General features: G+C 38.1%; 5 protein-coding genes and 1 non-coding gene across 12 annotated transcripts; 1 reads left to right on the top strand and 5 right to left on the bottom strand.

Annotated features, from left to right (window-relative positions):
• Nucleotides 1-17,414: 17,414 nt before the first annotated feature.
• On the bottom strand, nt 17,415-18,362 carry LOC129773995 (uncharacterized protein K02A2.6-like). Its single transcript, XM_055777676.1, has one exon. The coding sequence runs from the start codon at nt 18,360-18,362 to the stop codon at nt 17,415-17,417; it is 948 nt and encodes a 315-aa protein (XP_055633651.1).
• Nucleotides 18,363-24,158: 5,796 nt separating this feature from the next.
• Nucleotides 24,159-26,730, bottom strand: LOC129776248 (protein TAPT1 homolog). The gene is made up of 2 exons (XM_055781789.1): nt 26,340-26,730; nt 24,159-26,151 (listed from the first exon to the last, which is right to left on the bottom strand). Exons 1-2 carry the CDS (start codon nt 26,599-26,601, stop codon nt 24,410-24,412), a joined length of 2,004 nt encoding a protein of 667 aa, XP_055637764.1. The 5' UTR covers nt 26,602-26,730; the 3' UTR covers nt 24,159-24,409.
• A 3,765-nt stretch (nt 26,731-30,495) lies between these two features.
• Nucleotides 30,496-33,812, top strand: LOC129775707 (peroxisomal N(1)-acetyl-spermine/spermidine oxidase). The gene is made up of 3 exons (XM_055780734.1): nt 30,496-30,912; nt 31,260-32,555; nt 32,621-33,812. The coding sequence occupies exons 1-3, from the start codon at nt 30,691-30,693 to the stop codon at nt 32,801-32,803; spliced, it is 1,701 nt and encodes a 566-aa protein (XP_055636709.1). The 5' UTR covers nt 30,496-30,690; the 3' UTR covers nt 32,804-33,812.
• A 21,760-nt stretch (nt 33,813-55,572) lies between these two features.
• LOC129780310 (interferon regulatory factor 2-binding protein 1) lies at nt 55,573-125,775 on the bottom strand. Of its 4 annotated transcripts, XM_055788416.1 has the most exons (5): nt 124,177-125,771; nt 89,155-89,214; nt 62,841-63,053; nt 62,065-62,582; nt 55,573-57,054 (listed from the first exon to the last, which is right to left on the bottom strand). In XM_055788416.1, the coding sequence occupies exons 1-5, from the start codon at nt 124,847-124,849 to the stop codon at nt 56,914-56,916; spliced, it is 1,605 nt and encodes a 534-aa protein (XP_055644391.1). In that variant the 5' UTR covers nt 124,850-125,771; the 3' UTR covers nt 55,573-56,913. The 4 variants fall into 4 exon arrangements, with proteins under 4 accessions (XP_055644391.1, XP_055644392.1, XP_055644394.1 ...); XM_055788417.1 differs by lacking the exon at nt 89,155-89,214; XM_055788419.1 differs by lacking the exons at nt 89,155-89,214; nt 124,177-125,771 and adding an exon at nt 72,496-72,998.
• LOC129780309 (uncharacterized) lies at nt 72,981-81,347 on the bottom strand. 4 transcript variants are annotated; one of them, XM_055788414.1, is made up of 4 exons: nt 75,422-81,347; nt 75,282-75,356; nt 75,060-75,230; nt 72,981-75,005 (listed from the first exon to the last, which is right to left on the bottom strand). In XM_055788414.1, exons 3-4 carry the CDS (start codon nt 75,201-75,203, stop codon nt 72,981-72,983), a joined length of 2,169 nt encoding a protein of 722 aa, XP_055644389.1. In that variant the 5' UTR covers nt 75,204-75,230; nt 75,282-75,356; nt 75,422-81,347. The 4 variants fall into 4 exon arrangements, with proteins under 4 accessions (XP_055644389.1, XP_055644390.1, XP_055644388.1 ...); XM_055788415.1 differs by having other exon boundaries at nt 75,060-75,227; XM_055788413.1 differs by having other exon boundaries at nt 75,282-81,347.
• Nucleotides 117,588-117,660, bottom strand: Trnak-cuu (transfer RNA lysine (anticodon CUU)). Its single transcript has one exon. It is a non-coding gene; the product is annotated as a tRNA-Lys (tRNA).
• Nucleotides 125,776-144,179: the final 18,404 nt, after the last annotated feature.

The raw sequence follows: 144,179 nt of genomic DNA, 5'->3' as shown, positions 1-144,179 counted from the left end.
GAAATCAAAATATATTATATATTACGATATTGCTAACTTCATAATATAATACTAACAGAAAAACCGAAATGTGTTGTTATTATAAACCTTTATTTATCGTATGGGTATATAAACAAAAATCTGGCTTTAGCTCAGTAGGTACGTATTAATTATTTATTTGTATTAATTAATTTACAAATTTCTTCTTCTTGCCTGTTTTGAGGAGAATTGATCAATTACGTTATCAAAATCGATGTGATGGGCTCTCTCGCTTTCCTGTCCCATGGTGCTTCTTAAAAAATTCTTAATTAACTTCAATTTTGAGAAGGATCTTTCGGCTTTCGCAACGGACACCGGTAAACTCAAATACATGAAACAAGCAGTGCGAATGTGTGGGTAGCTAGATGCAAGCATGTTATTTTGGATTATGATGAAATCTGCTAACTGTTTCACACTGCTCATCGCCCTTAACTCCTTACTGAATGATGACTTCAGCGATAGTAACTGAGGACCAAACAGGTACGACATGTTATCGTTAAATTTATTAGTAAATTCATTCGCTTTTTCTGTGAGTACAGCATCTTCAGTTGTTACGATGAAATTCGGTTGTATCACTTCATATGTTTCCAATACTAATTTCATACCTGTGAATCTGTTCTTCAATTGTGAAGATAGTACATCAATCATGGTGTAAAAGATGTTCACCTTAAATCTAGATTTGGGATTAAAAAGGCGTTCGTCTGCAGCCAACTCATCAAAGTGTCGTTTAACGGTCTTGACTCGATCCGAGCTGTATGCAGTTGAAATTCCCCATTTGTTACAAATACTTTCCGTTTCAACCACAAAAACATCATAACTATTTCGTAATGACAGAATGGAATCCAAAGCATTTTCTAAAGCGTTTTCTACCGTCTTCAGATCTTGATTTTCAGTTTGTAGCATCTTGGAGGCGATATTAATTTTTTCTAACAGTTTGCACTGTATAGTTAATAACAACACAAATTCAAACTTTTCCATTTTCTTCTTGAGAATTGTTGCTTCCGTTCTCTCCTTCATTGTACGAGCAGTAAAAATTAGTTTTGATAACGATTTCAACACATCATTGTATCTTACTTTCAAAGCATATACTGCATCATATCTGCCTGACCACCTAGTAGGATTTAACCTTTTCAACGTTGTCTGTTCTTCATTATCTTCATGTTGTAGCTCATTCCATCTTACAATACTGTGTCCATAGAACACATAAATGCTCTCTACATCTTCGAAGAACTGCTTTATTTCACGATTTGCTGTTACTGCGTCTTTCAATTCCAGATTTAAGCTATGAGCTGCACAATGAATAAAATACGCGTGTAGCGCGTTTTCTCTTATTTTTTTTCTGAAGACCGTTATAAGCTCCGCTCACAACGGCTGCACCATCATAGCCCTGACCTCTGCATTTTTTAATATCAAGTTCTTTCTTTCGAATCGAGTCAAGAACTTGAGAACATAGACCCCCAGCGGATTGATCCCTTACTTCTGTGAATCCAGTGAATACTTCGTAGATGTCTATTCGGATGGGCTTATTTTTATTATCGTTATCATCATCATACACAACCTTCACATAACGATACGCTTCACTTAGCTGATCGATTTTTGCCATATCTTGAGTCGTGTCTAATGTACTGGCGAAGTATGGAGCATTCTGTAGTTCTTCTAGAATGTTCTGCAGCACTGTATTTCCCAACAATGAAATAAATTTATTTTGAATAGAAGGACTGAGATATCTTACACTATTTTTAGGCAACTTGATAACCTCAGCCAACACGGCATCATATTTTGCCAGAATACTAATCACTGATAAAAAGTTCCCTTTATTATAGCTGAATAAATCCTCTGTTGTGCCTCGAAATGGAAGATTGCATGTGGTTAACAGAAGGGTTACATCTAGTATCCTATGTAACACTTTTCTCCAAAAACTTCGCTCATGCTTGATGCTTTCTTCCAGGGTGTCTTGTATTGTACGATTACGTAGCCAGTCTTCGTAAACCATGCAGGAAGCTACGTGATGTTATGATGATTCATGTGTAGCAATGCTCTGACTTAAATGCCTTCAATCGGTTACCCCGACCGAACCCCATACTTTCTGGTATCTTTCTGGTATCGGAAACAGCCAACAAGGCGTATAAAAAAACGCAATCCCGTTCAGTTGAATAATTCAACCAGAATCGTTGGAGTTTTAATCCAGATTTTGTTGCAGATGTATTATATGCGGTGGAAAATGATCTCCCATCTTTATTTTTGGGAAATGGCCCATTTGGTTGTACAGCTCCAGAGTGAATTACTTTATGCTTGTCTTCAGAATTGGTGACAACAGCTGGAAACACTGGAATCGCCATAGTATTGGACACTGAAAGCAAGTAGATTCTATACTTAGTAGAACCAGAGTCTGGGATGGCAGGATATAATAATTTAATATAGTTTTTTAAATTGCTTTTAGAAAAGCGTACTCTTTGAAATGAAAAAGTTCATCGATAATCGATACTGTTACTAATTAAAAAAATAAGTAATCACATTCACTTATTATGGAATTAGTAGATGTTTAATTGTTTACCTTCAGTAAAGTTGTTTGAAAGAACTGGAGACTGCTTCTCTGAAGGTATTACTTCAGTTTCCGTAATAGCCATGGCGATGGAGTTTTCCAACTCGAGACTTTTCGGAGTTGATGGTCTGCTCAGTGAGTCTAAATACAGAATAATTATTATTCATTGTTTTTGGTTTTCTACGCAATTATAGAGCAGAACAGTCCTCAGTGCAGTGCAGTGTAATGTAAAAGCTATGAGTTCTACTACTTACCAGAATCAGAAGAAGATTCATGTTCTTTCGCTGCACTATCTCTTGACGTGGGTGGAGTTGAAGAATCTTTCTCTTTCAACCAAGATGTTAAAGCACTTGCACTTTCAGTATCTTCCGCTACAACTTTGATTTTTTTGTTTCCGCTTTTGAGATCCACTTGGATAATTTCGTTTCATCTCCTTGGAGGCAATTGCACGTACTTGTGCTTGTCGTACTTAACAATAAACAAGTCAAAAACGCAAACCCGGTGAAATAAATAGTGAATTTCACAATGACTAAGAGAACGCGACGCACCACATCTCGCGAACCGCTTGATGAAAACAAGAAATTTAAAAACAGTAGGCATTGGAATAAATGTCCAAAACACATGACATACTTTGTTTTTGCAAATTGTCATATTTAATTGCGAAATGTCAATTGAGGTGGAAACTCGTAAAACTATAATCAAAACTTTTCAAGAGCATCCAAAGTGGACCTTCGAACACATCGCAAAAAGTGTCCGCGTTTGCTCGAAAACCGTTTCCAATGTAATCAAACGTTTTAATATAATCCTGACAATAAAACGTCAGGGAGGTTCTGGAAGAAAATCTGGGTTTCAAAGCCCAAGGAAAGCCAAGAAGATTATTACCCATTTTGAGCGTAATCCTAACATCTCATAACGGAAAATAGCCCAGAAAGTGCACTGTTCACATGGACTGGTCCAGAAGTACCTACCTGCTATAAATAAACAGATGTGAACTGAATGATGAATCACCATTTGGCATTTGGGCGTTCAATATTTTTCCCACGTATATTCAAACTCAAAGCGTGGTCAAAGTGAAACAAGACCATTTTTAAATACCTACTTACTAGTACTTTTAAATTTGAAAGAAATTTTTACGTATTGTATTGTTGTAGTTGTAGAACATCGTATTTTTTGTAGAAATTAAGGATCATTCGGGGCCCTCCTGGTTGGGGGCCCCGGTGTGATGCACTGGTTGCACCGGCATATTTACGGCACTGGGCTGTGGAGGGTTAATCTCCCTCATTCCTATTCTTAAAACGCATATCCAAATATCAATCTGCTAAAAAAAATCCAAAAACTCGCACGTTGGGTTTTTTCACACGCAAAAAAAAACATATTAACGGTTCCATGCTCTTTGAAAATTATATTCTTTTTATCTAATTCGACCAATATTATTCAAAAGTAATAATGAAATATTTGAACGGAGTGTTCTCTGAAAGGGTTGAAAAAAGTTTGACCATCACCAGGAAGTGTTGACCAGCAAAGCCAGATCCTAAAATACACGCGAAAGCGGAATCAGAATCCCACAACCAAAAAGCAAAGAAGACATTTGTGAACAAAATAGGATTGCATGGTTATGAACGACAAAATGTACTGCCTAACAGTTTTGCATTGCAATCCTGGACAGGAATTTCATACCTCGGTTGATCGGAAGAGTGCCCTCGAAGAATGTTGAACCAATCAGAACCAATTATCTGGCATACAATGTGCAGTTGTGAAGCGAACTTTCCAATTCTCTGATATAATAAACTAGCAAGTTTACCAGGAGGAAATGCAATGGAACTGGAGAATTTAAAACAGAAATGGAGTTTGGCAATCAAACAAGCGGGAACAGTTAGTATTATATTCGCGGTCCGAGGGAAAAAGTTTAATTTGTACTTGCCCAGCAAAATTGTTTCTATTTCGGTTGAGATATCCACTGGGCCAAATATTAAAATGGGAACGAAAAACATTTTTACTATTTCTACTACGAAAGCTGAAAAGTAATCCCAAAATGGAACGTTTTCTCTTGCCAATTGGAATTACTTTTTTTCAAATTTTGTTCGCACGGCCCAAATTTTGTTCGTCGATCAGATTACGTTCAAGTTACATTCCGTTTCCATTATAATGCAAAAATATAATCCCCAACACATCAAGATATTATCGTAAAGTCAGTTCATCTACCTAAAAATACAATGAGGCTTCCATTATTCTTACTCCAGTTCGTGTGTGGCTTCCGGAGTTTCACACGTCGTCTTTCGCCTTTTCTGCTCGGCTTGCCTCAACAAATTTATAAACGGTGTTATCTCTCACTGTGCTGCGATCGGATTTGTTTTTTGCCTCAACAATGGCACACACTTTCAATCGGATCGTTTTGATTGAAAACACTTGAAATGCTCCTCTGAACTGGGCATATAACAAAACAGGCTCCTGTGCAGACATCGCTCATGGACCAAACCAGCAACAAAATGTTTTATCAATACAAAAGAGTTATCCCCGCTCCTCAAGTGTTGTTCCTTCTTCCTATTCTTCTCAGTTTCATTATGTTAGAAAGCCTCGCCTAAGTTGCCTATCAACTACCGGATTGATTCATCTCTCCCGGGCTGAGCAAGCCTATTATTTTCTCAACACAACGGCAGCTTTTTCTATGATATTCATCATTCATTCATCGATCGAAGGTAGCACCCCATTAGAAAATTCCTTTGGACGCGTTGATAAACATGTACATTTTTTCCATCTAATAGACAGCGAGACTCCATCGATCTACCAGTCCATCCATCCGTCTTGGCCACTTGAAAATGTCGAAGAAATCGATACGGTGCTGGAACCGGTAGGTCTCGGTTATTGATACGGGTTGGCGTTCAGCTATCACAACAGTTAACAACGTTGGGTCACAATAAAGCAACGAAACCGAATGGATCGCCGGGTGCGGACATTTCGAAGGGAAGAGTTGAATTGTGATGATGTTGATCACAGCATCGATACTCCTGACAAGTTGTGTACAGGGAACCTCGTCGCAGTGGTTTATTGTTATACTGTTTGATTCATATGAGATTTTTATTACGTCATACTCTCTGTCGGCCGCATCAGATTAACAGGATTTTGGGTTCTCAATTTCCACCATTGCTAGATGAAAATGAATCCACAAGTAAATGTGTACATGTATTTCGTGACTTGAAAACAATACCCCTGTATTCTGACAGCTATTATTTAGAGTAATTATTTCCTATTTCTTTTACTACATTTGACTATGGCAAATACGTTTCCGTAATTAGTCGTAATTTGTCGATAATACACTGATTGGACGATACAGGTTTTAAGTGCTCTCTGCTGATAAATAATTTTGTCGCGTAAAGTAGAATATAGCATAGAAATAACGTACAAAGAAGGGAAGGATGCCATTTTGTAAGTTTTTAATGAACTGTAAGGCAAAAATACAAGAAAATTATTCGTGAGCTGTTAGGATGAATTTTCGAACTTTTCATGTGATAGCACCCATCATTTTCTGCACAGTACTGCTGGTAACCTTTCTTGTTTCACCACTTAAAATTTGTTCGCAACCGACAACGCGAATATGGAGCAAGCGTCCCATGAAATAGATTCCCATTTCCATCCTTATCCTTATTCCCATACGAACCACTCCCCTCCCTGTGTGGTGCACAACACAAATACAGACAGCATTATATCTCGACGCACAGCATTAAATAAAACTCATACGAACAAATAAGCGCATATAGGAGATCACTACCAACATCCTTGGCATTCCAAATTCAACCTTTACCCGAGCAAGATTGTTTAGATTGCTTCCACAAATGTTTTTGATTCCATAACCAACCTTCAATCGAGTAAGATCGCGGATAAATCATGTGTTCAGTATTTGATTCCAAAGTGCGTATAATTATCCAACAAGCCACATTCCAAAATTCTGAGCTGTCAACGCGAAGCCTCCTTCTGCCGAAGGATCCACCAGTCATTACATCTCGCTGTCGTATAACGGCACAGATTCGTCTATGATAGTAGATATTCCGCTTTATTCCGCGCTTCCACAATGAAGCGAGAAACATTGCTTTGTTGCGTCACTTGCCTCGTGGAATAAGGGAGATTATTCCTAACCCCAACGACAAACTGAATATGAAACCAACTATAAAAGCAAATCATATGAGTAATACTTGTAGTTAACACTCGAACTACCGAACGGTCAAAATGACCGGTTGTATCATTTGTTCACAAGATTTTGTCTTGAAATTTATTTAACACTAGCTGGCCCGGCAAACTTCGTCCCGCCCAATATTATTTTTCGTTATCACATCCACGTTTTCTTACTAAGCGCACGTTCATGGGTCCAATCGCAGAACTGTTCATTGATTGATCTTTTAATCTACCCTTTAAAATTATTTTTTCCTTTAAAATTCAGTACTTCTACCAAAACTCGACATTACACCCATACCTCGCTTTACGGCCTAGATACGTTCCTGGGCCGCTAAAAAAAGCCGTATAACGAATCAATTATTCCAATACAAATTCATACAAACTCTATCGGATCGGTTCCAAGCTTATTCAACGAAAAGCCGTATAAAGAGCGGTCGTATAGCGAGGTATGGGTGTATAATATCAGATTATTTTCAGACACAATTCTCGTACAAGATGTTTCATCCACTTTCAAATAACATGTTTCTCCGTTACATGGAATAAATTTTTGATACATTCGCATGTCAAATTTGGCTCCATTTGCTTAATTAGTTTTCGAGTTATGCAGAAATTTGTCTTTCATTTGTATGGCAGCTCCCCTTAGAGAGAGTGGGTGGAGTGTCCAACCACCGTAAAAACATTTATTGCACCCTAAAACCTCCACATGCCAAATTTCGTTTCATTTGTTTGATTAAGGGAGTATTCTAGTCTAGAAATTTGAAGAAAATCAAAAAAAAATTCCTTCATACTTCTGTAGTTCAGGCATTCAAGAAGATACCCTGAAAAGGACTTATCGAAAATCCTATTATTTACTGAGTTAGAGCCATTTTAGTTATGTGATATATAACCTGGTACGGTCATAACAATGAACTTCAAACGCGGTTTTCTCGAAACTAGTTTTTTTTTCAAACTGGCGTACACGATATCTCAAGTTCTACTGAACCGATTCCTGTCGAATGGATACATGCAGGCACCTCTCTATCGCATGAACCTCTAAAACATGATATTTTTTGAATTTTACTATTTTAAAAAAATCGGAAAACGTAAGAAAAAACGTTTTGAACCGCATTTTGTTTTTCAAATGGCCGCCATTTAGTCAAAAAAGATATTTTCGACTTGTCTAAGGTTCATGCAATAGCGGCATCTTTACTGATTCAGAACATGTTCGATTTTTTTGTTTCAGATAACCAGAAGGTCTGGAATCGTGTACGCCATGGTACAACTTTTTTTTGAACCCTCTCATTTCATCAGCTCTTAACTATTCTAGTTATGAATATTTTTCCTGCGTTCAGTTTTCGTTTTATTGTTAAAAGATAGATGAACAAATAATGATATAATGGATAGTAAAAATATTCTTTGTTTTATTTTTACGGAGCTCGAAAAAACGTCCGAAATTCGTGTCTCTACACTAGAATACCTCCTTAATTCTCGAGTAATGTAGAAATTTGTGGCAGAGAGGAGGGAGGGGTCTCGAACTATCATAAGAACCTTCCCTGACCCCAAAAACCCCTACATACCAATTTTCATGTCGATTGGTTCAGTAGTATCCGAGTTCAGTAGAATCAGACAGACAGACAGAAATCTATTTTTATATATATAGATATATAGATTTCCTAAAAATGTTATGTCTTTTCCAAAATATAGTTTATTTCATCACACTGGTTTAGCGGTTTAATTTCGAAATTCAACTCGCTGATGATTATATTTCGGTTTGTGAGTGGTGTAAAACACTCACAAACCGAAATATATGAAATAAACTCAGTCAAAGCTAGAGTTTTTTTGAAAATCGAAAAATCTACCAGGGGGGTGGGTTTATACATGAAAATGGTGTTTCATGTACATTTATGTTATTTTTTTTTCTCTCAAACTTGCCTTCAAACAATACGTATAACTACAAATTTTAACTCCCATCCACTATTTTTCATTGCGATTTTAGTATTTTTGGACAGAAAATATTGAAATAATTTAGCCGTTGTTCGTTGTTCGAATGAATTTATTTACTTTATTAGATGATAGTGCTACATCCGCTTCATCGAACCTTCATTCACACATGCGCAAGACACCTTAACTTAACTTAACTCGCCAGGCACATCGCCGGCGAAAAAGCGGTGTAAGGAATAATACATTCACTTGCGAGACGCTGTCATGAGCAACGCCGACACAGAGTAATGATGTGGTATTGTCATGTCAAAAGACAATGCATTGTCATAACATTGCAGCATGAACTAAACGTTCAAAATGTTCAAACAAAAAATAAAGTCTTTAATAAGCTTCAATACAACATTACACTTATTCAGTCCCCACTTTTCTGGATGTATTCGGATGAATGGTAAAAGTGAGGATTACATTGAGCTACGTGCTTTATTTCTGTGAAGCAAAAATGCTACTGGATTCTCGAGTGCAATAAACACGCATTTAAAACAAAATTATAAATGAAAATAATCTCTACTTTATCAAATATATGCTCTATGTAAATAGATAACACACTATCTGTGGAGAAAAATGTTGAACGAAAATTGTGTCTAATGATCATATTATGGATAAAGTTCTGGTGGAAATGCGAGAAAATTTATAGTAAATGTTAAGTTAGGGTCAGGACTTTGTCTTCTAAGTATGGTAGAACTCCGACAACGTCGGCGGAATAGTTGGGCAAGGTCACCGCACATAACGAAAATCGCGGGTAACGCAATAAAGGGCTAAAAATGAAGTGCAAACACGGAAAGAAGATATTTTATCATGAAAACTATGTTTCATCAATACAGAAATTATTTAACAATCCAGCTTTAAGGTTGTGTAATGTAAAAGCCATGCCCAAAACAAAAGAGCAAGACCCTACCACTCACTGACAAATTTTGGGAAGGTCCATTGAATTACTAGAGAACTCGCTCTCGCGGATAATCGAGGTTCTACTGTATTTAAACGGCATCGAGTAATATTTTTCATTTGAATTTTAACAATTCAAAACAGCTTTCGGGTCAGCCAAACAGATAGAGAGTACATTGCTTCACGAATACGGATGAATTATTTTGAAGTTTGTTTTGCGACTAGACAAGGTTTCACCATTTGCATATAACGATTAAATTTAAGTCGGACGGATTTAAGAACCCAAAAGTCTATTCCAATCGAGTCTTGAAATTCGATCGAGTTTCAAACCAATCGGAGTATAAGTGACTGTTCGAAACTGTATGGTTCTTGGCAAGCATGGTTCATGGCCCATCCAGTTATCTGAAATTTTTAACACCTTGCAAGTGAGTTACGTTAATGAAATACAATTAAGAACACATACAAATCGTTTCAATCGTTCTATTTTATCGATCACATTCGGTTAATTTTATAGATCGTCAAAACCTTCAAACACGCTTACAATACAATAGTTATGTTTTGTTTAATATCCTAAATGTTCACTTTATTTATAGTATATATGGCAGAACAACGTTTGCCGAGTCAGCTGGTAAGTTTATATATCATTCGTTGCTGCTACTTAATTGAAGCTTTTCCAAGTGTGTAACAAAACATTATTTTGGTTACATATTCGATATTCTTTTTTTCATCCATGCAACAAATACATTGTCACTTACAAACCAAAAGGGTATCTCTAATCATTTGTTAGTCGTAAAATTTTCACATAACATAAGTATTATTAAGTAATTTTCCCAACACAGCCAACTTTCAACAGCTGCTCACTTTGAAACACACCTTGTGTATCGAGTGTTGCAACGAAGCTAAACCAAAATAATAAAGACAATATCTCAAGTAAAAACAACAACACGTAGAAACCCACTAAAGCAAATTGAGCGGGTAGGTTTCGAATATCGGAAGTTAACACCTACGCACCCTCCTCCAATCCGCGAAGTCATTGTTTAAATATCGAGTCGAACACGTCCGATACTATCAGTCATTAAGATACGAAGAGAATTATCACCCACAGATCGACGCATGCCACCAGAGCCAGTCTTGAGATACCACACAACGACCAACGGCCAATGTCCACTTTCTTGTTATGCGGTGCGCCTTCCTCAGCATCCGAACAAATGCGATGTATCATTCATCTGCGATGGGAGACGCGTGCTAATTGTAAATGATTATCATTTCCATGCAATTAGGAATGGTGAAAATATATAAATTTTCGATTGATGGCGGAATCCGGCGTCCGCAGAGACTGCACCTGAATCGATCGCGACGTGATATCGGTAAGGTAGGAGAAGCTGGCAGAATGCTAGAGACACATCGGTAGTACGACAAGCTTGGCAAGCAAGTATTTAAAAACGCATTATCATACGAATCGCTGTATAATAGGAGACATTGTCATTAAATTAAAGCAGAACGATTTGTCCGATAGGTAATAATTCATAATTGTAATGTGATACAGCCGCTCGTGCTTCTTGGGCCGATGCAGGATAACAACGCGAGATGATCAGCTTGAAGGGGGTTCAATACCGTTAAAACCGAACATCGCGCGCATCAATCTTATCCTAAAATTGCCGTGCATTGTTAAAAAAAAATAATAAAAAATGGCCTCAAAATTTAATCAACTATAGACAAAATTAATATTCATATTTTAAAACGTTTATGCTCAAAAACTGCCACACGGGTTTCAATAAGGCCAAGCGATATCCACGCATGAAGTACCCCACAAAAAAAGTGTTCCAGCCAATTGGTAAAAAACGTTGAATGTGTTCAAGCGTTCTATTTTGAAAACTGTACTTTATAAGTTTGTAAAATTTGTTATCGTTTGTCTTCTTGAATGGCACAAACGTTCCCAGTAGAATTTTCGCCGTTCAAACGTAAGTATTACTTGTGGTCAGAGATGCCAACCTTCCTGATTTTCAGAATTTCCCAGACTTTTTGGTACGTTTCTTGATATCCTGACAACACTCAATTTTCCCTGATTTTTTCTGAAATGATCCAGATTTTTCCTGATTTTTGTACTTTCTACATTATCGGAATAAAAATCAACTTAAAAATATACTGGAATCCCTGTCAAAGCTATTCGATCTACACTTGTAGAATACTTACTTTTTCATTTGTTTATAATCGAATTCACAGTATCGACATTTATTGAAGCTTTAAGTTGGCGTGAAAGAAAGATTAATACGCTCGATGGCAGTCATTTTTACAGGTTCTGTATTATTTCCCAAATTTCCAAAAAACGTGTTACGTGTGATACATATTCGATACGGAAAAAAATTTCAATCACGATTTTAGATGATAATCCATTATGATTTTCGCTTCACATGGACAGAACATGAAGCTCGATGCCGTCAATGCAAATTAAATGAATAAACATTGAGGGTAATGTTGCGAAATCTTCTACTCTCACTTCAAAATCTTGCTTCACGGACGACAGATTTTCAGATATCTGACAGATTATGAATTTTCAATTGCAAGCATTTGTAGAACATCCCTGGTATTCCTCCATAATTGTTCGCAATTGATCCCGTAGTTGAATTCATTCATTAGTATCGAATCTTCATCGTTGCTTCAACGTTGCGTTTAAATTTCAATAATTAGGATATAATCGCCACCGCAGTGATATTTATTTTTGTAGTTATAATATCACAAATCACAATACTAATAGCGTATAGCTGTAAAAAAGGGCAAGTACCAGTTGCAAGCGGAAGTTTGCTTAAGTATAAAACAAAGTAATAACAGTACAAATTGACGCAAGAACTGAAGCCGCTTGACCACCAGAAGCGTCGTATGTTCGTGAATTAGGCTGAGCAACAACTTGAAAACGATCCGGATTTCCATAGAAAAATCATATTCAGCGATGAGGCTTTTTGCTGGCTGAATGGCTTCGTCAATTAGCAATACATGCGTTATTGGTCAGGCAGCAATCCACACGTACTCCATGAGTCAACGTTGCTTCCCGAAAAAAATACGGTTTGGTGCGGTTCATGATGATCAAGATAACCAAATATTCTTAGCCCGAATCGGATGATATGGACTTGGACAATATGTAGTTTCAACAGGACGACGCCACAAGCCACACAGCGAATTTAACAATCGATTTATTGAAAACCACGTTTGGTGAGCGTGTTATCTCACAAAATGGCCCAGTCAATTTGCCGCCTCGGTCGTGCGTTTTGACGCCGTTAAACTATTTCCTGTGGGGTTATGTCAAGTCTATGGTCTATGCCAACAAGCCAGCGACGATTGATGAGCTTCGTACGAATATCGAACGTGAAATTTCAGCAGTATCGTCCGATTTATGCTTGAAAATCGTCGAAAATTGGGTTCAGCGTCTGGACTTCTGCAAGCGTGCCCGTGGTGGCCATGCCAAAAAAATCGAGTTCCACACATAATGGCATCAAATGTACTTTCACACGAATAAATAATTTCATTGATATACAAAACCGTTTTTGTTTTATTCTTAAAACTTATTTTATTTTAAAACTTTTGTAGCGTCCCTATTGAAATACTCGTTAGTTTGCCTTGATTACATACCTAGTTCTAACGGCCCGTTAGAGGGTTAAAATGTAATCTGAGTGGCAAGCTCCAGAACACGCGTGACCAGAGATGTCAACATTCCTGATTTTTCAAGATTTCCCAGACTTTTTAGCGCGTTCCCTGATATCCTGACGAACACTCAATTTATCCTGATTTTTCTGAAATGATCCTGATTTTCCCTGATTTTTTGTACTCTTTACATTATTCGTAATAAATATACTGGTTTCCATGTCAAAGTTTTCTGTCATGATAGTTCTCCGGTTCACACTTGTATATATCTAACATTAAGTTAAATTCTCTAGACGCAAAGATGTATTTATTTTTTTTTATCTCCACCCTCAATTGTTTCGTGGCTTTTCAAAACAGTGCTAGAAAATTTCATGAAGCCAGATTGTCTGACGAATTTATGAAATTACAACGAGATTAAGTTTGAAGAACAACATTGCCTTATTGAGGATAATGTGTATGTAGATGTATTCCCAGAGTTAATAATGTAGGAATACGTTTCGGAGTGTAAAATTACTCAAGGGAAAAATTTTATATCCATAGTCAATATAAGAAGAGGTTATATGTAATCTGATCCAAAGTAGAATCAACATTAATGATGGTAAATATTTATATCTATAACCGTACCTAATATCATAAAAAATTCAACAAATCTTCCACTGCTGATATGCTTTCCTCATTTGTTGAGTAAAGATTTATTCCAAAGCATGGACGATGAATTCAGTAAAAATTTGAATATTGATTTCTCTGCAATTGACAGTAGTGATCCTGTAGGTTTTTCGGAAAAAATATAAACGATCAAAAGGTTAGGTGAAACACTAGTATTTCCGCTTATGCGAGGCTTTATACCATGCTTGTTAATTCTTTCACATATCCGGTGAAAGCCCGATGAAAGATATACTCTGTTTCTGGTGGGATTTGGAATGGATTCTGTATTATGAGCTTCCTGTTTCTCACATGTAGAGTAATGCGGGACAAAGGTGCGCACCTAACTGTTGTCGTCCAATAACTCTTGAGATTAAAGCAAATAAAATTGCGTTTGCTTACCTAATTGCAACTATATATATTACCTTCGAAACGTAGTAGAAGCATTTTTCGAGTTGTGTTTGTAATTGGACAAATACCTATTTCAATACAAAAAAAACAAATGCGTACGAAACATAACCGTTATTGAATTGAATGCATGGTGAAAATAAAAACAGTTTTCATTTGAAATTCATTTTGAATTATTTTTAAGCAATTGTTTATTTTTATTCCTCATCTTGGATTTCGTTTCTGAGGATTCTGACGCTTTGCCTTGGAGCGCTGTTGCTTCGTTGTGCTGTTGTGGGGTTCGAAGAGACAGATAATGGTTCCTCATGAAGCTAGAATCCCAATTTCTTCCTGTCAATTTTGCAACTTGGTTGAATTTGTGCTGGAGGTTGTTGGCTTCCGCAAAATCAAACGCCAGACGCCGTAAATCTTTGAGAGTCATACCATAGAGAGCTTTGTCCAGTGCCCTGCAGTGGTCCGCCAGATCCTCAGACTGCCCACTCGTAAATACCTATCTGAACCGCCCTAGGTGCTCGATGACACATCCCAGCAGAAGTAGAAATGTCGATAAAAGAAGATTCAAATCATAAATCACTTTCTGACATGAGCCTCTTCCTCAGAGCTGATTCTGAAATACCGAGGTCTGCCGCAATCCGACGCTTCGAGACTCCCTCCCGAAGCTTCTCTCGGGCCATTTGAGCATTTCTGGAGTGCATTTCTTCAAATCAGTTTTCTTCTCATGGGTCCCGTTAAAAATTTTGTTGAAAACATTTTATGATGTTTTTTTTTTCAGAACAAAACGCTAGTGCGTACATTTACCCCCCCCCCCCCCAGCCACTGCGCAACTTTGCCCCACAAGCAATTTTTGAACTAATCGAATTTTTTAAAAAAGCTCTTGAACTTTTTCACAAAAACGAATACGCACTATCATTTACTATAGAATGAAGGTTTCCTTGACGGTATAGTTTATAACTTTCCAGTTATTTAAGGTAAGTAAATCGTCATCCCCAAAATTGAAAAAAGTAGATCAAAACATCGCAAAACTCTTTTTACCCCATAACTTTTTGCCACTTACATGAAATGTATTATGTTTATATGTGTGAGCTGCAGGTGTAATAATGTATCAAACAAATGCACTGTTGTCGAATTTTTATGCTCGTTTTCTTCAGAAAGGCCAATGCGCACCTTTGTCACGCACTACTCTATGGCTCGCAGCAGTTTCCGTCGAGGAAGCAAACATGTTCTGGGAGGATAGAATATTTGAGCTGCGTGAAAGATGGCGAAAGATTGTGAAACAGAACTATGGGTATAAAATAAATTATAATGCTTTGATTGAAAATTATGTTTGTGTTTTCCCAAAAATCGACATTAACTTTTCGGACAACCCATTATGAGCTATCCTGATTCATCCTGATTTTAAAAAATTACAGTTGGCTGCGCGTGACCACAGTGTTAGTCGAAAAACATTTTTTTGTAGAAATATCCCCAGGCGAGAACGGGAATCGAACCGGATCCCCCGGCATGATAGTGGAGACACTTATCACTCGGGTATGGGAGCACATATTATCGTATTTCATTTGATCCGGTAAACAGTGATAAAGTACAATTTTTTTCGTTTGTAACCATTGGGTTATTTAACGTTAACCCGAACACAATTCACCCAAAATACCAGCGCATAACAAATACCTAAATGCCATTCACCCGAACGTAAAAAGGATAGGAATCCAGAAAATCAGATTAGGATTTTTAGCCGAATCACCAGACAATGAATTAAATAAATTCAACAAAACATGCGAAGTAAGATGAAAAATTGTAATGATGAAATTCCAAAGCAATCATTATGTGGGAAACTGTCGCTGTTAATCGGGATTGAAAGAATTTCGCCGTACTTCCTTCATGATTCATACGATTGAGTGGGTTTTGTCAGTACCCAATCCATAAAGGGACAAGACCTTCATCGAAAGTTACAAGCATTATCTTGTTGCATCCCATCCATCCATCCATCCATTTGATGAAGAAAAATTTTACACAGTTCTACTCGATGAAATTCCCGGGAAAAGCTTAGCCTACGCTGTTCTCTAGCTTTCCGTGCGATGAAATAGCACAGAAACGATAACACGTGAAGCCCAGTGGGAGAATGTCAATGCAAATATTGGTGGAAGATAAACAAAAGTTCATCATCTAGTGATTTTAATGAATGCCGACTTCGCGGTTCTGATGAGCTTTTAGCAAATTCTCTAAACGCAAAATTCATCAGAATCCAAAAGTTAATCAGCTTAATTATCTGTTGCCGCTACCACGTAAATTGTTCTCTTTTACTTACACTGATTTGGAACTATCACTTTCAATTTTCCATAGTGTCCGTAGGGTAAGCGCTGCATTTCAATTTCGAGCAAACCATTTGAGTGCGACTAATTCGCAGTGATATATAGAAATTGTGCCTTATTTTATCTTATTGCTTGTTTAGAGGCTGTGTTGAGAGAAAATTCTAATCTGAGTATTTTTCTTCTGCGTCTACCACAGAGCAATTCCAAATAAAATCGTCCTAAAAAGGCAGAATTTAAAAACATGCGAGGGGCTCAGATGGAAAGGGATGTAAGTGACTTGATCGAGTTCTCTTCATCAACTTTTTCTTTAGTTAATAACTCAACTGCAAAAACGATCCAATTTGAGTTTTCTATAGTGTTGTGATATGTGGGTTATGAATGAGCAACTCGCGATTAGTGGTAAAAATACATATATTTATTAGTCGATAACTACGAACAATAAAACTAATGTGCGCGAGCTGCTGATCGCAAATTTTAACTTATGTTCCAATGATGGCTGTCGTTGTCGACGACAATGTAAACTGAGAGCCGCGGCAGCATCTGTCAAGCTGACGGCTGTCAGCTGGACAGCCCCGCTGGCAAATTTGGTATCGCCAATTGACGGTTGGTGGGATGTCCTCCCAACACCTCCCCTTTCAATAAAGTTGATACGGATTGTACCTCGCAGGCTGCCTTCGAGATCTCGAAGACTGACGAGTAAGAATCGGTTGTTGCTGTTGCGTGCTAAGGGAGCCTCGTTGACGTCGACGACTAATCTGTGGCTGCAGATCTTCTTGGAGTTCGGCTGGCAAGTCGAGTTCCTCAGCTTCCGGCTCAGGAGTAGGACGTAAACCTCAACTGTCCAGGAGAATAGACAACGGTACTTGGGCAGTTTCCGGTGTCGTCTCAGCTTCTGCGTTTATTTCAGATTCGTGACGAGTCCGCAGTTGGTTGCAGTGGGATCGAATGAGATTTTGCTTCACAGGCAGCCAGATGTTATACATAACCCGACCGATGCGCTCGATCACCATGCCAGGCTGCCAGGTCCACTTGTTGGCTGAGTAGACCTTAGCCCAGACGAGATCTTGTGAATCGTAACTTCGAGCTTTCGCGCCGTGCTTCCGGTTGAATTGCTTTTCCTGTTTAGTACTAGGTAACTTGTAGAGCGGCTTAGGCGGGCGAAGTAATTCCAGAGACGTACGGATCGGGCGTCCATACATCAGGTTAGCGGGAGATTTCCCACCAGGTGCGCTGCGACAGGGTGTTGTTCTGTAGCACAGAAGGAAGGTATCGATGGCTTCGTCGAGGGTTTCCCCCCCTGCGGTGATTTTCTTGAGCGACCGTTTAAACGTGTCGACAAACCTCTCTGCTAGTCCATTTGACTGTGGATGGAATGGCGCTGTCTTCAGGTGAACGATACCGTTCGTGTCGCAGTATGATTCGAACCGGTCGCTGGTGAGTTGTGTCCCATTATCTGTGACCAATGTTTCCGGCTGACCGTATCTTGCGAAGATGCCACGAAGGATTCGCAAGGTTGCTGTGGTGGTGATCTCCTTGGTTCGTACGACTTCTGGCCATTTGGTGAACGAATCCACCAGAATGAGAAAATAGTTCCTATCCAGCGGACCGGCGTAATCCAGATGTAACCGTTGCCACGGTTTCTCCGGTGCGGGCCATGATTCCATGGTAGTCTTCCGGTCTGTCTTGGCTACGCTGGCACACTCGTTGCACGAAGCGACAAGCTTCGCTACCTCGTCGTCGATGTTTGGCCAGTAAACATATTGACGAGCGACGGAACGCATTCGTTCAACTCCGGGGAGTCCTTTATGCAGCTGTTGGAGAACGCGCTTTTTGAACGTTGGCGGGATGACCAACCTTTCACCATAGAGTAGGCATCCAGCTACGACGGAGAGACACTCCCGACGTTGATAAAATTGTTGGATTCCGGGATCGGTAATGCTGGTCTTCTTCGACGGCTAGCCTTCGTTGACGAAACGAATGATTTGCTGCAAATTCGCGTCACTTGTGGTTCCGCTCTGGATGGCCTTGAACGAGAGCGGGAAAACCTGGAGCGACTCGTTGATGACGGTGCGAATGCTGTGTTCCAGTTGGAGATTGGCAATCACGTATTCCTCTTCTGGTCGCACGTGACGGTTGATGAGTCTGGAGAGTATGTCCGCGTGACCGAAGCTATCCGTAGAGATGTAGCGGATTTCGAAATCGTAAAGGAGAAAGGTTAAGGCCCACCGCTGGAGCCTGTTAGCGGTGTAGGTGGGAATACCTTTCTTTGAGCCAAATATCTGCAGGAGCGGTTTATGATCGGTCTCCAAAGTGAATCGACGACCGAACAGCATTCTATGAAACCGCGTCACTGCGAACACCAGTGCCAAGCCCTCCTTTTCGACTTGACTGTAGTTGCTTTCGGCTGGGGTTAGGCTACGGGACACGTGATAAACGGCTTTGATTGACCCATCGGGAAATCTGTGGGCGATGCGGGCTCCCAGCCCGACCGTTGATGCATCCGCCGACACGACGATTTCCATGTTAGGGTTGTAGTGCGTCAGAAGCAACGGTGATTGAAGAACCTCCCGGAAGCGATCGAATGACTTTTGGCAGGCGGACGACCACTCGAACTTGGTGTCCGCTTTCAGCAGCTGGTCTAGCGGCTGCCGAAGAGTGCGCATTTCCTTTACATATTTGCCATAATAATTAATGGCACCCAGGTACGAGCGAAGTGTAGAAACGTCGTGCGGGGGTGGCATGTTGGCAATTGCTGCTACCTTCTCCGGGTCTGGTCGAATGCCATCTCCATCGAGAATTTGACCCAGATATTTCACTTGGCGCATGTTGAAACTGCATTTTGCTGGCAGTACTTTCGGACGACCAAGTTTGACCCACGACTGATGCGAGATGATGGATATGTCCGACCCAGTGTCCAACTGCAGTCGGAGAGGGACACCGTTGAGTTGGACTTCGATGAATTTTCGACCCTGACGAATGTTCCGAACTGTCACCGTCTTTGTTGACTGCTTACGCTTCTTCTTCATCTTGATTTTCTTCGGTAGCTGCTTTCTCGAACCGCTCGCTGCCGACTTCGATGAAAAACTTGCGCAGTACCCTTCTCGGTGACCTTGCTTACCGCAGTCGCGACATTTGTGATCGCGAAAACGGCAATCTTTGCTGAAGTGCATCCCTCCGCAGGACCAACAGGGTGTTCTGGGCTGATCGTGCGAGGGAGTGCTGCTGGTTGATCGACGCCTGTTCTTCTGGTTGTGAGCAACGAAATTCACTCCCGATGGGTTTTCTACCATAACAGTGTCCATCTTGAGGTTGACGAGGTTGTTGCATTGCTCAACTACTTGTTGAAGAGTAAGATCCGCAGCTTCATTGAGCTTGTTGATTAGCCGCATTCTGATCTCGGCGTCTTGCTTGGACTTGAGGCCACACACAAACGTCAGACACTTGAATTGTTCTTCAGTAAGTTCTGACAGTTTGAAGTCAACACAGGACTTATTCACCCGGCACGAGTAGGCGAGATAATCCTCACTGTCCTCCTTGGTTGTCTGGAGGCAGTTGTACCGTCGACGAAAGATTGAAGTGGACGCACCGAACAGTGATTTCAATTTTTCTACCGTTTCGGCGAAGGTGTACTCACGAGCGAGCTTTGGTAAGATAAAGCTGTGGTAGCGCTCGTGGTCCGGTGGGCTCATTTTCCGTAGGAGGAGTCGAACCTTAGCAGCGTCATCCAATTTGGCGGCGTCCTTCTCAAAGAGATCGGTGTAGCGGGAAAACCACGCGTCGAATGTGTGCCCGCTCTCTTTCTCGTATACGAATTCCGCTATGTTGCTTGAGAGGGAATCCAGTACGGTTTCATTGCAGGACAACTTCGTGATGGCAGTCTGGGTGGCTGATATCTGCTGCGACAACTGCGTTATGAGCGTGTGTTGATTGTTCAGGATCCGCAAAATGGCATCCGGAAAGTTCGGCTGCTGTTGAGCTGCTCCACTTGCTGCACCGGCTTGATTGGTCGCCATTGCGAAAATTTCCACGTGCTTTCACGCAATTCACGAAAAGCGTTTTTTTCGGATAAACGAACTAAATTAGCTCAACTCCACCACTATCTCGTCGCCACTGTTGCGATATGTGGGTTATGAATGAGCAACTCGCGATTAGTGGTAAAAATACATATATTTATTAGACGATAACTACGAACAATAAAACTAATGTGCGCGAGCTGCTGATTGCAAATTTTAACTTATGTTCCAATGATGGCTGTCGTTGTCGACGACAATGTAAACTGAGAGCCGCGGCAGCATCTGTCAAGCTGACGGCTGTCAGCTGGAGAGCCCCGCTGGCAAATTTGGTAACGCCAATTGACGGTTGGTGGGAGGACACAACATATAGAATCCGATAGATGAAGTTCTGACCTATCTTCCACATTGTCAAATACAGCTGGGAATGTGTTTGCAACTAAGTTATGACCAGAAGAGAGAGTCGATGTAGAGAAATCGATGCAGTCACTTACACCCCTTTCATTTTGAGCCATATATTTTTAATTCGAATGAAAATTAATGTTTTTAATTTTTATTGATTCGAATGAAAAAAAACAGGAAGTGGGTTATATCTATGGTATAACCGCAATGGTGACGTAGGACTATCGTTGATTTAGAGATCATTTGTTTGAAGTTGATTCTGAATTCATTCTGAATGAATGAATATTTGGGGGACTTCGAAAACGAGAGTTTTATGCATCCAATATTGGATACGGAAATATTCTACTGATGGGGAAGAATAATCTTCAGAATCTATTCTGTTAATTGCGATTGATCGAAAAATCACAAAACCAAATGTATTTGGTCACAGTGTTACATGCATAGAAAACATTAAAATAAACTCTTTCACATGAATGTAATTTTAAATTCCCAGAGGAACTGGCAGATTATTTTCAGTAACGATTAGATATTTCCACATTTTCCTTGATACTGGAAGCCCACCAGTGGTTAATGCTAACTCGATAACCATCTGTTAATAGCACTTGATTGAAACATATTTGGTCACAGTGTTACATGCATAGAAAACATTAAAATAAACTCTTTCACATGAATGTAATTTTAAATTCCCAGAGGAACTGGCAGATTATTTTCAGTAACGATTAGATATTTCCACATTTTCCTTGATACTGGAAGCCCACCAGTGGTTAATGCTAACTCGATAACCATCTGTTAATAGCACTTGATTGAAACATATTTGGTCACAGTGGTACATGGATAGAAAACATTCAAATAAACTCTTTCACATGAATGTATTTTTAAATTCCCAGAGGAACTGGCAGATTATTTTCCGGATCTTTCTCGATGCTGAATGGCATCCAAACGGAAAGAATTCCGTGCGTGTATGTGTGTGTGTAGCGGCTGCTTCGATGGTCACCTTCTCTTCTCCTGAAGGAAGGAAGGAAGGTCTTGTATTATACAGACTTTAAACTTTTGCAGTTCATTCGTTTCTAGCCTTGAGAAAGGCCCTTTGAAAACTCTACTCTACTCCAGCGCTACCACCTCCGCCCTCTTGCCTTGAGAAAGGCGCTCGATCCCTGGCCGTCCAGCTCGTCCAGCAATGATGTGGTCCAGTCGGTGTCCACACAAAGAATGTTCTCCTGAAGGATCGGCTTCTCTGTGCTCCCTCACAGGTTCAAACAAACTGCCTGCGTTTCAGGGCAGATCTCGATCCTTCGCCGTCCAGCACCCTCAGCAACGATGTTGTCTTGTCGATGTCCTCACGAAAAATGAATGCGTCTCATCACCAGAATATCGCTTAAGTATGCTTTTTGTGCGTGATTGAATCGAGAGAAGGCGTGGTTTACGATGGCAATTTGGAAGGAAAACTAGAGGGGAATGAACTCTCTGAGCTCGGAACTTTCGGCGACTGAACAATAGTCGATTGCGGGCGCATACAATATTGGATACGGAAATATCCTACTGATGGGGAAGAATAATCTCCAGAATCTATTCTGTTAATTGCGATTGATTGAAAAATCACAAAACCAAATGTATTTGGTCAGTGTTACATGGATAGAAAACATTAAAATAAACTCTTTCACATGAATGTAATTTTAAATTCCCAGAGGAACTGGCAGATTATTTTCAGTAACGATTAGATATTTCCACATTTTCCTTGATACTGGAAGCCCACCAGTGGTTAATGCTAACTCGATAACCATCTGTTAATAGCACTTGATTGAAACATATTTGGTCACAGTGTTACATGCATAGAAAACATTCAAATAAACTCTTTCACATGAATGTATTTTTAAATTCCCAGAGGAACTGGCAAATTATTTTCCGGATCTTTCTCGATGCTGAATGGCATCCAAACGGAAAGAATTCCGCGCGTGTATGTGTGTGTGTGTGTGTGTAGCGGCTGCTTCGAGATCTTCCCGGGGAACAGTTTGTGGCATCACTCTCCTCCTGATGGATTCCCTTCTGGCCTGAGGTGCACAAACAGGCTCTTGGTGACACCGTTCATTCGCGCTTTCATGATAAACGAAGAGCTTCACCACAACAGCGACAACATGCTCCAATCGCTGTTCAATTAGAACTGAGTGGATTTCCGAGCGGCGCTCGCTTATATACCGATTGGTGATTTCAATAGCCTGTTTTGAAAGCAATTTTAAGACTATTGAAACAAGTTTTTGGATCAGAAAGTAACAAGTACAGAACGCGTAGACATTTTATCTATCGAATAAAGTGTTTATCATACCATTTCGTTCAATTGTTTAGGAGCTATTAACGCTCAAAATCTCGGTCTCCGGCGTAACGCTTTCGTTTTCGAAACTTTGATTTTACACCCCGATATAGAAATGAAAGATGTAGTCCTACGTCAAAATATGTGAGAAAGGTGTTTATTATTATGAAAAAATGTTCTGTATCTCGATTAGGATTGAGCGACCTTGGATCGATCTTTCTTTTCTTTTCGATTTTTTGGATCGATTTTCATAAGACTTTTGAGACATGTAGGTTAATACAAAACGTAGCGATATTAAAAAATCTTTTTTTATCTTAATGCAAACTTTTAACACATTCTTTGTTTTGCACAATCAAAACACGAACAGTTTCCTACGTAGAATTGAAATCCCAACATCGCAAATACTTGTTTACTTGCTTACTTGCTTCCGTTGTACCTATATGAAAAAATAAACTTTCATTCGAATCAAAAATAGTCATGTTTCGTCATTTGTCGATTTCATTTGAAATTGCTCAATGGCAACAAGTTTTTCAACAAAACGGAGCATATTTGACCCAAATCGGAATATCCGAAGCATATTAAATAAAGTTTTGAGTTTCACGCAAAAATAATGGATTTCTTTTTCGCCTACCTAATTATTTTGGATAAAATATCAGTCTTTGACTTTGACTTTGACAGACTTTGAAATTTTTGTCAACAATTTCTGACAACGGCTTCTCGACATATTTCTTATTGCTGACCACCAGAAATATGTTTATGTTTTTATCGATTGAGACACTAATTGTCAGTTGAATAATACAAGTTGAAGAAATAAACAAATATACGACTAATTAAAGAACGCTATGATTTGTTTATTTATTATGTACAAATACATTTTCACTATAACAAAATAAAATCCGAATCTTATTCTCTATTAGTCCAATGAGAGCAACTGTCCCTATCGCAACAAAAGCATAACAGCACAATTTCCAGTAAGTAACTATACTCCAGTAAAACGGATAGATTTCCCTGCATTGGGGTTCTCTTTTCCCAGCCTTTGGTCATTTAGGCGAATGATGCTGCTAGCAACACGCCCAAAGTGTTAATTTTCAATAACATAACAGATCATCGCCTAAGTCCCCACCCTTTCCATATCCAGCTGAATCGATGGTTCAGACTCGGATCTCTTGTGCGTTCGATGGTGCAATCCTTGATAAGACGAGAAGCTATCGCCATCACCCAACGATATGTCTCCCATTGCGTCGGAGCCGGTAGAATTCGCGCCTTGCTGCAAATCCGGCACACTTTTGGCAAGATCATTGTCCTCCTTACGAAACTGGTCTCCCGAGTGCCCATTATGGTTGAGAACTTTGTCATTGAGTTTCACATCATCCAAATCAACATCGCTGTTGGAGAAAAGCGCCGTTGCCCCTAGCGCAGATGTTTGCCGGATTACACAATCTCTCAGTTGATCCGTGACTTTTGTTTGGATGTTTGTGTGAACAACAGATTCTACTGTTTGTGATCTTTGGAGGATTTGGTTGGGATGATGGATTGGTGATGTGGCAATGTCCGTGGTGAGTTTACCCGCGCTGCGAATATGTTGAATAGGTGTTGAAGAAGTTGGACCACTATTCTGATTGCTTTGGTTTTTTTCATCTTGGTGTTTCTGCATCAAATCACAGGCTTTTCCCAGAGTGCACACGGTGTTAAGAACTCTGCAAGAGAGTAAAACGGCATAGGCGATGATGAAGATTACAATCGAAGCTGCGTTATCAAACGAAATAGCATGATAGAGCGCTTTTACTAGGATTACTCCCAACGGAAATGGTATAAAACCCATCCTTCTCGCTACCAAATCCGAGTGGTCGGAAAATGCGTGTTTCTGACGTGTTTGGGTCATATCGTAAGCCAAACTTATGGTGTACTCTCGGTACACGTCAACTGGGATTTCGTTGAAACGAGTGATGAATGCGTGTTTGATCCAATCCACAAAAAGTTCCGTTATCATCACATACATACAATCAGGTATCATAACGAAAAATTGCTCGGTTTTCCAGTTGAATTCCTTCATCGTTTGGATCAACACAATTAGCATGAGAATTGTGAGGTGGAATCGCTCACGCACATCGCTACAACTTAGTTGAAACAAATTGTTCTTATCAAACTTTTTGAACACACTTCCCTTCAGTTCAACGAAGTTATTCGACATCATAATAGTGAGCAGTCCTTTATTGCTGGAGTTTATGGCTACGTTTAACGATGTCGCCTGAAACATCACCAGTGCACTGTGTATTGTCACGTAAATAATAGCAAACAAAAAGTGTGGAATCGTTCCCAGGTGCTGCTTCTTGCTATCCTTGGGTTCCGTTGCTGTCCAGAAGAGAGCATCGATTATATCTTGACCAAACGCAGATAACAAACGATCACCTACTTCGAGCATGTTGTAAAATATATACAGCTTTATGATAGATTGACTCTTGATCAAGTGGTAAAGCATATTCGTATCAACGTAGAACATAGCCCAACTGCAAATTATCCAAATTGTGCCTTTCAACAAATCACATATCTCTGCCGGGGCCAAAAGTCGCTGACTTGGCCTTCTCATTCCTAAACAGCGAGCAACCGGTCTTGTAACTAGTGACCATAGTGCCATGATGAATCTTATCGGGAGGAACGTGTAAATGTACAGAAAAGAATCCGCGCATTGTAGTACACCATACGCCATAAAACTCTCCAATTCGCGAGGAATCTTCATGAAGGAGTAGATTTTCTCTCTTCGTGCTGAATAACGTTCTTCATCGTGCTCCAAAACATACCCTCGAGTCAGCTCGATTCGTATAAAGTCGTACAGGCTGCTTTTACCGGAACGACCTGAAATATCACATTGACTTTAGTAGAAATTTGTATACAGCAAACATTTCCTACAATCTGAACTCAAAGTACAACCCTAAGGACATAAAATACGAAAATCAAAACAAACATGCAGAATCCATCTACCGCATTATCGAACAACAGCAACGCTCATGCCAAAACAAAGAAGCCATCTTTCCGAGACTCACCTCTACCATTACCAGCTGATCCGTTGATATCGGTGTTTCGGGAATTACTTAAACTGCTTTTTCGTGAATCTTCATCCTGGAAGATATCCTCCACCCTGTTCATTCCATAACCAGCCGAACCGCTGGCAGTAGACGAAACGGCACCTCCTTCCATCCCAGCAAAACCATACTGCATTGCCAAATCACCACGGATGCGTATCCTGTTAGGCTGCGATAAGGATGAAAAACTGCCTTCGCGCGATCGATGAGACGTTTTGCCCATAATAACGATGTGGCATATTACTACCAAGAGGCTACGGATTCACTCGAAATTGCTTTTTATCGACCACCGAAAAATTTTCATTCCACCAACAAAACCAAACGAGAAAGCAGTGATCGAGCTGTCAATTCCAATTCACGGGCACAGAAAGAAGGGCTTTGTTCACTTCCATTTGAGTTGTCATATTCAGCACAAAAATTAGTGAACACGCATTTTATTTGTAAACTGGCGTAACTTCAATGAAATTACTCATACTTTATTAACCGTTTGAGTGCGGGTCAAATTTTGTGAGCATATACCGAAAATGCGGATGAGTTCGGGTATATTTAAAAAAATATTAATAAACATAGATAACTGATTAGTTCGCAAAAGTTGTGTTGAAGTAAAGAGAATACAAAAAGTTTTATAGTGATTCGCCTCTAATTGGACATCTAGTTAAATGAAAATTAAGACACGACTAGACCAAGACGGGTCTATGGTACTAGGTGAGGCCGTTTCGTCACTAAGTTGGTTAGGGGAGCGGTATATGAAAACAGGACGGAAGAAAGTAGAAGGGGAATTATTTGCTTGTAGCGTGAAAGAGACAGACTGATCACGAGCGAGCTTCGGCAATAGCGTATTGTGTTTTGTTTACAAACAAAACACAGTAGACTTCCAAGATGGCTGAAGAGTGATTTTAGCAAGTTGGCCCTCCTTGGTATATACTTCTAGGCGCCTTGGTTTTAGCAAGTTGGTCCACCTTAGGATATACTTCTACGCGCCTTGGACTAGACAACAGGAGATCGATTTCGGACCAGCCGCTGATTGGTTAATTCTAAAGATTTACCAATAATATTTAAAAATACACTACATAATGTACTCATGGTATGTACTCTCACGCTAGTTTCCATGATAAGGCATAACAAAAAATTACAATTTATTATGAAATACGAAACAATTTTGCTTTACATCATCCAAATGTAACTATTCATAAAATATATGATAAAATATATGAATTCATGAGCGAAAGAACTTTCCCGCAAACAAGCCCGCATCGCATCGCATTCACTATGTCAGTTGTCATATCTTGTCTTAGGGTGGGAGGCGATCTGGCGTAGTCCATACCTCTCACGCTGAGGGGCATGACTTCAATTCTTACTCCCGACATTCTTCCGAAATGGGAGTAACAGTGACGAACCAGCCAAAAGTGTTGAAAGTTACTATAATATTGAAAAAAAAATTGTCTTAAGCCGAGGACATAGTAAATGCCTTCATTTTAGATTTTCGGTTGAAGCTTTTTTGAGAAAAATACAATTTATTATTAAATTAAATATCTCACATTTCAACAGTTGAACAGCATTCTTGTGCTGAGTAGTTTACACGTGGAATGGATTGGAATGAAACATCAAAAAACGCGTGACTTGAAGCGATCAGAATATCATAGCACGCGATGAGCTCCAATTCATCGCTCCGCATCGCACCGCACCGCGTTTACTATGTCCTCAGCCTTATGGTGCTCATACATTGTTAGATCAAATATTTCACTATTTTAACAAATAAAATTTGATCAAAGTGTACTGATCAAATATATTTGACACGAACCACGACAAGCAAATATTCAAAAAAAAATATTTTTTTATCTATTCTATGAACCTATCGGTACTTGGTTAGGTTTTCTAAAATATTTCAGTCGATTTTTTTTCCATGTTCGATGTTTTACATTGTTTGCCATTGTTGAAAATTGAAGAGTGACGAACAAAATAGTACAAATATCAAACCAAACTTAATCTGTCAAAAAGGATCAAATATTTGAACTACGGACAAATAGTGCACGGCCACCTTTAGATTGAACACCCAGCAAACAATAAATCGTATAATTTTGCACGTGCCAAGTCTTACAAGAAATCCGAATAAATCATAATCGCATATAATATAATCGCGTATAATAAACATCAATTTTATGATGTACATTGTCGTAAAATATATTTAATCCGCATCATATGCGTATATTACGCTGATGCAGTTTATGTGTCGTATAAGCGTATAATTTAAATCGATTCATTACTGTAGTAAATCGTGTTGCATGCTGAAGAAAATCATGAAACAGTAAATCATATTAGATCCTAATAAAGAACATATTACATCATATTGAAATGTCAATGAAATGCTGATGCACTCGAAAGTTTTAACCGCTGTTGAATTAAATTTCAGATAGCCACGCGAGATAGCTGGTGGATGATAATCCAGACGACCGGAGTTCGAACCCACATCGGAGCAGTTTTCACATCAATCTGTGTCATTCTAAACATTCATATTCCCCTCCCAACACAAGTAAATCAAACAATTATTATTTCTACAAACATAAATACTCATATATAAGAATGGCGATTCGTGAGGCTATAATAAACATTTCACGAAAATATTTTACGCCATTTGTTTTTTTTTCTATGTCTGTAATAAATCGTATATGAGTATGGCAAAAGTCGTACTTGGTGCTTTGACAATTCATGAATATATTCATATTAGATCGCAATTCAATGTCAACATAATCGCTATTATAGGCGATCAAAGTTGCATATTCATCCAAACAAATTCGGTAAGCATTTGCCTACACTTTTGCATGCATATGCCAGTTAGGTGCATTATATGCCAACCAAAATTTAGGGCATATCTTGAACATCTGAATCTAACGAAGAAATATATTCGTCGTTAGATTCAGATGTTCAAAAGCAAAATATAAATGTTTGACTTTCGTATAGCTATTCGCTAAATATAATGGTCATACATATATACACTGGGGTGCTCCCTTGGCCGAGTGGTTAGCGTCATAACTAACATGCCGGGTGTTCGGGTTCGATTCCCGTTCTGGTCGGGGGAATTTTTCGTTAAAGAAATTTCCTCCGACTTGCACTGTGATCACGCGTATTCTAGAGCTTGCCACTCAGAATGCATTCAATGCGTGTTATTTGGCATAGAAATCTCAACTAAGTACTAATCAAAATGACACAAGTAATACTACGTTGAGATGGCGAAGTTCCTCTAGGAACGTTAGTGCCATTGAAGAAGAAGAAGACATATATACACTTGTGAAAGAATTTCACTTGTGGAAGAACTGTAAGAAGTAAACTATAAACTGATCGGTAACTTATGGTATTTTTTAACAGTTACAATTTCGGGGATATTTTTTTAATAATGGATAATATCGACAAGAAAACAAGAAAAAGAAAAGCAAGCTCCTAGAAATCCTTTTACATCACATTTTAATGCCTCATCTAAAAAAGGCATTAATTCTTAGTTTACCAAGGAAACAGAGACAAAGAATATTAGGAATATACAAACTTTATATTACAGAACCTTAATCATCTGTTAATTATCTAGAAGGTACATTCTTCTCTTCGATAAAAGACCCGAAAAACACGTAACAACAGCATAAAATGTGAAAAAATATGTTTGTTTCGAGCATTCAGCTATGCTATGTTCTGATTCTTACTCCAATGAAACCACAATCAATTGATATGTTTTTATGTCATTTTATAGCTCTTTATTCTGCCATGAATTATATTCAGTTGCCTACTTTTAATTAATAATAGTGAAAAATTCGATATTCGTTATTTGTGTTGGAGTATCAAAAATTACTCTATTTTGAGGTAGCTGAATTAGATGACTATTAGAACATAATAAAGACGAAGAAAACATATTTTTTTGAGTTTTTTATTCAATCATACCCTCTTCTTGAAATAAATGCCAATAAAGCCTGAAAATACACAATGGCAACATTACAGAGAAGTTCAATTCTCGATCTGTGACACCGTGCGCGAGTATACGTGTTATGATTTTGCACGCAAGTACAGGAGGGTTAAAAAATGCATAACACTGACAGTGAACAACGCCGATTCCTTTTTGGTATTCCACTGAGCTGAAAAAAACGTCAAAACATATTTTTGTTCGTGCATAACAGACAGATTTTGTCCGATGAAGAGAGGTGAAAAATCGAAAATTCACTGCTGTCAATTTCATTTTCCCTGTTTTCCTCCGGCTGGAAAATCTCCGGAAAATCCGTGTACTTAGTAACTTTCCGTGTTCATGTGAGAATATCCAACGGCTCGGTGAAACATGGGTGATGGTCATGGGCAGCCCACGGCTAAGAAGGAAAATTCCCAGATTCAACCACCGCAGCAGAAACGAAAATACAAAGTGATAATAATCGGTGCTGGGATGGCTGGGCTCTCGTCGGCAAATCATCTGGTTAAGAACGGGTGCACGGATTTCACGATCCTGGAAGCGCGAAGCCGGGTGGGAGGGAGAATTGTCGGAATCGAAATGGGATCCCAAAAGGTAATCAGCAGTTGGAGTTGATGGGAATTCTGGCCCTATGCATGCTATGGTTGAGGGGGGTAATGGATTGTTATGACGAGACAATTTTGCAGTTTTTGAAGCTTATGTAAGGACGTTTAAGGCATGCAGCTAATATTGATTGTCAGGTTGTTTGGTTTCAGTTGCTTATTTTTTCTCACGTACGCAATAGATAAGATTAATGACAAAGTATGCTGCATTTTGAGTGAATCACATATAACAAAGATTAATGATCTCGATTCGAAGATACTAAATAATGTCCTTGATTCAAATATTGTGCAACAATCCGTAACCTATTTGCATTTTAACAACCGTTTGTACATTTTTAGGTTGAACTCGGAGCGAACTGGATTCATGGAGTGCTCGGCAATCCCATGTTCGAACTCGCCATGCAGCACGGTCTAATCAGTATCATAAACATACCGAAGCCTCATAAAGTGGTTGCCGCTACCGAAGATGGAAGACAAGTGCCCTTTCAGATTCTGCAGGAAATATACGAGGCGTACATTTGTTTCCTGCGGCGGTGTGAAGAGTACTTCCTGTGTCAGTACCTCCCACCGCCGGACATTCATAGCGTCGGAGAGCACATCAATTTGGAGGCCGAATTGTACTTGAACAACATCGACGATCAGAAGGAGAAACATCTGAAAAAGTTGATATTCGAGTGCTTGTTGAAACGGGAAACATGCATCACCGGCTGTCACAACATGGACGAGATTGATTTACTAGAGTTAGGAAGCTACACGGAACTACAGGGGGGCAATATTGTGTTGCCCTCCGGGTATAGCTCCATTTTGAAACCGTTGTGCGATACGTTACCAAAAGAAAATATCGTGCTCTCATGTCCAGTGCAAACCATTCATTGGAAACGAAAAGGCCGGAATCACTCTGGCAATAATAACACAGATACAATCCCCGAGGAGGATGAAGATGACATCGACTCAGATGATTCGGACAAAACCGTAACGGATGTACCGATCAATAGCAACCCTAGCACTAGTGATCCAATAGAAGATAGCTTAAAGCACTGCACGTCGAACGTTCAAATTGTTTGCAAAAATGGCGCTATTTACGAAGCGGATCATGTAATCTGCAGTATTCCACTCGGCGTGCTGAAAGAGCATGGTCGAACCATGTTCTCACCTAGTCTGCCACAATTCAAACTAGAATCGATAGATTCACTGCTATACGGAACCGTGGACAAAATATTCCTAGAGTACGATCGACCCTTTCTGAATACTAAAATTAGTGAAATCATGTTCCTTTGGGAGAACGTCGACGCTGGATCCGACGGTGATCAAGAAGAGTACATGAAATCCAATTGGTTCAAGAAGATTTATTCTTTCTCCAAAGTATCGGACACACTTCTTCTGGGCTGGATATCCGGCCAAGAAGCCGAGTATATGGAAAGTCTCTCGCATGAGTTAGTCGCCGAAAAGTGCACCGAAATCCTGCGAAGGTTCCTCAAAGATCCATTCATTCCAAAACCAAAGCGATGTGTGTGCACAAGCTGGAGCAAACAGCCATATAGTCGCGGTTCCTACACGGCAATAGCTGTCGGCGCATGCCAGGACGATATCGACAATATTGCACAGCCTCTCTATGCTAGTCCCCATCAGTCAAAGGTTTGTATTATGCGTAAATCATAAAAAAGACTACTCAGGCAATAACTATTTTCATTCCTCGACAGCCATCGGTGCTATTTGCCGGCGAGCATACGCACTCCAACTTTTACTCCACGGTGCATGGTGCGTATCTGAGTGGTCGAACGGCTGCTCAAATCCTGCTGACGCCTGATTCACCCCAGGAGATTGTAATGGAATCGGACAGCAGTGATCTCAGCTCGTGGATTCAAGGCATTGCGCTGGAATAGTGAACTCGCGCTTTCCTCGATGCCTTTTGTGGTTTTAGCATTTGTTTCTTCGTCCCCGTTTATCAACACTTTTCTTTCCCGCATTGCATTATGTGGCGGCATTTCGACTGTATTCAGTTTCAATTTGTGTTCAATTTTCGTTGTTATACATCACGTGTTTCGCTCGTTTCGAGTACAAAGATCGGAACATCGGTTGTTATTATTTCCCACGATCTACGATATCAAAACACGTTACTTTGTGTTTCCTTTTTATCGATAGGAATGACAAATACAGCTAGACTGAAGTTATAGATTTAAATACAACAAATTATAAGCGAATGGTTACTATGCATAACATTATTTGATATTTGATAGCTCACATGGCTTCACCAAATCAATTCTGATTCTGAATTCGTGCTTGAGATTTCATTCATCCTAACCAAAAACTCTTTACGTTATCAAACATTTCCGCTACTTTAATCCTCTGTAATTGCATATACGACCCCGTTTATAGACACAATTTTGTATTAACTTATTACCCAATTGTTTTGTTTTATCTAGTCCTCTCATTTAGTGGCATCAACCCAAATGTGTAGTGAGTGTATGTTATGGAACGGAACTGTTGGAAGTTTAGTTATTTATTTTTACCACTTCATCTATGCAAAGTGCAAAGTTAGAGATGGTTTTGTGTAGAGGTTACAAATAGAAGCTTAAAATCAACAACTACTTAAACAAAAGTAAGATCTAGGACCGCTTAAATTGCCCATATCTACACAGACGCAAGCCAATACTAATACCGGCGATTCTTTGGAAAGGACAAAGAGACAGCGATCCGATCAATAGTTGAAATCGTGGCGCAATGTTCGCTAGTTCATCATAATGATTTCTAATTGTAGTTTAGAGGATTTCAGACAACGCATAATGTGATTACAAGACTTGTCAGGATCGGCAGAGATTGGAGGAAGCAGCGACAACTGAAAGACGATAGTATTTTGCTAAAGATAATAAATTGAAAAACATTTAAATCAAACTTGGAAATATCACTTCTCTTCTTCACTGGCGATTGACCCGACTTCTCGTTGTATAGGTTTACCCAAAAAAGCTCTTATCACCAAGGATCCGGAATTAGCAACGCCTTTAGTAATCAGTTCTGCAATGTTTTGATACCAGTTTTTTTTTCTCAAAGTTTTCTTTCAGTGGAAAAAATTACATCACAATTACTTTTGCACTAGTAATGGATTTTGTACACTCTCATAGCAAATTCGTGTAAAAATTGCAACTCCATTGAAATTGGCTAATTCTATCGTGTCCTCAAACGTTTTCGTTAACGGAAAACTACAATCGACGGTTGTAGAAATTCAAGGCTCTCGGAAGCTGATGTTGCCAAAAAAAATGTAATTCCGATCTAATTACTGTTCAGAGAATCCATCGGCGTGAATATTATTGTTCTTTACTTGCGTAAACAAAATCTAGCATGAAAAACACACGTTCAAAAGTTGTACAGCAAGGTTTTGACAAATATCAAGAATGCTCATTCATGGACGACGAAAAGGACAAGAAAAAAACAACAAAACAAGTCAACAAAAGACAACAAGCAAGTTCAAGTTCGTTTTCGTTGACAAATTTTCTAGGAAGTTCCTAATCGGCAAGAAATTTGCAATTGCGAACGCAAACGCATCTCCGGTGAATGCTCACCCAGCTGAGATCAAAACTCCCATATTTACTCCTGACCAGGAGCAGGAGTTTGTCCTTCACCTGCTTGATCTTGAGAACCTTTTTTATAAGCAAGTAAAACAACTTAGAACGCCCTTCCAATAGAGAAAAAATACTAGCTGCTACTTCTATACCGAAATCCGAACCAGTCGTTCCGCGAACCTACACCCAGTGTTGGCAGAAAACATATCATAGCACATTTTCAGTTATTTTTAAACTCATTTAAGGTGAAGGTGGAAGCTAGCCACAAATGACTGCCACAATGGCGCTCATTTCTTTCATCACCCTACCTCACCCCCGGCCCGAAAATCAATAATTTTGCGAAACAGTGTGAAGAAAATGATCGTTTTCGCTCACTTCCCATCAAGTAATATCAACCAAACTCTAATCGATTACTTACAAGATATTAAATTTTCATCTCCTGTCGCACTGTATAGTGAAAAACGTCGGAAAACTCGAGCTAGTGCTCTGAAAGTTAAATTTTCATTTTTCGATCTTTGGTAATGGTTTTGTTTGGATTGGTGAAAGCATCGTTATTTTTTCGACACTGATGCCAGACAACATCATCGAAACAGCTATAAAAACCACTCAATAAAATGTTATTCCTGAGTCATAGCATTTCATGTCATGCATAATGTGATTACACAATAGAATCAATAGAATAAAATTGTGTTGATATCAATACAATTATTATTTTTAAGTTTAATGGGTCTATAATGTAAGTTTTAGAAACTTTAACATTGGGTAAAAAAAATGTATTGCAGAGCTCGGAACACTGCCACGGCAGCCTATGCTTTCAAAAACAGTAAACGGAAAAGTATTACATTCAATCAAAATGCCTCGGCCAACGAAGAGAAGGGTTAAGGCTCTCCAACGTGAATATGTGAAAACAATACGATCAACGAAGGAAAATATTAAGGATTTATCAACATCGAGTTACTATGCGAAAGAACTTGTTAATATCAAGAGTCCCAATTCGCATGTGTAATAAAATTGCTCATGTTACGCTCGCGTATAATCAGAATTTTACTTCATATGCAAATGCACCTTCTATGTATATTTATATTTGCAATTTTTCATCGGAACATATGGTTCATACATTTTACTTTAGTATTGAATTGTTTTTTTTTTTTTAATATATTCAAAGACTCGTGTCAACGAAGCGCCACACAGCCTGATAAGTGAATTGATCTATTTACGTGTGCTTTGCTCTTCTCTCACAAACACTATTAACCAATTTTTACACGTGGGTTTACCTATACTACTACAATGGCTAGCTTCCACCTTCACCTTAATGTTATAAATCAAAATGTCAAAAAATTTACCAAAATTGAATTTGGTTGTACATCAGCATCAAGAGCTATGGGGTTCAATAATCCAACCGTGAAAAACTTTTGTTTGCAGTCGAAACACATAAAGTAAAGGGTGTGTCACATCAAATTGCATCACGGAAAAAACGCTGTAGAAATTCGCCCTGTAGACCGATCGTTTTGAAAATTTTAGACAGTAAAATAAAAACTATTAATCAACTTTTGGCATTTTCTTTTTATTCATACTTCGAGCCCAAGTCCGTATGCTCGCACCTTCCTCTTTACCCCGTCCATAAGGTTCTGTACAACGTCAGGTTGTAGTTTTTTTTTGAACAGAAATCCATTTTCTCTTGAAGTCCGCCTCCGATTTGACAACTTTTGGGTTCTTCCGGAGGGCCTGCTTCATAATCGCCCAATATTTCTCTATTGGGCGAAGCTCCGGCGCGTTGGGCGGGTTAATTTCCTTTGGCACGAAGGTGACCCCGTTGGCTTCGTACCACTCCAACACGTCCTTTGAGTAGTGGCACGAAGCGAGATCCGGCCAGAAGATGGTCGGACCCTCGTGCTGCTTCAATAGTGGTAGTAAGCGCTTCTGTAGGCACTCCTTAAGGTAAACCTGCCCGTTTACCGTGCCGGTCATCACGAAGGGGGCGCAAGAGCAGATCGCTTACCACACCATGTACTTTTTGGCAAACTTGGATAGTTTCTGCTTGCGAATCTCCTCCGGAACGCTGAATTTGTCCTCTGCGGAGAAGAACAACAGGCCCGGCAGCTGACGAAAGTCCGCTTTGACGTAGGTTTCGTCGTCCATTACCAGGCAATGCGGCTTCGTCAGCATTTCGGTGTACAGCTTCCGGGCTCGCGTCTTCCCCACCATGTTTTGCCTTTCGTCGCGGTTAGGAGCCTACTTAACCTTGTATGTACGCAGGCCCTCCCGTTGCTTGGTCTGCTGGACGAATGAACTTGACAAATTCAGCTTATTGGCGACATCCCGGACCGAACTTCTCGGATCACGTCTAAACTGCTTAACTACGCGCTTGTGATCTTTTTCACTGACGGAGCATCCATTTTTGCCGTTCTTCACCTTCCGGTCGATGGTTAGGTTCTCGAAGTGTCGTTTTAGTACTCTGCTGACCGTGGATTGGACGATTCCCAGCATCTTACCGATGTCCCGATGTGACAACTCCGGATTCTCGAAATGAGTGCACAGGATTAATTCACGGCGCTCTTTTTCGTTCGACGACATTTTTCCAAATTTACGAAAAATTGACAGTGAAGCATGGCCAACGTGATCTATACACTCTTATCTGATTATAAGCGAAAGCTGAAGATATAATTCCTAAAAATTAAATTTCTACAGCGTTTTTTCCGTGATGCAATTTGATGTGACACACCCTTTATTCTCTTTGGTGATGTTTGCACTTCAAACAAAAATGCGAATATAAATTTCAATATTTTTAGAATAAATCACTTAATAATAATCAATGAACATTCACTTATAATCGCTCAGAGACACAACATAAAAAAGAGACAGAAAAATCAAATCAAAACAGAGGCATATTAACACGAGTCGATACGATGCCCAGAATGTATGATTCTGTATAAATTACTAAAAGTTCATCCGTGGTCTTTGAATATAAACGATTCCAAGGAGATAATTTATCAAGTGTTGGCCAAAAGTTCCAGCATCAAAGGGACTAAAAAGATGAAAGCCTTTGATTTTACACCATCTTACATCGAAAAATGATTGAGTTACACTAAAACTTACATGATGGAAGGCATATATAAATCTCCATTTCTAAAATCTTGTAATCGTCTTCAAAATTTTAACAAGTCAAGGATAGGAATATTCCTACTTTTAACTTCTTAATACAAAAAAAATGTCAACCGCGATGAACCTGATAAATTCAATGGATACTAGCGTGATTCACGGAAGGATTAACAATATTTTCCACTCAGAACTTTGGGGGCGAATCATGTATGCTATGGGCAGGATTTTATGCAGCTGGAAAGTTTTCTCATATTTCAAAATGTATGGCAACGGCTACATTCGGGTTCTTGGGTGTTCTAGGTGGCTCTATTTTAACTTTTGTCGTCGTCTATCGTCGGAAACAATTTATGTTACGGCACGACGAAGCCGCTCTTCATACAAGTAAGAAAAGAGAAGGAAAACGGAAAAGATTTGATAAACTGGCCAGATCATTCCTTGGACTTGAACTCAGTGAAAAAACTTTTTCGAATCTACATCGAAGAATTTACGCCGAGGATAAGCAATATGCTGTCGTATATGAACCCATGACTGCGATTTAGGAGGCAAGGGAAAATATTAGGAAGGCTTTTCTACAAAATTTGGTAAACAGTATGCCCAACCAATATTTTCGAGTAAGTTTTCAGGTTTTTTATCAATGTTCAAGTAATCATAAAGAGGCAGGGATTATCGGAATCTGAAAATTGATGATTTGCTACAGGCTACCTTTGTTATACAAATGTTATTCCATTTGGCAAATATATTCTGACATGAAAACAATTAAATCTATCATGTTAGTGACACAAAAATTCATGCCAGTAGTTGAAAATTATACACCGAATCATACATCGAGCATGATTCTGTATAGGGGAAGAGGTGATAAAATGAACACCCTAAAAAATATGCCCTTTTACTGCGTCCACAAATGTTTTCACATGGTACGAAAAAAATGTCTTCAAATGTCTTCACCATCATATCGGAGGAAACTAGAATTCATAACTTACTTTTGAACAAAGTTTGATAGCATGTTCAATGTTTATTCTAATTGGTATTGTTATATAGCGCATTTCATTAAACTTACCTTGAGGCTTCGAAGTTTATTCCAATAAATGTGTTGAAAGAATATATTGCGCAACTGCGAACTAAATTTCATGAGTTTAGAAATGATAACTGGCCTGATAAACCATTGATTGAGTGAATAGAGCTCCAGTTCTTCCACAAAAACGGAACTGTGATAACTCAAATTGTTTATTTCAGCTTTGAAGTTTTAGCTGTAACTCAAACCAGATCCGTAAAACTAATTACTGAAACCGTATGTAACCGGAAAACCTTCAATTTGTGAAGTGGACGTTTGGATGATCTAGGTTTATCTATTGTATAGCATAGGTTCAAAATAATAGATTTTGATAGATTGACATAGACTGACGATATTTTCGGCCAATAGTCCGAATTCCATGGAAATAATATCTCTCAAAAACCTATCTACGCTATCATACAGAAATATCTTCACATATTTCATAATATCTTCAAAATACCTTCACAAATGTCTTCACAGTAATTCAAATGTCTTCAAAATAAGGACATGTCTTCAAACCTGGCATCTTTGGTCCACATACTGCTACAAACCCCGTTTTTCAAAGAATATTCTAGCTGTAATAAGTGTTATTCAAGATATCGAACGATTTTTACTATAAAAATGAAAATGGTACTTTTTCATTAAAAGAAAAAAAAGCTGTCAAATCGAACATATATTTAGTTTGCAGTTAAAATGATCACACGGTGGTGGTAAAATGAACAATTACACATATCATGCTAAATGGGATAGATTTATGCGTCGTTTCTTATCTAAATTTGTTTAAATCATTATTAAAATAGTAGGTACATGTATGAAACAAGCTGGGCTTATTCACATAGAGTCGTAATTGAAATTTTCTAATACGTACAAAAACGTAGTAAGAAACACAACGTTTCGCAAAAAGAGGTTGGGTTTTGGTTGGGGTGGTATATTTTTTCTAGGGTCAAAGCCACAAAAGGAACCCCTATCAAGAGCAACGTGTATTAGGCTTCCTGTTTTGGAAAACACAACATTGTAAATCTTTATTCAATGATGGCTCATTTTGCCCCCAAACAACAAAGTAATTTCGAATGCGAATTAATCCCCGAAATCAAACAAAATATCTGTTTACCTCTTCTAGAATATGTAAATAGTCGTTCAAATTGATGATTTGTCGAAGATATCAGGTTGGATAAAATAAATATCAAGAGAAATTCCTTAAATACGATGCGCGCAAAATTACATCCGAATGGCTACCGCGAGAGAAATTTATGTTTTATTTATTATTTTGAACATTTGACAGTGTGTCTTAAATAGCTTCATATGTTCTAAGAATTGGAGAAACAAGAAGCATCAATAGGTTTTCAGTTAAATTATCTAAATTTAAGCACCGGTTCATTATACCACTCCTGTTCGTTTTCACCGCATTTCCCCTACACCTAATGGCTTCGATGTCATGAGGAGAGCATTTGGAATGAAGTTTTAAGTGCGCTGTACACACAATAACGTATTTCATGCGAAAATACTTGATGCTACGTTTCTTTACGCTGACATTGCTTTCGGAACTACACTAGATCTCTAGATACAACTCTCGTCGTTCATACCAATTTTTCGCAATCTTCAATTCACCAGAGAATTTGAAAATATATCAAATGTGAGAACAAAACAAAACAAAATGCTTCCCATCTGCCACTCGAATGCGTTGCTATGACTCCCAGCCGTAAACAAACGGAGTAGACATCGCTACCCTGCGAAACGGGGACTGCATTCGACCGTAAAATTATTTAAACAACATGCCGCGTGCTTTACTGCAGCCGTTGTTATGGGGTACGACCAGCCGATGTTCTCGTTTTACATTTTGCGTCATTATTGTCCTGTCCTGTGAAGACGACGTTCAAACCAAATTTAGATATTGGAAGAATACGGTGCTGCTTACGAGTGCGTATTGTCGGAAGAATAATTTATTGTGGAAGATCATGGATAAAGACGTGGCGGATGCATTCAGGGAACTGTACGAGGAAATCGACAGACTGTATTATCTACCCGCGAGTGATATCAATATGAGTGAATTTTATAACGAGTCGAATCCAAAAACTACCGAAACGCAAAACCTCGATGACATTGATGAATTGATTGAGTATTCCAAAAGATTTATCCTAAAAACCAGGAATGAGATTAATATAGTTGAAACTAAACAGCTCCAGGAGCACGGTGTTCAGTGTGTGAGAGATAACAAAATGATAAACAAAAAATTGAATACACCCCCGAAATGGATGAACGATCAAAGAGGGGCGGCAGAAATCGGTCAAACAACAGCCATTCGAATAATCAGGCGAGTCCCAAAAGAGCAAACCGTTAAAACCCAGCGCGATGTTGCAGTCAGTGTGAAGCTCCAAAAGGAAGACACCCAGTTGAATAATGAAAGACTACTAAGTCATCCTAAAAAAGTTAGAAATATTGGAACCAATGTAAATTTTATTAAACGAAAAACAGTGAAACCACAAAACAACGTCGCTGCAGTGTCCACTTCATCCGCAACCAAACAGATCGATCGAAAAATAGCGAAGATACGAAACAATTTCACCCGAGAGGGGTCATTGAATGTATCAACCACTCCACCTGTTATCAAAAAACCAGTGGCCTCGCAATCAGCCGGAAAAATTTACCGCTTCTATTCATCCAAATTAGGCCCCGCTCAATTGTGGGAGCAGCAGCATCCTGACCTAGCTTACGAGATTTCCCCAAATAGCATTTTTCCGAGAAGAACGAAGAAAGGTGATCAAAGAACAAAGTTAATTGAAGAAACTAACAAAGCTGAAAAGGAAGAGACGAAAATTGTTCATTTTACTGACGAAACAAAAAATGAACCCGATAATCTCGATAATGAAAGTAAAACATTCGAAGATCAGCCTGAAATGAATGATCCGGTAGAGAAATCCTTAACAGTGGCACCGGAACCGATCAAAACATCAATTATTTCTAAACATATAATTCCCCCAATTTCTATTCGAGGTGATTGGAAGGCCAATTTACAAGTGCAAGAAACCTGTAGAATCAATATACTAGACGACAAGAAGATCAACGCTGAAACTGAAACTACTTCAAATAACTTGCAATACCTTGAAATTAGGTATGGCATAACTTCTAACGAAATTCAATCAACATCACCAGACCTTGGAAAAGTAGAAAATATTCAGACTGTCAATGAAGAAACCACAAAGTCCTCCGTGCCGAATGAAATAACCGTTGCGTCAAAAACCGGGGAGAAGCACGACCAAACTTTCAGCATCCCCGGCGCAAACAAATATCTGTTGCCATTTTTGAATCCTCCTAAGATGAATATTTCGCCCCAACAATCACTGCTCGTTCACTTAACTGATAGTGATTCAAATTCTGACGAAAGCTTGGAAAATATGATCTTCAAATCCGATTCCAGTGAAACCTCCAGCTCTGTCGACGATGTCAAAATGAAGTTCGATTATGGAACTTCCGAAAAAAAGACTCCAATTAAGTTACATGCAAACGAATCTTCTCGCATAATAGAAAATCTATCCTCCATACCGCTCCTAACAAGTCCTACCAATTTCGTACAACCACAAAGTTCTCCACCTCATTCAAGGTCAGTGCAACTACAAGTTCCTTCACCTTCATACCGATTGCAAAGTCCACCGAGAGATCCATCACCGATTTTCGCTGCCACGGATGTAACCGAATCGAGCATCATAGGATCGTCCAAATTTCTGGATAATCTACGGATCTGGAAGGCTGCCATTGACGTACAATCAGCGAATATGAAGATGGAGAATGAACTGACACAAAATATGGACGTTTTGAAGCAGAACATGGAGGTAATTGCAGGGGAAACCAAAACTATCACTAAAATCACGCGTGACTGTGAGACGAATCTGAAGCAGATAGAAACACTCAAAGAACGGTACATGGGAAAACGGTTCAACATATCTCCCACTGGATCCTCCCGACATCATCTCGACCAGTTCACCCAAATTTCAGAACCGAGTCAGCAGGATTGTTCATGCTTTGGTTGTAAGCCGATGGTAGATTCGATTGATTTTGGTCCAGCTGTGGATCCAAATTACAACCACAAAAGCTTTCAACGAACGGTACTCCAACAAAGTCCCAAATATTTGAAAACAATTTCCAAGATCTGTGAGGAAGGACTGAACAGAACGTATAAGAAAAAAACATCAACGCCAAGGCACGTAGCGGAGGAAGCCGCTCGAAAATTTCTAGATTCGTATAACCGCAGCTCAGGCAGAATCAGCTCCATTGGATTCATCGCATCGGATGCGCCAACTTCTAGGTCACATTCTCCAGGGTCGGTACGATCATATCATACGAATAGCTCTGCCGGGTCCTATTCTGAGAGTGATATGAGCCGGAACTCCAACTGGAGTGGGAGGAATCGTCTTTCAGAGGATAACTCATCGGGATCCGAGTCTAAAGTGAGCTCGGAAATGGGCGTTTTACTCCCCAGAAGTATTTCTCTAAGTAGCAGCAGCAGTTGTCCGGAGAATTTCTTGACAGCAAATTCGATCAGAATGACGAGTCATTCAACCGACGAAGGTGAAGTTTTGAGCCAAGGTGAAATAAAGTAGTAAGAATAAAGTTTTTTTTTTGGTTCGGCATAAAATTTGTTTCAGAATTGTGGGTTCCCGAAATGCCCTTATTCAAAAATGAAAGCGTGTTTAATGAAACCTTTTGAACCAACATATCATCTAGAACAATAAAATTCCACAGGAACAATAATCCATTTGTGTCTGCATCATAAAGTTACTACAAGGGCTGAAAAGTCTCGAGATTTTTCAACAGATAGCGCCACTAAAGAATGAACAAATGTCATTTGTCACTAGCTTATGTGTGAAGTTTCATGACATTTCGTTCACAAACTACAGTTGCTTAAGTGTCACTACCTGAGCATTCATATACGAAATGGAAAAAAAGGACTGTCGAAATTGAGTGGACTTCTTTTGACGTTCTGTGACAATGGATGAAACTTGGATCCATTACCACACTCCTGAGTCCAATAGGCAGAGTGGCACTGAGGCATACTTCGAGGACTTAGACGTTTCGTACTACAGCAAGGGAATCGAAATGTTGGAAACTCGTTATTCCGAGTATATTGCCCTCGAAGGAAACTGTATTGAGAAATAAATACAGCTCTGCCCGAAAAAAGATTGTTTTCATCAAAAATTCCGGAACCTTTCAGCCCATATGATATTCTCGATTGAAAATGCCGGTCAACGAATCAAATTTTCATATTTTGAGGGTGATTCAAAGATTTTGTTTGCTTCATCTTGATCGGATCTGAGGCAGAAGCTTGCCGATTTTTCCCGAACACGGGCCTCTAATAGCTAAGGAATTTCTATTTTCACGTCGAACATCGAAAATCGAATGGATAAAAAAGGATTTACTAAGATGAAATTAAACTCCGTCTGCAAATGATTTATCTCCATAGTAGCATGTCCGAAGCCCCTAAGTAGGAAGATTGTAATGGTTGTGTTATCCATGATTATTATGCAAAGAATGAAATGGATAAAACCACTAACCCAAGGTGTGACGCGACCGGTGCTGAGGGGATATTGGATGTTGTACTGAGTGACGCACCTGCGGATGTCCTGCACCTCATCCCTCAGCAGCAAGCACTAAGCCAGCATTTCTCTGGACCAAAAAATCGCCCCCGAGGATCAATACTACCTAGTAGTGGCAAAAGTCCACTTCAGTCCAAGTCCAAGCAGAATCTCTGCCCCCGGGAACGAGAATGGGTTGAATGAGCGAAAAAAAAGAGAAGCTCTCGCAGGACTTTCCCAACACTGGCCTATTAACGGTTCAATTAGATTCCATACAGGAAGCTCTACTGATTGCAATAGAGCAACAATGAAACGAACTGGTGAATATTTTTAAACTGCTCGTGCAAGTCAGGTTACCTAGTCCTTTCTTGCAAAGGTCAGCAAACCTCGGAATAGCTGAAGAAAGTAGTTCTCAGTATTAAGAAACGTGAAACCTCAAACTCCAAAAACCTCTGAAGGCTTCAAATACTACTGACTCCAAATTTGTGGTGCCACTAAAAACTCGAAAAGACACCAGCAAGGTTTCTGGCAAAGCTAAGGGTGCTCATACACTGTTTGACCGAAGCCAAATATTTGACTCTTTTTGACAGATAAAATTTAGTCAACGTGTACTGATCAAATATATTCTACACAAAACACGACAAGCAAATATTCAATTATTGGATGCCTAAAATATGTTTTCAGTCTGTTCTTCGAACCTGTCGGTACATGGTTAGGTTACCTTGAATATTTCAGTTGATTTTTTCCATGTTCGGTGTTTGATATTGTTTACTACTGTTGAAAATTGAAGAGTGGCAAACAAAATAGTGTTTGTACAAATATCAAATCAAACCTTATCTGTCAAACAATATCAAATATTTGACCTCCGGGCAAACAGTGTACGGCCACCTTAAGATTATTCGTGAAGATCCTCCGAAAACCATAAAGCTTGACAATCTGGCAATTCCTATCTTAAGGGGTACAAACTCAGCGGCTACCCCTGGGGGCTAGGAGCTCAATCGAAGCGTGAGTGAAAAATGAGAGTTTCTTCAAACCAGTATCACCTCAGATCCAAAACGGATATGGATACTGGAACAAGTAATAAATTTAATAATATTTCCTAACAAACAGATGCGATTCCGACTCTCCCAATCGAACCTATAGAACGGACAGCCCAACCTAATGCAGAACTTAAACCTCCATCACGCTGAAGCAGCGTTGAGCGTGCTATACAGGATGTTCATAAAAGACGCTGTGGCTCTATCTTTGCAAGACTAAACAAGACTCTGACAAAAGACCACTCGAGCGGGCTTGGTTCCTTTTAGAAGGAGAACGAATCGTTCACAAAACCTCTCAGAGTATTAGACTCACTGATGAAGATACACTAACCGGGATCTATATTTGTACATTAATCCTTGCTATAACCGCGACACAACATGTTCTCGTAGGTGTATCACAGGACCTGAAAGTGCAAAGGAGGTCGCAAACATAACAAAGGAAGGAAGGTATTGAATTAAAGAGACTTTAAACTCTGAGATTTCATTCGTCTCTAAGCAAACATAACAAACATCGCTTCTACCTTACAAATCTGCAGGTGCAGATGAAATTTTCCTGATTCAAAAAAGGAGAATCAAAGCTAATTCCACCTATAATCAAGACCTCGGAGCTGGGCGGGTCTCCGATATATGTAATTGCACGAAAAAGGTTACCCACACGAAGGCGTTCTATCATCTCTCCTTTGATCACTAGAAGACATTGTGAGGCCTAGGATATGCACAACGTTTCCTTCCGACTTTTCTTCTAATGAGCATTAATGCACAAGCTAATATGTTTCAACATGCAACGTTGCCTCAGCAGAGTGAGTACCAGACAGCGAACTAGAGGAAACCAACAATTGGTCAGCAGATTTATACGCGAGCAAGGAAGGAAGGAAGGTCTTGTATTATAGAGACTTTAAACTTTTGCAGTTCATTCGTCTCTAGCCTTGAGAAAGGCCCTTTGAAAACTCTACTCTACTTTACTCCAGCGCTATCACCTCCACCCTCTTGCCTTGAGAAAGGCACTCGATCCCTCGCTGTCCAGCCCGTCCAGCAACGATGTTGTCCAGTCGGTGTCCACACAAAGAATGGTTGCGAGCAAAGAAAGGAAACGCAACTTAACTTATAATGAGAATTATTCCAAACCAAAAAGTTTTTCAATTTCAGACAGCCTACCGATAAAGTAATTCTATTTCGGACAGCTTTCTGATTCCAAAGTAGTTTGTTATTCCAAGTTGTAAATAAATTAGCATAAGTTAATTTAGTTGTTTTATTTCACCCATTGTTTTGAAAGACTATTCAAAATGTGAAATCTTCCGATGGCAGTGAGCCTTCAATTAGTATCACACATATTATGCCGGGGGTTCGGGTGTGATTCCCTTTCGAGTTAAGGTATTTCTCTCGGGTCAAAGAAATTTCTTCCGACTTGCATTGTGAACACGCGTATCATAGAGCTTGCCACTCAGAATACATTCAAGGCGTGTTTTTTATTGGCATAGAAATCACAGCTAAGTACTAATAAGAATAACGCAAATGATACTATGTTGTGATGACGAACTTACTCATGGAACGTTGGTGCAATTGAAGAAGGAAAGAAAGGTATTAAATCACATAATATTAGAAGCCAAACCACGAGTCCATTAACTGTTACGTTCTGACATTATTTTTGAATAAAAAATGAACGAATTCCACCGGTCCATAAAGCGCACCAACCGTCGTCGCGCCCTGTATGACATATTTGATGATTCGTTTTATCCTGTAAAATGAAAATGTCGTCCGTCAGAGTAAATGATTCGAGCAACCATGGATTGTTTGCACAATTATGTCGACTGATTGTTGAATTGAATGAATTGTTTAAGTGTCAGTCTATCCGTGATAAAAAGACAAATCAAAATAAACATAAACAAATAACAACTGTCAAATTGGCGCACATATTGAAAAGTGTTGACAAATTAAAGTTCTATACATCTATTTAAAAAAAACACCCAGAACAGAGGTGCGCAGTGCGTTCTCTCTAGAAGTAATATTCGAAGCGAAGGGCAGTTGTTCTAATAGTTATAATAAATGCTCAATTTATTCCAATGCGTTTCAAATATATTATTTATATACAAACTTCTTTTATTGTTTACAAAGTACCAATCCACCTATTCTACTACATGTTACTGTCTGTTTGTTTTTTACTCGATAACCATTTAGTTTGCTCACATTCCATCGTGTGGGCTTTCTTCGTTTTTGTTCGTAATTTGTACGAATTCCTTGGATCCAATGATGATATTTTTACCCATTTCCTCTTCACTATGTTTGACTACACATTATTTTGGGTTGCCAACTACAAAAGTTTGGAATCGGTCTCTAGAGTAATTTGTTTCATTCTGTGTGTGTATTCTGATCCTGTATTCTCCTCGAAAAATGGTAGTATTGTTATAAGTAGACAATAATATGCTATTGTTTGTCTGGTTGTTTCATTCTTTGTTTCCGGTCAAGTCTCAAAATATTCACTAGAAACATTCAAACGAAACTAATGTGTATGATATTATTCCATTAATGATTTGTTTTTCGGCTTACGGTTCCACTTAAATGATTAATTATCTTTTGTGTTCAAATATTCGTTTGCTTTTAAGACTTGTTCTTGTTACTTTCTCAATGACATTATGATTTACATGTATGTACAGATATGGCGAGTGTTGTGTTCCAATTTATGGCTTCTCAGTGCTGGTACAGAAGCGGCTTGACTCGAGAGATCTCGTACCCTGCCATGCCGCGCTCTCCGACCAGCCAGCCAAAGTCAGCAAATGCTTAATCAAACTAGACGAAAGTTATTGACCAAGTTTAGAAACGAGGGTAACATATAAAACCAGGTTCTTGTTGTCCTCGGAGAAGAAGTGAACTGGGTTGTGATTACATCACTTTGATCGTTACGATGTGGACAATTTTTCTCCCGAACACAAATGAGCAATTTGGTTTTTGTTTCGGAACTTTTGGGTAATTGTAAATTATATGCCATTATTTGTGTGTATTATTAGTTTGCAAATTTCACTCGCTCAGATACAACATTTGATTCGAGAATTAGGACGTGTCCGAACATTGCATTATAGTTGAACTTAAGCCATGGAACGCCATATTGAGTCTCACATACTAACTGTGAATAAAAGTAGTGCTGCGGCAGACAATATCTGCCAAACAAAAACAGATGAACAGATTGTATTCCTTTTCATTTATTAACAAGGCTCGATTTAAGTATTTTTCCTCGCAGACAAGAGCGAAGGGTGTAACATCATTCTATACTACAGGAGCATCAGCAGAATTAGATCCTGCATGTGCTTGCGGAACGGGCTGATTGAGATATATTTCTCTGTACGGCAAAACTTCCTTTCCATGAAAGCCTCGAAACGAAACAAATAATTGAATAAACCAGCGGTCCATGCTTCAGGGAAAATGAAACGATCCTCTCGTGGTTACTAACGAACTATTAACAATTGATGCTAGTCTGTTGATGAAGGTTGTATACTCGCTACTATCTATTTGGATTTGTTTCAGAAATCATTCGAGCAATGTTTCGCGCACGTCTTCATTATTGAGCGTGGAGTCAACCACCTTTTTCAATCGATTCCTTTTTGTTACATATTACAGTTTTGCATACTTACAGAGTACTTTTTCTACGTATAAACACTACGGGGGTTTTGTCTAACAAATCTGTTGCTTGTATGTAGTATTCAAGAGATAGATTGCCGATCGGGTTTAGCTACGATTATGTGATTGGGCAAACATGTAACGAAATCAAACATTTAATCAGAATATAACCGAAATAATAATGCAAAAAAGGTTATAAATTCAAATTTCGACACTTGGGATTTGCCTATACATTGATTTGCATTCACACAAGTAAGCACATTTCGAATGCAACCATTTCAGCCCTCATTTGATTGTCACTTATAGGGAGGGATCACCTTAGCTGAATGCAGCAACATTTTCTGGACCACAAGTAATGACGTAAAGGGCGACTTATGAACATTTCTTCTGAGGACAAATTGATCAAGCTCAATGTACTGTATAATTCATTCCCTGATTCGGAAACTATGAGCCCTATTATGTAATACGTGTCAAGCGTTCGATTCGGTCTCTATCACAGCTCGAAACATTATTACAGCTGCACCGATAGCTTTCACTTGGTCGTGACGACCGACTCGCTTGCTCTTTATAATAGGAAAATTATGGGGCTCCATAGCCCTGTATTCTGACAGCTGACGAACTTCGTTGTCACAATTCAACATGTTCAACATTCATTATTTCTGAACATTTTCACTGATTTATTGCGCTACTTTGACGTTTCATGTAAAAGACAAGTTCATTTTTATTGAGCGTAAATGTACGTAGCGGGATGACCATACCTGATGAAAGTATGACCATGTATTTTTTCAACATAACCTGTAAATACAGCTGTCAAAATTTGTAAACATAGTTGGAAATAGCTAGATGTGGAATCATGGTGCGGAATTATACCAGAACATCCGGTCGTAAAAAGTGATCACAGAACGGTTTGAACGCGGCAATCGAAGCGATGAAGAGTGTTACGTCAGTGCGACATGCAGTCTTATTGCACTGTGTCACGCGAGAAACACTTGAACGTTATTTACATTGTGCAGATCCTTTGCAGCTCCAGCTGCTCGGATCATTTGGTAATGTTTTTACGGCGGAGCAATATTCTCGCTATGAAACAACGGTTCTACGGTGTTACGACAAGAGAAATCCGGAAGCTGGCTTATGATTTGGCCGAAAGAAATGATATTCCTCACCCTTCCAATAGCCAAAAGCATTATCCGGAATAGATTGGTTGGCTGGTTTTCGAAAGCACAACAGAAGCAACCTCCGTCGCCAGGACACAAGGATTCAATCGCATTGCAGTCGGGAAGTTCTACGATTTACTGGAGGACGTACAACATATATACAACATTCCACCAGCAAGGCAATTCAATGTAGATGAGAATTCAGTGATTCCAGTAACTATCCCTTATCAATAGGAGGAGCAAGTAAACTAAAAATTATTATCTTCATTCAACAGGTGCAGACCAGTAGTTCCAAAATTCTAGTAATGCGAAGAAAAAGGCAGAAGAGCGCTATCACTTCAGCTGAGCGCTGAGTGCTGAACACGGAATAACGATCATAGAATCTTCCACAGGAATATGTTGAATCCAACGCTATCGATGCCACTAGTGGGTACATAACGGCACAGATATTCTCTGTTCCTGCTTTGAGTAACGAAAAATTTCAGTTCAATCACTTCGATCACCCAATGAAATATATGTGATAGTTGCAAAATACAGGTCATAGTCACGCAACCGATTTGCACTCATTTTCAGAGAGCGTTGCGTGATTTATGCACCAACCTGTAGAATAAACTTTCCTTTTATGAACTTGTTACGTTATTTCCTAGCGAAAACATGCTCAAAAGATCGAATCAAATAACATGGTCATGTTGCCCCGCATGGTGGCCCATTTTGCCCCGTAGTGCTTTCGATTGACGGGAATGGAACACATTTTTAAAAGTGTAATTTTTCCACATAAATCTTTTTTAAAGCATTCCGGTTCAACGCCAAACCTAGCCTCATTTGAGTCAACGAGTTCACAATAATTCAAACCCTAGTCGGTCATAATCTTCAGTAAAATCGAAGACGTGCACACAGGGCTTGTCAGGGCTTCGGAAGTAACAAATGAAAATAATTTATTTGTTCCTTTCATTTTAGTCAGAGTTATTTTCGATTGACTCATTTTTAACTAACAAAATGGAGTGAAATCGATTTATTCTCTACGCATGCTGAAAGGTCGATTCTTCTGTTTCGTGCATTTCTGCTATCGATTCCTTTAAAATTGTAAAGCTGAAGATTTGACTGAGGATTGAAACTGTTCGAATGGGACATATTCATTATCTACGCCAAGTTGGAAGTTTCAGTATTTTAATTTCACCAAAAAGGGACAATCCCAGACTGTCTTTCAAAAACAAAAAATAGTATGCTTAGTTTATTACCCTAAGGTCATAGCAGTCTTGCTTACCACTACACCATCGACGCCGGCTACTGATTACTCATGCTGAGCTACAGCACTTTCATCTCCCCGTTTTCATTTTAATTAGTGAATACATTCCGAATACAACAACGAAACTTTCATTTGAATATAACCTACTGTCCATTCCGCTCTAAAAATAACAATTGAAAATTTCACTCTAGTGTGTAGAATAAACATGAAGCGAAGGGAGAAAAAATATTTATTGTCGCCCTGTACCTTCAAAACATTTTCTAATCTATCACATTATGCGGAAGGTCAAGTCACCGATTACAGCCGAGCTCTGCAGGTAAAACGTTCTCCCAAAACAAAGTTTAGACTCCTGCCTTCTCGACATAAACAATAGTTTTTATTGAAATAACAACGGCAGCTTTCTCCGAATTTCCTTCACCTTCGTTTTGCTGCAACAGTGCGCCTAAAGGCGCGTCCACATTATGCCGAATGATTCCGATCGGCCTGTACCAGGCGGTACATTCGGTTCGTTATGTAATGTGGACGCCCCATCGGGTGCACGAAGCCGAAGCCCCATCGGATGCACGAAGCCGTCACGAACACACGAAGCACAATGTCGTCAACGCTAATTTACTTAATTTTGTTTTGATTCGACTTTCTCGAACCGGACCCACTTGTTTCGGGTTGGGTTCGGTTTGTTTCGAGTCGGTTTTCGGCACGTCGGCAAGCCCGGGCGGTACGTCCACATTTAGTCGGCTTTACCGAGCGGCCAAGGCCGTAACAACATTTTGCCCCGTAGTGCTTTCGATTGACGGGAATAGAACACATTTTTAAAAGTGTAATTTTACCACATAAATCTTTTTTAAAACATTCCGGTTCACCGCCAAACCTAGCCTCATTTGAGTTAACGAGTTCACAATAATTCAAACCCTAGTCGGTCATAATCTTCAGTAAAATCGAAGACGTGCACACAGGGCTTGTCAGGTCTTACTCGTTTGAATAGTGAGAAATATTTAGAATCATTTTTTATGAACCGTTTCTACAATTCTGATGAATCATAATATCTTCTAAATCTCAGAACAAACCCGAATTTATCCACCTCACGATCAATATAATCTGAGCTACTCCCATATGGGATTCTAAAGTTTAATCCTCTTATCCTTCCCATTCTCGTGTAATTTGATACACGGGACATAAGACCTTACAGTTATTATTTTATATTCAAAATATCAACAAATCAATATTATACATAATCAATCATAATGATCGTATTTGGGCCAGTGGCCTCCAATGTCATTTTATGGTATTGCAACTCTCTCTTAGTCTAATCCTAAAAAATAGAAACATAAAAATTCTGTTCATCCAGGACAATCGGAAGTAGACCTTCGCCATGTTTCAATGCGCCTACGGGAGCCACATTTTTAATCCTTAATGACATCCCATAGCGCATTTACGGAATCCAAATAAACAAATTTACGTCCTCTGGATATGTCAGATTTTCGTTCTAAAAAGGCGACCAGGCACGTAAATTGCTGTTTGTTTATCTTTTGTTCCTTAAACAAGACAAGACAATATTCAAAATGTTAGCAAAAAAGCAAATAAATACGAAATGAAACTTACTCCATTCCGCGTGACTAGCTTTCACCATCTAAAACACAAGTGACAAATATACCGGTTTTTCTCCGTGACATGACAGTATCGTGATATTCATAATGACAAAGTTGTCACGACGGATGAACTCTTCTGGATTCTACACACACGGTGACAACCGTAACAAGGTTGTACACAATTCACTTCGTTTTCACCGTGAAGTGACGTTCGTGATCAGGCCTAATATGTTCAGCTATGACGAATTTGGCAGTCGTCCCATCTTGTAACAAAAACGAAAAAAAAAGTTTGTTTTCACTAAAATGACAAGTGACCTTTTAACTGTACTGAAGCGACTTACCGAAGTTAAGTACCAATCAAAAATAGGATGAGAATAGAAAATGTGAACTGGCTGAGTATAAAAGTCATTCGTTTGGTGAAATCGAAACCCGTAATATTTATGTTTAAGTGTAGCTACACTTTTTGTAACACGTGAGCGATAAAATAATCGATTTGATCAGCCACGGTCAGTTCAAATTGAAATATCTCGAAATAATGCGCTTCATTCTGCACGGCGAATGAGGTGAGATGGGAAAGTTTGTCGCTTTATTTTGGAAGCCACCTTACTTTTTAGCTCCTATTTAATACCAGAGTTGGTAACATATGAGGACACGACTTCAAATCTCACCTAGTGACAAACCATAGTCACCCCGGGAACACCGTGACCATCTCAGCCATCTCAGGTCATTCGCCGCGTAGAATAGGGGGGAATGTTTTTGGCGCATGGTTCGTTTTAGCAGAACCAGAGAGTATAAGAGCCCCCGCAGACTGCAGACTGATTTGTCGGCCGATAGTTCGTCCGGCTTCCTAATCAGTACGGAGAGGTATAGATGTGCGCACATCACGTCGATTCAGTTGGGTCGGTTTTTGCACCAGAAGACCGACCCGACCAAACTGTTGGTTGACAGAAAGTCTGTAGTATGCGGGGGCTCTAAAAGAGTATAAAATGCGAATCGAAATTACTCAAAATTGGACAATTTTCGGGAAGCTATATGATGATTGATCATAATCCTAGCTATACCGATGTACAATTCAAACTGACGATGATGTATGAAATGTATAAGATACATATATATAAGTTTTATGAAAATAAAGGGTTCAACCGTGCGAAGTATTTGAAATTGCAACCAAACTGAGGGGGAATAATATTCATAAGTTCACAAAAATATGTTGTACATACTGTTGCAGATTTTGCTGGTTTACATAGTCTTCAGTCCGCAGGCACATTCTCTAGTAACTTCTATTCATTTTACTTTTTTTAATTCACTGCACCACTTTATTTCGTAGGGACTTTTTTCAATGTTACAAGAATGCATCGTTAGATCCACATCCGGTCGAATCTTCCACGCTCACGGTTGGAGTTGGAGTTAGATTCCGTGCGTAGACATGATTCACATGACATAACCGCTAATGGTAATCTTTGAGTGCAGTACATGTTGCATTCACAATTGTAAATCAGATTCTGAACCATCGGAATAAACTGACGGTTATCTATACGGCACAGGACATTCACGGAATACTAGACATTACCTCACCGTCGCCGATAAAAAAATATACATCGCTATGACAGCAATTGCATCTCAAATTTGCAAGTCATGTTGTTTCAATTTTCGCACACCGCTTCTGTGAGTTCACGAATCAATGACACTATATGCACTATCTGATCATAATTTGAGCCTACACCATTGATTCTATTTAAAACTCTGCCCTAACTTATTTGAAAACGGGAAAAAACACTTTGTAGAAATAAAGACATACCAAACAAACGACTTCATATGTTGCAATAGCATTAAAGAATGTAGCTAACACGCTCCATCGCATGGGCACTACACGTTATGCCAAACTACACAACATTGTGTATACAAAAGTGGCATGCGAAGGTTGTATCCGCGACAATTATACTTCTCATGTAGTATTATGATCCATCGAACAATATACATAGGTTAATTCGAAACAATTGGTTCTTACGATAATATTTTGATTCTTTAAGATTGCCTATACCGTCGCGAAAAGATGACCGTACGTTTCCCATTCCTTTCGGAGCCACGAAAATGGATGTTTTCTGAGTTCTCAGGATGAGTAGAAACTCCTATCCCTGATTTCCGTACTCATCTCTACGAATATTTTAATCTTTAGTTCCATAAGAATTATATCTTCGAAAGTACAAATTTCGTATTTGTTGGCGAGGACTCCACGAATTTTCCGTACTTCTCGAAAGATATTCCTCACAGTAAGTCAATTCAGAGATGTTCTAATATTGCAACGGCCCTTTTGCTGAGGCTTCACCATAAGATGCAGGTCGGAAAAATTCTACATTCTAAAATTTTGAAATTCGACAAACGAAATGTTTACTAGAAAAAATTGATTACGTTCTCGGAACTAAAGGGGAACCAAATTGAGGATGTGGTATCCGTCAACGAAATTACGTCTATTATAAAATGTTTTTTGGAGGTTTTCGTGTGATCTCACGTTTCTCCGAGATTGTTCGTATTACGTTACGTCAATAGCCAATACAAATTTGCACAATAGTAAGCACTGTCCCAATAATCGGCATTAGACTTCAAACAAGACCAGTATTCTTGCCATTGGAACACAAATAATAACACCACCAGCAAAACCAAAAGATGCGCCCCTTCTGTGGTCTTCAGGAAACAACAAAATAAAACCATGGCATAAAGTGAACACAAGTAAACAAAACGAAACATGTTTGTATGACCAATATTTTTTCAACTGTATTTGTGAACTGTTTCTCTCTGTAACATTTTTTTTTCTCGTCCGTTTAAAATTATTAAATTAAAAAAAAACAAAAAAAAACATCTTTTTACGCTAAATCATCTCCACTATGTACAGGTAGGTTTGTTTAAAGCTAGCATAATCATAAATATAAGATGCTCAATGTAAAAAATAGGTTAAGAGTAATAAAAATTAAATAGGTTAACTCTTAAAATAGAGTTATGGGATCTTCTACTCACTTTTCGCGTTCTGTTCTTACTTTTTTCATACAAAAATTAATTCCAGTTTAACGCATAATGCGAATTATATTTTAATACATAACATCTAAACTGGCTAATGCATAGCAACGGCTTCATTTCTGGCTATTTCAGGGTTATCTGTATTCTTATTTACGCATGTGTATCTCTTTACATTAAAATATTCAATTCTTAACTAAATTAAAAAATCTTTATAAAACAAACATATCAATAGAAGGGTTTATCCCCAACCACACACAAATGTGTATGTGTGTGTCTGTGTGTACTTTTCTTCCCATTCCGGTTATTCACATTTGTGTCTGTTCACTTATTATCACTAAGGATTCTGATTTCTGCTACGACTAATTAGTTATGCGTTTCGGGTATCTCACGTCTCTCAAATAAGAACATACAAACGAACAATGTGGTTTTAAATCCCGTCTGAGATTTGCCAAAAATGATTGCAAATGAAGTAATTCTCTCTTGCTGGGCCCCTTATGGAGAGATTGGGCGCACACAATATCGCTCCTTAGACCAATTCTTGTTTACCTCCACTTCCGGAGCCCGTGTTTCTGATCCAACTTAGCCTATTTTTGATTATGTACAGCAACTGTTCTAGTTATTGTGTATCCCAAAAACGTTTTATATAAAAACTTTCTCCCCTCTTCACGCTTTTTTAAATTTTCCGTCAAAAAATTACTATAGAACCCGCCACTGTCGAGATTCTCGCTTTCTCTCTGTTTCTGACATTCCTAATCTGATAACAAAAGTTCAACTCGCCGAACTCGCACTGCGCTGCAAAGAACAAGACTCACTCAAATTCGTAGCCAGGTTCGACATTGCTAAACTCCCAACCAGCTGGAAGTGGCGAATATGGAGATGCAGCTGTTACCGAAGATGCTACACCCAAACCCAAATTTGGATGCGGACAATGATGACAACCAGGACTGTGTGGCATCGTTGCATCCAGCACAGGATAGCTATTGCTGCTACCGCTGCCGCTGTTGCTGCTGGTGTTGTTGTGGTACAAGTAACGGTAGGAGTACGACATCCGCTCACTGCCATCGTTATCACGGCTCTACGTTTCGCGTTCTTTTTTCACCTTCAACTCCTCGCCGAGGATGGTGGCGATCTCGCCCTGCATGAATGCCCACGGTATCGTCGAATTGGCCAACGGACATTTCTCGCCGCTCGGACAGTATACCTCGGCACCGGAGCCCTGTGGGGGAGAGAAGAATTGTAAAATAATTGATTAGATTAGTTTTGTCAGTGACAGAAGATACTAATTGTTGGTGGCGTTTACGAGTTTCAGGATATGATTGCGATCAGTCAAAAGAAAGGAAAGACTGATAATTTCTTCAGATATGCTATCAATTCAATTCTAAACAAAACTAGGAATATCATCTGGTCAGAGTTGAAAATAAGGATAAATGTCAAAGCTTTGAGATGGAAATAAATAACAACAAATATGTGATTTGCACTTAGTGATTAGTTAAGGCGCTGCCCACATACCACGTGGACAACTTTAAGGGGATTGGGGTTACGAAACTGTCCACGCTTGTCCACGGTGAGGAAGGAGGGAGTACAGAAAATTTACACGTGAACACATAAACTGATCTTCACCTTCTTTGTTTTAAAGAGGCTTTAAACATTCCAATTCATTCGCCTCTAATAAAATGATTTTTTTAAATGTATTACGTATGATCTGTGCGCTTCTCGTTTCTAGTTGATTCGACCAATTTAGCAGTTGCTGGTACTGAGAAAAAAGGCTTTGAGAATGCCGGTCGGACATCCATACTTCTCTCATATCATTGATCTTCTTCATTAAGATCTATATTCTGTAAGAAGCTCGCATAAATTGAGCGCGATCGATTTTTTTCCATTGTTAGAAGAGGATCATTCATTCCACCAGGATGAAGAAATCACCACGGACTGTTAGTATCGTAATGTTAAAAATTCTCGACATTGTTTTCTTAATTGCTGGTTTCTATCCGGCTTCCGTTTTAGGTGCTTAAACAGCGACTCTTTGGATAGTATAAAAAAACACAATGACAGTTTTTTGACGAAAGATTGTGGAACAAACTGTTCTGTAGAGGCGGAATGTATCACTGTTGCTTAGACGACATCAAATACTAAATAATAATGCCAATGGGATGATGAATATGCGGACCAGCTAAGTGAATGGGCTCCGAAATTGGCCATTGATTAATGACTTGAGCGATAACTTGGGTGTTGAACGATCCAAAATTACGTCACACTACGAAACCTTTTCATAACATGAACAGCGTGATGACAATATTACTATTGCAACCATATGCGTGATGTAGCTTGTTTGAGAGTTACAATGTAGAATGGATCGACAAATATGTGGTCGAAACTATCGAATACACTTAGAGCCCCCGCACACTGCAGACTTTTTACAAACAATAGTTTGGTCGGGTTGGGTTGCTAGTGCGCACACCGAGCCGACCAAACAGTCGGGTTGGTCAAAAGTGCGCACACTAGCCAACTGTCGGCCGAATATTCTCGAAAGACTGTATTTAATTCGTGTTTTACAACAGAGAAGAGAACGGTGAAGGAAAATCAAAAAGAGATTCAGAGAGCATTGGGTCCTTCCCATTCTCAGTGATTCGCACGGCACGTATGTCGGACGCCAAAATTGAAACTGATTAAACGGACGGCCGATAGTTGGCCGACAGAATAGTTTGAATGCAATCGGGAAGCCTATCAAACTTTTTTATCGGCCGATACTGAATCGGTGTAGTGTGCGCATATGCATATCGCTGCATACTGATTAAGTCGTCCGACCAATCTATCAGCCGACAAAAGTCTGCATTCTGCGGGAGCTATTACTGTAGCATTTGTAGATTATCGATAAGCGTGAGTTAAGAGAAAGCGTGCTTTGCGACTTTTCTGATCTTGGGATGCTGGTAAAACGAGAGCTTCTTTGCGCGCAAAAGCTAGCCGAAGAGAACATAAATGGAATTAGAATGATAATACGTACCATCAGCTGAAGACAACATGGTTTGTAGAAAAATGCAAAAAAAAAAGATTTTTCAACTTTCCAAAGTAGATTTCTCCCTTAAGGTGAAGGTGAAGGGAAGTCACAAATGGCTGCCACAATGGTGCTCACTTCTTTCATCTTCCTCCCTCACACCTCGCTCGATATGCAAAAAAAAATTATAATTTTGCGAAACAGTTTGTAGAAAATGATCGTTTTCGCACACTTCCCATCAAATAATATCAACGAAACTCTAATCGATTTCTCACAAGATATTAAATTCTAATCTGCCGTCGCAATGTATAATGACAAACGTCGGAAAACTCGAGATAGTGCTCTGAAAGTTAAATTTTTATTTTTCAATTTTCCGCAATGGTTTTGTTTGTATTGGTGAAAACATCGTTACTTTTTCGACACTGATGCCAGACAAAATAATCGAAACAACTATAAAAACCACTCAATAAAATGTTATTCCTGAGTCATAGCGTTTCATGCCATAAAAATCAATAAAATAAAATTGTGTTCATAGCAATACAATTAATATTTTTAACTTCTTTCATTTTACTAATTTGACTTCATATGCAAATACACCTTCTATATATATTTATATTTGCAATTGTTCATCGGAACACATCGTTCATACATTTTACTTCAGTATTGAATTGTTATTTTTCTCAAATGTATTCTAAGACTCGTGTCAGTGAAGCGCCACACAGTCTGATGAGTGAATTGATCTATTTACGCATCCAAAACAAACGGTGTGCTTTGCTCTTCTCTCACAAACAGTATTAACCCATGAAAACCCGTGGTTTTACCTATACTACTACAATGACCTATACTACTTTTTTTTTCTTCCACTGGACTGAACGGGGGCTTTATCAAAAAACGAAATATCGATGATAATTCGACATAGATTGGTGCCGTTGGCTATGGATTTGATAGCGGATAATACGAAATATACCATATGGAGTAGAGTAGAGAATATTTCACAAAATAAAGCAGTTATAATATCATATGTACTCGTACCCGATGTAAATGAATGCTGCAATCGATCGATGATTTTAATTGTAGAGAAGGTATTATTTGCGCTGGGTACTCCCGAGGAGGGATCAATTCCTACTTTGAGCGTAATAATTCTCTTCCTGCTCAACGAAGTGGTATGGTAGTCACTTTATTCAAAAGAGGAAATGTCTAAGAGTTATATGCTTAAAGGGTGTGTCACATCAAATTGCATCACGGAAAAAACGCTGTAGAAATTCGCCCAGTAGACCGATCCTTTTGAAAATTTTAGACAGTAAAATAAAAACTATTAAACGACTTTTGGCATTTTCTTTTTATTCATACTTCGAGCCCAAGCCCGTATGCTCGCACCTTCTTCTTTACCCCGTCCATAAGGTTCTGTACAACGTCAGGTTGTAATTTTTTTTTTAACAGAAATCCATTTTCTCTTGAAATCCGCCTCCGATTTGACAACTTTTGGGTTCTTCCGGAGGGCCTGCTTCATAATCGCCCAATATTTCTCTATTGGGCGAAGCTCCGGCGCGTTGGGCGGGTTCATTTCCTTTGGCACGAAGGTGACCCCGTTGGCTTCGTACCACTCCAACACGTCCTTTGAATAGTGGCACGAAGCGAGATCCGGCCAGAAGATGGTCGGGCCGTCGTGCTGCTTCAATAGTGGTAGTGAGCGCTTCTGTAGGCACTCCTTAAGGTAAACCTGCCCGTTTACCGTGCCGGTCATCACGAAGGGGGCGCTCCGCTTTCCGCAAGAGCAGATCGCTTGCCACACCATGTACTTTTTGGCAAACTTGGATAGTTTCTGCTTGCGAATCTTCTCCGGAACGCTGAATTTGTCCTCTGCGGAGAAGAACAACAGGCCCGGCAGCTGACGAAAGTCCGCTTTGACGTAGGTTTCGTCGTCCAGTACCAGGCAATGCAGCTTCGTCAGCATTTCGGTGTACAGCTTCCGGGCTCGCGTCTTCCCCACCATGTTTTACCTTTCGTCGCGGCGGTTAGGAGCCTTCTGAACCTTGTATGTACGCAGGCCCTCCCGCTGCTTGGTCCGCTGGACGAATGAACTTGACAAATTCAGCTTATTGGCGACATCCCGGATCGAACTTCTCGGATCACGTCTAAACTGCTTAACTACGCGCTTGTGATCTTTTTCACTGACGGAGCATCCATTTTTGCCGTTCTTCACCTTCCAGTCGATGGTTAGGTTCTCGAAGTATCGTTTTAGTACTCTGCTGACCGTGGATTGGACGATTCCCAGCATCTTACCGATGTCCCGATGTGACAACTCCGGATTCTCGAAATGAGTGTACAGGATTAATTCACGACGCTCTTTTTCGTTCGACGACATTTTTCCAAATTTACGAAAAATTGACAGTGAAGCATGGCCAACGTGATCTATACACTCTTATCTGATTATAAGCGAAAGCTGAAGATATAATTCCTAAAAATTAAATTTCTACAGCGTTTTTTCCGTGATGCAATTTGATGTGACACACCCTTTACTACTTATTGACACGATAAACTTGTTTCAATAGTTTAAAAATAGTTTCAAGGACACACAAATCTGTATATAAGCGGGGGCCCGGTCGAAAAATCCATTTTAAGGATGAATGACCTTTGTGTTAAAATCTATTAAAAACATGAGTTGAATTGGAAATCCATTTAGTTGAAATTTGGAAGCTTGGGTAGAATGTTCTCGCTCGCTCGCCAAAGCAATATTTCCCGTTTCTATTCTACTATCGATCTGATCGGAACCTCTAGTGAAAAACGAACTATCGATGATAATTCGATATAGATTGCATACAAATGGTGCCACTGGATATTGATCGATAGCGGAGAATACGGAATGTTTAATATAGAGAATATGTCACCGTATCAAAGAGACCGCATTGTTTGATAGAAGCAAAAGATATTTACAAAGATTTGGTGGTCGTAGAACAAATATAAAATCGTGTGTGAAGGTAGTAAATCTCAAGAGGAAGAGCAACTTACTGGCAATAAGGACGTATACCTCGTGTATTGTTCTCACGAGAACGAGAAATAATTATGTATCAACCATCTTCACTTGCTTCTACAAAGTCAACTTTAAATCAATGACTGAATCATTCAGTTCAATAACAATGAAACAGACGGATTTGTCGACAGTGGCGCATCTATCCGTAACAATAAGAACTCATCGCGAGACAAGTTTTCTAGTAAGATAACAACTCAACCCACCTGTCGCTTGATGCTCTCGCGGCTGCAGGGGAAACAGAACTTATGATGGCCAACCGAGGGACACTGCACGAAGTGGGTATCCTCCAACCGTTCCTGGCAAAGGGTACACTTGAGCGTAGGATTGGGCGCCGGCGCGGGCGCAGGTCCACCAGGGCCACTGCTAGGTGTGGGTCCGTTAATTCCAGGAGGTCCACCCGGTCCAGCCGGGCCAGCCGCTCCCGGGGGTCCGGTGGGTCCTCCTGCTCCCGGGGCTAGTCCTCCAACGCCGTCCGATTGAGGTTGTTGTGGTCCGGTTTGTGATTGTGGTGGCTGCTGCTGCTGCTGCTGGGCAATTGAGGGAGCGCCCAAAGGACCTAGGGAGACCGGTGTAGTACTGCCATTGCCATTCGAGCCACTACCGTTGGGAGTGGAAGCGCCTCCTGGAACGCCCGACTGGTTGGATTGTTGCGCTTCGGTGGATGTTACCGTCGTACTGGATACGTGCCGGGAGCCGGAGGATCTTCGGCCGCTGGACGATCCTGAAAACAAGAAAATATTAGTTTATGGAAAAAAAGACACAACACAAATACAGGAATGGAAGCAATTAGAAACAGAACAAAAAATGTGCAGAAGAACAACAGAAAGGAAGCGTGTGGGAGATTCGTTTTGATGCGTGACAGCTGTAAATTGTAACGTATTGCAAAGAAAGAAAATCAAATTTCGCGCTATGGGCAGCAATGTTCACGTTGCTTACTATTGGTTGGTTGACTGATGACAATTTGGATGAAAACACCTACCGGAACTGTTAGGCGAATGCTGAGAACCTCTAGAAGCTGTGCGGGGAGGTGGCGGTCCCGGTGGGCTAGGACCGTTGCGTGGACTGCCCGGCGGGAGAGTCTCCGTAATCGACATTAGATTTGCCATTGGGCTTTGCAGTGGTGCTACCGACGGTGTCGGTGGCGTTGAATCGCCCATTGAAACAGGCGGAATCGGTATTACGGTCGGGTATACTGTAATTAGACACGACAAGAGAGAAAGAAAAAAGAGTTGTGATTGTCATTTTTGAAGCTGCAGTGGTGTTCGTAGTTTTTATATTATTCTCTTGGATTGCTAATCAGCAACGATTTGCTCACGCTGCTGCTATCAGAAGATAGGGTTATCACAAAACACCAGGACAAAATATTTCCTAGGCAAGACACATCGCAGCCAGTTTTTCTCGTGGGCTGATAAGAAGCAACAACCATTTTTTCAAACAGAGACTCGCTGGCAGCAATCGCAAACAATTATGGTAATATAAAGCGCGGGCGAGCTCTTATCAGCCGTGGTCTACCTTTTCAGTGCTGATAAGAGCTGCGTCCCAAAGCAGTTGAAAACAGCGCCAGCTATTGATAACCGAACCAGCTGTAATGTGACCGTATTCTATTCCGAACGCAACGCATTTTTTAGTCGTTTTGCTGTTTTTTTTCTGATAAGCGTCACTGTCGATAGTAAACAGAACGCTCCAAATATAATGAGAGCCATTATCGCGCTATCAGCGAATGTAAATAATTTCATCCTTCAAAACAACCACTCGGTCAATCGAATCACTCTACAGCTGGGAATAAGTCAAACGACCAACGAGCATGCAGGCGTGCAAAGCTCATGTTCCGGAACGTAACCGTCTGTGCGATAACGAAATTGCGCAATTTCGGGAAGCTTGTGCAAGGTTGATTATTCAAGAATAACAATTTTTTGTCGGTTTGTTTATATTGCATTTCGATTTCGTGATTTAATGAATTAAGCTTATTTGTAGCGTTCGGTGGAAACAAAAACAAGGGTAGAAAGTGGCAACCAAAAATTCGTGAATTGTTTCCCACTCAAAGAGTGGATGATGAAAAATTACGTTTGGCATACGTTGGCACAGAGAAAAAAAAGCCAAACACTTTTGTTAGATTGCTAATTTTGTGCTCCATTTAGCAGCCGCTAGCAAACATGAGCGAATCGCAATCCAAAACTAATGGTGTTGATCACACACACACAACGGTCTCGGTGGAATGCCCCACCAAGAACTTGCTTATGCTGGATTTTATTGGATTTTCCATCCGGGAGAAGCAAAAATTGATGCTAATTAATGTAACGTATTGCTTTGAGCTTTCGGGAACCGAACTCTGAATGCCATTCAAAACATTGGTTTAATTCATATTTTACTATGAATGGGTTCCAGGCAGATTGTATTAGTGACGAACTCTTTGAGGGCGAAATCAGTTCTTTCCCTAAAATTGGTAGGTATGCATTGTATAAAATATATTCAATTCTCTTTGAGAAAATAGTAAATCTTGTTTATTGTAGACGAGAAGTTCAGGTTATGATGCTAATCAAACAACCATCGACCCATTTCAAATACTCCTCTTTATTCAGCGAGGCAATGGTCGTTCAGCTGAATCTTTCGTATTTTAGAGGCACGCGCATTATTAGCGTCCAAATAAACAATAATGTCAGTCCCAATTTATTTAAAAACAGCTTCAAACATACTCTAAACACGCCGCAAGAGATTCAAACACATTTTTTTTCTTCCTGGTTCGTCACTTTACTTCCATTTCGGAATAATGTCGGAAGTGGAAATTGAACTGACCTTTAGCGTGAGAAGTACGCATGTTACCACCGTCCGTAACTCAAGATCGCCTCCGATTCAAACACATAACTGAATCATAAATGTTATGATAAGTCAACCCATGCTTCTTTGGCCGTCCAGGTCGAGGTCACCCTTTGTTGAAAGCGGTACAGCGTGTGTGGACGAAGAGAGACCGGAAGATTGAACTGTTCTCGTTATATCTGCTATCGACAGATTTACACAGCTTTGTTGATGTACACAGCTCCCTCCATTCCCATGTTTACTATTTCGGAAAACATTTCAAAAATACAGTGAGGTTGAGGATTGCATGATGATTACGTTAATCAGGCCCAAGTTTCAAATTTCAAAGAATTTTATCAGTAGTATTCGAAGTCGATTGTGTCATACAAGTTTGGATCTTTTGGTTAGGTTTAATGGTGAGAGATAAAATAATAACAAAATAAAAGACTACCGCAACTGTTCCTAAACATGAGAAACTTCAACATGTTAGTTCGAAACGAGTTTCTTCGAATGATGGATTTCAACATATACGTCATCAATTCTTTGATGCTGGATATGTTATCTATGATATTTCTCATTGATGGAAATATTTCTTGTTTAAAATGTAACCGAATTTATTTAATTCAATTAGGTCCCCATAACCAGAGGATCAATTTCTGCTAATTTTTTTTTGTGTATATTATTCTATCGATGCCAGGAAACACCGAACTATTAATAACACAAAGATGAGTCGTCCCAAATGCTTTTTGCCTGTACGGTAGCGATACAATGGAACTATCGAAAATGAATAACCAAATTATATTCGCGTTCATATCGATAATATGATTACACGCAAGCTCGCAGGAGAATCGAATCAAATAAATGAAACGAGTAAAAAGTAACCAAAAACCTTTGCCATAGTTAATTGTTACTGAATTTGATAATTGAAGCGTCAACCCTCCGGGCCAACCCACCGGACTTTCGATAACATTTATTCAGATGTGGGTGAAGATACCAATAAAAAGATACCAATAACTTTTAATTACAACTGACATTTTTTGTAGCCGATGATAAGACAGTTTTATCATTTAAATTAGAAGCACACCATCCTACGAGAATATTCTGAGATGGTGGAGTGTTGGAATTGACCTATCTGGTCATGGGAACCATTTGAAATTTCAAGAAATTTACGATAATGGACAAGTCCTAAGGCTAATATTTTTTGGAGGCGATAGAATGTCAATTTTATCATTTGAATTAGAAGCATACCATCCTCCGAGAATATTCTGAGATGGTGGAATGTTGGAATTGACCCATCTGGTCATGGGAACCATTTGAAATTTCAAGAAATTTACGATAATGGACAAGTCCTAAGGCTAATATTTTTCGGAGGCGATAGAATGTCAATTTTATCATTTGAATTAGAAGCATACCATCCTCCGAGAATATTCTGAGATGGTGGAATGTTGGAATTGACCCATCTGGTCATGGGAACCATTTGAAATTTCAAGAAAGGGCCTGGCCGGGTAAGGAAGTAAAAAGTGCCCCCAAACCAAATCACTAGCCGTATGGCAAATATTGTAAAGGATATTAAATAAGAAATTTTGGCGGTTTATTTGAACCCCTATCTGGTTTGACGTAGGATCTATAGTGAAAAACGTACTTTTCGTTAATTTCACGCCATCCTCAAAAGATCCGAGATAAAAATTTGAAAAAAATACTGAATGTGCATCTTACTACGATGTATCAAAAAAAATTATCAAAAAAAAATTTCATCAAAAATTTTAGTACTAAAAAAAATAATGAAATCTTGAAAATTTTTTTTTTGGGATTTAGAGATTCAGTACTACTCTAATTCATATTTTAATGTGTTTCTACGGCTTTTCTAGATATGTGTGATTTTTTTCAGATTTTTTTCAGTGTTGCGCGGTATCAAAAAATTTTTTTTTTATGTTTCCAAAGAGTGGTTAGGTAAGGGAGTAAAAAGTGCCCCCAAACCAAATCACTAGCTGTATGGCAAATATTGTAAAGGATGTTAAATAAGAAATTTTGGTGGTTTATTTGAACCCCTATGTGGTTTGACGTAGGATCTATAGTGAAAAACGTACTTTTTCGTTTATTTCACGCCATCCTCAATAGATCTGAGATAAAAATTTGAAAAAAATACTGAATGTACATCCTACCATGGTGTATCAAGAAAAATTATCAAAAAAAATTTCATCAAAAATTTTTGTACTAAAAAAATATTAAAATTTTGAAAATTTTTTTTTTGGATTTAGAGATTCAGTACTACTCTAATTCATATTCAAATGTACTCTTACGGCTTTTCTAGATTTATAAATATCTTCAAACTGTTTTTTTTTTCAAATATCTAATACTAAAAATAAAATGAAAAAAAATACACAGTACAAAAAAATGTTATAGATTTTCTGGCATTTCGAAATTTTGAAAAAAAAAATATAACTTTGAGACCCACTCCTGCTCAAATTTTTATTTAAATGCGTTCGTATGTGTCTTTTTTCTACATGTGGCGTAATTTTTCCTGAATTTTTAAGAGCATTGTGTGACACAAAATAATTTTCTTCATCGTCTGCATTATTATTTTTATTTTTTTGAAATCGATTATTTTATTGTATTCGTGGTTTTCAATTGAAAGATTAAAATAAAAAAACAAATCGAATTTGTGGTCTCAAAGTTATATTTTTTTTCAAAATTTCGAAATGCCAGAAAATCTATAACATTTTTTTGTACTGTGTATTTTTCTTTTTTATTATTTTATTTTTATTATTAGATATTTAAAAAAAAACAGCTTGACGATATTTATCAATCTAGAAAAGCCGTAAGAGCACATTTAAATATGAATTAGAGTAGTATTGAATCTCTAAATCCCAAAAAAAAATTTTCAAATTTTCATAATTTTTTTTTAATACTAAAATTTTTGATGAATTATTTTTTTGATAATTTTTCTTGATACACCGTGGTAAGATGCACATTCAGTATTTTTTTCAAATTTTTATCTCGGATCTATTGAGGATGGCGTGAAATGCACGAAAAAGTACGTTTGTCACTATAGATCCTACGTCAAACCACATAGGGGTTCAAATAAACCGCCAAAATTTCTTATTTAATATCCTTTACAATATTTGCCATACAGCTAGTGATTTGGTTTGGGGGCACTTTTTACTCCCTTACCTAACCACTCTTTGGAAACATAAAAAAAAAATTTTTTGATACCGCGCAACACTGAAAAAAATCTGAAAAAAATCACACATATCTAGAAAAGCCGTAGAAACACATTAAAATATGAATTAGAGTAGTACTGAATCTCTAAATCCCAAAAAAAAAATTTTCAAGATTTCATTATTTTTTTTAGTACTAAAATTTTTGATGAAATTTTTTTTTGATAATTTTTTTTGATACATCGTAGTAAGATGCACATTCAGTATTTTTTTCAAATTTTTATCTCGGATCTTTTGAGGATGGCGTGAAATTAACGAAAAGTACGTTTTTCACTATAGATCCTACGTCAAACCACATAGGGGTTCAAATAAACCACCAAAATTTCTTATTTAATATCCTTTACTATATTTGCCATACAGCTAGTGATTTGGTTTGGGGGCACTTTTTACTCCCTTACCCGGCCAGGCCCTTTACGATAATGGACAAGTCCTAAAGCTAATATTTTTTGGAGGCGATAGAATGTCGATTTTATCATTTGAATTAGAAGCATACCATCCTCCGAGAATATTCTGAGATGATGGAGTGTTGGAATTGACCCATCTGGTCATGGGAACCATTTTAAATTTCAAGAAATTTACGATAATGGACAAGTCCTAAGGCTAATATTTTTTGGAGGCGATAGAATGTCGATTTTATCATTTGAATTAGAAGCATACCATCCTACGAGAATATTCTGAGATGGTGGAGTGTTGGAATTGACCCATCTGGTCATGGGAACCATTTTAAATTTCAAGAAATTTACGATAATGGACAAGTCCTAAGGCTAATATTTTTCGGAGGCGATAGAATGTCAATTTTATCATTTGAATTAGAAGCATACTATCCTCCGAGAATATTTTGAGATGGTGGAGTGTTGGAATTGACCCATCTGGTCATGGGAACCATTTGAAATTTCAAGAAATTTACGATAATGGACAAGTCCTAAGGCTAATATTTTTTGGAGGCGATAGAATGTCGATTTTATATTTGAATTAGAAGCATACCATCCTACGAGAATATTCTGAGATGGTGGAGTGTTGGAATTGACCCATCTGGTCATGGGAACCATTTGAAATTTCAAGAAATTTACGATAATGGACAAGTCCTAAGGCTAATATTTTTTGGAGGCGATAGAATGTCGATTTTATCATTTGAATTAGAAGCATACCATCCTACGAGAATATTCTGAGATGGTGGAGTGTTGGAATTGACCCATCTGGTCATGGGAACCATTTTAAATTTCAAGAAATTTACGACAATGGACAAGTCCTAAGGCTAATATTTTTTGGAGGCGATAGAATGTCGATTTTATCATTTGAATTAGAAGCATACCATCCTACGAGAATATTCTGAGATGGTGGAGTGTTGGAATTGACCCATCTGGTCATGGGAACCATTTGAAATTTCAAGAAATTTACGATAATGGACAAGTCCTAAAGCTAATATTTTTTGGAGGCGATAGAATGTCGATTTTATCATTTGAATTAGAAGCATACCATCCTCCGAGAATATTCTGAGATGATGGAGTGTTGGAATTGACCCATCTGGTCATGGGAACCATTTTAAATTTCAAGAAATTTACGATAATGGACAAGTCCTAAGGCTAATATTTTTTGGAGGCGATAGAATGTCGATTTTATCATTTGAATTAGAAGCATACCATCCTACGAGAATATTCTGAGATGGTGGAGTGTTGGAATTGACCCATCTGATCATGGGAACCATTTTAAATTTCAAGAAATTTACGATAATGGACAAGTCCTAAGGCTAATATTTTTTGGAGGCGATAGAATGTCGATTTTATCATTTGAATTAGAAGCATACCATCCTACGAGAATATTCTGAGATGGTGAAGTGTTGGAATTGACCCATCTGATCATGGGAACCATTTTAAATTTCAAGAAATTTACGATAATGGACAAGTCCTAAGGCTAATATTTTTCGGAGGCGATAGAATGTCAATTTTATCATTTGAATTAGAAGCATACTATCCTCCGAGAATATTCTGAGATGGTGGAGTGTTGGAATTGACCCATCTGATCATGGGAACCATTTTAAATTTCAAGAAATTTACGATAAAGGACAAGTCCTAAGGCTAATATTTTTTGGAGGCGATAGAATGTCGATTTTATCATTTGAATTAGAAGCATACCATCCTACGAGAATATTCTGAGATGGTGGAATGTTGGAATTGACCCATCTGGTCATGGGAACCATTTAAAATTTCAAGAAATTTACGATAATGGACAAGTCCTAAGGCTAATATTTTTTGGAGGCGATAGAATGTCAATTTTATCATTTGAATTAGAAGCATACTATCCTCCGAAAATATTTTGAGATGGTGGAGTGTTGGAATTGACCTATCTGATCATAGGAACCATTTAAAATTTAAAAAAAAATCCACGCGAATGGTTGAGGTTTATGGCAACTATTTTTTGTAGCCGATGGAATGACAATTTTTTCATTTTTGACTTAGACGACAGGATTCTATCTCGTTTCTGAAAGGACTCAAACTGGACAAATAAAAATACTTCAAGTTAAAAGGTAATATAAAAAAATGAGTGGGTTATATCTATGATTTAACCGCAAGGTTCACGTGGAACTACCTTAGCTTAGCAATCATTTGTTTGTATTGATTAAATTCTTGATTGAATGAAACAGTTTCCAAATTCAATTGAGTTCAATATATTTGCTCTGTGAGTGAAAAAATGAACAAATGCCGTGTAAAGTCAATTCATTTATTGTGATTGATTGTTCTTCGTTACAAGTAAATTTAATGACGGACCTTTTACGTTTGGTATGATGACTAGAACAAAATATATGTACGGAAGAATTATCAAACGTTTGATGAACCAGCCTAAGGCTGAAAATCTTTCCAATAAAGACAAAAAAAAATTATCAAACGATTATTTTATTTTACATTTCCCTCTGAAGTTTACATCCCAAAAGTGTACATACTTCTCGAATCTCGAATTTGCTTGAAACTGGGAAGTTCATTCGCTTCTAGTGGCTGCACGATTTTCCCAGGTTCCTATGTTTAGAAGATCATGTTAGGACAGACATATTCCACTCTGCACAAAGGCAAGCGAGGACAAAAGTACTCGCAGTTTGCATTTATTTGCAGAGCCGATTTCCCCAGAAACCTCGGTTTTGAAGTCTGTGTTAGGGAAACACATTTCAATCGGAACAAAAATACCCCCGACTTGCATGAATTCCAAATACCGGTTTCTCCAGGCACCTTGGTTTAGAAATCTCTATTAGGGAACACATTTCGGTGGGAACAAAAGCTCCCCCTACTTTCGTGTGTTCTTTTTCTTCTTTTTGGCTTTAAGAGGGTTTAAACTTTTCAGTTCACTCGCCTCTAGGCTCTTTCGTGTGTTTGCAATGCCGATTTCGCTGCTTGGTTTTAAAATCTGTGTTAGGGAACATTTTTCGATGAGAACAAAAGTACCCCTACTTTCATGTATTTGCAATGCCTATTTCCCCAAGGCTGCTTGGTTTTGATGGCTGTGTTAGGGAAACCGTAAATCGGGCCAATCAAAACGATGCAGTTAGGGCGTTTAGATAACGCCTAATATTTTACAGTTATTCAATTGTTTATCTAATGAAAAACAACATTTTGTTAGTTGCGATAGATGCGTAGAAATATTCCCTATCAAGTAATGCAAACATCTCTCCTATCCAGTACGAAATGTTCGAGCTATAAGCATTCGAAATCTTTCATTTTTTCCTGCATGTTCTGTGTTTCGGTTTTCATTTTACCCTCCATATATTCCGGTTAGACGTAGTCCCACGTCAAAATTTATTGATGAGACTTAAAAATTATATCATTTTAATTTTCGAACATATTTCACATTGTTTTGTAGATGGAATTTTTAGCACCATATTTGGGGCGCATCTACTGCAACACCTCCGTCCACATGATTGACATGACAAAATTAGTGATTTCAAGCTGCTGCAGTATAAACAAATTTTTATTACTGCTGTATTTAGGAGTTTTATTTTGATTTGTTTCCTCTCAGAATCCATGTTTCCTAGCCCGGTCAACGGTTTCTTCAAAAGAAAGTTTTGTGCATATTTAGCTACATATACACCACAGTTGTAGTCGTCGTTTTGCTTGTCGTGCGCAATATTTTTCGAGCCGCTTTGCCAATTGGTTGAATCAAATGGTTGATTTTTAAGTCTCCGAATAGAGCTTACTGCCTTCAAAAATTCTTCTTGTACGTCCTTCAAATATGGGGATGCTGTTTCGAGAGGATCTAAATAAAAAGTTTCTCTATTCATAAAATCAGCAATGAAGAGAACCCAATGGTTCCCTCTTCCAACTTGCTTGGTGGGTGCTTGCCCAGCTCTAACATTCAAAGGAACCACCCATACTCCCGATGTATTGGTTAGAACTGGTAAAACATAATCTCGTTTCCTATCCAATACTTCTTTTAGTTGAGTTGTATCAAACAAGTTTCTCGACATGTAAGTTGATACCAATTTTACGCTTTCGACCTCACATTCTTTTATGGCCACTGCAATTATCGCATCTAAGGTTTCTCCATCCATATATGTATGTGCATCGAGCGTTTGAAGCATTTCTGAGCTTACAATCATACTACTTACTCCTATGCTCTCATATTCTGAAGGAAACTCACCGAAATACCATTTGGTGGTAACTGGAAATTCAAATCCTTTGTCAATGAATTGATGAATAGAGGACAGATTACAGGTAGTTTCTAAATCTTCTTCTAATGATCTTTTTCTGTTGTTATCACTGTTTTCCTTTGAATCTGGGTGCTTCTGTGTTGATTGTTCAAGTTGTGTGTTTAAGCTGTTAGTTTCCTGCTTCTTTTTCTTCTTGAACAAGTGGGTTGAAGCATCTTTTTGAAAGTATGGACTATGCCATTCGTCCTCTATGTCTTCTACGTTTCCGACAAATCTGTCATATTCTGCGATTCTATCATCTTGACGTTTTTTAGCATTACTTATTCCTTTATCAGTAGCGTATATATCTTCAATGTCAAAGTCGGAAAAGTGGAACAGAGATTCAATATACGATTGTAGTTTTCGAAGAAAATGTGTTATTCTTTCGTAGAGCTGACCTTTCATAACATTGTGTTTCAATGTTCGGAAGAAGCTTTCAACCCTTGCGTTTTGAAATAGTATCCGGATTCGAGTCAATTTGAGATACTATTATATTTGACCACAAACAAACCACAGGCATGTATTTTTTCAAGGCGACATCTTCCAAGAATCCTTTGAAATACAGTGGGTTCTGTGATCCTTGGCTGAGATCATCTATTTGTTTTAATGTTGTTTCAAATGTTTCTTTTAACAACGCATAAAAAGGCGATCCCAAGAAGATTTTGTCCTCATCTTTTTTTAGAATTTCTGGTTCACCGATGCCAGTATAATCAAATTTACCAGCGCTTTCTGAATCGAAGCTTGTTCTATCATTAATTTTTGCATCTAGTTCTTTTAGTGATGTCTCAAGCATTCGGTTCTCATTTGCAGATCCAAAAATGCATGTCATAATGATAAACAGATCGATTAAGTCCACTAAGTTTGTAGCACGTACAGCCAATCGCATACAGTCCATGAACTTATGTTTTATGTTGATTGGAGCAGATTTCAAGTCCTTAGAAACTACATTCATGAAATGACTGTAGCATAAATGAATGATAGTGAAATTGAGATTGAGTTCTCTTATGCAAACTTTATAACAATCTCGGATATACTCTGGTAGTGTATGGTGTTGATTATTAAGAGCCCGTATCAATCCACCAATCAGTGACCAGCTCCAATCAACACTAACAATTCTCGCTATTTTATTCAATTTATTCATAGAGCTGCCTGACTCGTACGAAGCACGAAATATATTCAACCAATTGTGGAAGTCTACTGTTTTTTGGCTTTCAGTCACAAAGGTTGTTACGGGTACACTAAAATTTGACCGGTAATTGTATGCGACCAAAACATATATTTGAACACGCTTCTCAGCTTTTGAATATCGTACAACCGATCCAGTACCATCCATGTAGAAAATAGGACTGTAAGTCTTGTTTTTTCTCAGCTCTTTGAACATTTTTGTATTAAAACAAATTACACCAAAGGGCTTTCTAAACACATTTTTGATATAAGATCCGTTATCCTCAGACATTTTTATCAAATCTTGAAAATCATCAATATCCCTGTTAAGCTTCGATTTAGCTTCACTGCTAATTTTTTTCAATACATTTTTGCTGACAATGTCTACCTTCTCGAATGGTTCCCTTTTTTTCTTTTCGTTGATCAACTTAGTTCGTAATTCAAGTGGTTTTTGGAGCTGCAGTTTTTTCATATTTATGTTTCTTTTTACTCCTTTGCAATATGCCGCTTTCAGGTTTTCCCCGTGTATCAGGGTCATAGCGACATTAACATAGACATCGACTTTATATATGTTATCACCATCCGTAACAGAAACAATTTTGAAACGATAAGATCTGCAGGTCTTGTGAGCGCAGACACCATAAAATAGCCAGCCAGATTTGTTGCAATTATGAGAATTTATATTGATTATACAATAGATATTGAATTCTTCATATTTGATTTTTAACAAATCTTCTAAGGCCACTATAAAAGGCCTTCTATGCTTTTGTTGCTTATATTTAGCATCGCCAACCTTGGTTTTGCTTTGCATTATATTATGTTGATCATAATGTTTACACATTTCAATGTTCTTCTTGTTGATGTAAAAAGAACACTCGTAAATTGAAGCACCACTATAAAGTCTTTTTGTGGCAGTTGCCCCACATTCCGCAACCTTGACATTGTATTTGATCCTGTTACTGTTGCCTTTTTCTTTTATCTCTTTTCGTAGGTTTTCAAAGTCCGTTGTATTGAACACAAGTTCAGTTACATCTACATCACTGCTATAAGTAGTATCTTGTGATTTGGTCGATCCTTCAAGATCATTGGTATCAAATGAAACAATCGAGTCTTGCATGTCGTTCGTTGATCTCTCTTGCATTTGACTTACTGATGTTTCAAAAATGCGACATTCAATTTCTGGAGCATTAAGTTCCATTCCTTTCTTACATACTTTTGCAGGAAACTCGACGGATAATGATTTTATTTCGACACGCGATAAATCTGTTCCTTTCAATAAAAATCCGAATGGAGGTTGCTGAAGAATAATACATATTAATACATGAATAATTAATTGGAAATGTCATCTTACTTCGTTATCTTTTCCCGTATTATCAACGCCGTCAAAAGTAGTACTTTGAGAGTCGGCCAATTCCTCGAAATCGTTTGTGTCAAATGATACAAATGATAATGTTCTTGTTTCGACACGTGAAGGAGATGAGTTTGTTTCGGACATATGATCTGTTTTATTTAATAAAAGCTGCTAAATAACAACTATTAATACATGAATTAATAAATAGAAATGTCATCTTACTTCATGAACTCCAACGCAGTCTTGTGGCAAGCAGGCACTTTCATTCTCAAAAGAACATTCTTTGAAATTATCGATCTATAAAAATTTGAAGTTACTGTATGGCGTGACTATTTCAAAGCAATTTGATATTTTACACTTACGTTATGACTTTCAGCGGCAATTGAATGTTCAATATTCTGCGGAAATGATTTCACATTGAAAATTTCAAAATAGTTTTATTAATTTCAGGAAGCTTATAACAATTATAAGGGTTCTCACCTTTCGTTCTGCACGATACTTCTTATATGTTGGATTACAAGCGAAGTTATTCCTAACTTTTTTTAAGTTAGGTGCGCATTTTTCGTTTAATCCCATTTCTACAAGAATTTCTTTCAGATTCTTAGAATTCAATTCGAATAGCTCATCCAACTCTTCTCTAGCGATCAAATCATTCGCTGCATCCCAACAATTCTGCAAAGTAATCTCAGGAGCAAACCGTTTTACGGATTTTCGATGTTTCATTAGAAGGCTTTTGATTACCTTCATACTAGGATAGTTCGTTTTATCTAATCCCATACGCTCCAAAATTACTTGCATGTTCTTAAAATTTAACTTGAAATCATATTCTAGGCACTTGGTTGAAATTAAACTGTTAACCGCTTCTAAACACATCTCTAAATTAATTTTATAAGAGGATGCCATCTTCACAGTACACATTTCTCAATCCTTATAGTACTCCGGTTGGAAAGGGTCTGACTAAATTTACTGTAGGAAAAAACGACACTAGTTTTCAAAGTCCAAATTTTCACTATAACTTTCTCTAATGGTTTCTAAATACACGTGGTGAATAAAAACTTATAAAGATGGATCATATGCTGCTCTGCTACTTTTATACTCCCTGAAATTGGTGGGGTGTTTGTCCTGTCGGCTTCGCTCGGTTAGCTCGGGTGATATTAGTTTGTTGTGTTGATACTGCTTTCATCTCACTTTCGCACGTCTCTCGGTGATGCGATTGAATGAAAAGGATAGAAATTGTTTCGGCTGGTGTACGGAAAATTAGTGTTCCAAACGAAATGGATCGTCGTGGAATGGATCATGTTCTGCTCTGGTGGGGTATTTGTCCTGTCGGCTTCGCTCGGATAGCTCGGGTGATATTCGTTTGTTGTGTTGATACTGCTTTCATCTCACTTTCGCACGTCTCTGGGTGATGCAATGGAATGACAGGTCATGTCGCAACACGTATGCGCTCGCTCCGCGTGGCGCAAACAGTAGATATTATCGTCTATTACTGCTATTAATCACCTAATATTATTCTATACACTAACTTAACGAACCAAAAAAATAAACACCCTTATTCTTGTTTTCGAACGAACACAAAACGTTCGAAAGAATGCCTCATTCGTATCCTTGGTTTCGTACGAAAGAAATCTATCCGTTCGAACATTCGAACATCGTTCGTTCGAACGAATTGCCCTATCCTCGTTTTCGTACGAAAGTGTTTTTTCATCGGTCAGTCAAACGACACTTTTGAGTAGCAAATCAGATGAAGCGTAGAAGAAAATTTAATCGATGTTTACGTTTTTGTGGTTTATTCAGACGCATAAAATACTCAAATTGATTTTCTCTAATGTTTATTTTAATTAGGGTGGGAAATTTCTATAGAAGCAGATAAAAAATATATAGACATGATTTCTTGATCTGTCGATATTTTCAATTTCGCTGCCGGAGAAAATCGTTTGGTCGTCGAGGATTAAATGAATTGCTGCTCGTTTGTGTTGAACAGGTGAACAATAATGGCTTGAGAGTTTTTAACCTGTCCTCAATTACCATCGCCAAGGTTCGAGCCATACAAATTAATAGTTTAGTTAAACGTTTTGTTTCTGAAAAAAATAATACGTGAAAATTGATGATAATTACTTAGTAGAATATCGACATGCTGAAATTTAAACTGCTTAGCCGGATGATTTTCAATTTTTATCCGTTGAATCCATTCCACGTACCGTGTTTCATCCCTTTTGATTATGAAATGATATTCCTGGTCGACATCTCTTCTTATAATAGGAAACAACGGAAATTATGTGACTGTTGGATTTCGCGTTATGATCATAGGCTTTAGTATCACTAACGCAAATTTCTCCATATTTTCATACCAATTCGTTCAACTTTTCAGACCCATTTATCATTGGGTTCTGGTGGAAACATTCAGAAGCTCTTTTAATAATACATTTAAAGAACATGTAGCAATAGTTTCTATTCATGTTTTTAAAAAGTGAACTCAGGGGTATGAATGCCACACAGAAAAAAGCGCAATTTTTATTATGAATTAATTTTGTCGTAATAAAATTTTTACTGAAGTCATAGATTAATACAAACTGAACCTACCTCAATTTCCATGCATTCGTCGGATTCCAGCTGTATTCCACTTTCAATATCATCACAACTCATCGCAATCGTTTCATTGCCGAACGAAAATTCGCCACGGCGCAACTCCGCCACCGAATATTTTCATTACGATTCGGCGCTAGAGTACGTGCTCCCGTGGCCGAGTGGTTAGCGTCCCACACTATCATGCCGGGGGTTCGGGTTCGATTCCCGTTCTGGTCGGGGGATTTTTCGTGAAAGAAAATTCTTCCGGCTTGCACTGTGGTCACGCGTATTCTAGAGCTTGCCCCTCCAGAGTACATTCAAGGCGTGTTATTCGGCATAGAAATCTCAACCAAGCACTACTAATAAAAATGACGCAAGTAATGCTGCGTTGAGAAGGCAAAAGTTTCACTGGAACGGTAGTGCCATCCAAGAAGAAGAAGAAGCTAGAGTACACAACTTCACTTTGGTGACTTAAGATAATAGCGCTGACTTAGTATTTTTTTTATTTTGCGCTTTTTTATGTCGAAATATTTTTCAGTGTTGATCTTAACGCCTACAGAAAATGTATAGCAGACCAGGAGACAGACACTTCTGTCGTCAAAAATTTCGGCGGTCGACGCCATATTTGAAAATGTCGACGCCGGTTTTTTTCAACAAGAAAAATGGGGCCAACGGCGACCGCCGCTAGCTTATTTTTCTAGTTGACTCGATCGGCTACGGATGTTTTTAGTTCATTCAAGTCTGTTCAGAAGATCGGGACTATCCTGTACCGCCTAGTATGGAAACGACCCCGTGTTAACACTAGATTTACCAGCTATTTATATATACCTATTTCTACCAGCACCAGTCAAAATGACTGGTGTATAAGAAAAAATGAATATTGTGGTTCCAGTCTGTACTATTACTTATCAAATGGCGAAAATAAGTTGAACAATATTAATTGTGATAGATAAATGGACTAATAGACATTGTCAAATAACAAAACACTTAATTGTTTACAGTTTGTTGCTCACAATAGATTTTGCAGTGTATACACTTTCTACATAGACTTTTTTTGCATTTATTGCAAATATTTGTAGTCTTATTGTTATTAAAATATTCTATTTGACACCATTTGCGTACAGAAACAGTGCCATTTGTAGTTGGTATATCAGCTTCGTGTGGTATTTGCCTTGAAGTCTGATATTCTGAAGCAAGTTCTTTTGCTAATTGAAACAGAAAGTCTTCTCGTGAGATATTTTCTCCTGTTATGTTTTGTTCAATATCCAGCTATTTCTTCCGGCTGAAACTAAATTATTGAAAAACAGTTGAAGTGGTCACCTTCTGGAACCTGATTTCCATTCGATCAGTGACATCGACGCCAAAATATGTCTGGTTGCCAATAGAAGCGCGTATCGTTCCAAGCAACGAAGTATTTTGAGATCTTAATTTTAACGCCAAAGGAATACTTGTAAAAAATATCAGTTTTACGCTCCTTCATGGTATACGGTTCAAGAAATTTCATTACGACAAATTTGCATAGGGGGATTGATGCATTTCGAGTCTCGCTTTTTCCTAAATAAGGAAAGCCATTTATCACATATTTCGTCTCTACATCAGACGCCAATTAGAATTTTATGCTAAATTTATGGGGTTTGTTTGGAAAATACTGAGTAAATCTGCATCTGGCCTCCGATGGAAAAAGTTGCTTATCCCCGGTAATATAAGTTCATCCCCTGTTTGAAGCTATTTCCTTCGTACGCCCCACGCGCGCACAATATTGCAAGAGATGCCTTCAATTTTTCTTGTGTAATTGTCCACTTTTTTCCAAAACTCGAGAGGCTTCTAACTCTGTACAAATTCGTATATGTTCCAAAATATGGTTATCAATCAGTAATTGGAACGCACTACTTAGATTCCCGTTCATAATATTTCTTTCAGCATGTGCTGTTGGACCGTGTACATCTTTGAAATTACTATGAACTAGTAATCTACCAGCAACACCTCCTTCTTCAATTCTCGTTCAAATAGTTCCGTCTAAAGCAATTTCAGTTTGCTGATTTGGTACGCTTGATTGGAATTTTTACGCAACCACTGTCGCTTGGCTCATCTATATTGTCATCATCAGGAATTTCCTCATCACTACTCTCGATAATAGCACTGTTATCATCACTTCCTTGAGAATCAATTTTTCTATCTAACAAATCATCGCCGCTGTCGTATAATTCACTTTCCACATCTGAACATTCCAGAGGTATGCTGGTTGCATTTTCTAAATATGCAGAACATTTTCAGGGGCTGACAATTGCTGTCAAAATATGTTGAAATTAAAACGCTCTCATACATTTCTTCATAGAAACATGCACCAGTCAGTTTGACTGGTACTGGTTTAAATGTCAATAACAAAAAAATATATTTGTTAGTAATAAATATTAAGTAACATTAAGTTTATAAAATGTTTTTTCTACTTATAGCTACAAAAGTCATAACATCATTTCGGAAAGCAAATGTAATATGTCGTAGGAATTTTAAATTGAAATTGCACGACCAGTCAAAATGACTGGTCTGGTAAATCTAGTGTTAAATAAGTTGCAAGTGGTTGCTCACGGAAGTTACGAAGGCTAAATTCGCGTTCAGTGGATTCAGTAGTAGATGTATATGTATGACAGAAGTGGAGAAAAAGGAATGAAAATGAACAATCGATCATTACCAGAAGTGATGACAACGCGGTTAGATCCAGGAAAAAATCAATACAGTTTTTTTTTATATAATTACGCCTAATTGATCTACTGATTGTAGGACGTATTCTATTCATTTAAAGTGAATACTCACGGGAAAAAGTATGGCGAAATAAGATTTAAATTAATAACAATTTGCAGAACAAGATATTTTTCTCTAGGCTCAATCTGAGAGGAGAACTTGAATTCCATTACTCAGTGGGTTAGGTATTACCTCTGACTACCAAGGAGTCGCAAAGAAAACCCTATTGTAAGATTTATATCACTTGAAAGCATACGTTTACTTATAATAAAAATACTTCAGCTTCAAGTCGTCTGAACGAGACTGATCTGAGGAGGTTTCTTATTCAGAAAATCGGAACAAAGTCGAATGATTAATATCACTCGATAATAGTCGATTTCAACTTTTTTTTCGTAAATTTAAGCCGGGAGTCTCGAGTCATGGTTAAGAAGTGTTCTCGATGCATCGATTTCGCGAACTGAAAATTAATATCGACTAGCATTTCCGAAAATACTAGACTATCCCATGTTGTAGGTTGCTCAACCGATCAAAAATTCGTTTCCTCATATATTTTCTCAAATATTCTTAATTTTTTAAGCACTTTTTTGTGAGAATATGATGAGATTTTACAATAAAACATGAAACAATATTTTGGAATGGGTTAATCACGTTTTGGAATCGGCGCCTATCCGGCTCGACTAAGAAAATCTAGAACTGGACTATAATATTGATCGGCTAAATTTTAGAGAAACTTAGTTTATTCGACCCAAAAAATTATTTTCTTTTTGAATATTTTTTCATTGACCGATGTAATATTTGGTCCAGAGATGTAAGCTGATTTACATTTAAGCCGCGATTCATTAGCCATCGAAGCAAATTAATTGGTCGACTTAAGCTGACTTTCTTGTTATGAACGATCAATTTTTGAAGCCGCCATTCAAATTCAAAAACGATTATTTTAGCAGTAGATGCCGGTTTGATGACTAATGGAAAGACTCGTGTGTCTAATTAAAATGAAAAAAATTTCATTCCATCGCCTCCAAAAAATATCAGCCTTAGGACTTGTCCATTTTTGTGAATTTCTTGAAATTTCAAATGGTTCCCATGACCAGATGAGTCAATTCCAACACTCCACCATCTCAAAATATTCTCATAGGATGGTATGCTTCTAATTCAAATGATAAAATTGACATTCTATCGCCTCCGAAAAATATTAGCCTTAGGACTTGTCCATTATCGTAAATTTCTTGAAATTTAAAATGGTTCCCATGACCAGATGGGTCAATTCCAACATTCCACCATCTCAGAATATTCTCGGAGGATAGTATGCTTCTAATTCAAATGATAAAATTGACATTCTATCGCCTCCGAAAAATATTAGCCTTAGGACTTGTCCATTATCGTAAATTTCTTGAAATTTAAAATGGTTCCCATGACCAGATGGGTCAATTCCATCACTCCACCATCTCAGAATATTCTCGTAGGATGGTATGCTTCTAATTCAAATGATAAAATCGAAATTCTATCGCCTCCAAAAAATATTAGCCTTAGGACTTGTTCATTGTCGTAAATTTCTTGAAATTTAAAATGGTTCCCATGACCAGATGGGTCAATTCCAACACTCCACCATCTCAGAATATTCTCGTAGGATGGTATGCTTCTAATTCAAATGATAAAATCGACATTCTATCGCCTCCAAAAAATATTAGCCTTAGGACTTGTCCATTATCGTAAATTTCTTGAAATTTCAAATGGTTCCCATGACCAGATGGGTCAATTCCAACACTCCACCATCTCAAAATATTCTCGGAGGATAGTATGCTTCTAATTCAAATGATAAAATTGACATTCTATCGCCTCCGAAAAATATTAGCCTTAGGACTTGTCCATTATCGTAAATTTCTTGAAATTTAAAATGGTTCCCATGACCAGATGGGTCAATTCCAACACTCCACCATCTCAGAATATTCTCGTAGGATGGTATGCTTCTAATTCAAATGATAAAATCGACATTCTATCGCCTCCAAAAAATATTAGCTTTAGGACTTGTCCATTATCGTAAATTTCTTGAAATTTCAAATGGTTCCCATGACCAGATGGGTCAATTCCAACACTCCACCATCTCAGAATATTCTCGTAGGATGGTATGCTTCTAATTCAAATGATAAAATCGACATTCTATCGCCTCCAAAAAATATTAGCCTTAGGACTTGTCCATTTTCGTGAATTTCTTGAAATTTCAAATTATTCCCATGACCAGATGGGTCAATTCCAACACTCCACCATCTCAGAATATTCTCGTAGGATGGTATGCTTCTAATTCAAATGATAAAATCGACATTCTATCGCTTCCAAAAAATATTAGCCTTAGGACTTGTCCATTATCGTAAATTTCTTGAAATTTAAAATGGTTCCCATGACCAGATGGGTCAATTCCAACATTCCACCATCTCAGAATATTCTCAGAGGATAGTATGCTTCTAATTCAAATGATAAAATTGACATTCTATCGCCTCCGAAAAATATTAGCCTTAGGACTTGTCCATTATCGTAAATTTCTTGAAATTTAAAATGGTTCCCATGACCAGATGGGTCAATTCCAACACTCCACCATCTCAGAATATTCTCGTAGGATGGTATGCTTCTAATTCAAATGATAAAATCGACATTCTATCGCCTCCAAAAAATATTAGCCTTAGGACTTGTCCATTGTCGTAAATTTCTTGAAATTTCAAATGGTTCCCATGACCAGATGGGTCAATTCCAACATTCCACCATCTCAGAATATTCTCGGAGGATAGTATGCTTCTAATTCAAATGATAAAATTGACATTCTATCGCCTCCGAAAAATATTAGCCTTAGGACTTGTCCATTTTCGTGAATTTCTTGAAATTTCAAATGGTTCCCATGACCAGATAGGTCAATTCCAACACTCCACCATTTCAGAATATTCTCGTAGGATGGTGTGCTTCTAATTTAAATGATAAAACTGTCTTATCATCGGCTACAAAAAATGTCAGTTGTAATTAAAAGTTATTGGTATCTTTTTATTGGTATCTTCACCCACATTTTATTCAGCATAAACCATCACACAACCACACATGTTTGGCACTAGTTTGTTTTGCAAAGAAGTGCATCAGAAGTTCAGCGATTACTTGAAGCAGGTTTTGGTAATCAAACTCCAGCGCGCATACAACATGTAAATAATGGGTATAGGTGATTCTGAAGTAATCATTTCAATGTCAATGCCAAACCACGTTTGAGTTAAAGACTGCCGAAAAAAATCAAAGACGATTGGATTTGACCCAGTTCGAACGTTAGAAGAACTTGGAAATAAGCTAGGATTGGTTGAAGCTGTTTGTTCTGAAAGATAACACGCCATGGGCAAGATTCCAAAGGATTAACATGGGATATCACTTCAATTGTTCTGAATTTATCCTTCATAGTCATTCCAAGAGTGGTTTTGATGGAGAAGTTAGAAGAAGTGTTCTCTGTGGCATAATTGGGATCGTTATCGTTATTAACACTAGATTGCCCAAGCAAGTCATTTTGACTGCTTTTAAACTTCAATTAAAAAAACAATCAAGCAACCATTCCATGCCAAACCGATATAGTGGTTATCAGATTTTCGTGAAAAGTGGTAAATTTGTTCTTTATCGCAAATAATTAGACCCGTATTTTTTCATTTTTTCATTACAGTGACCATTTCTATTTTAGGGAGATCCGAAAAATCACTATTTTTCACTTTTTTTCTAAAACAATTTTTCGAAAATTCATAGCTTTTGATTTACTAGACCGATTCTAATGATCGATATATTTATCAAAGCCGATCATCTCGTCTTTTTAGGAAAAATGCTCCAGTTGCAGAAACAGAATTATTGAAAAATAATTACGTAGATAAGGATTGTTCCGATAGAGAATCAGATACAACAAATTCTGAACCATCATCTTGAAGATGGAACGGATTATATTCAAAGTGGAACATCTCAGTGAAGATAGCGATGAATAGTCGATCACCAATGATGAACATGAAAGTGTCATCAATACAGGCGTAGGATGCTAATTAGTTCAGACTGTGATGAAGAAACATATGAGAACACCTTTTTTTTACATCGAAACGGTAACAGTAATACCGGAACCCCATATATTGGGGTTTTATATGCTCGTGGACCTTAGAAGACAAAAAAATAAACTGGTTTATTTATACTCACTAATTTAGGGTTTCGATCTTTTAGAAAAATTATGGCCACAAAAAAGTTTTAGCAAATCCTACGATTTATTCATTTTGACAAAAATCAAGCAAACAAAAGAGCAGTATACCACTTTGAAGCACTGTAAGTCCGTGAACACTATACGAGGTATGGCTATTAAATAACGAGACTGGTTACGAAAAAGGGTTATATTTTAAAAATTACGGTACAACGATATGCTCCCCTCCCCTTGGCTCCTCACCTTTCCATACGTTTTTTCCATTGTACGAAGCAGTGCTGAAACTCTTCTTTTGTGATGGCGTTCAAAGGCCGCGTCGCTTTTTCCTTCGCCTCTTCTACGGACTGAAATCGAGTACCTTTCAACACGGATTTGATCTTGGGGAATAGAAAAAAATGAGTGGGTTATATCTATGATATAACCGCAAGGTTCACGTGGAACTACCTTAGCTTAGCAATCATTCGTTTGTATTGATTAAATTCTTGATTGAATGAAACAGTTTCCAAATTCAATTGAGTTCAATATATTTGCTCTGTGAGTGAAAAAAATGAACAAATGCCGTGTAAAGTCAATTCATTTATTGTGATTGATTGTTCTTCGTTACAAGTAAATTTAATGACGGACCTTTTACGTTTGGTATGATGACTAGAACAAAATATATGTACGGAAGAATTATCAAACGTTTGATGAACCAGCCTAAGGCTGAAAATCTTTCCAATAAAGACAAAAAAAATTATCAAACGATTATTTTATTTTACATTTCCCTCTGAAGTTTACATCCCAAAAGTGTACATACTTCTCAAATCTCGAATTTGCTTGAAACTGGGAAGTTCATTCGCTTCTAGTGGCTGCACGATTTTCCCAGGTTTCTAAGTTTAGAAGATCATGTTAGGACAGACATATTCCACTCTGCACAAAGGCAAGCGAGGACAAAAGTACTCGCAGTTTGCATTTATTTGCAGAGCCGATTTCCCCAGAAACCTCGGTTTTGAAGTCTGTGTTAGGGAAACACATTTCAATCGAAACAAAAATACCCCCGATTTGTATGAATTCGCAATGCCGATTTCCCCACGCTTCATGGATTTGAAGTCTGTGTTAGGGAAACACATTCCAGTCGGAACAAAAATACCCCCGACTTGCATGAATTTGAAATACCGATTTCTCCAGGCACCTTGGTTTAGAAATCTCTATTAGGGAACACATTTCGGTGGGAACAAAAGCTCCCCCTACTTTCGTGTGTTCTTTTTCTTCTTTTTGGCTTTAAGAGGGTTTAAACTTTTCAGTTCACTCGCCTCTAGGCTCTTTCGTGTGTTTGCAATGCCGATTTCGCTGCTTGGTTTTAAAGTCTGTGTTAGGGAACATTTTTCGATGAGAACAAAAGTCCCCCTACTTTCATGTATTTGCAATGCCGATTTCCCCAAGGCTGCTAGGTTTTGATGGCTGTGTTAGGGAAACCGTAAATCGGGCCAATCAAAACGATGCAGTTAGGGCGTTTAGATAACGCCTAATATTTTACAGTTATTCAATTGTTTATCTAATGAAAAACAACATTTTGTTAGTTGCGATAGATGCGTAGAAATATTCCCTATCAAGTGATGCAAACATCTCTCCTATCCAGTACGAAATGTTCGAGCTATAAGCATTCGAAATCTTTCATTTTTCCTGCATTTTCTGTGTTTAGGTTTTCATTTTACCCTCCATATATTCCGGTTAGACGTAGTCCCACGTCAAAAGTCGCATGGGGCTAGATCTGGCGAGTACGGGGCATGTTCGAGCACTGGAATGCCCTTATCGACTAAAAATTGTTTCACCAACAGCGCGTTATGGGCAGGTGCGTTGTTGTTCGTGTTCTTCGTCACACATGATTTCCGACGCGCACTACAAACCACGTTCCATTCAAACCACTGCTGCTCGCAAACTATTATAGTGACAAAAACGTGTTTTCGTACGTTTCTAACAGGCACTTCAAGCTACCAAACGCACTATTCGTTTTTCTTCCCACCCCTCTAGGCGCGCAGTCTCGTTAATTAATAACCATAACTCGTACCTTTGTATTTAATATTTATGACTCTATGAATCTCTATTATCTAAAAGTGGAAAAGTGATCTGAGTGTCCCCGAGCTACGTGATCTAGAGAGTCTTCGAGTGACTTGATCTGTCGATAGCCAATCAGTGAATTGTTTACTGGTGGAATTTTCATTTATTCTGGAATATCACGTATCGAAAATGAGTCCAACGCTCAAGTCTTGGACACATGAATCCGGGAGAATGGTAATACGAAGATTAAACTAGAAAAACGTTTCGGTATTCATCCGACAATGGAGGGAAAAAACCAGGACCTGGTGATCCCTAATTGAACCGAAAGATAATCAATCTAATCAAACCATATAAAAAATATCAAAACAAAGTGCCTAACAAAAACCATGGCCCGGAAACTTTAGCAACCAAATGCGTGCATTTTCAAGTGTGATGAAACATATGTACAAGACGACTCAAGAACTCTTCCGGGATAACAATTTTATACCACAGTGTCATTGGCGATGATGTAAGGGACCCCAATAAGTCAAATGTGATAACAAAGTTTCTGTTCTTATGGATTAACGTAATCGATTATCTTCTTTTCACAACGGATTGCATCCACTATATAAGAAGCACAGTACTTCGTCAATATTCTGGCCGAATTTGAGTTCGGCCCGCTGTGCCAAAACCACACTACAGTCGATAATTATGTAGATTTTGTTGAGAAAAAGAGCAATACACCAAACTGTTTCCATCTTAATCCCATCGAAATATATTTAGAAAGAAAGAAATTTCGCAACGAAAACGTTAGCCAGGCGGCTGAAAATGCGAGTATGAGCTTATGAACCTGATACTCTAAAAGCCAATCGCATATAATTTTGGTTTCGTAGATACCGTTATTCCGGTTGTTTCGATGTCAAAGATGCACCTTACTGTGGTCGGCCAATTTTCGAACCGAATTTTCGTCAGCGAATCCCAACAAAATCCACATATTTCTGAAGCGGATAGTGCCTGATGATCAAAGTATGCTGTCAATAAATGGATCGGATGGATGGATCGTAGGAACCCAGAAGCTTAACTTGATAACTGTAAGGGTTTGGTTGGCGCAGTTTTTGACTATTCAAAGTATGAATCACCGAAGATTTCCGGATTGCTACTCTCATGTGACATTCAGTGTGTATTTTTCACAATTTCGCTGATTCAGGTCTGTCATGAAAAGCAGTTTCGAAGTTTATATGCTACCTAAGCTCAAGTTTGATAGAGACAAGGATCTGCATTGAAGAAGCATAATCAAAATATTTTCAATATAACAAGTTATTGAAAACAGTGAGTGTTTAACCTTAACCGCTAAATAAAGCCTTTAATTTCACTCAAAAATAGCCAATTTCATTTTACTACATTTTATATTCTACATTTACTTGGAATACTTCCGGAGTGGTAAGTATTCAACAACTACACAAGCGATATTTATTTACTAATACTAATTTTTTGGAATGGTTATTTGTTTCAATTATGAAATGCATTGGTGCCGTCGTTCGGTGTATGCGGCTGAGATTCATAAATCCTAAATGACCGTTACTATGAATATAGAATAGTAAGTAAATCCGCGTAAAGCACCGCATAGACATAACTACACTAAAAGTTGATGAATCAAGGAATAATTAGCGATGGCCGTAGACTCTGGCCATATAGTCGTTTGCTCTATCGAAAACGAGGTTTACTAGGCCGGGTAATTGTATAAACATTGGGTATTATAGACCAGAAATACTGGACTTTTTCTTTCGCACAAGGAAAACTATCCAACGCACAGTTGACATTTAACTGTTAACTAGTCATTCTTCCGCATTAGGTTACGGAGCACAATTGATTGAATGAAATATGTACCTTCAATATCATTGAAGTTTGCCGTACTGTAAACATCGTTGTACGTCGCACTACCATGCGATGTGAGTCTGAAATGTCAGCACTAAATATAAACTCCGGCCGGAGAATGTGTCAGGAAACGTCCTAGTTAAACAAACACGGGGTATGAGTCAACAACAACGAACGAAATCCAACCTTGCCTTAGAACGTAGTCACGTAGCTAACATCCCCGCCGCCGGTTGCGGGAAGACAGGGCAAATACAAGTCCTGAATACTATCACGAATCACTCGCTGCTGTGCACTACCCACCCCAAGTTGGAGCGCTGTCGTCGGTAGTTGACGTATTCCACTATTATTGTGTTGCCACCATTACGCCATCTCCCAGCTGTTGAAGTTCAAGACAACAGCAGCCATCGATACGATTGAAGCAAAACAAAAGCAAGAGAAAACGCGAAAGAAAAAACTCATTGCAAATTGTAACGAGCGAAAGCGATAAGGTCCAGATTACCCAACGCGCACAATGTTTCCTTTTCGGTTTGTTTGTTTACATTGTGTGTCTTACTTTTGCCGCTATTTGCACAGAGTACTCATTTCACTTTTCTGCGCGTTTTTCCTCCGTATTTTTCATTGTAACGGTATATTAAACATTTACTACCAAGAAAGGTGTGTACACGAAAATTTTGCAAAATTCTTACATGATTAGAAGCTATGACTTACATTTGTAACGTTGCACAACAGGGGCGTTCACGTAAATCCCCATGTTTTGGTGTTTTTGGTCTGGAAAAGAATAGAATAATGTGGAAAATTGATCAGAATCAAGATCGGACTCAGTTTTAGTAATATTGTAGTTATGGATAATTGAGAAATGAAAAGCGAAACGTAATGACATGTAGCATGGAATCAAGAAGCATCGAGGTCGAGTCTCAGAAAGAAAATGATAGGTCACCAGAAAGTAAAAAATTCAAAATGTCCGATCTTGATTTTCCACATATCTCTAAGAATGACTTTGAAGAAACTTTGAATGAACACCATCTTGTGTACAACATCGTTTCATTTCAAAAATTAATCTTAGTGAATCATCATTTAATCTACAGCAAAGTATGGTAATTATCATCAGTATTTCTAAACGCTCGCCTGAAGTTTATATAAATCTTCGAGCCACGTGGCTACGCTTTATACAATTCGTCCATCCATGAGCAAAGAAAATCAGAAAAGTCCGTCGGCAAAATTTTCCTACATCTAAAATTAATGGTGCAGTTTTCTCAGCTATGTGAATGTACGACACGCCACTCCCGACGCACTTTCTGCGGCCATACATTTCGAACTACAATTTTTGCGCTCTATTTCCTCTCTCACATAATCCTTGCCAAGTCAGCCAGCCAACCAACCGGCCAGCCAGCCAGTCATTCAGGCAGCCGCTTCCCAGCTTTTCCGTACGGCTAAATCCCACCGCCACCATCCGAGTCGGTATGGTGTGGTGGTGTATGCCAAGATCGTCGTCCTTGGTATGGATTTTTTTTCGCAAACTCTCACTAGTTATTCATTTGCGTTGCTCCACGTCACTCGCGGCCAATGAACGAACCCTCTTGGCCCTGCGTTGTGTATGAGTGGGTCTATATACCCGCCGGTTTTCAATGCTACACAAACATCGGCAGGTTTTTATCCATTTTCGCCACATAGCCGTATAAATTCTCAGCCGAATGCCAGTCGGGCAAACCAGTCAGTCAAGTCGGATGACGTGAGAGCTCTACATACGGCATCGTGTGTATTTATGTGTAGTGGACCAATGTACAGACTCCAATGCATTGCGCAGATGCTGTACATAGTCGCGGACCACAATCCACCAGACGACAAACAAGGGGCCGGTTGGTGGGGGCACGGAAGAGGGGACGAGTCGCGCCTGACGGTAGCGACGAAATATACGTAAGCAAACGAGTACTCGCTTCTTGAACAGCACCCAGAAATAGCCCTCGATGGTGAAGAAGAGTAGACGGAACAACAAGAAAACACCGAATGCAGGTTAAACACATACTAGGGAAGCTTTGTGTTGGTGTTGTGATGGCAAAAGTGACCTATGTTGAGCGGTTGAAAACGAACGGTTTTCAATGGATTCTTCTTTAACACTCCTATACTCGCGCATTGGTCTGTCAGACCGAAAAATCAATAATTCGTTCATTTCTCAGAAAATATCAACACTACGACTTTGCGATTCTATCTAGCTTTGTTATTAGTCGTTCGTCATCGTTTAGCGTATCGCATGTGTTGGTGCACCCGTGGCCGAGTGGTTAGCGTCTCACATTATAATGCCGGGTGTTCGGGTTCGATTCCCGTTCTTGCCGGGGGATTTTTTCGTCAAAGAAATTTCCTTCGACTTGCACTGTGATCATGCGTATTCTAGAGTATGCCCCTCGGAATACATTCAAGGCGTGTTATTTGGCTTAGAAAATCACAACTAAGATCCAAAAAAAAAAAAAAAGAAAAAAAAGATCCACAGGGAACGTTAACGCCATTCAAGAAGAAGAAGATGTGTTGGTACAAAGGGAACGTGTGCCACTTTAACACTTTCGGTCTGACACACCGACGCGAGTATAGGAGTAACTTTTTTGGACAAGTGCCTTTTTTCATATTCTAGAATATTGTTGAATGAAATGTAAAAATTAATGTTAGTGGCGTGGAATATTTATTGAATATAATGCATAAGGTCATTATCGGACTATTCTTATTTGATTTCAGTCCCTTTAGTCCCTTTTGTAACAGGATTGAACGGATTTTACTATTCGTCGTTAGATTCATATGTTCAAAAGCAAAATATAAATGTTTGACTTTCGTATAGTTATTCGCTAAATATTATGGTCATACATATACACACTTGTGAAAGAATTTCACTTGTGGAATAATTGTAAATAGTAAACTATAAACTAATCCGTGGCTTATAATAATTTTCAACAGTTCGGGGATTTTGTTTTTATAATGAACAATATCGACAAGAAAACAAGAAAAAGAAAAGGAAGTTCCTAGAAATCCTTTTATATCATCTTTTTATGCCCCATCTAAAAAAAAGCATTAATTCTTAATTTACCAAGAATACAGCATATAAGATTATTAGAAATATGCAAACTTTATATTCCAAAATCTTTATCATCTGATAATTATCTAAAAGGTCGTTATACATTCTTCTCTTCGATAAAAGACCCGAAAAACACGCAACAACTGCATGAAATGTAAAAAATATGTTTGTTTCGAGCATGCAGTTATGCAATGTTCTGATTCTTACTCCAATGGAACCACAATCTATTAATATGCTTTTATGTTATTTTATAGCTCCTTATACTTCCATGAATTATATTCAGTTGCTTACTTTTTATTAATAAAAGTGAAAAATTCGAATTTCGTTATTTGTGTTGAAGTGTCAAAAATTACTCTGTCTTGAGGAGGCTGATTTAGATGACTATTAAAACTGAATAAAGACGACAAAAACATATTTTTTGGAGTTTTTCATTCAATCATACCCTCTTCTTCAAATAAATGCCAACAAAGCCTGAAAAATACACAATAGCAACATTACAGAGAAGTTCAATTTTCGGTCTGTGACACCGTGCGCGAGTATACGTGTTATGATTTTGCACGCGAGTACAGGAGGGTTAAGATTCTTACGCGGCTCTAAAGTTTCTTAGAGAAACCTAGCCGTCTCAACGTTGTTTTACTTATGATGTTTGAATACGCATTTGTTACTTAGCTAATATTTCGAAGAAACGTTGACGGGAAAAACCAAGCTTATTCTTAGCACATGCTGACGGATGAGACGAAAGTAACAGACTCTCATTCGCTAGTAATCGAAAGCGGCGGGGTAAATGTGGTCAGCAAGGTATGTGTATATCAGATCGATGCAAAGAACAGACAATAACAGAATTCATGAAAATTAGAACACGTATTGTCATTCCTATTATGGGTTGCACAACCTCAGAACCATACTAAGTGTACCATGTACAAATCAGTAAACAGAGCAGTGCTTCCTTAGGAACGAGAATCAATAACGACCTAATTTTTTTTTTCCAAATATATTTTTTATTAAAGCACATGTGGCGTTAGCCTGACGGGGCCGGGAGTCTAATATTTTGACAATTTTTGTCTTACAACTATGTTAGTAATATGTAACCGATTACTCGCGGTTGGCTCGAGGTTAATATTACAAGTGTTCTCATAATTGGTATGTTGCAGTCTTCGATGCTCTGTACGTGTGCCCGACACGGGATACTTCCTATTAAGATGCAGTTGACCATTAATCAGCAACGCCCCCCTAGTCTGTACCCCATATCTAGCGTGGTGCGTCTTTCTCGACTCGAGGAATCCAATAATAACGACCTAATGTTCGGAACGTTTCACGGCGGCATATAGAAGAATTGAGAAATTATGGGATAACAAGAAATGACCATCGATTATTTGGAGTGTAGCATAGAGTTTGCCAGAACATGGAAAGGACAAGGCTTGAATACAAGTTGTGAATAAGCTTAATTCTTTCTGAGATGCAGCTGAGCGAGATTTGTTTACAGCGGTTAATAATACCGTTAGAAACGACCCAGCTATAATTCCAAAAAATATTAAAATTCACAGATCAATAAAATACACCCCCAATGGTAAATTCCACTGATGGAATGCGAAAAAGTTCATATAGACATGTAAATGAACTTAAGCTTTCCCACATTTTTCTCAATCTAACGATTGTACGAAGCATTACTCCACTTGTGACCCATTACACAATACTAAAATACCTTCTACAAACAACGAATCTGTTTCTACTAATGTTCTGACCAAAGATGACTGCTAAAAGGTACCCTATTCACACCAAACGTGACATGTGTATGTAGACCATCAACAAGGAACCTGGAGGAACGGTTTGAGGATATTGAAAGCTACCTTTATCTTTCTTTACCAAAAAATTATTCTTGTACTAAGTCTCTTCAATTCTCCTTCTGAAAACCATAGCCAAGAAACTAAGTGCTACGGTGATAGACAATCATTGACAAGGATGATGATGATGAGAACGTGAAAAATGGAAAGCTTCTATGTATTTTAGTTTAAAATAAAACGTTATGAATCCTAAGATGCAAGAACCCGTTTTGGATGATTGCAGATTAGGAGACATCACTTGATGAACGTGAGACAGGATATATGATTTTGTAGTATGACAATACTCAGCGCCATATTGCAAATGCGACATATATGAGAACGTTGAGAAATGTTTTACCACATACGCTCGCCATAATCTCTTGGTTCTTTGATTCACACTGGCTAATCAGGGCATTTGATCCAATAAAGAAAAAAGATCGTCTCATCAAGATCGTTCGGATTACCACTGTCCGAACGGCGGAAGAAAGTAGTGGCTAGCAATAGACGATGTTCTGAATCAGAAATGTATAATAAGTTCTGTAGAAAAAATGCCTCATATTTGAGAAAAAAAAATGCTGAGATTCCGATACTATAAAATATTTGGAGTGTCGCAGTTCAAATCAGAGAAAATATTAACGAAAAAATCTTTTGATATCAAGAACTGCCCGAGCTCGCAGCTCCCATCGTTCCGTAATGGAAGCTCCTGATCCCATACCGGATCTTTTCAGAGTTCTTACAACTCGTGCACAGGTACACGTGTATTCTCGAATTTTCCCATTTAGATTACAATCAGGGCTTGTACGTTGGCATAAAAATATCAACTATGATTAACTATGGAAATATCACTATATGTTCCTCTGAGAACGTTAGTGTCACCTAAGATGAAGAAATTTAGTTTTAAGTGGTTCAGGCCGCTATTAATTAATGGTTTGAACTCTTCAAGAACAATGACTTCGTCGTTGAGACTGGTAGCATACTGATGAAGACAGAAGGTTTTAGAATAATTGAGATTTAGATGCGTCACTCGACGAACAAAAGACACATATTTCATTGAAATGGAAATACGTTGCATTTTAACCTTCTTCGTCAAAGTTCCTTTAGAAGACTCACCGTCTCAACGTAGTATTACCACTACTTAGATAACACTTGAATAAGTTTTCGAAGAATCTGCTTAACACGCCTTGAGTACAGACAAACACGAAAAGACATACAGTATGCAAAAAAAGTTTATCCACATTTTTTTGTTGTTGCTCTCGTGAAAATCAGGTTAATTTGATGAGTGTTCCTCTATGGTTTATCAATTTATGTTTATTTATCACATTGCTATTGAAAAAACGGCGTTTCTTGAGATTTCATGTGATGAATTATGAAAAAGGGTAAAAAATTACGCAGAAAAAAGTTCATCCACCCTAAAGCGGATACTACGATTTAAGTGTGTTCTACAGAGCTTTAGTGTGTATTCTGCCATTTTCTCGAATGTAAACATTATATCTAGCTGTCATATAGTGCTCTTGAAGTTTTTGTGCTCAAAATTTCAGTTTAGGGTTCCAAATTGGAAGTTATTTGTTGCTAAATGCCCAAAAAAGCTCAAAAATCGATCAGCATCCGAAATTTGATTATTGAACATCACAAAACTAGCAAAAGCTGCAGTGATATGGCCGATATTGTCCAGCTTCACAAAGATACAGTCGCTAGGATTGTGCAGATGTACAAAAAGCGTGATATCACACAAGCTAAGCGATCGAGGTGTCCGAATTGGCAAAGCTATCGTGAAGAAGGCGGAGCTGAACCGGGGTCTATCAGCGCCGAAAATTGCGAAACAGATGGAAAGTGAGTTTTCCATTCAATTGACATCACAATCCGTACGAAACGGTCTTCATAAGAAATGTCTTAAGGGCAGAGTAGCACTTAAGAAGCCATGGTTGCCCGCAAGAAATATCAAAAGAAGATTGAAGTGGTTCCAGAACCACATTTCATGGGCCAGTGTTGAGTGGAATAAGGTGATTTGGTCAGACGAGATGAAAGTAATGCTTTTTGGGTCTGATGGTATCACAAGAAAATGGGGGCAAACCAGTGAAAGTTTGAAAAAGGAGTGGTTGCGGCCTACAGTCTGGCATGACGGCGGTGAGTTACTTTGATTGATGATTTAACACTGATTTTTCAACCAACTGACCAAGACCTTGATTTTTTTCTGCAGGTAGAGCCATGGTGTGAGGATCTATGGCTACATCCGGCGGTGGAGAACATCGATGCTAAAAGCTAAAGTTGGGGCCCAGATATACGTTCCAACAATACGAAGAACCGAAGCGAACCTTTAAAGCTGGTTTCGCAGTGGTTCAAGCAAAAGCGTATCATGGTTATGGAGTGGTCAACACAGTCTCCCGACCTTAATCCGATCGACCATTTCTGGCCAATTTCGAAAATTAAGCTCCAGGAGCAAAAAACAACAAAATCACCCCTGAAAGCAACTGCCAAGCTTGTCGAGTCGATGCCGAGCAGTTAATGAAACCAAAAGTGGTCACACGAAGTACTAAAACTATGTAAGCCAGAGAGGTGGATTTCCTTTTTTTTACCTTTTTTTTAACATCATGTCAAATACAAGAGAATTTGTCTTTTGTTTTGAACTCGCATGAATTGGCTTTGTTTTTACATAAATGATAATAAACTAAACAACAATTAACCGTGTTTTAATTTTCTGGTTGGTTTTTTGAAAGAAATCTAATTTTTCATCGGGGGTGGATAAAGCTTTTTTTTGCATATTGTACGTTTGCATATTTACACGGTGTTGAACGATATTTAACGACGTCATGTACATTCATCGAATAAAAGAGAGTGACGAAAATCAACTTATATCGAATGACCAATTTTGTTAAAGAAACAATGAATGTTATTCTTCACCAGGATCTTTTTTTTTTATAAAAAAACACATAAATACAGAATATCAGAAGCAATCAATGAACGACTGATTACACTCAATTGTTAGTGCTTTTGTAACTATATTTGCATTAATTGACATTGATCGTTGAATCGAAAGCAGTTCAATAACGCACAGCACATAGATTGATTGTTCGTCATAATCATAACAAAAAACACAATGCATATTATATTTGAAACGTATTCATTTGCATATTATATTATCAGCGAGAAGTTACGGCACAGCTGCTTGCGTCATTTACTCCATCGTAGCCTCACGATCAACATTTTGACGAAACCAAAGTACCAACATCGTGATGACTCGCACACATACACTCAGTCAGTACCGAAACCAATTGTATTTGTGGCACTCGGATTGTAGCCACGGGGAGAAACGTGATGTGTCGCAATGATGATGGCTGACTAACCTATACACGAAACGCGAGAAAACGGTCGACACCCACCACCCCACTCAACACTACATCGCGCACACACACTCACCTACCCCAAAAAATTCCACTGAGTTCAGCGGTATTGATTTCTACAAATCTCAACCCGTGTCCGCCACAAACGGATACCCCTCTCGCGGTCATTGCCATTGCCTAGCCATTATTGGAGTATGCTTCTGTATCCATTTCGCTGCTGGCCCTCGTCCGCGCTTACACTGTCCACACCGATACACGTCATTCGAATCCAGCCAAACCAGTTCCGGTTTTAACGCGTGTTCAATTTAGTGGACAAATAAACAAACACACGTTGATCTCAATGTGAAAGGCAGGCAGAGGGTAGTTTGAAAAGGTGAAACTTGTGGTTCTATCGATGTGATATCTCATAATTCCTCTCGTTCCACGTTTTGCCAGCCCCAGAAAGCATTCCAGATGCGTCGGAATGCATCTTCGTTCCTATCACCGGTACGTGTTGTTTGGCAACTTTAAGCGCACGCACACGTACACGTAGGTATTTTCTCGTCAAAATCACGACCTGGCCGTGGGGAAGAGTCGTGCCGCAACGAAGAGGTGAATCAAAGCAAAGAGCGAAGCAGACAGCAGCAGACAAGGGAAATACAATAATAATACATAATGTACAGTTAGACGGAATGTAGGTTATTGAGAATAACATGATAAAAAGGCACGCATACAACAAAAACATAAACGCACATAGAAACGCGTTGAGAGTAGTGCAGATGAACACGCGCGTCTGGCCTTCCGCTACTTCCCATACATCTCGTCATCGAAGGGTTGTAGATCGATCGATGGACTATCTTTCAATTCACAGCATCCATGAGTGAGGAGAACTACACTTCAGGTCGATTTGTAGCACCGACGGCACCGCCTCCTATTTTTTCAACAAAACTGTGAACACCTTGAAAACCTATCCCGGTTATGGGTCTCACGAACTGGGAAGATTGATACTGTTTCAACATGCGACGGCATGTGTCTAGTCGAAAAGGTACATCGCGTGCCACAGGAATTGCGATTCGTTACCACGCGATGCCGTCGGCTGAGAATATGTATGTAACTATGGCTTGTTGTCTGTCCCCAACCTACATTGGTAACTTTCTCAATGACTAGCGGAGAAGTTGTTATAAGTTCATAACTTTGTGTATTTTATTTCAGAATAATCATGAGAATATCATAGTCTACGAGGGCGGTCCGATAAGTACTTAGCCTCATCGCCCGATGGTGTTAGTATCGCAAGAGAAATTACTTAACGTGTAGTACATTCTCGTAAACTGCGCTACTGTCAAAATTTCAGCCGAATCGGGCTATTATTTTTGTTTTGACCGTTTGTGGAAGCGGGCAGGCGGATTTTAGAAAAATGGAAATTCCGCCGATTTGGCCCCGTGCGACTTTTTTTTTTGTTTTCAAACTTGAAAAAGGCACTCGCCGGGCAGTAATTTAAGTCGAATTAGAAGGTCAGCGCCGCCACGGAGGCCTACTTTGCAGACCTCGAGAAAACGTATTTTTCAGATGGATCAAAGAAGTTGGAGCATCGCTGGGTCAAGTGTATCGAGCTAAAAGAAAGCTATGTTGAGAAATGAGTCGCCACTTGTCCAAAATTTTTGTTCTTTTTTTGTAGGCTAAGTACTTATCGGACTGCCCTCGTACATAACGTTGTTTTCTGAAGTTGAAATTGGACAAAATTCATAGAATAACTGAATAATTGAGCCTGTAGACTCATGTTGAGTAATTAAATGTTCAATTCCACACCGAATGCGGACATAGATACAAAGACTCAAATATTCTTTATCGAGTAAAAATCCATTAGAAAATAACTGTCTTGTATAAGATACTGAAAACAAAGTTGTTAAGTTTAATTTTTTATGGAATTATTCGATAACAAAATTGTAACCTGGCCAATTCTTGGTATATTTTGGTATTTTTGATGAAAGTTCAGAATTTTACAACTTGAAATATCGAAAAGTCAGAAAGGTACCTAATGAACTTCATCTGAACCGACTCAATTCGTCCGGATCAAGTATCGGTGTGAGGGCTCCAAACAACCACCGCCATTTCGAGAATAGAGTGGACGAGGGCGTAGAAAAGCGGTCTTAAGTAATACAGATCACTAAAGTTCTTTGCAACTTTCCATATGAATCCCAGATTCTTGTTCGCTTTAGCAATGATGCTGCTGTAGTGATTCTGAAAGGTGAGCCCACTATCCAATAGAACACCTAGATCCTTGACGACCCTCACTCGATGAATTATTTCCTGGTTTATGGAATTGCCGTATTGTATCGGATTTTTCCTTTCACTGAAGCTGATCACAGCGCACATTGCAACGCTGACGCTAAGTCGATTACATGTACATCATTCGTTGAAAACGTTGATCCATTTCTGCAGTTCGGAGCAATCGGTGATTGAACGAACGGCAAGAAATATTAGGTCATCGGCGTACACGATTCTGCAACCGAGGAGAAATATCAAGCAAACAACATTATAGAAAATCGAGAAGAGTAGCGGTCCAATGTTGCTTCCTTGTGGCACGCCTGAAGTAGAATGTTTCCTAATTTCACCGAGAGTGAACAGTCTCCATGTAAGGATTGCAACCATTGGACGAAACCATAAGAAGCTCCTAGACGTTTAAATTTGACCAACAGTATAACGTGGTCAACCCGGTCGAATACTACTTTAATGTCGGTGAATACGGTATCAACTTATGATCCATTCTCCATGTGATTCCGACAGAGGGAGCTGAACTCCACTAAGTTTGTGTTAATCGAGCCACCAGGGAAGAAGCCATGTTGATCAGTCGAAATGTTTTGCGCAACACTTTTTTGTAGTAAATCTCCAACTAGTGTCTCAAAGAGTATTAATCCAACACAAAGAGAGGTAATTATGCGATAGTTCATAACATCGCATTTGTTTCCTCTCTTGAACACTTGAAAAATGAAAGACTACTTCCGGCACTCAGGAAATGTTTTCTGAAGAAGCGATTGATTGATGATTTTCTGTAGCGGTTCCGAAACATAGGTAGTACAATTTTTCAGTAAGATAGAAAGTATTTCATCTGGTTTCGGAGTCGCTGACGATTTTAGTTGTTTCATGGCAGTAGTAACTTCATTTTGTGAAAAGCTAGTTATGTTTATATCACACACGTTTTCAGGGCTTCCTGTACTTGTAGAGAAGGCGTATTGCCGGTGGCGAAGACACTCCAAAATTGTATAGCGAAAAGATTGCAAATATTCTAGTTTGCTGGAGGATTGGCTGCCAAGGTTCATTTGCGCTGGAAATCCGATTTCATTGCGTTTTTCGTTGACGAATGACTAGGAGCGTTTAGGATTTCGTTTCAGATCACTTTGTATTCGCAAAACATAGGTGACATGAATGTATCGGTTATAGTTCCTGTATCGACGGCTGGCACTTCAAAAATCTCATTTAGCAAGTGCATCATGTGTACGAGAATACCTTTTCAACGCAGCAGTCTTTTTAGTCGGCGAAACCGTGAATTCGACCAGGCTGGATTGAGTCTCGGGTTGGGTCGAGGAACATGTTTACGAAGTAGAGTAATAAGCACTTGATTGAAAAGAGTACGGCTGTATTCTCGACATTTACATCTAGAAATGACCAATCGATTAATTATTAAAGCCCCATTCAAACCAATGTAATCAGCGCGGTGAAAATCTAACCCTCCTCAGATAATTCCTTAAACCGGATGAGACAGGGACACTTGAGGTTGACCAATATTAGAGGATGATATGGATCAGCATCAACGAAAACTTCAGGTGATTCCGTTACATTACACTGATTGTCGACCTCGGCATTGACCAATCATGTCGAGCTTCATGTCGAGTAGTGTCATTCCATCAATGAGTGCACTTTTTGCCGCAGTTAGCATTGAGTCAGTAGGATTAATGTCCAACAGGCGAAGAATTCCAACTAAGGCCAGGTTGATTGTAGTCCCCAAATAATAGATGAAGGTCACGAGGTCGCAGTTTCTCGGAAATAGACAGTGCAGTTCCGATGTAACTTTCTATACATGCCATGGAAGCAGAATAATCTAAAGGGATATATACCACTCAGAAACAAATAGTTCGATATCTCCCATTTACATTAATCCATAACTGTTCCTCGAAATTGCTCTTAAATTCCGCATTTTTTCCCTAATTTGAACTACAAAAAACTAAGAGATTACCCCTCCGGAGGATATAAATTGAAAATCCATCTGGAAGAATGGAAAATGTATTGGTTGGAGAAACATTGGAGAAATTACTTAAACAACATCATAACAATAACGAATGAAACGGATAGCTTCAGCGGGATTAATTTTTTGCCTGATAAAACTCTTAAACGTTATTCAGAACCGTCATCTCAAGTTCCATATTTTTCTAAAAATTTGCTGCGAAAAGATCAAAGATATTAAAACTTTCAAAGGACAAAAAAGTACATGGAAAGTATCCGGAGTTGAGTGGAAAAAGTTCATTCAAGAACGGTACGCAGATTTTCGAATCCTTCGCGTCCATCACAATGCGCTTATCTGTTGTAAATTGCTTTTAACAAACAGGGCTATCAAAAAGGCTACTCAGTTGGTTGATCAGACTCCTCGGAAGGGTGACAGAATTACACAACAAGTTTCTGCGACAAAGTACCTTCTTTCTGAAGGGAGTATATCCAACGTAGTTCAGATGAACTGTATGGTGGAAACCTGAGCTGCAGAAAGAAAGCATTCAAGTTAGCGTTGAACATGGGGGTTCCTCAATGATGGTATTTGGCTGTATACCCACTTTTTCGAACTCAAAATTATCATTATCATTATTATCATTATCATGATTCGATTCAAAGTTACTCACGAATTTTGACTCTCGGGCATAGGGGAATGTCGGAGTGGAACTGTCAGATTTTCTCTCTATATTTCTGAACGATTACTAACCAAATAGCCTGTTTACAGATATTGAAACCGACATTCAGTATAATTTAAACCCCAGCGATATTACTTATAGTTTCAATTTCAATGCAACGCAATTAATTTTTCCTTCATTGTCAGTCTACCTGATCAAATAAACAAATTCGTGAACGTTGCGAATGTCAATAAAGTAATTTTTTTTTTCATGTTTTGCGCAGAGATAATTTCGATTGGAAATTTCCTATGTGACGAATACTATCGTCCAGCTGAATTTAGAGTTATTATTTTAGTGATATAACTTAATTGCATTCATTGTAATGTTTTTTGAATAAGGGTTGGATTGTTTTTTTTTTGAATAACGCCTTAATAGTGAATTGAATTCGCTCCCATTAGTAAAATAGCAAAGTCATATTACATTCATATGACGAATAGTTATGTTCTCCAGTGTATATTTAATAAGAATGTTAATAGGAATATATCTTTATTCACTTCCCCACTATCTCCTTTTGATTATTATTCTACAATTTATATTACAACCAATCGATTTAGTGAAACTTTTCCCAGATTCAGGTTATCGGCGATTATTTGGCCCTGGGGGCAAGCTTAATTTCGAATAACGGTTCAGGCTTGGAGCTTGCTGGATGAAAATTTCAATGTGGCCTTTCCATTCCAGCGCTACAAACGCCAACCAAGTGGTCTACAGAGAGCAGAGTAAGGTTGGGTACATCCTCGTCTGCCGATGATTGTATACGTGTATACCATTTTTTCCCTCATCTCGTCACGTCTGTCGTCGGTTGTTTAGCTGGTTGACTGACTGACTGACTTGTGGAATAGCGTGCGCTGTTCCACACAGTTGTGATGTAATTCATAAACTTGAAAAAATACACACACCCTGAGCACGAAATGAAATGAAATGAAACAAAAACTGTGTATCACGTTCAGTCGGGACGAGCGATGTGACGAGGGGAAGCAGTTGGAGCCGTTCCGCCACAATACAGAGTTTGAATTCCCCGACAGTGAAAAAAAGTGGATAACCCGTCGGTGGACCGGTTTTTTTTCTCCTCTCGGAAAGTTCAACGCCAAGAATTGCACCGAAGTAACAACACGATGTTGGAGTGTATGCGACCGCTGTTTTTTTTTCGAAAGTCGTTCTTAATGGAGTCTTTGCACGCGAAGAACTTGTTCCGGAGAAGTTTTTCTTGTTTCATCATGAGAGCGGTCAAACCAGTCATGTGACGCGAATTGGAACGACAACAACGACTCCGGGAAACCAGTTGGGCCTGTTTTTAAACTCACGTTTAGCCTTTCACTTGGCGCTGAGGTTTCGGATCAGCTCGGAGAGGTAATGATGATTGGGAATTCAAGATGTATTTCACTTGATGGCGAAAGGCTCGTAGGGTTTATTCATGAATTCCGGTGAACTTTAGTTGTTGAGAGTTTCGTTTTTCATGTGAAAGCCAAGTTTGCTTAACTTTACACATACATTTGATGACTGTTTGTACTTGTATACATAATTTAGAATACAATATTTTCATGGCCTTTCGATTGTTATTTTATTTCGGTCAATTGCGTATAATCAATCAAGTACAATAGCGTAGCGTAGAGTCGAGTAAAAAACATCAACGAGTTGGAGTTGTCCAAGCAGTATTTTATTATATGGAGATTCATTCGAGTCGCAAACTTAATACAATCATTGTAACCAACAAAACCTTCAGCATCGCGTTGTGACGGCACGAAATCATAGATCAATAACGTCCGTTCGTACAGATGGTATAAATAGTGGAAAAATGTACCCGAGCCTTGCAACGAGAGTGTAAAGTAATCATACTTAAGATTGTTCCATTTGACTAATTTTCTTCTTATTGCTTTAAGTGAATTGTAGTATGATTATATTGTTACCATAACTTCTTATTTTCTATGCATAAGAAAAGAATTGGGTTGTTAGTTAATGGTTTCTACAAAGCTGATTTTTTTTAAAATATTTTAATGGTTCAATTGTGCCATCCTCGGGTGACAAAAAAGTAAAGAGTACAAAAGTGTCGGTGAAGAACGATTTTAAAAAAATCGCTGCATTGACATAAGAACTTATTCAGGTTACATATTGATTCTACTGATAATATTCACCCTTTTCCCTAAAAACCGATGAAATAATGTACAAACGAGTACAAACAAAATTGACACCACTTTGAAAAATGATGTCAAATACATCATTTCAATTTCCATCAACATTCATCATTGTTAGAATGATACTGATAACAATAATACCGAGGATTCTCTAGATTCTGGACCAGCAGCATATAAAGTTTAGGTGTACCTTTCTAAGCTGCTTTTTAAAAAAGAAAAATGCATATTAGTTTGAATTGTATGGCTTTGGCATATTCCGAGTGTGTATGTTTTAGCGAATCCATGTTAGCATTTCTTCGAATTTAGAATAAGGCTTCCAAAGTAGTATTGGCTTACATACTTCATTTTTTTGAATAGTTTGCTCACAAACTTATTTTTCGGACCGATGAATCGGTTGAACCAACACTGAGAAGTGTTATCAGATTGTTTTTATTCAGCGTAAAATTCAAAACGTATTCAATATAACTGAACAGCAGATTACAACATTGCAACATTGTTCCTTCTTTGTCAGTCATACTGCAGAATTTCTCAAACATGGCTACATTTCCAGAATTGACCCTTCGGTACCTAATATTTGTCACAAATGCTTAAAGCTCGGCTTGGAGCTGAATTAGATTTGTTTGCTTGGTCCGCAGTTACAAGTTTAGCGAATCAAGATGCCCAACAATGTCTGCGAAGTATCCGTCTACACTATTTCATTCACATTTTTTGCACAGTTCTCAGAATAAACAACCTCCTGGTTTGATGCAGTTAAGAATTTCGATGACCAATTTCAGTATTTCAGTAATTATTCCAGCAGGGTCTTACTGGCAAAGAGCATATCGATGAATCATGCAATGGACACTTTTGGCACTAGAAGCGCACTCTTTAACCTATAACCAATGAATCACAAGCTTTTTGGGAATTGACTTCCATGATAGGCTATTATTTTTTAAATCTATATATTAGGTGTACCGATAAGTTTCTTCGGGTTTACAACAGATGGCGTAACTTGATTATTATTCCTGCTGTCATTGCGCATCTTTTTCAGTATATGTAAAAAAGTTCAAGCGTAAACAACATAGTTTTTTGCCACTTCGAATATGTCCAATTTCGTACCAACGAGAGTATTTTTGCGGGTAGTGTTACTTCATCACTTCAATATGAAGAAAAAAGCAGCGGAAAGTCATCGCTTTTTGGTGAAAGTTTATGGTGACTTTTCTCCAACTGAGCGATCGTGTCAGACGTGGTTTGCACGGTTTAAAAGTGGTAATTATGACATGGAAGACGAAGAATTTTCCGCCAAAAAAGTTTGAAAACGAAGAATTGGAGGCTTTATTCGATCAAGATCCGTCACAAACGCAACAAGAACTTGCAGATACACTTGGAGAACTTGCAGATACACTTGGAGTAGCTCAGCAAACCATATTCAATCGTTTAAAAGTTTTGAAATTCGATGATGAATTTTTTTTTCATACATCCATTGCCATCCACGTCTCAGAATGACCGAATCGTAACCATCGTTTTCATCAACGCATAGATTTTTCACGAAGTTACAGCATGTCAAACATCACTTAAAATTTCCGACTTCACCCTCTGTTTCTTTCATTTTTTTGTCGAGTGTATATTAGATATACAAATATAAACCCATTCGTTGGAACGATAAAACTTACTGCTACTTTATTCAAAGTATGCCCCATCACAAACCTCCAGCTTGGACCATTTTTATCAGAGACACGGTTTTGGATTTTGGAGATGTGAAGCCAATTTTTGATTTCTTCATAAGACCGGAACCGTTCTTCAGAAAGGGACCGGATGGGCTAAAGAATACGGCGGGTGAGGTAGAGTCTCACATTTCACTCTTTCTAGATAATTCTAGATTAGACAGATCCATGAAAATGTAGTCGAGCGTTGTCATGCTATAAATTTATCTCGTCGTGTCTATTCTCGCATTCCGGTAATTTTCACTTTAGAACTCAATTCGAACGTATTATTTGTACTAACAATAACCGCCATCATCTGCACTTTTCCTCAAAAAATTAATTCGATTAAGCTTCCAGCAAATGGCATTTTCCAAAGCAAAGTTCAACAATTTCAATTCAATATAAATATTTTAAGTGTTTACATTTCAATCAAATGAATTGTATTACGCTCTGAAGCTGAGAACACGTCTTTCAAACACATGTGTTGCAAACATCCAAAGCTGAGAACACGCCTTTCAAACACATGTATTGCAAACATCCAAATAATGTCAACAACACGACCTTCGCCACATATTATAAATCCTTAAAGTAATACTTGTACACCTAGCAAATTATTTGAGGAATGAATTCAAATATAAGATCAATGTAAATTTTTGATAGATTGTTGACAAAACCTTACACGTTGCTTTGGAAGCATTCATAGAATTGTGTTTCAAATTTGCGAATAGTATTTTAGATCGTGGCAGACGTGGTTTGCACGGTTTAAAAGTGGGAATTATGACATGGAAGACGAAGAATGTTCCGCCAAAAAAGTTTGAAGATGAAGAATTGGAGGCTTTATTCGATCAAGATCCGTCACAAACGCAATAAGAACTTGCAGATACACTTGGAGTAGCTCAGCAAACCATATCCAATCGTTTAAAAGTTTTGAAATTTGATGATGATTTTTTTTTCATATATCCATTGCCATCCACGTCTCAGAATGACCGAATCGTAACCATCGTTTTCATCAACGCATAGATTTTTCACGAAGTTACAGCATGTCAAACATCACTTAAAATTTCCGACTTCACCCTCTGTTTCTTAAATTTTTTTGTCGAGTGTATATTAGATATACAAATATAAACCAAGGACGTACACAAAATCGGTAGTGATCATATGGTAAAGTTGAGATAAAATTATATCCAAATGAGATAATAGACATTGTGCTTGCTGCTCGTACATATGAAACGAATTGTGACTCACCCAGCTACCGTTTACTCCAATAAACGATTTATTCGTGTAATAAGGGAATATCTCGAACTGAATTGATTGTTCGAAGCTTTAACTATCCTGAATGAAAAAAAACACCGTGTTCTTCGCCTAGAAACTTTTCACCATAGAATCAGCAAATAAGCACACAGTCAGGTTTATTTTGCCCCTACACCCAAAATAAATTGTAGGCACATTTTTGACATCCATGAGCTTAAAAGTAACAAAAAATGTACATACGACTCAAGCGAGAGACGACTATGGCACAATATATATATATATATATATATAAGAGAACAAACAAATACAACAGTGGTTATGTGGGTAGCATAGTTGCGTGGAACAGCCCTACAACTCAGCCGATTTTGCTTCGATCATTGCTTGGCGTTATTTGGGATTTTTTAGTACAATTCCCAGCTCACATCCAGTATGGGGAATGAGCTGTCTGCTTCATGCATACAAACATTTAAACACCCTTAAAAAATGTGCTTTTATTTGTGTATTTTATACTTGAACACAAAAAAAGCATCTTTTCTATTTTTTCTTTTCTTTGGTACAGTTTGAAGCTGTTCCGACGGAATTATCGGAATTATGGTATTCCGATCGGTTTTTATTTTATCAAAGCTCGTATTAATGTAAACACTGAAGTCTTTTTGAGCGAATTGGATCCCATAGATCTAAGCCCGCTTTGAGGAACACGAATATGTTTTTGCAGCAAAATGAATCATCCATCATACCTCGAAAGGATCTAAACATGATTGATATGGCTAAAGGAGAACATAAAATGTTGGCCAGATCCATGTTATCTGCACTTTTCAAAGTGCGTATATACAGAAAGGCCTATAAAGATAGTCAATCACAAGAAAATTTCAGAATAAATAAATAAAAATTGAGTATGAAAATGGACTGCTACAAATTAAATTTGTTTAATCTTTAGCCTTTTCCGCTCGTGCGTATCAGCAACTTGAGATGATTTCGTCTGAATTAAGCATGCATTGTATGAGTACTTTAAATTCATTCATATTCAAACCAATGAATAAAAATAAAGTGCATTACGACTTGACGCATCAAACCTCCAGTCTAACAAAAAAAATCTTTTATTTTATCAACAAATACGAAAAAAAATACGAACATGTCAAATGAATTCATTAGATACACTTTGTTAGAATTAATTAGTAATTAAGTGTTGTATTTAATCCATTTCAATCAATTCACAGCACAAACATGTTTTAAATGCTTTTCAGATTATTCCCGTCGGTGGAAACTAAATGAAAAAACAAAAATTGATGAAACAATCAATTACGTTGAAGTCATCATAGGTGATCAACGATAATTTGTAGTATTCCTTTATGAGAATGTGCATTTATTAAATTATATATTTCAATATATCGTCAAAGTCATCGCATTTTGGTGGAAGTTTATGGTGACTTTTCTCCAACTGAGCGATCGTGTCAGACGTGGTTTGCACGGTTTAAAAGTGGTAATTATGACATGGAAGACGAAGAATTTTCCGCCAAAAAAGTTTGAAAACGAAGAATTGGAGGCTTTATTCGATCAAGATCCGTCACAAACGCAACAAGAACTTGCAGATACACTTGGAGTAGCTCAGCAAACCATATTCAATCGTTTAAAAGTTTTGAAATTCGATGATGAATTTTTTTTTCATACATCCATTGCCATCCACGTCTCAGAATGACCGAATCGTAACCATCGTTTTCATCAACGCATAGATTTTTCACAAAGTTACAGCATGTCAAACATCACTTAAAATTTCCGACTTCACCCTCTGTTTCTTTCATTTTTTTGTCGAGTGTATATTAGATATACAAATATAAACCCATTCGTTGGAACGATAAAACTTACTGCTACTTTATTCAAAGTATGCCCCATCACAAACCTCCAGCTTGGACCATTTTTATCAGAGACACGGTTTTGGATTTTGGAGATGTGAAGCCAATTTTTGATTTCTTCATAAGACCGGAACCGTTCTTCAGAAAGGGACCGGATGGGCTAAAGAATACGGCGGGTGAGGTAGAGTCTCACATTTCACTCTTTCTAGATAATTCTAGATTAGACAGATCCATGAAAATGTAGTCGAGCGTTGTCATGCTATAAATTTATCTCGTCGTGTCTATTCTCGCATTCCGGTAATTTTCACTTTAGAACTCAATTCGAACGTATTATTTGTAGTAACAATAACCGCCATCATCTGCACTTTTCCTCAAAAAATTAATTCGATTAAGCTTCCAGCAAATGGCATTTTCCAAAGCAAAGTTCAACAATTTCAATTCAATATAAATATTTTAAGTGTTTACATTTCAATCAAATGAATTGTATTACGCTCTGAAGCTGAGAACACGTCTTTCAAACACATGTGTTGCAAACATCCAAAGCTGAGAACACGCCTTTCAAACACATGTATTGCAAACATCCAAATAATGTCAACAACACGACCTTCGCCACATATTATAAATCCTTAAAGTAATACTTGTACACCTAGCAAATTATTTGAGGAATGAATTCAAATATAAGATCAATGTAAATTTTTGATAGATTGTTGACAAAACCTTACACGTTGCTTTGGAAGCATTCATAGAATTGTGTTTCAATGTGCGAATAGTATTTTAGATCGTGGCAGACGTGGTTTGCACGGTTTAAAAGTGGGAATTATGACATGGAAGACGAAGAATGTTCCGCCAAAAAAGTTTGAAGATGAAGAATTGGAGGCTTTATTCGATCAAGATCCGTCACAAACGCAATAAGAACTTGCAGATACACTTGGAGTAGCTCAGCAAACCATATCCAATCGTTTAAAAGTTTTGAAATTTGATGATGAATTTTTTTTCATACATCCATTGCCATCCACGTCTCAGAATGACCGAATCGTAACCATCGTTTTCATCAACGCATAGATTTTTCACGAAGTTACAGCATGTCAAACATCACTTAAAATTTCCGACTTCACCCTCTGTTTCTTAAATTTTTTTGTCGAGTGTATATTAGATATACAAATATAAACCAAGGACGTACACAAAATCGGTAGTGATCATATGGTAAAGTTGAGATAAAATTATATCCAAATGAGATAATAGACATTGTGCTTGCTGCTCGTACATATGAAACGAATTGTGACTCACCCAGCTACCGTTTACTCCAATAAACGATTTATTCGTGTAATAAGGGAATATCTCGAACTGAATTGATTGTTCGAAGCTTTAACTATCCTGAATGAAAAAAAAACACCGTGTTCTTCGCCTAGAAACATTTCACCATAGAATCAGCAAATAAGCACACAGTCAGGTTTATTTTGCCCCTACACCCAAAATAAATTGTAGGCACATTTTTGACATCCATGAGCTTAAAAGTAACAAAAAATGTACATACGACTCAAGCGAGAGACGACTATGGCACAATATATATATATATATAAGAGAACAAACAAATACAACAGTGGTTATGTGGGTAGCATAGTTGCGTGGAACAGCCCTACAACTCAGCCGATTTTGCTTCGATCATTGCTTGGCGTTATTTGGGATTTTTTAGTACAATTCCCAGCTCACATCCAGTATGGGGAATGAGCTGTCTGCTTCATGCATACAAACATTTAAACACCCTTAAAAAATGTGCTTTTATTTGTGTATTTTATACTTGAACACAAAAAAAGCATCTTTTCTATTTTTTCTTTTCTTTGGTACAGTTTGAAGCTGTTCCGACGGAATTATCGGAATTATGGTATTCCGATCGGTTTTTATTTTATCAAAGCTCGTATTAACGTAAACACTGAAGTCTTTTTGAGCGAATTGGATCCCATAGATCTAAGCCCGCTTTGAGGAACACGAATATGTTTTTGCAGCAAAATGAATCATCCATCATACCTCGAAAGGATCTAAACATGATTGATATGGCTAAAGGAGAACATAAAATGTTGGCCAGATCCATGTTATCTGCACTTTTCAAAGTGCGTATATACAGAAAGGCCTATAAAGATAGTCAATCACAAGAAAATTTCAGAATAAATAAATAAAAATTGAGTATGAAAATGGACTGCTACAAATTAAATTTGTTTAATCTTTAGCCTTTTCCGCTCGTGCGTATCAGCAACTTGAGACGATTTCGTCTGAATTAAGCATGCATTGTATGAGTACTTTAAATTCATTCATATTCAAACCAATGAATAAAAATAAAGTGCATTACGACTTGACGCATCAAACCTCCAGTCTAACAAAAAAAATCTTTTATTTTATCAACAAATACGAAAAAAAATACGAACATGTCAAATGAATTCATTAGATACACTTTGTTAGAATTAATTAGTAATTAAGTGTTGTATTTAATCCATTTCAATCAATTCACAGCACAAACATGTTTTAAATGCTTTTCAGATTATTCCCGTCGGTAGAAACTAAATGAAAAAACAAAAATTGATGAAACAATCAATTACGTTGAAGTCATCATAGGTGATCAACGATAATTTGTAGTATTCCTTTATGAGAATGTGCATTTATTAAATTATATATTTCAATATATCGTCAAAGTCATCGCATTTTGGTGGAAGTTTATGGTGACTTTTCTCCAACTGAGCGATCGTGTCAGACGTGGTTTGCACGGTTTAAAAGTGGTAATTATGACATGGAAGACGAAGAATTTTCCGCCAAAAAAGTTTGAAAACGAAGAATTGGAGGCTTTATTCGATCAAGATCCGTCACAAACGCAACAAGAACTTGCAGATACACTTGGAGTAGCTCAGCAAACCATATTCAATCGTTTAAAAGTTTTGAAAATCGATGATGAATTTTTTTTTCATACATCCATTGCCATCCACGTCTCAGAATGACCGAATCGTAACCATCGTTTTCATCAACGCATAGATTTTTCACGAAGTTACAGCATGTCAAACATCACTTAAAATTTCCGACTTCACCCTCTGTTTCTTTCATTTTTTTGTCGAGTGTATATTAGATATACAAATATAAACCCATTCGTTGGAACGATAAAACTTACTGCTACTTTATTCAAAGTATGCCCCATCACAAACCTCCAGCTTGGACCATTTTTATCAGAGACACGGTTTTGGATTTTGGAGATGTGAAGCCAATTTTTGATTTCTTCATAAGACCGGAACCGTTCTTCAGAAAGGGACCGGATATGCTAAAGAATACGGCGGGTGAGGTAGAGTCTCACATTTCACTCTTTCTAGATAATTCTAGATTAGACAGATCCATGAAAATGTAGTCGAGCGTTGTCATGCTATAAATTTATCTCGTCGTGTCTATTCTCGCATTCCGGTAATTTTCACTTTAGAACTCAATTCGAACGTATTATTTGTAGTAACAATAACCGCCATCATCTGCACTTTTCCTCAAAAAATTAATTCGATTAAGCTTCCAGCAAATGGCATTTTCCAAAGCAAAGTTCAACAATTTCAATTCAATATAAATATTTTAAGTGTTTACATTTCAATCAAATGAATTGTATTACGCTCTGAAGCTGAGAACACGTCTTTCAAACACATGTGTTGCAAACATCCAAAGCTGAGAACACGCCTTTCAAACACATGTATTGCAAACATCCAAATAATGTCAACAACACGACCTTCGCCACATATTATAAATCCTTAAAGTAATACTTGTACACCTAGCAAATTATTTGAGGAATGAATTCAAATATAAGATCAATGTAAATTTTTGATAGATTGTTGACAAAACCTTACACGTTGCTTTGGAAGCATTCATAGAATTGTGTTTCAATGTGCGAATAGTATTTTAGATCGTGGCAGACATGGTTTGCACGGTTTAAAAGTGGGAATTATGACATGGAAGACGAAGAATGTTCCGCCAAAAAAGTTTGAAGATGAAGAATTGGAGGCTTTATTCGATCAAGATCCGTCACAAACGCAATAAGAACTTGCAGATACACTTGGAGTAGCTCAGCAAACCATATCCAATCGTTTAAAAGTTTTGAAATTTGATGATGATTTTTTTTTCATACATCCATTGCCATCCACGTCTCAGAATGACCGAATCGTAACCATCGTTTTCATCAACGCATAGATTTTTCACGAAGTTACAGCATGTCAAACATCACTTAAAATTTCCGACTTCACCCTCTGTTTCTTAAATTTTTTTGTCGAGTGTATATTAGATATACAAATATAAACCAAGGACGTACACAAAATCGGTAGTGATCATATGGTAAAGTTGAGATAAAATTATATCCAAATGAGATAATAGACATTGTGCTTGCTGCTCGTACATATGAAACGAATTGTGACTCACCCAGCTACCGTTTACTCCAATAAACGATTTATTCGTATAATAAGGGAATATCTCGAACTGAATTGATTGTTCGAAGCTTTAACTATCCTGAATGAAAAAAAAACACCGTGTTCTTCGCCTAGAAACTATTCACCATAGAATCAGCAAATAAGCACACAGTCAGGTTTATTTTGCCCCTACACCCAAAATAAATTGTAGGCACATTTTTGACATCCATGAGCTTAAAAGTAACAAAAAATGTACATACGACTCAAGCGAGAGACGACTATGGCACAATATATATATATATATATATATATATATATATATATATATATATATATATATAAGAGAACAAACAAATACAACAGTGGTTATGTGGGTAGCATAGTTGCGTGGAACAGCCCTACAACTCAGCCGATTTTGCTTCGATCATTGCTTGGCGTTATTTGGGATTTTTTAGTACAATTCCCAGCTCACATCCAGTATGGGGAATGAGCTGTCTGCTTCATGCATACAAACATTTAAACACCCTTAAAAAATGTGCTTTTATTTGTGTATTTTATACTTGAACACAAAAAAAGCATCTTTTCTATTTTTTCTTTTCTTTGGTACAGTTTGAAGCTGTTCCGACGGAATTATCGGAATTATGGTATTCCGATCGGTTTTTATTTTATCAAAGCTCGTATTAACGTAAACACTGAAGTCTTTTTGAGCGAATTGGATCCCATAGATCTAAGCCCGCTTTGAGGAACACGAATATGTTTTTGCAGCAAAATGAATCATCCATCATACCTCGAAAGGATCTAAACATGATTGATATGGCTAAAGGAGAACATAAAATGTTGGCCAGATCCATGTTATCTGCACTTTTCAAAGTGCGTATATACAGAAAGGCCTATAAAGATAGTCAATCACAAGAAAATTTCAGAATAAATAAATAAAAATTGAGTATGAAAATGGACTGCTACAAATTAAATTTGTTTAATCTTTAGCCTTTTCCGCTCGTGCGTATCAGCAACTTGAGACGATTTCGTCTGAATTAAGCATGCATTGTATGAGTACTTTAAATTCATTCATATTCAAACCAATGAATAAAAATAAAGTGCATTACGACTTGACGCATCAAACCTCCAGTCTAAAAAAAAAAATCTTTTATTTTATCAACAAATACGAAAAAAAATACGAACATGTCAAATGAATTCATTAGATACACTTTGTTAGAATTAATTAGTAATTAAGTGTTGTATTTAATCCATTTCAATCAATTCACAGCACAAACATGTTTTAAATGCTTTTCAGATTATTCCCGTCGGTGGAAACTAAATGAAAAAACAAAAATTGATGAAACAATCAATTACGTTGAAGTTATCATAGGTGATCAACGATAATTTGTAGTATTCCTTTATGAGAATGTGCATTTATTAAATTATATATTTCAATATCATCCCAAAACCGTAGACCCCTCGACACGAAGTAGTGAAACATTGTGCGACGTGGAGTGAAACAAAACAGAAAAAGAAGAAGAAACAACATACGTCGTCGTACCGTCGCTAGCGGCAATCTTGCAAAAATAATTCGACAACGTTGCATTGCTGCCGCCACCGCTACCATCCCGTTGTTTTCTATCCAATGCAATCATATGTGCTGATGATGCTGTTGCTATTGAGCAGTCCGCCATCATCGTCGTCGTTGTAGTTCCAATCGATTTAAACCGGTTTTGGCCTTCTTCATCTTCACATTCTCTGTCCCACAAGTGCTCTGCAAAAGTAAATAATTTGCGCGTCACTCCTGTCCATCGGTTCCCTCCAACCACACAGGCAGGCAAATGATTCCTCGCGTGAACAAGCGAGTCGGAGCAGCAGCTGCCATGTCGCACAGCCGCGTTTCGTTCATGACTCAAACTCGTATAACCCCGATGTGATGCAGACTGACGAGTCTGAGTGTGTGTGCGCGTGTGTTGACCTAAAACATGGCAACGTGGCCAAATACCCCCTCGCAATCGACATGCCGTGTTCAGTCAGCTCTGACATCACACGCAAAAGCAAGTTTCATGTTTATTTTCATGCTTTTTTGCTTTACGTCTCCTTTTATTGTTGCTTTTTTGCGCTGGTCGCGTGAAATTTCACATATTTTCTAGCAAGAATCTGACGAACAAAAAAGAAGAAAACTTCGTGCGCCGGTGTTAGTGTAATAATTTGTATTGGATTTTCTTTTCCCGTTGTCATCGTCTGAGGTAAATACGTATAGAGCATCGCACAAGGATGACGAGAATTTGTTGGCTAGAGAGCAGCGCACGTAGGCACGAATATCCCACCATCAGAGGAATTTTTCATTCTACGGCATCGAGACGCATTTGTTCATTCATCTTAGCCGCGCGCTCTGTCCTGATGAATAGGAATGAGTTCTTTTTCGTAGTGTAAGTGTGTGTGTATGTTGGGGGGTGGTTGGGACGTATAATTATTAATCTCTGCATTCATATAATGGCACAAAGTGAATTCAATATGCGAGAGCGAACACATAAAAAAGAGCAGCCCTGTTTTACCCCGACACGACCGAGCCGAATCACACAGAGGAGAAATATGCGGCTTTTTATTCACTTACGAAATCGTTTTTCGCAATGAACATAAATCAAATTTTGGAGGGTCCTATATCTTAATGGAAGTGAGCAGGAAATTAAGGCTTTTATAACGCAATAGCGCTTTTTGTTGCTTTTATTCCTTCGTTTGTAGAGAAGAAATAAGCGAAATAAATTGCCATGGTAGATTCAATGAATGGATCATATAAGGGATATCTAAGCTTCCGTGTCGTATTTTGCGTAAACTGTCTCAACTGGAGGTGGATGGGGTATCCAGTAACGGTAACTATCCGTTATCCGAAAAAAATTCTTATGAACACATTAAGGACCACTCACGAGTTTTCTCATGTTTCACGTTCCGTCTGTTACGTATGGGTCACGAAATAACCCGTGTTTTCTACACTTGGTGGTTAAATCCTTGGTCTGCCAAGAATCTAACAAGGCCTACCGATGGCTCGCCTTTGTCTCATCCACACCGAAGGAAACGATCTCATTCTTGGAATCCGAACAAATTATGCGTACAAGTTTGCCCCAAAACGTGGGGTCCCACTCGTATGTCTTACAGATTTCTTTGCGGTCCTTAATATGTTAACACAATGGTGTTGCGAACCAGCAAAACCTGACCTTAACGAAGATATATAAAATAACAATCCTTTCATGGGTCCCTTATATTATTCAATCCTGTCAATGAAAAGGCGGACACAAGTCAAAGTATCTTTTGGATTGGCAAATCGCTTGGTAGGGAGTCTGAAAACGACAAGAAGGATGCAACATTTTTAACAATTATTTTTCGAACATTGGAACTCAGTTATCCAGCGAAATTCTTGAAAATAATAACAATATTTCTCTTATGAATACGACTTTCTTTTATCCCTCAACCCAAAATAAAGTGCTGTTGACTATAAATGGGTTGAAAAGCAAAAAAATGCGGAACTGATAAGATTCCAGTAAGTATAAAAGGGAATTCAGCTGCATTTTCAATGATTTTCAATGTTCAACTCTCCCTAACTCGATGTTCTGTATCTCGATATGTTCCCTAACTCGATTGGTTTCATGACACTTTTGATTGATTTTACAAGCATTCTTCTCTCCATAACTCTACCTCCCTAACTCGATGGTCCCTTGGATATCGAGTTAGGGAGAGTTGACTGTATTCAATAAAATGCTGTCCACGGGGATTTATTCAAGCTACCTGAAAGTAGCTAGAGTTATGCCAATTTTTAAATTTAGTGATTCTACAAATCCGAGCAATTACAGACACATTTCAAAATACATAATAAAATAATTCAAAAATTGCTTGTGAAGAGATCTCTAGATTTTCTGAATAATAATATTGCTTTCTACAAGCTTCAATATGGATTCAGGCGTCTACTACTAACTACTAACTACTAACTACATCATTGCAGCTTGTGGATGAAATGATTGATTGATCATAAAATTATTGTTGACGCACTGTTTCTAAATCCCAAGAAGGCTTTTTATACAATTGATCACAAAATATTATTAAATAAAAACTAGATATTTATGGTATCCAAGGAAAGGCTAACGATCTTTTTTTTTATTATTAAATCGTTTATTTTTACAGGCTCAGTTACATAAGTTTAAAGGAGCCAAACTCCTATCTGTATTGTTACAAGTATATATAAACATTTTTCATTAATTCTAGTGTTAATGAAGTAGAGAACCGATTACTCGCGGTTTGCTCGAGTTTAGAAGGGTGACATTTTTTTTCAGGAAAAGGAAGGGATATAAGGATATGTTGACAATGTTCACACTCACATTCGCACTCACATTCATCATACTCAATTCTTAAGCCTATCTTATATCTAATACGTATTTACATTTCACCTTATTCTATTGTTAGTAAGAAGGGATTTGCTTTCTCGCGAAGGAAAAGGAAAAGGAGAATATAAGGATATAAGGACAATCACACACGAAGATCGATATATTTTAGGAAGACATATATTTGGGACATGTAATCAAGGTCTAACCGAGCCAACACATCTCTCACCGGCACATTTTTTTCAATGAGGGCCCTGAGTTTTGAACTCACGATCGATCGCTTACTAAGCGAACGCGCAACCAATGTGGCTACGGAGACCCCCCTAAAAGTTTACTCGCCCAACGTGGGGCACGAACCCACGACCCTGAGATTAAGAGTCTCATGCTCTACCGACTGAGCTAGCCGGGCTAACGATCTTGTACAAAATTATATTACGAAATGCCACACAAATGAAATACAAATTTTTGCATTTCTCGAGAATTAATCAAGCAAATTAAACCAAATTAGGCATATGGAAACTTTAGGGTGCAATAAATGTTTCTATGGTGGTTAGATACCTCTCTCCCCTCTCTTAGGGGGGGCTGCCATACAAATGAAACACAAATTTCTGCATTACTCGAGAATTAATCACGCAAATAAACCAAATTTGGCATGTGGAGGTTTTACGGTGCAATAAATGTTTTTCCGGTAGTAAGACACTCCAAACCTTCTCTAAGAGGGGTCTGCAATACAAATGAAACACAAATTTCTGCATTACTCGAGAAATAATCAAGCAAATAAAATCATTTGGCATGTAACGTAACGGAGAAACATGTTATTTGCAAGTGGTTGAAAAATCTTGAACGAGAATTGTGTCTGAAAATAATCTGATATTAGAATGTCGAGTTTTGGTAGAAGTACTAGGAATTTTAAAATAACAGGTAATTTTAAAGGGTATATTAGAAGATCAATCAATGAATAATTCTGCGATTGGACCCATGAACAGCGCTTAGTAAGAAAACGTGGACGTGATAACGAAAAATAAATTTTGGGCGGGACGAAGTTAGCCGGGTCAGCTAGTCAACAATAAATGGATTCACATTTTTAACAGCGAACAAGCATAACAATTCCTGTAATGTCATAAATTCTTTCTCTCAGCACCATTGCCATTTTTTTCATCGTTAACATTTTCTTAATTATTGATATTTTATTTTGACCTAATGCTGTACAAAATTTTATATATTTTATATAGAATCCAAAAATCGTTTATTTTATATTATTTCCCGTTCACCTCTTAGCAACCTTTAGCAACCCTTCCTTGTGTGCTTTGTTTTTACAATTAAAAAATGGTGTGCAACTCCAGGAAGCTCATAACAGAGTTTCTTCGAGATGGGAATGAGCGGAGGAATTTGAAAAAAAGAAGATACGTGTCTATGTGTCGATCAGAGACGTGCTGAAAACTAAAGATATCTGATTTATGAAGTCCATAAGAGGTTTATTATGATGATAGATAGTCCAGTAAGAGGTGCGATATACGATGATTTGGAACTTTCTTCAGTGAAATTATAGTCTCCAAATGTTGACAACATAGGAAAATATGAGATGATAAGGCTATAGTCAAGCTCGATGAACTTAACATCCGGAATCTTATGATGACTTTAAGCTTGTATATACATTTCAACCTAAACAAGGTCGTAACCATAAGTAATCTATATATATATATATATATATATATATATATATATATATATATATATATATATATATATATATATATATATATATATATATATATATATATATATATATATATATATATATATATATATATATATATATATATATATATATATATATATATATATATATATATATATATATATATATATATATATATATATATATATATATATATATATATATATATATATATATATATATATATATAAATGGAGTGATGTCTGTCTGTCTGTCTGATTCTTATAGACTCGGAAACTACTGAACCGATCGACATGAAAATTGGTATGTAGGGGTTTTTGGGGCCGGGGAAGGTTTTCGTGATATTTTGAGACCCCTCCCCCCTCTCTAAGGGGGGGCTGCCATACAAATGAAACACAAATTTCTGCATTACTCGGAAATTAACCAAGCAAACGAAACCAAAGTTGGCATGTGAAAGTTTTAGGGTGCAATAAATGTTTCTATGATGGTTAGACAGTCCTTCCCCCACTCAAAGGGGGGGCTGCCATACAAATGAAACACAAATTTCTGCATTACTCGAGAATTAATCAAGCAAATGAAACCAAATTTGGCATGTGGAGGTTTTAGGATGCAATAAATGTTTCTATGGTGATAAGATACTCCTTCCCCCTCTCTTAGAGGGGGCTGCCATACAAATGAAACACAATTTTTTGCATTACTCGGAAATTAATCAATCAAACGAAACCAAAGTTGGCATGTGAAAGTTTTAGGGTGCAATAAATGTTTCTATGATGGTTAGACAGTCCTTCCCCCACTCAAAGGGGGGCTGCCATACAAACGAAACACAAATTTCTGCATTACTCGAGAAATAATCAAGCAAATGAAACCAAATTTGGCATGTGGAGGTTTTAGGATGCAATAAATGTTTCTATGGTGTTAAGATACTCCTTCCCCCTTTCTTAGAGGGGGCTGCCGTACAAATGAAACACAAATTTTTGCATTACCCGAGAATTAATCAAGCAAATTAAACCAAATTAGGCATATGGAAACTTTAGGGTGCAATGAATGTTTCTATGGTGGTTAGATACCCCTCCCCCCTCTCTTAGGGGTGGCTGCCATACAAATAAAACACAAATTTCTGCATTACTCGAGAATTAATCAAGTAAATGGGCGGGACGAAGTTTGCCGGAACAATCAATGTACAATGTCAAGCGACTGCATTCAAAGCAGAGTGGTCAACCTTCCCACCTTTTCCACCACCACCACCAGTATTTTTAAGCATGCCAGCGAAACAGCCAAAACGCTCTACAGGAATACCATACAAACAGAATATTGTAGGATATTTTGCCGATGGAGCTAATAACATGACAGATCGCGTGAAGTCATGAGGAGTGTACTCAAGGAAAGACTGCCCAGCAGGGTTGCCATAATAAAATCTGTGTTTTTGGTCTAAAAAATCTTTTTATCTTAGTTTTTTTCTCGAAAAATTTGTATTGAAATCTGTATTAAATTTGTAAGTCCAATTTTGAAGCTTTAGTATCATAGATTGACATAGTTATTATTGATTAGACGATGTTGATTGTTTCTACGTAAAGCCAGCCATCATATACAATGTAGAGATAAAATGTAGAGATGAAATGCTTCATTGAGGTGTAAAGGAAGTTTATTCAAGCTCTATTTTCAACGCCTTTATGCCATAGATATGCAATAGATTCTGAGGGAGAGGCCAAATCGATTGGTGATCATCATGACATATCTGAGCATAAAGCACCCAAATTTGGACAATTCTATTAATATGTACTACCCATATACGAAAACGTTAACATCTAGCCGTAACTATTATTGGAACAATATCTGTATGGAACCCAAAAAATATTTTATCTGTATCTACAGATTCTTGGTTTCAAAAAGTCGAAAAAATATGTCAGTTTGGATAATGTTTATGTAGGTGCTGCAACAGAAATGTTGATCAATGAGTATCTAACAGTAGCTGAATTCAGGAGCGATTCGATAAATTTTTACATTACACTCTGTAATCAAGTTTTAAAAAAATTCAATTTCAATGATCATCAACATGACGATAGCTGATCCAACGGATTTCATTGAAAGCATATGTCAATTGTTCCTCTTTACAGGGAAACTTCGATATAACGTACCCTCGTTATAACGTACCCTCGATATAACGTACATTTTACCTCGATATAACGTACACATATCCAAAGTGTAAAGGAAAAGTTTTTTCAATATTTTTTTTTCTGATAAAACAATGAATTACCTGTATTGTGATGCTAAAACAAATTTTGTACCTTCAATAAATCCCGAAATACAGGTGGTTTTGTGATTCCGGATTCTAAATGAATCAATCTTTAATCAACAGTACGAAGGAAAACATCATGAGAAAGGCTGGCTTCGTCTTCTGATTGAAGTTATTCATTAACTTTACTATAACAGCAACACAATAATGTATTATAGACTACGTTTGTGAGTACTTTATTACGCTTCGATATAACGTACAATTCGATACAACGTACAATTTTGAAAGTGAAATGTACGTTATATCGAAGTTTACCTGTACATAAATTTTTCCAAATATTTGAGATCGAAATGATACTCAGCATATCGATCATGAATTAAGAGAGATCCGAAACCTGGTTTTTAGTAATTTCGCTGCAAACGAACGGAAGAATGTTTCTTTTGAGGTAAATTTTTATCACTAAAAAGTTATGGTAATAATTTTGCTTTTCCCAAATTGAGTAATATTATTACAGCATTTCGGATTCCGCCGCATTCCTCAGCAAGCGCTAAACGATTATTTTAAGAATACAATTCAAATAAAACTAAACTAAGAGGTAGAAAAGTACAAAAACTATGGAAAGAAAGTCAAGATTTGTTGGAATGACACAAATGTATTATGTGTTAATGATCATATCTGATCATAATCAAGATGAGGCAAATTAAAAATACTACTTAATGACACTGTAATTACGATATACAGTGATTTATATTGCTAATATAAATAAGATTTGAAAAAAAAAATTTAGATGGTTAGGGCACCGAATTAGTTTTCCAGAGCTTGTAAAACCCCATCGTAGAACCCTGCAAATACGCCCTATACAACGTTCATGCTCGTTGAATTGGAAAAGTTTGTGAGATTCAAAATTGTAGCAGCCATGAGTCTCGGATCATTAAAATCGACTCTTTCTCATTTGCTAGATCAGCTCCACGAAAAAACTGCGACAAATATCTTTAAAAATGATCTGGTTTTCACTGTACATTGTTCAGATAGTTTCTTCTGCTGCCATCCCAACATAAATATTCTTGTCCCTCTTCAAATGATCATCAAATTCAAATTCAATCAAATAAACAAATCTGTTGAAAAAATAGTGCTCAAGCCAGAAATAACTCATTCGTTTGATGATTGTTATACACACTCTTGATAAACTTTGACTGAATCAGTTATTGAAAGTTTCGATCTGCCCTATGCTGTGTTTATAAAATGAATTCAAAATCATTTCTTTGTCGATTTAGTTTGTTGTTGTTACAATAAAAAAAATCAACAGTTGCCGAGGAGTGAGGCGTAATAAAAGTATTAAGATGTTAACGCACTGTAATTTATTTTTGTCCAGCAGATATTTCTTTTATTTCAATTTCATGTTAAGGCACGGTATTTATTCCGTATCATAAAAACCTAAAAACGCTTCCAATACTTCTTCGATGCTTGCTGGATTGGTACAATTATTCATTGAGACAATAATTGTCAGTTGAATTGAGAAATAAATACAAATACAAATACAACAAGGGTCCAATCATCAAAATCGAATTACTGCCTTGTCTATTTTACCAGCTCTATATGTTATCACTGCAGAAAATCGTTACTTATCTGTTCTTTTGTACAAAAGTCTGTAATCTGTACCGTACAGAATCTGTACTAAAAAAATCGGAAAATCTGAACCTTTTCGGATAAATATGTACGTGTGGCAACACTGCTTCAGTAGGCAAGCACTTATTTGGTTCGACCAGTTCACTACCATTGATGCCAGCCGCTCCCAGCGCTTCTCCATCAGAGGAACTTCCAAACTCACACGAGAGCTTCGTGGATATTCTTGGCCTCACTTCAGAATAATATTTGAATCTGAAGGAATTAATACAACATACTTTGATAATCAAAATCCGTAGGAATCCACAGACATTGGATAAAAATTGACAGATTTTACCTACAGATCCGTATTTCAGTAAAAACCAAATCCATGTCTTAATATCGCTGCGACTTAGCGCATAACTATGAAAACCCGTTACAACACACCACCATGGATTTCCTAACGGTTTTTTGCATCCATCCGTATCCCGATTAGCCTTTAAAGATTCAAAAAACCCACACATGAATAGGACAGAAGACAAAATATTTTATCGAAAAAAAATCTGTTTTGTTGATCTCTTCTCGCTTCTCGCTGCTTCGTACCTCTATCCGATTGGGAAGAAATTGGTAAACAGGCCCTAAACTGGTGGCTACACCTCGACGCTCAGCGATCAGATTTAAACCCTACGTATAAGGGCAACCCACATCCGAACTGATCGTGCATTCTTCTTCCTTTCTCTATTCCTCAAAACAACAGGCTTTTTGTGTTTTCAGTTGCTGCCTCCCATCTTTCATATTCTTCTTGTGCCAGCTTACAAAAGCTTATTCCAAAAAGAGCGAACGAGACTCGATGCATTCGAAACTGCTGTCTGCTGTCTGGAGATATTATTTCTAGAAGATTTAAAGGGATGACACCCGGTGTGGCGTTCGTGGTGGTAACGGTATACGATGCACAGATGATGATCAATGTCAGTCAGCTGTTGGCTGTTCTGCCTGGCCTTATCCACGCCAATCATTTGCCGATCAATGTGGCGAGGCAAAACAAGAGTCGGAAAGCATCCTTGAACTTGATGATGACAAGAAATGTACCGCTTTTGGGTGTGACGCAATGTTGACCTTGTTTGGTTTCACTCTAAGCATTCCGGAATTCGGTGAATTCAATTTTTGTTCTTGAAATAAATGTCCGAGATTCCATGAAATGAAGACATGGTTGTGAACATTTTCTGCCAATGTTATACAGAGGAATTTAATGCCAACACACTTCAAAACTCCCACATTCACAAATGGAAGAAGAAACAATTAGCTACGGGGAATAAATGGAACGAAGAAGAGTCCCAGCGATAGGGGGAAAAAGGATAACATTGAACAAATAGTATTTCGAGCGAACTTACCAGCTGGTTTAAATGTGGCCGTATCGAAGGAAGCTGTCCGAACCGGATGCTTGTCTTTGTACCCCTGCTGACGATCTGGGACGAATGGAACCGCTGGCAGCGAGTCTCCCCGCGTCAATGGTGGTCTCTGGATGGCAACTGAATCATCAGCTCCGCGTTTGGCGCTTCCCGTCGGTCCATCCATCGGTCCGTGCTCATCATCCTCCGGCGGAGGTCGTTTCAAGTTGACGGAAAGTGCCGGCGGCACCTGCTGTCTGTTGGCATGTGGTAAGTGATGTGGTGGGATATGTTGTTGCAACCGTGCCCCCGGACGGACTCCGGCAATATCGTGTGGCTCATGTTTAGGCGTAAAATCGACCAACGTTGGTCCATTAGGACCTGTACGCACCGAGTAATGATGATGCGCTTGTGGAACCGATCTGTGCGGCATCTCACCATTTTCGTGGCCTCGTTTTCCACCTCCCCCACTTGCACCGGAACCACCTCCACCGCCAGCACCAGCGTGAATTCGCTTCATCTGTCTGGCCGTATCCAAAACTAGCTCGATGCGATCTGCTCCTTCATAATTTACACAACCCCGACACACGGCTTCCGAAAAATCGTGGATCATGGCCCACGGCATCCGGGGCAAATCACACAAATAACAATGCTGACGCTTCGCCTGAACCGACATTTTGAACACCGGTTTGATACGCCCAAATAAATTATTGTTGGGAAAAATTCACTTCACTACTAAATATTTTATACTCCACAATTGAGTTATTTTATAATATACACTTCAATTAAGTAACTACCAAGTAATTGTTATCCATAGTGATAAAAACAGCTCCATAAACATCTCCGCGTTTTACATGTCGTCAAAGTTCTACCAATTTTCGAGTATTTTTCAACCAAAATCAGACTTGCTTTTCACTGGAGACTTGAACATATGCGACTTTCAACTATTGAAACGAATATGTTTATTGACTCTAATCATGCTGATTTCCAACACTCATTTCCACAAAACAAATGCTTCTATAACTGTTTTTAATTCGTTATCACTGTAGCCTCCGACACATTTCTGTTTCTATTCCATCCAAACACTCGAAAAGCCCCGAATAACGCTACGCTTCGCAGATGAACGATTGCATTTGCACCGCCACCCTCAACTGCATCAAATCTCCACTTCCTATCAATGCTTCACACCGCTCGCATTCCCTTTCATTCAATTCATGTAATTCTCGCTGCTACACGCAACACATGCAATGTCCGTCGACGATGACTTTCTCTTGCCCAAAAACAGCGCGCAGCCCACTATCAAACAACGGAAAAGAGAATCAAATTTTGCGTGCCAAATTTTTACTTTTTTGCTTTGCTTTGTGCCTCCGCGAAAAGAAAAAGAACTTCTTCCCTCTGCTATTTTATCTTTCAAACGGTTGTTCCGTGAAAGTAAAAAATCACCTTCCAAAATAGAGAACAAAAATCCTCGCAACAACAAACAACGACAAAACGTTGTGCAGCAACCAACGAGCGCGTCACTTTTGAAACGAACGGTTCGCTCGAGCAGCTTCGGAACCCTCGGAAAACTGCTAACAGCAGCTAAAGTAGCGTATATTGGAGTAGACGAGAAGAATATACGAGGACCGCAAACGCGCGCACACACATGTGTATAGCGTCTGACGGCTCGTCAGGTAGCAGCAACAACACAGCGGCAGCAGCAGCAGAATCAGACAAGGCAGACTGGTTAACGAATACAGTTGCAGAGGACGACATCTAACATACACATGCGCTGTCGGATGACTACCGTTAATTTTCATTAGCGAGAACTAGGGTGGCTGAGAAGAAAAAATGGATAATTTAAAAATCGAAACATTTTGATTTTTTTTTTCAAAAATATTAATAAGTTGGTGGTTTATCTTTATCAGTTTCAAATACAGTGACGTCCCGATTATATCACTGGGCGTTTTTATCACGTCTCGTTTCTATCACTTTCGATTTCATCCCTAAAAATGTTTCGTTCATATCACGTTTTTCGAAACGTAAGAAAAAATATGAAAATTTCAATTCGTCGTTGAATTATTGATCAAAAAATGATGATTAAACAGAAAAAAATATTTTTAAGTATTCATACCGCATCCAGCGATCATCCGTATTCACGAAGATGGGGATGAGAAGAGTTTGGAATGAGATGTACGGCCTGTTCCGTTTCTCAAGATTCATCCGTGAATGAATCAGTAATAAAGTATTTAATTTTGTCTATTGATGAAATTACATTACAATGAATTCGGTGATACATTTTTATGATAGCTTTTGCAAATTGAGGTTGTGTGCTTTGACTAATTAACGGTATCCAACTTGTACGCTATAGGAAGTGACCACTTACATGCCAAGACTTACGTGATCAGAGAAGAAAGTTGGACATAAAAGATTTTAATTTATTTAAGTTTAGGAAACTAAAAAAAATATTAACATGCAAACTAAGCAATTTATACGTAATTTCGGAGCACATGCGTCATTCTAGTTTTTCAATTATAGAAAGAGTCTCAACATACGTAAGCTTAAAATATTGAATACGGTGAAAAGTTTCCGGTCGATTATCGGGTAGTAGACAGTTTCAACCAGGTACATAAATGCGACAAATCTAGTTTACTTTTCAAAACATCAAAACATTACATTAACTCATTCGCAGGAAAAAAAAATGTTACAGGAATCAATACTGGCTTATTTCTCTGATACTCTTAAACTACCATTACTAATAATTGGAATGACTCGAGAATCCTCGATGTTTCAAAGATTTTTCACTTCTAATGCACTACCTAGTTTCTGCTGTTGCTTTGGTGGACATATTTCGTGAACGATTCCAGAATCAGCTTCTTCCCGATTTTGTCAGTTTTAAACAAAAAAAACTACAACCTAAAGCCGTTCTATTAATATGGCGAATAACTGCACATCACACCATCGCATTTTTTTCCTCTGATAATGGAATAATATGACCTTTTTTCACAAATGCCGAATGCAGCTTCTATTGTTCACCAATGGACCATGGAACAATTCGAAATAGAAAACTGCTACCGAGAAAAATTAGAAACGATAATCATGCTAAATTCAGAAACACTGAACAAGGCACTAAAGAACTTCGAAAGGTGTATTACTTAGGATGTTTTGTCTATTCGAGAAATTGCTATGATATACGCTCTGCAACAATAATTTCGATATGTTATGTTGCATATCGTATTAATATGTTGTATTACAGCTCATATGATAAATAATGTAATAAATGTTTTAATGTATATTATGCATGTCACACGAAAAAAAGCATTTAAACGACATATTGGAGAAAAAAACCATTTTTTTATTAGAAAATAAAATCTGTTTCCAATATATCACGTTTCCATTAACTCACGCGATTTTTTTTTTGAACGTGATATAATCGAGACGTTACTATAGTTTTTTTTCGAAGTCCAAAAATAGTTATAGAAATATCGTAAAAGTAGCCAGACAATTGATTTACCGAATCAACAATTTAGGAAGCTATATTTTGTACATGCACTACTCAATAAAATACAGTACCGTATTTTCGACCATTTTTGATGGTTCCGTATTTTTATCAATTTGCACCGTATTTTGAGTACAAAGAAAAAAAAATATTTGTAATACTGTCATGTTGTACTACTATTAGCGATCTTCAAAACATTTAAACATTTATCTGCCACTAATTTGCTGATGATGATTTTTTAAATTTATTATAACTCTTCAACATAAAAAAGAAGCAGTATTTCGGACTAGTGTGGTGCAAAGTGTTCTAAAAAAATATGGAGATTTATGTCCAAGACAAGACCGCATTATTAATGCAGGACTACGAAATTATTTCGCTTGTTCACTACTTCGGCTGGAGGACCAGAGAAAAAAGGCTCTCTGTCGCATCACTGAGCGATTGTTTTAAAACAAGATTTTTTTTCGCTCCTCCGAAGTAATTTTGCTCTAGAATTTTGTATCGAGCAAAATCGTTCTGTGTGACATCAGCATTACGAGAGACTACTAACTGCTTGCTAGCGAATGAGCTAGAAAGTTTAAAGCCTCTTTAAAACAAAGAAGGTCAAGGTTTCACTCGTTACTCGATATAGAATGCAGAAATAGGTAAACACAGAAATGTATGGGAAAATGCTTGCTTCCAAATTTGGTTAATTTAAACAATGTATGGATTGAGGATGTGTAATGTTTTACATTTTTCAGAGAATTTACTTTCCGATTGGTATGCAAACTGACATCTTCCGTTGGCAGCAAAAATAGTTATTAACGTTAAAACTATTTCATAAAAACGAGACATGTTTTCTGGTATGGCTCCATTACTGATGAACGTAGTTTTGACGTAGGACTAGTTAATTCTGATGAAAAACAGGTGGCTAAATTTATCAAAAAGGTAGAAAATCTATATGATACTGCGTTGGAGTACATTGAAAAATGGAAGGCTAGTCTGGTAAAAACGTAACAGTAATTTATAAAAGTCCACTTCGAAATTCATAGATTCAACGTAGCGTTAGTATAAACAAATTCCTGTTCTTATAGATAACAGTAATTATAATCAAAGAGATAAAACGTATAATCCGTAACAGTTGCAAATCGTCGTGAATAAAACGAAAACTAAAATTTAAGGAATTCGTGAAACTTACTGATTATATTCAGTGTTTGGCTGGTAGTATCATATCAGTTGAAAGATGTTTCGTTCAACTTTTCTTTGGACAACAGAAAAGTCACGGCATAAGCACTATGATAATTGTCAAACAGAACAATGATCTGGAATGTAAGAAATTTTAGGATAAAATTTCCAAAAATCATAAACTCCCTCGCAAAGTCTCATTGGCTTCTACACGTTTCTTCTTTGCAGAGACCAGAGCCGTTACATCTAAGAATATTTGATTGATTGGTTTTATTCTCGATTTTATTCACTCACAAAAATTCTTCAATTTTTTTTTGTGTAGTGTTTTTGGTTTATGTGTCCCGTTTTTATTCCTGAACTATTTAATCAGCCTTCTTCTTACTTTTATTCGTTCTGTGCAACGGTGACCGGAATAAATCGCCACAGTAAACAACTGCAACAGAAACAACCGCTTAGAAAAAGTGTAGTAGGCTAGAAATATTTGGCGCGGGAAAAACATCATGTGCCTCACATTTCTATTATAAATTTATTCTCTTGTTCTCGTTTTTCGAAATTTATTCTGAGGACAATGTAATGGGGACGAAGTCCCCATTTGGCGAGGATAAGGAATCGAGGCGGCCCATGCCGCCAAGATGACGCAATCCGAGTCCACCGCCGACCCGCCGTCGGAAGCGGCGGTGTCTCGCACGCAAACCTGGGATCCACTGATTGCCCGGTTAGTTTGAAACATAGGATACGATCCTTTAGCAATGTCCGACCGAGCTCTAGCGAGCGTCGGACGGTATACGTCTGCCCGGGGCGTTACGTTTGCCTGGGGCGATACGTTTGCCCGGTTAATTCTTGTTTTGAAATACAATACCGCGCCACAATATTTATAGCCTACTACACATTTTATAAGCGGTGGTTTCTGTTGCAGTCGTTTTCTGTGGCGATTTATTCCGGGAACCCTGTGCAACCGTGTGCAGATAACAGGACAGTAGTCGCATGGTCTAGAGTTCAAGGTTTCCGAATGTTCTGAAGTTTTTGAAGGTAATGGTAAATAATGGTAAAAGGTAAATTTCCCGAATCTTATGTCATTTCGAATAAATTAGGTTAGGAAAAAAGTAGTTCATTATTTCCTGGGTAATGATCAATATCTCGCGTAATATAGATTATACAATTTCCAGTTTAGGCTCGTTGTAAAGGTGATATTTCACACTAAAAAAAATCTTGCGCTGTTTTTTGTTTGTTCCATTCAAGTGCGAGTTACATAATTATTTTATTTATTTTTTTTAAATTTTTAATTACAGTGACGTCTCGATTATACCACGCTCAAAAAAAAAATTCGTGCGATAAAATGGAAAAGTTATATATTCAAAACAGATATTTTTATTAAACGAAAAAAAAAAATTTCTCTCCAATATGTATGATTAAAATATACAAAATTTATAGTAAAACATTTATTACAATATTTATCATATGGACACGTAAAACAACACAGTATAACATGATATAACGAAGTTATAGTTGTAGTGGTTTTCTCATAGCAATTTCTTTTGTTTTCTCGACGAAATTGTGGGAAAGACAATGTAGCTAAATTTAAGTTATTTTCTTCTTTCCATTCTATCGTATTATTCAAATTATGAATTGAAATTTTGTATGAATTAAATTCTGTTTTCAGAGCTGCTATATCCGGTTGATTACTGTAACTACTTTTCTTTTTTTCTTCATCTTCATCTTTTCCAACATCGGTATCTTCATCCTTTTCTGATTCATCATTCACTATACCGATAATTTCGCTGTCGGAATGTTGTGTGTGAAATATTCTTCCTTCTTCGAGGTCCGGTACCACTATTTGATTACCGGGATCAGTAATCATAAATAAGGTGAATACAGAAATTCTGTCTTCATTGACCAAATACATATTTGTTTTGGACCACATAAAATTGCTCCCAAGATTTTGTGATTGAGATTGACGTGCTACCAATATTCAAATTGCTAGATCGTATTTTTTTCAGTGCCTTGTCCAGTATTCTGAATTTAGCATGATTGACATTTCTAATTTTCCTAAATATATTACTTTTATGTTTTGAATTTGCCCCTGATTCATCATTCTGTTGGCGTTGGACAATCTTTAATTATTCCATCGCCACAGGAAATTTCATTCCCTCAAGCAATGGTGCGCAATGCAGTTATCTATTATCGGAACGTCCCTAGGTTGAAGTCTTTTCTGGGAGCTTCCAGAAAAAACTGATTTTAGAAGCATTCAAGAAATAGTTTCCGTCTGAAAACATCTAGGGTTCATTGAGTTTCCAATTATCATCAATGGATGTTTATGATTATCCGGCTTTTGTCAGTTTTGATTCATGCGACGCTTTTTCTCCTCCAAATGAATTAACGTTTATCTGGTAATCATTTTTTTAAATAAGGCAAATTCGTTGTAATTATATACCTGGTCCACGGTCAAATCATAAGCCTTCAAGTAATTGAAGAAAATTGTTATTTGAAATTATCCAATGCACAAACTATAAAATTAAGACAAGAATCGAAAACGACGCAGATACCATCAACCACACAGTCGTATACAACCGTTTGCAGCTTGCTGTATTTTCCATTAAAGTAAGTATAGAATATCTACCATCAATTAATTTAAACATTAAAACAATTCTACCTTCAGCATCATATTTAATTTTTCTTATAGTGCTTATAGTCAAAACATACAGTTTCACAAATTAATCTTTCTACTTTAGCATTCTTGTGATTGTCGTACGGTGTATACCGAATTGTTGAGCGATTTGTGATTTCAATTTTTTTTTCATTAGCTTATATCGCCTTATCATCACTACAAAAGAATAAATCTATTACAAAAAAAAACTATGATTGTCTCTTCCACGGTTCAAACTGGGAAACGGCATAGATCGTGCATCTCATTTCACACAATAGAAGGGGAAGAGAAAGTTGCTCAGAATTATTCAGTTTTTGATTCTGAGCTCATGAAAATAATATGCTTTCAAGCTTTCAAAGAAAAATGTGGTTTACGCTACAAATCAATCAGTATGAAATTTTTCCATGAATACGGCTAATCACGATAGGTGGCATGAATGCCCAAAACATTTTTTTCTGCTTAATTTTCATTTTTTGTTCAAGAATTGAACATTTCATATAATTTCTCATTTTTCGAAAAACGTGATAAAAGCGACCAAATTCGAGAGTGATAAAAACGCCAAGTAATATAATCGGGTTGTCACTGTATTAAAAAATAAATAAAAATGTAATATTTTATTCACATTAAATTCAGTGAATAAAATATTTTATTTACAAATCGAAGACGAATAAATAAATAAATATATATATCTCTACAGTCAAAACCGTTTGAAGATTGCGATTGACCAGAAACGTCACAGAATTGGCCAACAGAGGAGGTGTTGTGTTCCATCAGGACAATGCAAGGCCACACAACTCCGGGAGCTTAATTGGGATGTTTTAGTGCATCCACCATATAGTGCGGACCTGGCACCACCTGGCACCTGGCGATAACCACCTTTTCTCGCACTGTGAAACTTCCGATATATCAAATTGAAGCCAATGAGCTAGCCTTTTATTAAAAAAATATTGAACTCGCAAAAGAAATGGATTTTAATTTCGTAACTATTGATTGTAGTTGTTTTTTATTGTTTTCATAGCGCTATATTTTTTTATATTTTTGCTTGAAGGATGAGAATTTTTCACAGAAAGCAAACCGGGAGTTCGAAAAATCATTTTTCTACCTTTATCCAAAAATGATTTTTTGCCAAAATTCATAATATTTGAACCATTGCACCAATTTAGATGAGCGACTTATTAAATTGAATAAGCTAACTTTCTTTGAAGAATTATGACACAACAAGATTTGAACGAGATTAATAGACCTAGTTATAAGAAACTCAAGAGAAGATAGAAAAAATCTATTTCTAGAGTCTTTCGCCAATAAGGGCCAAGACAGAGGCATTGTGAAGCTACCATTAGAATGGCAACACACATTTCACCCAAATCGAAAAATCCGAAACATATTAAAAGAGATTTTGAATTTCACCCAAAAAATAATGGATTACTTTTTCCCTAACCTAGTATAACACTCGTAACACATGTTTATTGGTACGAATTTTATGAGTTACGATCAACACACGGTATTTTGTTTATTTTCAAAAACTCAAAACGGAAATATGCGAATTACACTACACATGCTTGAGCTAAAATTTTGTAAACTTACACAAATAATTTCTCTTTTCCTTCTAATTTTTCACCCTTTCTCTACTTTTCAGCTTTATTGGTTTTTGCAATTTTTGTAATAGGAAGAATAAATTCTTTTCCTGGATTCAATTCAATTGATATCGTTTCAATTTTACCTATACTTCAACTATCTATATATGTTAATTTCCATTAGATTTTAAATTTCACTTTTTCACTCTTTTCACGATATATCGTTTCTCACAATCAATTTGGGTAACAATGGCAGCCAAGATATATCGAATCAAGGTGGTACGATCAAGATAAACAGCCCACCGATGCCTCAATAATTTCCTCGTATCATAAATTCTCTGAATAGTAACATTTAGTTGGTGTGTGGTACAAATATATTACAGATTAAAAAAAAAGGTTTTGTTGTCATCTTTAGTTATCAAACCATAAGAGATATTTTGCAAAGTATCATTGGTAACCCTGAAGAAATGGTTGGAAACACGTTTGTTTATAGAAAATCAACCAATATCGACAGCTGGTTCTGTTGGGTGTTTGACTGAGAACTGGAGAACAGAACCTCTATTGGTTGATCTTGGTCTTGATCGTAGTCTCACGTGAGAACTATCGTGCAATCAATCAAAAAAAGTTTCAGTCATGAATGGCACTTACACATATTCGCCATCAGGGTCTTCAGTCGTTCGTCGCCAGTAATAAACCCATCTGTGGGATGCTGTTAGGCCGGGTTCCTACCCGGTTGCTCGCCAACGAACCAGATATTTTGCTTCCTGGAAATTTTTGAGAACATCAGGTCAACTTGATACAGATACTCCTACTGTTAGTTAGCCTTCTTCTATACAGCAACATTACACCTTCCTTTTCTCCATCTCTCTGGCAATGTGTGTATGTCACGCCACAAGAACTGTCTTTAGAAGTAGTTTTTCGCCCAAAGTTTGTTTGAATTGACCATTTGTTATCGGTAGCGTTCAGTATTAACGGATTTACCAGGTATGAGTTCTGATCGACTATCTACTCTACTATCTCTACTATCTACTATCTATCTACTATCTGATCTACTACTACAAAATAATAAAATTGAAAATATGCACATGCAAAGACGTATTTTGAAATTAGAACACCTGTGTATATGAAAATAATATAAATTTAAATATCGGACAAATAAAAAAAAGCAATTTCCAGTAAGAATAATGAGTGGACACTTCTGATAGTTTAATTGAAAAAATTTGCACCATGGAAATATATTTTGGTATCCTGAACAACGATTCACTTCCACCCTTGCCTTGCCGGGCACGTATCGATCGTAGAACGATTTCGCTGGCCAACATTCGCATATCCTATGCTTGAGGGTGAAACGAACTCCTCGCAGTTAATGACGACGAACCAACGGTAGTGTTAGTATGGTGAGAGGAAACGTAAATGACAAGTAAAATAACAACAGATTGTAGAAAAAAAAGTTATTTTCATTCATGCTCCTGTGTATTGGTAGATGTATCCCAATGTGTGATCTAAAGACCTATCGGCGAATGTTGGAAAGTTAAAGTTTTTTTTTAACCCAGAGCACATCCATCTATTATTCGGTAAAATTTCTGCACAGTACTTCAATTGCGAGAAAAAAATTGTTAAACCGTACCGTTATAGGCTTGAATTTATATTAATTAAATATTAATGAACGATTAAGTCATTGGAAGAGAATTGTATTTATAATATTTTTTTTCTCAATATGCTTTACCGTATCAAATCGCTAGGCTAATAAGAATAAGAAGCATTCTTTATTTACACATCTTATCGATTTTTCTCTTCTCTGGGCTAAACGGTGAGGAGCTGCGTCGGCTCCACAACAGTTTTTGCATCCCGTCGGCTGTAGCTTCCGGACACCAATACTAGAGCGAGGATCAATCTCTTACGGTTCACTATATACTTTCATTCTGCCTGCAGCAGTATATAGCGCACAGAAGAACGCCTGTCTCCTGGTTTACGCTGAAGTAGGAGGACAAAAATAGGAAAGCAAATGACAGAGATAGCCAGAGATACACACGCACACCCATACAAGGACCTGTTTTTTGTTTAACACGTTCGTTTTTTATGAGCGCGTGTTTTTTTTTTTGGTACGTGGCGTAAATGCGACGTTGCTAACTAAACATGTATCACATACATCCACATGTGCAGTAGGAATGGAAATAAAAAAGTAAGAAGTTTTGTGCTTCCGAGCGCACGAAAGGATGGTGGCAGCGTGAGAGATCTTCTCATGCTAACAATGCACAAAAGGCACGGCTAAAAAAAAGTGGAGATTCTCGGCTATAGGATAGCTTTTAACGCATGTTTAGTGTCCATATAATAAGCAGTAATTGAATATGCTCTGAATCTATGTAGATGTTTTATCTAACACGGACGTTTGATCGATCTTTCTGGCGATTATGGTTCGATATTAATTTTTCAATTCTGAAAAGTAACATGTGTCTCCATTATTTTCCTTCCTTCCCATCATTTTCCATATATTCACATATTTCTGGTGAGAGCCAAAATACTTAAGCTTGAACCAGCTGACTCGGTAACAATTTTTGTTATTTTTATCAAAAGCTGATCAGTGTAAACTTAACATTAACACTCCGTTTGGGAAACAGTGTATGAAATGATTCAATTCTGTTTAATTAAAAGAAAAAAAAATTATCTCGTCTAACGATCGCTTCGAGTAGTGGGCCTACGCCAGATCCGGCCAGAACACCGCGTCTTTGGCCCTTTGGTATTCCTTGATGAACGACGCAACTTCCGGCAGTCACTTCGTACTATAAATTTCCCCGTTCACGGCCAGTCTGGAGCTAAAGAGGAAAGGTTTTGACATCCTCTTCTCGCTGATTGTCAGCCACAGCACCTTCTTGAGGAACTTGGTACACCCATACCTCGCTTTACGGCCTAGATACGTTCCACGAAACTTGGCCGCAAAGCGAAAAGCCGTATAAGGAATCAATTATTCTAATGTAATTGATACAAATTCAATCGGATCGATTCTGAATACGGAAAATATGTAACATGGTTTATCTTTCAAAATACATATTATCTTTTCATTTTATTTGTACATTAAATAATAACAGACTCCAATAATCAATAATCAAAACAACAAAAATGAAACAACTTCATGTTCCACGAATTATGTATTAATATCGACATCGTTTTTTTTTTGCCGTTATAGCGAAACATTTTAGGCCGTAAATCGAAAACGTGCCTTAATTGAAGAGGGCCATTATGGCGAAATGCCGTATAAAGAGCGGCCGTATAGCGAGGTATGGGTGTATGTGAAATAAACTTCACGTCGGAGCTCACTCCCTTTGTGGGGGAAGAAAAATACGAAGTGACCTGGCAGTCGTTGTCATCCAGGGTGAGATAGGTCTCGTCGTCCATCACCACCGCCATATCGCGATTCGCCGGGAAAATCGACTTGATCATCTTATTCAGCCGATGCCGATGCCTGTAACTCTGAGACCAGTGGACGGGACTTACGCTTCCTGACATGTATGACCATGTTCAAAGTACCTGGCGACACTGTTTGGCCGGTTGTACCGGCCAAGCGCACGCAGCGATGTAGCCACTTTTCGCTTGATCTTCCTCTTCAGAATCTGCTTCTTGTCGCTCAGGGTCTTCGGCCGTCCGGAACCGGGCTTTCTTTCGATGCTCTGATCGTTGTCCAACAGTGCTGAGATGTTGTAGATGCTGGAGCGGGCGTATCCGGCGTCCACAAAGTGCCGCACGATGTCCGTTTTCGACGCGGCGGAGTACCGTTCTTTGAACGCGCACACTTCTGAATGGAGCGAAAGCAGTTTTTGAGTTCCTCAACGTAGCAACTTGGAGCCATTATTATTCTCGATGTCATCGTGTATGTTGGAGCTGACTGTCGCTGATAATCTAATGCTGTACGTTGTAGTCAACAGCATGGAAGATTGTTGTATAGTTCAGTCACTTCATTGACAAAGTCCGTTGACAGTTGGGAGTTTGAAGTTTGATGAGTGAGAAAGGAATTTGGAGGCCCTTATATTCTGAATATGTATGTATAGTTCGGCCGATTTTAGAAACCGCATTAATGTGGGACCCTTACTGTAGTATTATGGTTTCTTGCTTCAAATCCCTTCAGGTTCAGATTTGTCAAATTCTTTCAATCAAGTCTGCCATTGTATGATCTCCTAAATTTGCCATTGTACGAAAGTTATTGTTGAATAATATGGTTCGAAACGTCGGAGCAAAGGCGGAAACGGGCCGAATCAATATTTATTGATAGGCTTATGTTTTAAATTTTCTTGCAAAATCTATATCTATATCTATATATATATATATATATATATATATATATATATACAGGTAAACTTCGATATAACGTACATTTCACTTTCAAAATTGTACGTTGTATCGAATTGTACGTTATATCGAAGCATAATAAAGTACTCACAAACGTAGTCTATAATACATTAGTGTGTTGGTGTTTTAGTAAAGTTAATGAATAACTTCAATCAGAAGACGAAGGCAGCCTTTCTCATGATGTTTACCTTCGTACTGTTGATTAAAGCTTAATTCATTTAGAATCCGGAATCACAAAACCAGCTGTATTTCGGAATTGATTGAAGGTACAAAACATATATTAGCATCACAATACAGATAATTCATTGTTTTATCAGAAAAAAAATATTGAAAAAAATTTTCCTTTACACTTTGGAAATGTGTACGTTATATCGAGGTATGTATATATATATATATATATATATATATATATATATATATGAGCAGTTTTGTTCGATTACTTGTTCCCAAGGAGATGCCAACTTCATAATACCCCTGTTATAGAAGCTCGCTTCCTTATTGGCAAAAAAACTCGTATAGCCAATTTTCACAGGCCTCTTTTGTGGCTAACTTCTGACTACCTAGCTCGTTCGCCATGGACAAAAACAGGTGGTAGTCACTTGGTGCAAGGTCCGGGCTATACGGCGGATGCAAAAGAACCTCCCATCCGAGCTCCCGGAGCTTCTGGCGCGTCACCAAAGAAGTGTGTGGCCTGGCGTTGTCCTGTTGGAAGGCAATGCGGCCTCTGTTTATCAAAGATGGCCTCTTCTTCATGAGTGCTACCTTCAAGCGGTCCGGTTGTTGGCAGTACAGGTCCGAATTGAGCGTTTGGCCATAGGGAAGCAGCTCATAATATATTATTCCTTGACAATCCCACCAAACACACAGCAGAACCTTCCTGGCCGTTAATGAGGGCTTGGCCACCGTCTGAGCCGCTTCAGCGGGCTTCGACCACGACCGTTTGCGCTTCACGTTGTCGTAAGTGACCCACTTTTCATCGCCAGGCACCAACCGCTTCAGAAACGGGTCGATTTTTTTGCGATTCAGCAGCGATTCACATGCGTCGATACGGTCAAAGACGTTTTTTTGCGTCAACGTGTGTGGCACCCATACATCGAGCTTCTTTGTGAATCCAAGCTTCTTCAAATGGTTAATAACGGTTTGATGACTTATCCCCAGCTCTTGGCCAATGCTACGGCTGCTACTATGCCGGTCTTTCTCGGCTAATTCACCGATTTTGTCGCAATTTTCGACGACAGGCCTTCCGGAGCGTGGCGCATCTTCGACGACCTCTACACCAGAACGAAAACGTTGAAACCATCGTTGTGCGGTGGAAATGGAAACTGTATCGGGTCCATAAACTGCACAAATTTTATTGGCAGCTTGAGATGCATTTTTGCCTTTGTCATAGTAGTACTGTAAAATATGTCGGATTTTCTCTTTATTTTGCTCCATATTTGCGACACTATAACTCACGAACGACTTAATCAAACAAAACACTGTCAAGGACTATATTATACCTTTCCAACAAGCTATAGTATGACTCGATACAATGAATACAACTAGAACTACGCGCTTACAACGACACCTCGCGGAAATACCGCAGGACTTTTTTGACAGACTTTTTTTGACAGATCCAAAGCACAAGCGCTGCTTGAATCATGATAGCACGGTGACACGAGAAATTTAATGGGAAAAAAAACAATAATCTGGAATTCATCGTTGACACACACCGTTCATACGACCCTCGCTATGTTCTTCTTCAATGGCACTAACGTTCCCAAGGTTTGACTTCTCAATGTAGTACTACTTGCGTCATTTTTATTATAGTCCTTGACAGTGTTTTGTTTGGTTAAGTCGTTCGTGAGTTATAGTGTCGCAAATATGGAGCAAAATAAAGAGAAAATCCGACATATTTTACAGTACTACTATGACAAAGGCAAAAATGCATCTCAAGCTGCCAATAAAATTTGTGCAGTTTATGGACCCGATACAGTTTCCATTTCCACCGCACAACGATGGTTTCAACGTTTTCGTTCTGGTGTAGAGGTCGTCGAAGGTGCGCCACGCTCCGGAAGGCCTGTCGTCGAAAATTGCGACAAAATCGCTGAATTAGCCGAGAAAGACCGGCATAGTAGCAGCCGTAGCATCGGCCAAGAGCTGGGGATAAGTCATCAAACCGTTATTAACCATTTGAAGAAGCTTGGATTCACAAAGAAGCTCGATGTATGGGTGCCACACACGTTGACGCAAAAAAACATCTTTGACCGTATCGACGCATGTGAATCGCTGCTGAATCGCAAAAAAAATCGACCCGTTGCTGAAGCGGATGGTGACTGGCGATGAAAAGTGGGTCAATTACGACAACGTGAAGCGCAAACGGTCGTGGTCGAAGCCCGCTGAAGCGGCTCAGACGGTGGCCAAGCCCTCATTAACGGCCAGGAAGGTTCTGCTGTGTGTTTGGTGGGATTGTCAAGGAATAATCTATTATGAGCTGCTTCCCTATGGCCAAACGCTCAATTCGGACCTGTACTGCCAACAACTGGATCGCTTGAAGGTAGCACTCATGAAGAAGAGGCCATCTTTGATAAACAGAGGCCGCATTGTCTTCCATCAGGACAACGCCAGGCCACACACTTCTTTGGTGACGCGCCAGAAGCTCCGGGAGCTCGGATGGGAGGTTCTTTTGCATCCGCCGTATAGTCCGGACCTTGCACCAAGTGACTTCCACCTGTTTTTGTCCATGGCGAACGAGTTAGGTAGTCAGAAGTTAGCCACAAAAGAGGCCTGTGAAAATTGGCTATCCGAGTTTTTTGCCAATAAGGAAGCGAGCTTCTATAACAAGGGTATTATGAAGTTGGCATCTCGTTGGGAACAAGTCATCGAACAAAGAAGCAGGACTTTTTTGACAGCCTAATATATCATAAAATAAAAGAGATGATTTTTGGACATCAAAATTTGATGCGGGGTGATTTCGACCGTCTGTGGGGTGATTTGGTCCAGTGTGTGTTTCATCGAAAAAAACATACTTTTGTTTATGTAAAGTATTTTGGGATAATGATACAACCAGTAACAATGTTTTGGGATCGATACCAGGTGTCTTGGCCAGATTCCAGACCAGAAAAGTTGGATTAACACCATCTCGAATTCTGAATGAATCTTTTCACTGTTGGTCGAACATTTTCAAACACTTTTGATGCTTGGTCAAAGAAAATCCGTTCTCGATGGCCTGCGTTGCTCTTTCAAGCTCCCGTTGTCTGTCCATCCTCTTTTTGTAATTCAGAGGCATCTGGAATCAATTAGACAAAAAAAAGTCTCAAACCTGTAGGACCAATTCACCCCACAGAAACGTGTCCATGTCACCCCACACAACACGCAAAAATTAAAATGCTATTAATTTCATTTATTGTTATCAAACTTACAGTTTCGCTACATCAATTTGTTCCTCTTCTGTAGGCGAACAGAACTGTACTGCACAATACATGAAAAGTTCGTTTAATAAGCGGGAAAAACCTTAAAACCACTATCGGAAAACTCACATTTTTTAACGAACAAAGTGCTTGCTGTGTTTATGCTACCGTTTCTCTCTACTTGTGAAGTTTTACCAATGTTTTTTTACTTTAGGTGTATACGGTTTAACAATAGAAGGAAATGACATTGTAAAAAATCCAAGTTGAGCCGTAATTTTTGAGATAAAGGGGTGGTCCAAATCACCCCGTGTTACCCTACTTTGGGCAGAATGAAAATTCCTTTCTTCCTGAACTTGACTAGTTTTTGGTGGAAAATCTGTCCTGGATAAGCCCCTTTATATTGCCCGAAACTTGTCCAAGAAGTTTCCACATTTAAGAGAACTTTGCGAGGATCTCTTAACAAGTGATAATTTAAAGATGTAATATCTAGCAAGTACGACGGGTGGTGTAGCGCCTATCAGTCTAACATGAACAATTTCTGCCGGGTTACGAGCAGTACTCGCTGAAATTCAACGACTCAAGAAGAAGGAGAAGAGTTAATCTTAAATTGTAAATTATGCATGAATTATGCATGTTCTGATATTTTTCATATCTTAACATAGACAGTGCATAGCGGAAAGTGATTAAAATTTTAAATCTAAAATTTACAACAGCGAGCTTTCTTGGGAAACTATTTAGTATAGGTAACGAATAACTACAATGAAATTGACCGACTTCATTTGACTATCACATCCACATTGAGGTAGCAATTCCGTTGGAAGGAAATAAACAGAAACTAGTACATGATTGCGTGCCCGTCTTGTCATTCATTATCAAGAACAACTCTCATCATCGCACTTCAACATTTCTAAATCGAGATTATTTTGCTTCACTTTCAGCCGCCATTGTGTGCGTCGGACCAACCATAAACAGTAGCCAACGTCATTATCGTCATAGCGTGATAGTATACTATGCACAGACTCTGAGCGTCGTCCACACGAAGCGGGCGCATGCAACGGACGGGCGTCGTTCACATCGCTATCCGTTCCGGTGTTGATGGTCTAATAATAAATACCCCAGAGAGAAGAACGCTACTATTTACTACTGTACACTAGCGTGGAGAGTGCAAGTGTGTCGTATCCACACACACACACACATTGAACAAGCTTTGCGGTTGCCCATCAATGTTGAAGAAACATGGCAACAGTGCGCTCGATTAGCGTATTAGCACATTTTAGCGCCGGTTTTTCCCCCCTGGACATTGCAATCATACCTCGATCAATTCTGCTTGTTTAAACAATTCGATGGTTTTTTTCTCTGATCGTCGATTTTTGTATCTCTAAGGCGATATGGACGATTTGTGTTTTTTTCTACAGACTTGAAGATGAAATTAATCGCAATAATTGGATTTTATGTTAGTTGGAATAGTTATTACACATTTTGCAAGTTGAAATGGAAGAATCAGCGTTGTTGCGTTGTTAACAAACGATAACTAGTAATTTTGAATGTAGAAGAAAAAGAACCCTCGCGTTAGTATTAATAAATAGCGTGCAAAATAGCGCGCAGTTTGGGAGGAATGGTAAACAAACTTTAAGTTCGCTTTTTCTCCGAGTTCAATTTTGTGAAAAAACAGAAACAACGGGTTTATATCAACAAAATTCGCATATTTGTCAGTGTTTGTCAGTGCCAGTCTGAACACAATACTGCACGCTATTTTCAATGTTGAGTAATTTTCATGTTCGATACAACAAAATCTAGCTCACCTGTAGTATATGTCAAATCACGTTGAACTCAAACATCGATACATACATACGTGATACATGAAAGAGTGAAATGAATTCATTTTGGGGGGAGTCACTTCAATATGCAATGAAGTCCATTTGACGAGATAGTTGAATCGTAGAGTGAGATGGTAACTGAATGACTGTTGAGTCATTTTGACGAGGAAACTGCTGGAAAAAGCCAAAACTCATTTCCAATTGAATACGAAGGCGATTTTTTTCATAGTCCCCTGGCTATTCTCAGTTGTTTATGACTTTTCCGAGCCCTGATTGATAATATAACAATATTACAGTCGCTATAAATCAATGTAGATGCATGGTAGTCAGCTTCCAAGGAATAAATTTTACAAATATCGAGTGCCCTTAAACACGAAACCATATGAATTGCGGTTGGAATTATTCTTACTTGAAAAAGCAGTGATGTATAACTTTGTGAGATTACATGCAGAATATGTATAACTTGTGAGATTATGAAAGATGAACAAGATTTATTTATTTTTATGTAAACTTCAGATAAGTATTTACTAAACAAAGTGTTTTAATTTATTGTTTTCATATAGAAAATATATGCTACTAGCTGTACCCTGGATTTTAGATCTTAGATGTGTTTGGTTGTTTTGTATATTGTATCATAGTTTGAGCTCTTTGAGGTGCTGGATCTTTCGCGTTTTTGACGCGTACACAAACGAACACAACATTTTTAAAAATTGGGGTTGGGGAAAAAGAAATGTCGTATTTCTGATTGAAATTTGACGCTTTATTTAACATACTTAAAATTATCCAATTTGAGTCAAATATGCGCCGTTTTGTTCGCAAACTTGTTGCCATTTAGAAGGAAACTTCATTATCCCCCCTTTATGAAACCCCCCTCCTTATTTGCAAAAAACTCAGGCAGCCAGTTTTCGCAAGCCTCTTTTGAGGCCAACTTAGTATCACCAAGAGCGTTTCTGGCCGCTTCTGGTCAATCGCCTGCTTCAAACGGTCAAGCTGCTCACAGTAGAGAACCGAGTTGAGGGTCTGGCCATAGTTGAGCAGCTCATAGTGGATGATTCCCTTCCAATCCCACCAAACACACAGCAAAACCTGCCTGATCGTCAATCCGGGCTTGGCGATGGTTTGGGCCGGCTCTCCGTGCTTCGACCACGACTTTTTTCGCTTTAGGTGGTCGTACGTGATCCACTTTTCATCACCAGTCACCATCTTCGAAAATGGGTCGAGTTCGTTCCGTTTCAGTAGTGCATCGCAGGCGTTGATTCGGTCTAAACGATTTTTTTACGTCAACTCGTGTGGCACCCATACATCACGCTTTTTTTTGGAATCCAATCTTCTGCAAATGGTTCCAAACGGTTTGATGGTCTATACCCAGTTCCTGGCCAATCGAGTGAGTGCTCACATGGTCTACTTGGATGATTTCAACGATTTTATCGGTTTCTACGACGATTGGCCTACCAGTACGGGGTGTATCTTCGAGAGCCACTACACCAGAACAAAACCGATCAAACCAACGCTGTGCTGTGTGAATCGTTACAGTGTCACGTCTATAAACTACACGATTTTTTTCGGCCGCCTTCGTTGCAGTTTTACCTCGCAGGTAGTAAA

Source organism: Toxorhynchites rutilus, chromosome 3 (assembly GCF_029784135.1).
Source record: "Toxorhynchites rutilus septentrionalis strain SRP chromosome 3, ASM2978413v1, whole genome shotgun sequence".
Taxonomy (NCBI): Eukaryota; Metazoa; Arthropoda; class Insecta; order Diptera; family Culicidae; genus Toxorhynchites; species Toxorhynchites rutilus.
This window is presented reverse-complemented; position numbering and strand designations above follow the sequence as displayed.

Bases quoted from the DNA above. Each gene is read 5' to 3' on its own strand.
- LOC129773995 (XM_055777676.1), bottom strand. From the start codon at position 18,362: ATGCGTTCCGTCGCTCGTCAATATGTTTACTGGCCAAACATCGACGAC.
- LOC129776248 (XM_055781789.1), bottom strand. From the start codon at position 26,601: ATGGGCAAAACGTCTCATCGATCGCGCGAAGGCAGTTTTTCATCCTTA. The intron at 26,152-26,339 runs GTGAGTCTCGGA...GTGATATTTCAG, and splicing joins ATCAGCTGGTAATGGTAGAG to GTCGTTCCGGTAAAAGCAGC.
- LOC129775707 (XM_055780734.1), top strand. From the start codon at position 30,691: ATGGGTGATGGTCATGGGCAGCCCACGGCTAAGAAGGAAAATTCCCAG. The intron at 30,913-31,259 runs GTAATCAGCAGT...GTACATTTTTAG, and splicing joins TCGAAATGGGATCCCAAAAG to GTTGAACTCGGAGCGAACTG. The intron at 32,556-32,620 runs GTTTGTATTATG...ATTCCTCGACAG, and splicing joins CTAGTCCCCATCAGTCAAAG to CCATCGGTGCTATTTGCCGG.
- LOC129780309 (XM_055788413.1), bottom strand. From the start codon at position 75,203: ATGTCCGAAACAAACTCATCTCCTTCACGTGTCGAAACAAGAACATTA. The intron at 75,006-75,059 runs GTAAGATGACAT...ATTATTCTTCAG, and splicing joins ATACGGGAAAAGATAACGAA to CAACCTCCATTCGGATTTTT.
- LOC129780310 (XM_055788416.1), bottom strand. From the start codon at position 124,849: ATGTCGGTTCAGGCGAAGCGTCAGCATTGTTATTTGTGTGATTTGCCC. The intron at 89,215-124,176 runs GTAAGTTCGCTC...ATTCTTTTCCAG, and splicing joins GGCCACATTTAAACCAGCTG to ACCAAAAACACCAAAACATG. The intron at 63,054-89,154 runs GTAAGTCATAGC...GTCTAATTACAG, and splicing joins TGTTGTGCAACGTTACAAAT to TATACCCGACCGTAATACCG.